Raw genomic sequence first — 144179 nt, forward strand, 5'->3', positions numbered from 1 at the left:
AAGTTACAAAGAGTGATGGTCTTGTGGACGGTTTTTTTACAAAAATTTAAGATGCTTCCTTGTTTAGACTTGGCAAGGACTATGCAAGCTAGACACAAGTGTTTATTTGAAGAGGTTTCTCATTGAATATTGTTAACATAGTAGTGCATGCAAATGGCTGAATTGAGCTCCACCATGTGATTAGTAGGAAGCAATATAAGTGGACATCCTTGAAAAATTTCATACCTCCATAGTGTATCTAAAGTCAACTAAGTGTCTTTTTCAATGACTTGGAAACCTTAGAGTTTGGAGCAAAGTTAAGAATTATAACTTCTCTTCATGCAGCCTTTTCTAGATGTACAGTGATATCACCATGTCATTTCAAAGAGTATTTGTAATTAAGTTTTTCCCCATCATAGGTGTTGGAATTATGATATATTTGTCATTAGTGCAAAAACTTATTCGATTCTAAATGCTTGCCGAGCTCATCAATTAGTCTACAGTGTATACCAAAAATTTAGTGGCTACCTTATAAGTTTAGTAGATAAATAGTTCTTACCAAGCATTCCAAAGGATACCAAGTGAATGGGCAGTTCAATAGTGTTTATTAAGAAAAGCAAGGTAAATGAAGAACTTAGTGTTCATCGAGAAAAGGAAGGTAAATGAAGAACTCAGTGTTCACTGAGTAAAGCAAGGTAAATGAAGAACTCAATGTTCATCGAGCAAAGGAAGGTAAATGAAGAACTTAGTGTTCACCGAGTAAAGCAAGGTAAATGAAGAACTCAGTGTTGACCGAGCACAGGAAGGTAAATGAAGGACTCAATGTTCATCAAGCACATGAAGGTAAATGAAGGACTCAGTGTTCACCAAGCACAAGAAGGTAAATGAAGGACTCAATGTTCACCGAGCACAACAAGGTAAACGAAGAAGTTAGCTTTTACTGAGTGACACTATATCTATCGAGTTCGAAGTAGTATTGTGTGGCTAGTATGAATCAAGCCTCTACTTCCACTAAGTGCATGATGATGCTGAGTAATCTAGTGAATTTTGAGTATCAAAAGGTCACCAAGTCAGCTTGAGAAAGTCGAGTTTTCTACTATCTGGCCGACTAAGTAATGTTCTATTCACTTGTGTTTTGGTCGACCTTGTAGTTGTAAATATTGAAATGGTATATATGTAATGTATGATATCATTTGTAAAATGGTATGTTGTATAAAAGAAAATTAATATTCACATATGAAGAAGGTATTGATATATTTTGAGAAAAGTAAAAGCGAATTAGTAGCAGAATAAAAGGGAATATAGCAAGGTCAACATAGGAGTAGAAAAGTTATACCTATCACATCAAGTTATCAATGCAACAAGGATCTTATCAGCAAATAGTTGTAAGAAGATCCATTGCTTCATCCTAACAGGTGAATCAATTTATAAATCCTTTAACCGGGTGGACCTAACAATCTTTTTATAAATCTCCTAACAGAGTGCATATGTCACTGTATGTTTGTAAATCCTCTAACAAGGTGGATCTAGTAGTCCTACTTGCTCCTAATAGGGAAGATTACTAGAAGTGATCATTGTAAGCCTTAACAGGCCAACTTTATACTGTAGTATTGAAGTTTTGTGGGTATCATCCCCACCCTAGTTTTACTTTCTATTTGGAAGGTTTCTGGGTCACCAAATCTTTGTGTACATGTGCAATAAATATTTGTTCCTTTAGTTATGCAGTAGATTAGATGAATGAATGATGAATGGTTAAAATGCTGAATTGTTTAAAAGTTTTATAAGCTACTAATTCACCCCTCCCCTTTCAGTAACCTACCTTATCCTGAATATTTCCAACAATTGGTATTAGAGCTTTGTGGCTCTTAGGATAAAGTTTGACAGCTTGAGCAAAGATCAAGGACAATGGATATATTTAGACTTGACAAATCTATTGAAAATGAAAAGCTAGATCTGGAAATGGCCATGGCTCAACTCAAAGAAGCAAAGGAGCATCTTTCTCAATCTCTAAAAAGAACGAAGGAACTTGCAAGAAAAATGAATGATCATCAGTATGTTGAAGAAAAGATTGAAGACCTTTTACCTTCAAGCAGTTTAAATGAAGCTAATGAAGCAATCAAGGAACTCCTAGCTAAAAATGGTTCTCTGCAAGAAGAAGTAAGGAAGCTTAAAAGAGAACAAGAAATCCAATCCATCAGGCTATGTGAAGTTTTGAAATAAAGAAACAAGGCAAATGAAGACCTAGAGGTAAGAAATAATGAATCCCTTTAGCATGAAAATCTTGTAGGTCAACTATCTAATGCAAATGAAGAAATTATGAATCTAAGATTTGAGAATGAAAGTTTGAGAAATGATTTAATTACTGAAAGACAAATCAATGCAAGCTTACAAAGTGATCTAAGATCTGAAAGACAAATCAATGAAAGTTTGGAAAATGACTTGATCACTAAAAGGCAAGTCAATGAGAGAATGGTGAAATCTCAAGTAGACATGATTCAATTAAATCAGCAAACTGAGCAAGACTTTCATAGACAAAAAGGTAAAGCCAGTCTTGGATATAAGGAATAAGCTAAATCCTCTAGACAAGGTGCCCAAAGGAATCAAAGACCCACTTGCAATCATTGTGGCAAGATAGTTCATACATCAAAAAAATGTTGGAGTAATGGAAAGGCAAAATTCAATGGTAAATGCTTCAACTATAATCAACATGGTCACAAAGCTAATGAATGCAAAGAAAAACCTAAATTTGAAGGCAAATGTCACAAATGCAAGAAACATGGTCACAAGGCATTCCAATGCAGATCCAAATCATTCAATCCAATTGAACAACTTGTCAAAGCAATCTTTGGATGGGCCTACAATACTTGGTGTAGATGTCATTATTGTGGAGAACTTGGACATGTTGGCAAAGACTATTCAAGTCATCATTTAAGGAAAAGAGACACAACAATAAGATGCTATACATGTATAGAACTTGGTCATATAGCCAAGAATTGCATGAATACTGAAAGAATTGAAGATGAAAAGAAAGCTAAAGTTGATAACATTCAAAAGAAAATGAGACAACAATGGATTCCTAAATCTACTGAGCAAGATAGTTCAAATGATGGTTATGTTGCTCAAGAAATGGGTGACTCCACCATTTCCAATTAAATTTAAGAAATATCAAGAACTGCACCATCAAACCATATCTTAAGTAGTTCCAAAATGAAAAAGTGCAAATGATCAAATTAGAATTTTAAGTTCAAGAACCAAAGGAAAGTTATCATTCACCATGTTGCATTTACCGAGCAAGGTTGGTTAAAGACTTTATCGAGCTAGGTCGGGAGTATCAAAGATTTTGTTTGATCAGCAAGTTGCAAAGCTTTATCAAGTAGAGCGACGATAGACTGGCAAGCACTATGTCATCTCATCTACCTTCATACCGAGCATTAATGATAGTATTTCCATCAAAAGGGTAGAATTTGATTTCATTTTTCACTGTGACTTAAGAATAGTCAGAGTTAAAAGATTTTCAGTGAATCCTGAGCAAATTCCAAGCGAATTTCCTGTGAAGAATTTGTTCAAGATTTTCTTATATTTATCGAGCAGCAATGGCATCCGCAAGCACCAGTAGTAGCAAGGTGAAAAGAGGTTCAGAGATGTTAGTAAAGGGTACAGAATGGAAAGCGCCCAATTTCAAGATTTTTTCGGTCATTGTTGAATCACTTGACCCAACTGGAGCTCAATCACAAATACCCCCCAAGGTACTTCTTATCAATGATATTCATACTCATTTCAAATGTTCTATTCAAGAAATTGAAAACCTAGAAATGGATAGTGCCCTAGGTGAAATGAGTGTAGATGGCTCTCTGAAACCTGAGTTCAAGCATCTTGAAACCAAAGGCTTGACACATATCTCACATATGCTTAGAAACTTCCAAAACAAATGGATTAGGTTTATCCTGAGTCGGGTACATAATGGACAATTTTGGTTAGAGTAGCCAGTGCTAATCATTAAGAAAATGATTCACAAAATCACGGGTCTCCCTATGCTCAACAAAGCCAAAACCACCAAAACCCTAAGTCGGGAGGAGTTACAAAGGCAAACCCTAGTTGAATGGGATGGTAGAGGTTTAAAGGTAAACACTGTATCTGATGTCGAACTAAGATTCGACATTCATGTATTTTCATATAAATTATACAGTTCTAGTAGACTGAATAATGTACCTTGTGAAGCTATGGATTTGGCCCTCAAGGTTGTGAATAAAAACCTTGAACTTGATCTGTTTGAAGTATTGCTGAAACAATTGAATAAAAATATCGATAGTATAAGGACTTCCAAGAATAACCCTTGTAAATTTGGTTATTTGTTGATTTGTTTATTTTTCTATATTCAAAAATTCTTTCTATCAAATGGAACTATCGTATGGTGAAAAGACATTCCAATTTTGTATCAAATAAATGAGTTTGTAGCAGAGATGGGTGAGAATTTTGATAGCATCATGGACAACTATTTTGAAGATTTCAAGGAAAGAATGAATAACAAATTCTAGATTCCTCCTAAGCTTGTTGAGGATTATAAGGATGATGTATGCTTCATGGCTAACTATGATAAGGTGTACATTCAGGTAGTCAGACCCCAAGTTGCATGGGTAAAACCTCTTCCCTATAAGGTAAATATTGATGAAGCCAGGGACATCATAGAAGCATTGGTAAATGAGCCAATAGACCCAAGGAAATTTTTTTTTTTGGAACCTATGATGAAGCAAAGGCTAAAATTGAGCTTTAACTCAAGCTACCACATGCCATAAGCAAAGGCAAGAGGAAGATAGAAAAATTGAAAACTGCATCTGGCCCTGTTATGCTAACATAAGGAAAAGGTGAGGATGAAGTAGATGATGAAGAAGAAGAAGTAATAATTACCAAACCTAAAAAGAAACCTACTGTAGTATTTACCAAAAGGACCAAAACAGGTAAGTAGGAACCTATATTGGTCAGGCCTACACCTACATTTGAGGAAAGGCTCAAACAACTGGAAGAAGGAGCTGGCATCACAAATTTCAAAGAATTGAAATTTGAAACTAGAATAGATGCTAAGAAGATGCAGATAGAGGAACTAGTAGTAAGCAAGATGGGTAAATGGAAATACTCTCCAGACTAGCTTGCCTCCCAAATCTCAAAGGAACTATTGGAGAGATTGCAACTGAGATGGGAATCAACAACCCAAATGGTAAAAGATATGTATGAGCAATCCCTGAAGAATCTTCAACCAAGTCTCACTAGACTAGAAGTAAAAACAACAATGAAAAACCATGAAGGTAAAATGATGATCAGATTCCACACATGTTTAATTTTGATCAAAGACATTGAGCATGTTGTAAATGATGCTACAAACATGTGGAAAAAATCTATCATCTGCATAAGCCCAGTGAAGACCTAGTGGAAATCAAAGATGATGACAACAGTGACAATGATGATATTGATGGCACTCCATCCATCATAGTTTCACCAGGTGAGCTTTATTCATTAATGGGAGAAGACAAGGAGGAAGAAATTGAAGAGGAAGATAAGGAGGAAGATGATCCAGTAAAAATTGCAGTAGAAGTCATTGCACCCCTTCCTCACTCTCCACCTAAAACTGTCACATCATCAAGGTTGGAGTCAGATTCAGCGGGTTTGATAGCATCCACATCAGATTTATCATTAGCACCTACCACATCACAGGTCTAGATATCATCAATGGAAGTGTCTACCACTTCATCTACCAAGCTGTAACCCTCTCCTTCAGCTACCGAGCCAGCCTCCTCAGCTCCATCATCTTCAGTCAGTATAGCAGTAAGTTCCACAATTTTGTCAGCTACATTAGCACCAAGTTTTGCACCAGTTAGTCTTCCCATTATAAATATTCTATCTTGTTCTACAATTTTGTTTGCATTATCTGCATCTACTTCAAATATAGTTAGATCAGATACTACATTATCAAGTGTATCACCATTTTTGGGAAGTACTCCAATTTTTGATCCGGTAAATACTCCTATTGGCACTCAACCCTCAAGTATACCAGTCTTCACTGGTAGTCCTTCCATCTCCACTATTGTGTCCACTCCCAAGGTCAAATTAGTCATCACAGAAGTCAAACTAAAGCAACCATTAAGAATTCTACTCATTGGAAAAGAAATTCCTGAGCATATTGACCTAGACACAAAAATAGTGATTCTAAAAATTGACTACGAAAATGCTACTATTGAAGAAATGAGATATGCTAGTCAACTAATAGAGATGAAGGCAATGCAAAAGCAGTTAAGGTATGAAAAGGATAAGGAGTACAGAATAATTGAGAATGCCAGAAATATAATTACAGAAGCTATAGGTGTTGAAGTAGATTCTACTTAAAACATTTTGATTCAGTTAGAAGAGACTGTAAATAAATTCAATGAGGACACCTCCAGTGAAGAAAAATTGATTGCAAAGGCTGAAAGAAAATTTTACAATAAGGTGCTTGAACACATTGCTCAGCAGATTGCAATAAAATAGATAGAATTGTTCACAATTTTGGTCAATCTTGAAAATTCTTTTAATAATGTAACTTCACTCTTTGCCAAACTTTATGATGTTACCAAAAATACCAAGGAGATTAAAGAAAAATTAAATAAAATTGATGAGGATATGAGGGTTAGTGCCCAAAAGCTGCAACTTGACCCCAATTCAAATTCATCCCATCATTTCAGAATCAAATTTTTGTCAAAAAAGTAGGTAGAACTATTGAGAGAGGAAGCTAGGATTAGATCTACAGTGATTGACATCTAGAATATGATTCTTCCTGTCATGGACACAATGCAAAAACACATTGCCTACTCCAAAACATTGATCCATGACAATAATTTCTCAGTTGTAGATCATGTGATTGAGCTTTCAGCTGAAGTTCAAATAGCACTCTCCACCTGCAAAGTTTTGCAAGAAAATTGGGATAAGACTTTGGCTCTTATTCTCAAGGTACACTCTGAGTTTATCTCCCATTTTGGTGTTTCTATGTAAATATATATTGTTTAATTTGGCATTATTGTCAAGAAGGGGGAGATAGAGTACCAAAGAAGAGATAGAGACATATGTAAATAATGAAGCCATGTGTATAGATAAGAGATATTTTTAAATACTATGTACATATTGTATGGGGGAGGTATATGTAAACCAGGATGTCAAATTTTGCACATAAGTTTTGGCTCATAAGTGTTTTTGTCACTAATGCCAAAGGGGGAGATTGTTGGAATTATGATATATTTGTCATTAATGCAAACACTTATTTGATTTTGAATGCTTACCAAGCTCATAAATTAGTCTATAGTGTATACCAAGCATTCAGTGGCTACCCTATAAGTTCAGCAGGTAAATAGTTCTTACCAAGCATTCCAAAGGATACCGAGTGAATGGGCAGTTCAGCAATGTTTATCGAGCAAAGCAAGGTAAATGAAGAACTTAGTGTTCACCAAGCAAAGGAAGGTAAATGAAGAACTTAGTGTTCACCGAGTAAAGCAAGGTAAATGAAGAACTTAGTCTTCATCGAGAAAAGGAAGGTAAATGAAGAACTCAGTGTTCACCGAGTAAAGCAAGGTAAATAAAGAACTCAATGTTCACTGAGCACAGGAAGGTAAATGAAGGACTCAATGTTCACCGAGCATAGGAAGGTAAATGAAGGACTCAGTGTTCACCAAGCACAGGAAGGTAAATGAAGGACTCAGTGTTCACCAGACACAGGAAGGTAAATAAAGGACTCAATGTTCACTGAGCACAGCAAGGTAAATGAAGAAGTTAGCTTTTATCGGGTGACACTATATCTACTGAGTCACTAATGGTTACCGAGTTCCAAGAAGTATTGTGTGGCTAGTATGAACCGAGCCTCTACTTCTACCGAGTGCATGATGATGCTGAGTAATCTAGTGGATGCCAAGTATCAGAAGGTCACTGAGTCAGCTTAAGGAGCTCGAGTTTTCTACTATCTGGCTGACTCAGTAATGTTCTATTCACTTGTGTTTTGGCTGACCTTGTAGTTGTAAATATTGAAATGGTATATATGTAATGTATGATATCATTTTTAAAATGGTATGTTGTATAAAAGAAAATTAATATTTGCATATAAAGAATGTATTGATATATTTTGAGAAAAGTAAAAGCGAATTAACAGTAGAATAAAAGGGAATACAACAAGGTCAACATAGGAGTAGAAAAGTTATACCTATCACATCAGGTGATCAATGCAACAAGGATCTTATAAGAAAACAGTTGTAAGCAGATCCACTGCTCCATCCTAATAGGTGAATCAGTTTATAAATCCTTTAACCAGGTGGACCTAACAGTCTTTTTATAAATCTCCTAATAGAGTGCATACTTCACTATATGTTTGTAAATCCTCTAACAAGGTGGATCTAGCAGTCCTACTTGCTCCTAATAGGGCAGATTACTAGAAGTGATCATTGTAAGCCTTAATAGGCCAACTTTATGCTGTAGTATTGAAGTTTTGTGAGTATCATCCCCACCCCAATTTCACTTTCTATTAGGAAGGTTTCTGGGTCACCAAATCTCTGTGTACATGTGCAATAAATATTTATTCCTTCAGTTATGTAGTAGATTAGATGAATGAATGATGAATGGTTAAAATGCTGAATTGTTTAAAAGTTTTATAAGTTACTGATTCACCCCTCCCCTCTTAGTAACTTACCTTATCCTGAATATTTCCAACAATAAGTACACTAGAGATTTTGCATGGGAAGGTGTAATTGGAGTGAAAGACTAGTTCAGATTCACAAAATCAATTCTGGCATATAATTCATTTGCAAGGGAAATAACATTTGCTTTGGCAAGAGTGACATGGGTAGTAACATCATGGAGGAAAAGATGCCATTGTAACCTTTTGGAGATATGTGTAGAAATCCTGACCACACCAAAAAGGGAGACACTAGCAAATATTAGGCTAGAGAATGGAAAAAGAAAGTAGGGTTGCAGAGTGAATGCCAAGAGGTTTTTATTGACTTATTAACCGATATTCACCAAGTATGGGCTTTTAAAAATATTTAAATACATCTCCACGCTAAATGCATATTGTCTTGAAGACATGGCTCTTTTGGAAAGCCAAGGTTTGCATGGTTGACTCTAGCTGACTAAAGGATAGAAACAAAACTTTGAACCATAAAACATAGAAAAAAGTGATGATTTCACCATCGAACTAGGCAAATTGCAAGGTGACATCTGGCATGCAAATTGATGTTGTGACATGGTAAAACAATGCACATGGTGGTTGGTCACATGTTTGCATGTGACATGGTAGTTGCTAGCTATACATGTAATAAAGCACCTAGCTGACATGTGGTGGTCAAAAGTTACATGGCAGTTCTAGATTTGACACCCCAGATTTTGCCACATGGTGAGATCCTATGGCAAGTGCTTCCCCACATTGTGAAGATGCATGGAGGTTAAGGAAAGTGGGGAAGTGCCTAACCACCACATGGCAAAAGGCCTAGGTTGATGGTACCATGGCAAGGGTAGGCTTCCAATGAATTAGGAGGTGCCATGTGGCAATGATGTGTAGGATGCCTAGTAGGGGTGACATTGCATGGTGAGTGTGTAAAGGGGCCCAATAGGATACTACCATGTGGTAGATCGGTGGACCAATCAAAGGGTGCCACATGTGTTGTGATGGCAGATCATAGTACATAACTCTAACCAATCATAGACTAACACATGTCAAGCTTGGTCAAAGTAGTTTTACCCAAAATGCATAAATATAGGGAAAATTCTAAGTTTAGAAAATAATATTTTTTATTATTTCTTTTTGGTTTCAACATATACATGCTTTTTTAAATCAAGAAAGTTATTTCATAAAGTTTGAACTTTACGAATAATCAAATTTTTGCATAAAGTATTTGAAATAAGATGCAGACTTGCAAACTAGTCCATGAGCCTAATTTTAAAACTAATGCCATGGGCATTCTTGGTAAGAAAATATCGGACTATCACGTTTACCATTAGAACTAGGAGAGAATGAACTTTCCATTTTTTTAGGCTTGTTTCTACACAGGAAGCCACTTTTTCAAGTTATTTAGGGTTTGTGTGAGCTACTCAATATTCAACCTCATTCAATTATGGTAGTTTAGATTTGATTTATGATGAAATGGTGAACTAGATGAATGCCAAAGGTAGTATGGATGTAGTTAGGGATGGATATTTTCATCGTCAAGTTATTTTAATGAAGGTATTATTAGAATTTCAAATGCATATGTGATGTTTTTGTCAGAGATAGGATTTCTCATAAGTTAGAGGAGATATTTTTAGTTTGATTTAGAACAATGATGAGATTTTGTTCTAATTTCAATTATAAATAGATGAGAGATGCTTTGCAACAATAGGGAATCAAGATTCAAGTGGACACATGTCATTTCTAGATCAGATCCAACTTCTCCTTCCTTTCCATTATCTTTCTCTTTATTTCTCATTATAAGGGTTCTAGTTTTTACTGTGGGACCCTAAGGTTCTAGTTTCTTGGACATTTTTCACTACTGTGATACCACAAGGATGGTTCTAGTTAGGTTGAAATTTTTGTGATGACTGTGATAGCATTTTATTCATCTTTTTCTCTTGTATGAACAATAGTAAATAAAGCTAATATAGATAGTTTTGATCTATTCAGTAGTTTATGGGTCATTTACATGCATCTTGAATGTATAGTTTCAAAGAAATGAATACAAATGAGCAGAAAACCTCTTAGTTTCATTTTGATTCTCTTGTCCTATATTTGTAATTTGCAATATTTTGTGGTTTAGGGACAAATAACTTAGACCCTTTTGCATCCTCTTAAGGTTGTATGTCTGGTATGTTTTGTTGTTGGAACATAAATCAAAATAAATGCTTGATGTATTTGATAGGGTTACTAGTTATTTGAGAATGATATTGCATGAGAATGAGGTTGTTATGAATATTGATGTCTTATTTATAAAGTGATAGGATAGATTTGATATCTTGATGTATGGAATATGTCACTAGTATCATAGATGTATCTGTGTGATTTTTGAAACTACCCAATAGATAAGGCATTCATCATCTATAGGATCAACTTGTTCTTACTATTACATATTCAGGGATTTGTTAAAATCAAAATTATAATCATCCATTTCCCTTTCCATTTAAGAGTTGAAAGGATGCCCTCACTCAGCTTGGGGATTTCATTGGATTTACAATTTTTTACTGCACATCTATGTCATTGCACAAGTATAGGATAAATAAGGGTTTTATATGATTTTTTTACATTCAATGTATGCTTTTGAACAACTGGTACCATATAAATGAATCTGAAGTACATCTGCCTAGGTTTTGTAGAGCCTAATTTAGAAGAAGGGTTTAGCCTTATAGTTGGGCTAGTGGTTGAAAGGATATGTTGTAGATGGGAAGTAGATGTCCCTAGATGTATTATGTTCTCATTGGGATAATTTGAAGTATAACATATTAAAAAACCAACAAAATGGTGACTCTATTGGGGAGATGATGGAAAATAAACCTTGTTAAAAGGACAAGAATCTGTGGTGTGAATTGAATATTTTAGTTCTATTTTTCATAATGGGTTTTCTCTATGTTCTCATTGGGATAATTTGAAGTGTAAAATCTTAAAACACCAAAAAAATGGTGACTCTTCTAGGGACTATATTTAATTTGAATGATAGAAAAACCTTGAGAATTTGTAAAAGGAAGATTCAATATAGCAGAAGAAGTGCATGAAAAAAGTTGTAGCAGTAAGTTTTCTGATGTTCTTTCTAGTTTCTTACTCCAAATCATACATCCTAGTAATGTTTTATCCATTTGCAATAGTAGCTATGAGAGTTGAGTGTAAATTGTGTTTCCACTGAGAGAGTTCATCTTCAATCAATTTAGCCAGATTTTGTTTTCAAAGTGCTATTGTAAAATCAAAGTCAAGAATGAATAAAAGTTTGTGTTCTCTTTTTCAAGTTTGTAAATCTACAAGAGTGGTTTAATGATTTTCATTTCTCCTACATCTGAAGGTCTAGTTCAGATTTTTCAAGTGACAAATTATGTTTTATTTCTCACAACTTTGAGTGATGAAACTAAATCTCTATACTACTTTGTTCCTAGTTGATTTCATTGTAATATTTTGAAGGACTTTCAAGTGTATGGGCAGATCTAAAGCTTTTGATAAGTTCTTGGAAAGGAAGTATAAGTTCTTGATAAGTTTTAAGGTGTTGTTGCATCTTCTGATTATAAGAAATAAAATGTTATGAAGTAGATCATAGTAGTGATTTCTTTGTCCTCTTCAAGGAGGTGGTGCTTCTATATGGTTTTGATCAGTGGTGTGAAAGAATTTCAAGCTTAGACCTATGCCAAATTAGCAGATCAAAGTTTAGCTTCAACACTTAAGGTATTTTGATTTTCATGTTTTCTCTTTCATGGAAGTCAAGTGTTAAAAAATGGTTGCCTCTATTCAGTGATTTTTAGCACTAGGATAAAGAGGTAGAAAGGTTTTTTTCAAGATGGAGTCATATCTCAAATCTAAAGCTAGTTTACCAAGTCATGAAGATGTGCTTGAAGATATTGCAGAGATAAAGAAAGAACTTCGTTATTAGATTGTTAGTTTCATAAGAAATATGGTAGGAAGTACTCAAGGTCTAGGAGATGATCATATTTATGTAAAGTTCAAATCAACACTCATGGAGTTGCATTTTGATTTACAACTTAAGGAATCTTCATAGCCTATTATTTTTCTAGATGTTTTTAAACCTGATTTAGTTAACTAGCTAGCACATTTAATATTACAAAAGATTTTGCAAATTGAAGAATATGTCAAGAAGATGGAAATTGATTGGTATCAGAATAAAATTCATGTTGAGTCTTCTAATGATAAATGTGAGTGTGCCAAAAGTTAGAATGAATGTAATGAATCCGTAGAGAAAGATAATTTATCTTTTGAATGTGAAGAGAAGGATTCAAATGTTAGTGAATTAGATGATTGTAGTCAACACGAGGAAAGAAAATACATAACTAAAAATGAATCATGTGATGACATATTTGAATGTGAAGAACATTCTAGTAGTAGTAGTAGTGATGGTTCTTCTTGCAATGAAAGTGATTATAATGATGCACCTAGTGATGAGGTATCTTGCAATGAAGAAGAAACAAGTCATGAAAAGGATTCTAATTTTTCAGATTCATTTACTAATGTTACTACTATTGTAAGTATTTTGGCTCAGTTAGCTTATGATTAGAGCTTAGGAGAACATAATTTTGATTAAGTATTGTTGAATACAAATGAAATTTCAGAACTATTGGCTCATGATTGTGAAAGGTACACAAGTGTTTCTAAGAATGTTCTAGTTTTCCCTTGTTATGTTTCTTCTCAAAATGAAGTCCTTTCCCCAAAGTTTGATGCTGAAAGTGATACAAATTTAGAATATTATGTGTCAGATCTTGGAGGTTTGTGTGGCCTTAGTTCAAAATTCAATACACATGATGACTTGTCTGATGTAGAGGGTATTGCTAAGGGAAGATTTAATGCTGACATGAATTCTCTTCATGTTGATAATGTTGCAATAAGTTTTGATGTTTCATATGATGATAAACAGAATGATAGAAGTTGCAATTCTGATTTTGAGTTTCCATTTTTTGCTGATGAGTCTAGTGATGATGAGTTTGAAAGGTTTGAAGTTCATTCCAATGAGTTTTTAGAAAGAGACAATGACAATAATCAACAAGTTTTTTGTGAGCACTTTCATGACAAGTTTCATAGCTTGGTAATTAATCCATTGTTTGAAGAATGTGAAGGATTTTGAAAACATGTTGAATCTGATCGGATGCCAAATAAGATTGTAATTGAGGAGAAATCAGATTTCATGTCCCCTTCATATCTGGTTACACAGGTGAGTTTCAAATCCATGACATATTTGAATCCTTGAATCAAGAAGAGTATTAGTCCTTTGTGTTTCCATTGGATAACATGCATGAGTCATTTAGTACAAGTATATTTTAGTCTGATTATGAAATCCAAGAGCATGCTGATCCAAATTTTTAATTGTGAAAATTTTGTTGAAATGTTTCCTAGTTTGTATACTCACTATGAACATGAAGATGTAAATTTAGTTTTGTCAAGTGAGTTGATTCAGAATGCTAATCTAATTGGTGAAACTGATAGAAGAGATGTTTTCAGCTTACCTCCTAAAAGTGAGATAAAAACCATATATAGGATAGAGGTAAGAAGTTTTGATAAGTTTTGGTGGCTCGGGGCCATCATTTGTACAGTTTAGGAGTAGATTCCCTTGCTTTCAATAAGTTGTTTGAGAGAAATTTTTTCTATCAAGTGTGTAATCTACTTCTTCTAGTGATTCTAAATCATTTCCATGCCCACAAGGGACATGCATCCTTAGACATTGCCACTTTTGGGACTCAAAATCACCTTCCCGATTTGAGTGCCATTCTAAGCTTTTGAGCCCCTATAAGTGCATTTTAATGCATGTGTACCTGAATGTTCGTTCGAGGCCTATAAAATGTTTAATATTTCTAACACTTTGCATTCAAACTTTCCATGCAGCCCATGAAGATAAATTTTCATTATGAGTCATTCTGTGAAGTGTCATTTTGAGCAATGTCCAAATTTCTATTTTTGAGTGTCAAACAATGAAAGGAGGCCTAGTTTGCAATTGATTATCTTGCACCTAAAAATATTTCATGACTCATTTCTTTGGGAGTGTTTAGTATGCATATCAAAGAACCTATGTTTCATATTTCAAGTCATCTTGAACTATTTTGATTAGGTTTTGAATCCCTCAAAGTTGGTCATTTATTGTTGTCATGCTGATGTAAATTGTTCAAAATTTACGAGGCCCTATTTGACCATTTTAAATTTGACCCAGTTCACCAAAATGAGAAAATTTCTTTTGCATTGCATTCTAGATGTTAGACACTTGTTTTTTTTTTTATTTGAGCTTATGAAAAATCTATGTAATTATTTTTCAAATGTAATTCCATTTGCGACTTGTAAAGTTTTACAGGTGTCATAAAGTGCATATTGATTGGTATACCTATTCGGGATGTCATAACTCTGAGTCCATGATTTCCTAAACCAAATGGATTGCACCACTCTATTCTAATCTAAAAATACTTTAAGTGTGCTAGTTTGCAAGTTTTGACAAATCCATTTGCACACTTTCCAGGGTCCATTTCATTTGTGAAAATTGCTTTTCTGCCACTATTCCTAGTTCTGCAAATCCAAGTAGCCCACTTTAACTGCTTGCCAAATGCACCTAGTTATTCATCATGAGCCAAAATCACAAAATTATATTCTCCTCATGAAAGTGAATTAATGCCCCAGTTTTCATGCCTCCAAGTGTCAGTTTGACCTATTTTGAAAGCCAAAACCAAATATGTTTTATAGTTTTCTAAAATGTTTGCTTGTAGTTAGTTTTGATAAGGTAACTTTGATAGTCAATATCTTTTGAACCCAAAGTTTTTGTTAGAAAAATCTAACTAGCTACAAGAATGTAGAACAAAGAATATGTTTATCAGATTTAAGGCCCCAGTTACCTATTTTGGTGAGTTTTTAAGGTTAGTCAAATGACCCCTTGGCATGAAATTGATAGTGTGTAGAAAGAGGTTAAAATGATTGGTTTTATTTTCAATCATTGAAATGAGTTCAAAAAGGTCAGATTGAGTATTCAATTGTTTTAGTGTAATTTTTCTTTTAGCCAGACCCACTTCTGGGCTAGATTGACTATGCCAAATTAATAAGAAATGTGGAGATTGGGAGGTGTTTAGTAATTCTAAAATAATTGTAATCATTTTAATAACTTGATATGTGTACATATCTTTTCAAGACCATGGACATACAATTTTTATGCATGTTGAGATTGTTCCATTTCTTCCTCTCCTAGTTGACTTAAAGATCTAAACTTTGTATCATTAAAAGTGTGGGAAAAAATCTAAGTAAATGAATTGAGGTTTAAAGGAGGTTTTGATATCTTAATTATATCTTGGTTTTGATCAAAGTTTGTCACTAATTCACCCAAAATGCTATCCATTTAGAAACTGACAGATGTTAAGCCATTGCATAAGCCACAAGCACACATATTCTAAAACTTTTTGCTTTCACCAGATCTTTGTAAACATCATCAATAATTGTCAGCAACATCTCTCCTCCAAATCCGAATAAGCCAATAGATTTAAAATTTAACTAAGATAACACATGTTCCCATGGTTAATTGTGTAAGGAAACTCAGGTGCAGAAACAACTTCCTACACTAATCTCATAAGGAAAATATGATGCAAATCCTATTCAAATCTTCTACACTTATAGATTCAATATCATGTAAACAATAATATTGCAGCCAACCATGCATACAAAAAATAGACAGAGATAGGAACACATAACACAAGGATTTTCTAGTGGGGAAAAATCTTTCTGTAAAACAACCCCACCCCTTCAGAACCTGCACAATGTATTATCTTCAACATGAGGTTACAATACACTTGCAATGCAAGTTCAACACAACAATAGAAGACTCCAGTAGCTACTCGCAGTACCAACAATACACCTTTTTTGCATCGCAGCTCTTCGCAACCCTAAAAATGCTTATTACATGCACTTCACTTTAGGGCTACTCCCAAAAGGTAAACCGTATAAGGGTTTTACCATTCTTCGAGAAAATAGGAACCCCGAACCCCACTATTGGGGTAGAGTGTATAGTACTCAAATATCTTAGTTGCCACATGTCTTCACCTATCACTGAATCTTCTTAATATAGCTCTTACGTGTCATAGGAATCCGTCATAACCATTTTAGTCATGATCTCCTTACACACAATTCAAGATGTTGACACATCAACATTATTTGCAAGAAATACATTTTACAAAAAAAATAATGAGAATAGGAATTATACAAGGTTGAGACACCTTATTCCTAACATTCTCCCACTTGTCGAACACCTTGTAAGAGCAACAGGAACATAACAGGAACTAATTGCTATAGGCCGAAAGGCCCATAGACTCCGAACACCATCTGAACTTCTCAGTGCCCACTAGTTTCATTAATGCATCTGCAACATTCTTCACAGTATCTTCCTTTTCCAAATTTACCTTTCCATCTTCCACCATATCTCTCACAAAGTCATACTGCACATCAATGTGCTTCGTTCTGGCATGGAAAGTTGGATTCTTTGCAAGGCAAATAACACTCTAACTGTCACACCAAATAGTAATATGTTCTACATCAACACCAACATCAGAACACAATCTCTTAAGCCAAATGGCTTCCTTACAAGCATGAGTAGCAGCCATGTACTTAGCTTCTGTAGTGGACAAAGAAACCATAGGTTGTCACTTGCTCATCCAATTGATGGCACCACCAAACATAGTGAACACATAAGCACTGGTGGATCTCCTGCGGTCAATATCACCTGCCCAATCTGAATCCACAAACCCATGAATACAAATTGAATGTGGAGATCCAAAAGAGTTACCATGATAACATATGGAGTAATTTGATGTACCCCTTAAATATCTGAATACTCGCTTAACTACATCCCAATGTATCTGTCCAGGATTAGCCATAAATCAACTCAAGACTCCCACTGCTTGGGCAATGTCTCGTCTAGTACAAACCATAGCATACATAAGACTACCAACTGCACTAGCATAAGGTACTCTACTCATGTCCTCCACCTCACTAGGAGATTTTGGAAAATCATCTACAAATAACTTTGTTCCCACAGGAATAGGAACACATAGTGGTCTACAATCTACCATGCTGAACCTGTCCAACACAGACTTCACATACTTACTCTGACTCAACCAAAGTTTTCTGTTAGACCTATCTCTACTGATTTCCATACCCAAGATGTACCTAGCTGCCCCAAGATCTTTCATCTCAAATTGTGCTGACAATTGAGATTTAAAATCAGAAATCATACCCTTACCCTTCCCAAACAACAACATATCATCAACATATAATGCAACAATAAGTAGGTGATCAATTTCAATTCTGAAATAAACACAATGATTTGATTTCAATCTTACAAATCCAATTGACAACACAAAGGCATCAAACTTAAGGTACCACATCTTAGGAGATTGCTTCAAACCATATAGAGATTTCTTTAATCTACAAACTAAGGATTCTTTACCTTTAACAATGTAGTGCTCAGGTTGTGACATATAAATCTCTTCCTCCAAATCACCATGAAGGAAAGCTATCTTCACATCCATCTATTCTATCTCTAAATCATATGATGTAGCAAGAGATAACAAAAATCTAATGGATGTCAACTTTGCAACAGGAGAGAATATTTCACCATAATCTATTCCCTCTACATGTGAATACCCCTTTGCAACCAATCTAGCTTTGTATCTTTCAACACTGCCATCTGCACAAAATTTCTTCTTGAACACCCATTTACAACCAAAAGATTTTCTCCCTTTAGGAAAAGGTACAAGGTCCCATGTTTTTTTTTCTCTAATGAAGCCATCTCATCACCCATAGCCTCAATCCAAGAACCTACATCTTCCATGCCCAAAGCCTCTTTCATAGATCTAGGCTCATCAGTGTTAGTAATTAAAGCAAAAGCACAACTGGAATCTAACATAGAATAACCAAACCTTTCTTGTTTCTTTCTTTCTCTCGTGGATCTCCTCAAGGGCTGAGGTTGAGGTTGTTCTTCCTCTTCTTCTGAACTATCAGAGCTGCTAGAGCTCTCCTCATCATTAGACCCAACATGGTCTCTCTATTCAGTCTTCTCAGGGGTAGGAGGCAACTGAACAACATCTTTTTCCTTTTCTTTTTCATGTGGTTGTAGCACAATAGGAGAAGATGTTAGCTCTCTAAAAATAATATTTCTACTATACAACACCTTACTAGTCACAAGATCTCAAAGCTTGTATCCTTTCACACCAACACTGTACCCAATGAAAATACATTTAATAGCTTTGTTTTCCAACTTAGATCTTTTCTCTATTGGAACATGTGCATAAGCTTCACAACCAAAAACATGAAGATGTCTAATTGAAGGCTTCTTACCAGACCACACCTCCATGGGTGTCTTACCAAAAAGGGCTAATGTAGGAGATCTATTAACCAAATAGCAAGCAATGGCCACAGCTTCGGCCCAAAACCTTTGTTCTAAACTAGCTCCACTAAGCATACTCCTAGCCTTCTCCATCAATGTCCTGTTCACTCTCTCTAAGACTCCATTTTGCTGTGGGGTATACAGAGTTGTCTTGTGCCTCTCGATACCTTGTTCTTTATAGGAACTATTCAAACTCTGCTGAGCAAAACTCACCACCATTGTCAGTTCTCACACACTTAATCTTCTTACTAGTCTGATTCTCTACAAGGGCTTTAAATTCCTTGAATCAACTAAAGACTTGTATCTTACTTTTAAGGAAATAAATCCATGTCCTTCTACTATAATCATCTATGAAAGATACAAAAAATACAGACTTGGAGATTGAAGGAACTTTTATAGGACCAAATACATCAGAATGAATAAGATCCAAAACATCAGAAGATTTGTGAGAACTAGAGTAAAACTAAACACAATTTTGTTTACCATATACACAGTGTTCACAAAAGTCAAACTTGAGATTGCAATCATTTAACCCCTCAACAAGATTTTTATTTTTTAGGGTTCTAAGACCCTTCTCACCAATGTGACCAAATCTCAAATGCCACAACATTGTCTTTTTTGCAGGAAGCTTTCCTTCCAAAGTGTTTGCACCCTTAGGTACACTTGTTGCACTACCATCAGAACCACTAACCATAGTCTTCTTCACTGGTCATTCAGATGATGGGGATGAAGTGATAGCTACTCTCTTCTTTGAAACAAAAGAACTATTACATTGAGAAATGTGTGCATCAAGCTGAAACAAAGTACCTCTCCTAGTACCCTTAGCAAGCACCATAGCTCCTCTCATCATCTTACATCCATCTTACATTCCATATGATGAACTCGCCATCTCAATCTACAAATAAGATTCAGGATGCTCTACACAAGACTCCCACTTAACTTGAGATTAGCTCAAAAAATCGTACCTAACAACTAGGATCAAAAGTTGATCAAGCTCTGATACCACTTGTAAGGAAACTCAGGTGCAGAAATAGCTTCCTAAACTAATCTCATAAGGAAAGTATGATGCAAATCCTATTAAAATCTTCTACACTTACAGATTCAATATCATGTAAACAATAATATTGCAGCCAACCATGCATACATAAAATAGATAGAGAAAGGAACACGTAACACAAGGATTTTCTGGTGGGGAAAAACCTCTCGATAAAACAACCCCACCCCTTCAGAACCTGCACAATGTATTATCTTCAACACGAGGTTACAATACACTTGCAATGAAAGTTGAACATCAAAAACATAAGACTCCAGTAGCTACTTGCAGTACCAACAATACACCTTTTTTACATTGCATCTCTTTCCAACCCTAAAAATTCTTATAACATGCACTTCACTTTAGGGCTACTCCCAAAAGGTAAACTGTATTAGGGTTTTACCATTCTCTGAGAAAATAGGAACCCCAAAATTTTTTTCTGGCCCTACACCTTTGATATACATAACATGACCCCACCCCCTACATTTCTATAGGCTATCATGATTGGCCTATAATTTATAAGGGGGATAGATTGGTCCTAAATTTTTTGAAATGACCCAGCCCATTAGAATAGTAGGGATGTGTTTTCTATAGTTCCCACCCAACCCATGGAACTATATAACTATATAAAGGCAGGTAGGTACCCTGCTGAATCAAACTATATCTGGGTGGGGGAGTTTGGGGGTGTTCATGTGGATATAGTTCTATTCCCTAGGCAAAAATAATAGAAGAGGGCCCCCTACACGCACATGAACACCCCAAACTATATTGTTTTGGCCGATCGGTGGTTTTGTTTTGAGTAGGCCTTTCTGCAGAGGGCAGTATTTATAGACAAAATTATCAGTGGTATCGATGCATGGGTGCAAATTATAGCCAACCATGATTTTAGCCATGATGGTGCATGAAAAATTCATGGAGGTGTAAAGCAAAGGCAACTCATACAGATAAAGATCCAAATACAGATGGAGATAGAGATCCAAATGTTCCATATAGAGATTCTGATGTTCCATATTATTTGTTTTGTAAAATGTATTTCTTGCAAATAATGTTGATGTGTCGACATCTTGAATTGTGTGTAAGGAGATCATGACTAAAATAGTTATGATGGATTCCTATGACACGTAAGAGCTATGTTAGGAAGATTCAATGACAGGTGAAGACATGTGGCAACTTAGAGTTTACAGTACTCAAATATCTTAGTTTCCACATGTCTTCACCTGTCATTGAATCTTCCTAACATAGCTCTTATATGTCATAGGAATCTGTCATAACCGTTTTAGTCAGGATCTCCTTACACACAATTCAAGATGTCAACATATCAACATTATTTGCAAGAAATACATTTTACAAAACAAATAATAAGAATATGGATTATACAAGGTTGAGACACCTTATTCCTAACAAATTGAACCATTCTATCTTAACATTTGTTAGTAGAGCAGAGTATTACGACATCAATGCTCACATGGTCAACTAAAGGTGAAGGCATAGAGTAGGGTAATGAATTGATGGGTGAGATCCAACCTACCAAGTGTCTTTGAATCTTGTATAATAAATTTGGATGAGGGCATTATTTTGGGAGATAAAAAAGGAGGACTCTATGGATTTTGATGGAGATTAGAAGCCTAATTGAGGATCCATTTTTCCTTCTTTAAGATTGTAGATTAGAAGGTGGCGTTGTTGTTGGAGTAATGAATGAAGTTTGATGTTCCTTTGTTCCTCTCAAAATAGATGGAGATCACCATATATTAGAGACAAATGGATTTATGTTTTTTCAGTACCTTTCCAAGTCCTTTCCAATGCATTTTTGATAGCATCACTAGGTGTGTCTTTATAAGGGGAGACCACATATGTTACAAAGAGTGATGGTTTTGTGGATGGTTTTTTATGGAACCTCAAGACACTTCCTTGTTTAGACTTGGCAAGGACTACGTAAGATGGACACAACAAGTGTTTGTTTGAAGAGGTTTCTCAATGAATATTCTTAGCACAATAGTCCATGCAAATGGAAGAAATTAGCTCCATGGTGTGATTGATAGGTTGGAATATGAGCAGATATCCTTGCAAAATTTCATACCTCTATAGTGTATTTGAAGTCAACTACATGTGCTTTGCAATAACTCAATGACCTCAGACTTTGGAGTAAAGTTAAGAATTATAACTTCTCTTCATGTGGCTTTTTCCAGATTTACATTCATGTTGCCATGTCATTTTGAAGGGGATCTTTATTTAAGTTTTTCCCCATCATAAGTATGCTAGAAATTTTGCATGAGAAGGTGTAATTGGAGTGAAAGACCAGTTCAGATTCACAAAATCAATTCTAGCATATGATTCATCTACAAGGGAAATAATGATTTTTTTAGCTAGAGTGACATGGAATGTAATGCAATGAAGGAGGAAAAGATTCCATTGTAATATTTTATAGATATGTGTAGAAATCCCAACCATACCAAAACGGGACACACCAACAAATATTAGGCTAGAGAATAGAAAAAGCAAGTAGGGTTCTAGAGTGAATGTCAAGAGGTTTTTATTTAGACTTATTATCCAACATTTTCCAAGTAAGGGTTTTGCAAAATATTTAAATAAATCTCCACACTAAATGTATAATGTCTTGAAGATGTGGCCCTTTTGGGAAGACAAGGTTTGTATGGTGGACCCTAGTTGACTGAAGGATAGAAACAAAATTTTGAGCCATAATACACAAACCAAAGTGATGATGTCAGCATTTGGCTGGGTTTATTACAAGGTGACATTTGGCATGCAAATCAATGTGGTGACATGGACAACTAGTACATATGGTGACTAGTCGCATTCCCACATGTGACATGGTAGTTGCTGACTATGCATACGGGAAAGCACCTAGTCGACATGTGGCAGTTGGCGGTGACATGGTGGTTACAAATTTGATGCCCCAAATTTTGCCACATGGAAAAACCCTACAACAGGCACTTCCCTAAATGGTAAAGATTCATGGAGGTTAAGGACAGTAGGGAACTGCCTAGTTGCCATGTGGCAGTGGGCCTAGGTTGACAGTGACATGGTAGGGGCAAGCATCTAATGAATCAAGAGATGTCACATGGCACGATGCCCAACTGGGGTGACATGGGATAGTGAGTGTGTAAATGGGCTTAATAGGATATTGCCACATGGTAGACCAGTGGACCAATTAAAGGGTGCCACATGGCACCTGGGTAGTAGATGACAGTACAAAGGTCTGACCAATCACTAGGTGACACATGTCAAGCTTGGTTAAAGAAGTTTGACCCAAAATGCATAAATGGAGGGAAAATTTTGAGTTTAGAAAATAATTTTTTTAATTATTTCTTTCTTATTTCAACATACATAGGATTTTTTAAATCTAAAAGTTAATTCATAAAGTTTGAAGTTGAGGAATAATTAAATTTTTGTATTAAGTATTTGAAATAAGATGGAGACCTATGAACCTGTCTAGGAGCCTAATTTTCAAACTGATCCCCTAGGCATTCGTAATAAGAAAATATGAGACTATAATATATCATTGGAACTAGGAGAGGAATATTTTTTGTTTTTTAGGTTTGTTTCTATACATGAAGCCACCTGTTTGAGTTATTCAGGGTTTTATACTAGTGCTCAATTTTAAACCTCATTTAGTTATGGCAGTTCAAATTTGTTTTCTGATGAAATGGTGAACCAAATGAATGTGAGAGGAAGTAGGGTTGTAGTTAGGGATTGATATTTTCACCTCCAAGTCAATTTAATGACGGTTTTATCATAATTTCAAATTGGTATGTGATATTTTTGTAGGAGATAGGGTTTCTCTTTAGTTCGAGGAGATATTTTAAGTTTGTTATAGAACAATGATGAGATTTTGTTTTGATTTTGGTTTTTGAGAGATGAGAGATGATTTTTAACAATAGGGAATGAAGATTCAAGTGGACACATGTCACTTCCAGATCAGATCCAACTTCTTCTTCCTTTCATATATCTTTCTCTTTCTTTCTCATTGTAAGGGTTCTAGTTTTTACTTTAAGACCATGGGGTTCTAGTTTCTTGGACATTTTTCACTGTTGTGATACCACAAGGATGGTTCTAATTAGGTTGAAATCTATGTCATGACTATGATACCATTTTCTTTAGCTTTCCCTCTTGTACGAACAACAATAAATAAAGCTAAAATAGATAGTTATGATCTATTATGTAGTTTATGGGTCATTTACATGTATCTTGAATTTATAGTTTCAAAGAAATTAATACAAATGACTAGAAAACTTCTTAGTTTCATTTTGATTCTCATCTCCTATCACAATAATTTGTAATATTTTGTTGTTTAGGGACAAAGAACTTAGACCATTTTGCATCCCCTTAAGGTTGTATGTTTGGTATGTCTTGTTGTTGGAACACAAAGCCAAATATATGTATTTGACAAGGTTGCTAGTTACTTGAGAAGGATATTGCATGAGAATGAGGTCGTTATGAACATTGATGTCTTATTCAAAAAGTGATAGGATAGATTTGATATCTTGATGTAACGAATATGTCATTGGTATCATAGATGTATGTGTGCAATTTGTGGAATTACCCAATAGATAAGGCACTAATCAACTACAAGATCAACTTGTTCTTACTGTTGCATATTTGGGGATTTTATGAAATCAACATTATAATCATTCATTTCCCTTTCCATTTAAGAGTTGAAAGGATGCCCTCACTCAGCTTGTGATTCCATAGGATTTGTAGTTTTTCTACTACACATCTATGTCATTACATGAGTATAGGATAAATAAGGTTTTTATCTACCTTTTTTAGATTTGATGTATGCTTTTGAACAACTGGTGCCATATAAATGAATTTGAGTTAAATCCACCTAGGTTTTGTAAAGCTTGATGTAGAAGAAGGGTCTAGCCTTATAGTTGGCACGGTGTCTGAAAGGATATGTTGTAAATGGGAAGTAGCTGCCCCTAGATGTATTATGTTCTCATTGGGATAATTTGAAGCGTAAAATTTTAAAACACCAACACATATGCCTCTTCATTCTTTTAAAGGAGGACTATTGTAATAGTATGAAAAGATGTAAATGAAAAAATATGCATGGGTTTTGCATAATGTGGGGTCCTCAACACTGGTGCATTTTTTATGGAATATTTTATTTCTTGGAAAATAATAGATGGTTCACTTTCCCTGATGATTATTGATCCTTTTTTTAGCATTTTAGAAATAGGTATGTTGATCTTGACAAAATTAGTTACAAATCTACTGAAGAAATAGACTTGGGCAAAGAAGGATTGAATACCTTTGACATTTTTAGCCTTAGGAGCCTTATCTATTACTGCAACCTTTTCGGATATGGTCAAGCAATTTTCCTTTTGTTGCTCCAAAGGTACATTTATTTGGGTGTAATGAGATTCAATAAGCCAAAGATTTTATGAAGATCTTTTCTAAATGCTTGTAATGGTCTTCATCTTTCTTGGAATAAGCTATTAGATCATCCTGATCATATACAATCATAAATTTGTCTATGTATTCTTTGAAAGCAACATCCATGGCTCTCTGGAGTGTAGCTCCTACATTGATTAAACCAAAAGGCATCTGAACATATACATATGTTCCCCAAGGAGTTGTAAAGGTTGTCTAAAACTGGTCCTTCTCATTAACTAGCACTTGGTTATATTTAGAGAAACCATCCATCATAGACATCAATTTAGAACCAATTACTTGTTGTAGCATGGTTTCCATGTTTGGTAATCCATAATTATCTTTCAAGGAAACAATATTTAGATTTCTAAATTCCACACATAACCTAATTTCACCATTTTTCTTTCTTATTAGCACTAGATTAGACACCCATAAACAATGTTTGATGGGCTTAATGATTCCACCAGCCCTTAGCCCCACAAGATCTTCTTGCATCTTAGGGGATAATGTGGGATTAGCAGGTCTTTTCTTTTGTTTGAAAGGTTTGGCATTTTATTTTAGGGGTATTACATTATGAAATAAATCCTCCCTATAAGTTTTAAGGTCATCATATGACCATGCAAAGACATGCCTAAATTTCCTTAATAGGCCAACTAGGGACTTTCTTATTGAAGGAGAAAGAGGTTTTCCTATACATACCTTCTTGGGAGACTCAACTATCCCTATATTTATTTCTTCTAGTTCTTGTGGCTTCTTGTCATTGAATTCTAAATGAAATCTATCCTGATTATCAAAGACACTTTCTAACACTACTAATCCTTGAAGCACTTTGTTTGTTTTTAGCTATAGAATTTATTGGCCAAAAATGGTCTTCTTCCCATCTATATTCTTAGCCAAAGTTTTGCAATCCAGTTCATGGCCATGGTAATTATCTTCATTTAGAAGAAAATATAAAATTCCTTTATCATCCTCAAATACCTTCTAGTTCTCTATGTTATCAAGAATGGATGACATGTTTTGCATCTCAATCTAATTAGAAACACCAACAAATGATATATCATTAGGCTTAATGGCTACATTAGCTAGCAGATCAGCCATCTTATTTTAATTCATATCCATCTAAGAAATACCAAAAGTATCAAATTCTTTAATCTAATCCCAAACAACATTCCTATATTGCTTTAACCTCTTGTTTTTAGATGCATATGTCTCCTTAATATGAGACACAACCAATTCTAAATCATCAATAACATTCAAATTTTTGATACCATAATTTGCTACCACCTTTAACCCAAGTAAAAGTGCATCATACTCTACTATGTTATTGGTACAAGTAAAATCTAGTGTGAATGAGTATCTAAATGTATTTTTTTATGCAGATATAAAAACTACTCTAGCCCTTGACCCATCCTTAGAACTAGCCCCATTAAATACATAGTCCAAAGATGTTGAGAATCCAAGCATTTTTCTTCTTCCTATGAGGTTAATGGGATTAGTTTTTCATCTCATTGAATGGTGATTTCTTCCCTATAAATATTTACCTCTGTATCTAGAAAATAGGTAGCATCTGTATTAGTGTTATCTTCAAGCATATGGGTGACCCTTGGTTCTCTATAAACCTTGATGGCTTTATCTCTTATGTGAAAAGTAGCAAAAGACAAGTCCCACTTTAGGCTACCTCCCATTGTAGTGCTCCATTTTCTTGAGAGAAACATTCCATACTATGGAGGAATATCAACTACTAGGACATCATAGTTAGGTCAACATTTAGATAAACAACTAGTCTAAGTAGCAAGGCATTAATTGCACCTATGACAAGGACTTCTCTAGCATCCATAGCCCTACATCTACCTTGCTTTGTATCTACCTTCAAACCAAGAGCTTCCATGATTTCAAATGGCTTTACACTATTAGAGGTTCCTAAATCAATCATGCAATTGTTTTAAAGGTTTTGCCATTTATGATCAGGCCAAGGAAGAAAGGGTTAGTGTTTTGTATATAAGCAGAAAATAAATTATCCAAATACATCTAAGGTATTTGGGACATGACTCCTTTTTCTTCCTTTTCTTTCACTACAAATGGTATTTCCTACCCTATTGATGACTCCTTTTCAACAATGTAATTGTTCCCAATTCCTCCTAACCAAGAGATGGGTTTACTCTTATGTTCTTCTTGTATGTTATGGAATCTAAGATACTAAGAACATTAATAACTAGTCTAACATTCACAAACTAAATAACTAGAAACACATATGATTAGCTGAAGGGAACACTATGGAGGAAGGAAAACCAAGGATGGTAAACTCCGTGAGTGTAGCCTTGATACTTCAAATTTTTCCAGTGATGATGGATGTGTGCTCAAGCTTCAAGTGGTGGGTTTTGTGGTCAAGCATGGAGACAGGTGAAGGATTCAACGATGGAGGTGTGGATGTATTTTGTCATGGTAAGGATGAAATAACAATGTTGTGGTGGTTAATGGATCATTATAAGTTTGCATTAAAAGTTGATGATCTATGAGAGGGGAAGGGTCCAATTTATAGACTAAGCGGTAGTGAGATGGAGGGTTAAGAAGCAAGGATGAGAGATTGGTGAGGGATGGATATGATGCAAAGAAGCGGGAATACATGGATTGTGCTTCTTCAAAGCTTTAAAAGTGTCACAAGGGGATTGGATGGTCAAAGTGGAGGGTCAAAGGGAGTTATGAGAGAGGAGGAGTGTGGAAGAGGGATGTAAGAGGAATTTAAGGGTCATTATGGCATGCAAGAGCCATTAATTCTCTTAGATAGGAATGTAAGAGAGTGAGGGCAGACTTTTGACTTTAGTTTTGGGTTAGAAAGTCTTAACCCTTGCTCAAATTTGTGCACATGTTTAGGAGGGGGATTAGGTTTAGTTTAGGAGAGGGGTTAGGAGGTAAGTGGGTTAGCATTGATGGGATGGGCTAGTTGGTTTGCTAAGTGAGGTTAGTATGGGTGAATGAGTTGGTTTAGGGTTTTGGGATCGATTTATTAAATGTTTTATTTAATAAATGGGGACGTGGGATTAAATAAAATAGTTTTTTGCATTTATTTAATTTAGTAGAGGAATAGGTATTTAATTGATAAATTAATTTTGGGTTATCATTTGATTTTATCAATTGGAATATAGTTAATTAAATGAATTAATTAACTAGAAGTTGATGATTAATTAATTAAATATAAAATATTGAATCAATAATGTCCTAGAAGATGACTAAATAAGATTACTTAGTGATGTAATGAGATTTAAGTGTCCACATTTTTTCCCTCTTTGACATAGTGTTGGGACAATTGACACCATTTCAAAGAAGTTCAAATATTAAAAATGTGAAGAAGATTTTCTTAAAGCAACAAAGTTACCCTAGTCTTGAGTGGAAGATGAGAGATTGGACCACATGGTGCTTGCTCAAGAAGGCAGCAAGGAGACAAGACGTGGCTCAATGACTACATGAAAAGGTACAAGAAGTCAGAGTGAGGAGGAAGACACAAAAGGATTAAAAGAGTGTGAATATGATAATCTAATTTTCAAAACAACATGGTTGCAGGAACTATCAAGGCTAGAGAGGTCAAAGAGGGAAATAGGGCAACATAAGGGGCTATAAAGGGGTTTGAGATGGCTAGAAAGGATTATCTTCTCTCATATTGACATCAACATATTATGATTTGGAGATCTAAGTTGGAGTAGGTGATGCCTATGCAAAAATGACCAAAGTATCGGGTGGACATGGTATGATAATAGTAGGTACGATGGACACCGGACCAATCATTAGGTGCTAAACACCTAACTTTGTGATTTTTTATGTTTATGTTTTAACATTCTCAAAAATTTGAAAGGGTGTTCCTATAGGCATAGGTCTAGCAAGATCATGCTAGAGATTAGCTAACTCAAAATCCCATAAAAGAGCCAAGGGTAAAGATGAAAAATGGGGATCAAAAGACATTTTGGCGAGAACCTAAATTTGGCTCATAGTTGTCACGAGAATGCTAACTTGCCTTGTAGGTTTGGTAGGAAAGTGAACTTGGATGTAGGAAAGCATTTTCATTAGCAAGAATGAAGTTCCATAGGGATAGGTATTATAGTAAGAGTCAATGCGATAATGAGTTAGGGTTAATGGAATGAGAAAAGGGTTGATGAGAAATCCCATTGAAAAATTCACTAGTAGGAATGCTATAAAGGGTAAGGTACTAATTTGGTGACATCATGTTATGTTTTGGATGTAGTTGTCACTAGATGCATTGGTGTCATGAGAGTGACATGTTGTGGTAGTACATGCTGAGGAGTAGTTCACACAAGTAGACTAGACAATGCCATTGGGAAGGGATACCTAGCTAGACTATGCCACACATGGACCTACATGGCTATGGTGATAGCATTGCGCAAGTGTTGGAATAGAGAGATCAATACATTTCATCTACTAATAGGAGAGATGATGGTGACTTTGGAGAATATATATAGGATCTTCTAGCTACAAACCCATGGTATGATATATAAAGATGATGTTGGTAGAGTGGATAGCATTTTTTTCAAGAAGACAAATCCTAAAGGGGAAAATGTAACTAAGCCTAAGGAGGTTCATAACATCAAGGTAAAAAATGGGAGTAAAATGTGGTAACCCAAGAAGGAAGAGGCCTCAAAGATCTCATAATAATGATAAGTAAAAGGGAGAGGAAAAGGCATCCCTTGTAATTTCTAGAAGTAGTGAACAAAAGACTCATGATGTTGCTAGTATTAGTGAAAAGAAAAAGGAGGTGAAAGGTATGCATGTTGAAAATTTTCCCAACTCTCCTATTGATATGTTAAATTCATGTTGTCACAAATTATTGTGAATGTTCCACTCTCTAAATTATTGAGAATCCCAGAATATAAGGATAAAGCTATGCCATGGGTTGGGATTGTTTTTTATTAGATAAACAGGTTTTACAGGGACCCTGAAACCCAAAAGTAATTACATAACTATGGCTGATAATAAGCAATTAAAGCCTAGCCAAAAAAAAAGGCCAACAAAAAGGCCATAGTGAAAGAGGATCTTATTTCTAATTCAAATGAAACCCCTATTGAAAGTAGTGAACCAATAGAGATGCAAGGAGTAGTATCCCAAATCCCACCGATGTACTTAGATGATTCAGTCAATTAGTGTCTAGGAAATATTGATCCCTTTTCTCTTAAGTATCATGGAAAATGGAAAAATCTTAAAAAATTATATGGTAGAATCTGGTGCATCAAACATAGTGATGTATTTTGAACTCATGAAAGAGTTAGGGTTGAAAGTAGAAACTATTCAAGGTAGGTGTTGTGCAATGGATCAAAGAGAGGTAGTTGTTATAGGGACCATAAATATATTACCTTATAGGTTATCTACCTATCCTAGTAAAGAGCCGACAATGAGTGTTTTGGTAGTTGACATTCCACCTCAATATGGTATGCTATTATCAAGAAAGTGGAGTGCAACAATGGGTGGAAATACACAATGTGATTCATCTTATGCCACCTTTCAAATTGAAGATAAGCTGGTCAAAATCAATAGAGACCCCAAGATTGTTTACATGATTGAACAAGATATTGAAAAGGAAAAGACATGTTTTGTAGATACTAATGTAAATGCATGTAGGGAAGAAGTTTTAGTGTTGAAAAGGGAACCAAGAAAATCCTCTCTTATAGTGGAAGCTGACTCAAAGTTAGAAAAGGGAGATTTATGGACCATGTATTTTCACGGAGCATATTGTAAAGATGGGCCAAGAGTAGGTATTCTTTTAATTTCTCTTGAGGGGTTCACTTACAAGTTTTATTTCACTTTAACTTCCCATGTAAAAACAATAATAATGTAGAATATGAAGCTTTATTATTAGGATTGAGGATATATCATAAACATGGTATTAAGTGATTGCATGTTGTTGGAGATTTTCAGTTACTCATTTATAGAATAAGAGGAGTATATGTTTCTAAGAATAAGAGATTTAAATAGTATAGGTATTTTGATTGGGACATGATAGAGACCTTTGATGCATTTTGGATAATATGGAAAGGTAGAAGCAATGACAAGATGACTGATTTATTATCTAATGTTTCTATAATTCCTAATGATTTGACTCTTTTTGGTTTATCAACAATGAAAGTGTAGATCAGACTATCTATCCTTAATAATATTTAAAATTGGCAAGTCTTTGAAGAAGAACAAGATATTATAAGGTTTCTAAATTGTGAAGACTAGTTTTGGGGACAAGAGATTGATTGTGCAACACTTGTGAAAATAATAGATGGCAAGGATGCCATTTTTGGTGAAGTTGTTCAATTGAAAATAAACAAGATTCCTAAGGGACTAGTTGTGTTAGAAACTATTTGTTGATAACCATGATAGATATAAAACAAATGAAAAGGAGCATGATGCAAAGGATTTAGAAGAGATAAACCTTGGAATGAAAGAAGCACCTAAGAAGGTGTATGTGGGGAAGAAGCTATCTCCTAAAATCAACAAGTCTTTGATTGATTTACTAAGAAAATATAGACATGTATTTGCCTGGTCATATGATGATTTAAAGGTATACAAAGAAGATCTCTTCCAACATGAAGTCCCATTGAAAGAAGGTGTTAAACCTTTTAGATAGAAGATAGGCCCATCAATCCAACTCTAGCAACAAAAATGTAGGAATAGTTGGTAAAGTTAAGGGATGCAGGGATCATCAAGCCAATTAGGCATTCTTCTTGGTTGTCAAATTTGGTTCTTGTCAGAAAGAAAAACGGTGACATAAGATTATGTGTTGATTTAAGGAATATGAACATTTCTTAACTAAAGAATTATTATGGTCTACCCAATATAGAGGCTATGTTGAAAAGAGTCACTAGATCAGAACTGATGTCCATGATGGATGGTTTCTCTGGATACAATCAGGTGGTTGTAAAAGAATTAGAATAATACAAGATTGTATTTATAACACCTTGGGGAACATATGATTATAGTAGGACTCTGTTTGGTTTGACAATGTTGCTACTACTTTTCAGAGAGCCATTGATGTGGCTTTTGTAGATATTATTGATAAATTTCTAGTTGTATACCAAGATGATTTTACAACATATTCAAAAAATGTGAATGACCACTATTTACATCTAGAAAAGGTATTTATTAGAACTCTTAAATATGGGATTTCTTTGAACCTAAGAAAATGAGTCTTTGGGGTCACTGATCATAAATTGTTAGGTCACTTGGTTGGAAAAGGAGTTAGGATAGACCCAGAGAGAGTAGAAGCTATTGAAAAAATTCAGAAGCCTAAGAATGTGAAAGGAATTCAATCTTTCTTTTGGTAGATTAATTTTCTCAGGAGATTTGTTAAAAATTTTGAAAAAATAAGTAGACCTATTTCCAAAATGTTAAAGAAATGCTCTGAAATTAGATGGGATGATGAACCAATTATAGCTTTTCAAAAGATAAAGTAGACAATAAAAGATGCTCATGTCTTAAGGGCTCCTAATTATTCCAAACCAATGCACATTTTTCCCTTTGCTTCATCCCATATTGTTGTTGTAGTTTCGCTACAAAAGAATGAAGATGGATTTGAACAACCTATAGATTTTTTTAGTAAATCTCTATAGGCTATAGAGTAGAAGTTTGATATTAATGAGAAACGGTCTTATGCATTTGTTAAGGTCATAAAAGTATTTATATGTTATTTAATGGGAACCATTGTGATTGCATTGTGCCTAGTGTTGTAGTGAAAGATATCTACTAATAGCAAGAAGTCTCAAGGAGAAGATGTAGATAGATTAATAATATCCAAGAATTTAAATATATATCCAAATTACCAAGTTGGTAAGAGGCCAAGGACATGGTAAGCTGATGGTAGAAGCTAATATTGAAGCAAACCAAATAAACTAGCTTGATGATGATTACAAAAGTGGACTATGTGACATGGATTTTTATGATTGGTACAAGGAAATAATATTTTACTTAAAGTATATGAAAGCTCCACTAGGATTAAATGATAATCGAAAGAGATTCCTAAAGTTTCAAGCTATTAGATATATTATTATAAGAGGGCAGCTATGGTGGAGAGATATGGAGGGTATGTTACTTAAATGTGTTGATGAAGAACATTCAATGAAAATTCTAAATGAGATGTGTCTTGGAATATGTGGAGGCCACTACATGAAAAAAAAAACAACTCATAATGTGATTAGAGAAAGATTTTGGTGGCGTACTCATTTTAAAGATACACATAAGTTTGTAAGAAAATGTGATGCTTGTTAAATGTTTGCTAGGAAACTAAAATTCTCTGGTAATTTACCACTGAGACCCATGGAGATGCAAGTACCATTTAAACAATGGGGAATTTATTTTATAGGTGAAATTGTAAATAAATCAAGTGGAGGACATTCTTGGATTCTGGTAGCAACTAACTATTTCACAAAATGGGTAGAAACAATCCCTTCTAAAAGGTCTACCAGAAAAGTAGTGATGCATTTTATCTTGAAAAACATGATTGTTAGGTTTGGTTGCCCTAAGAAAATATTCATAAACAATGCAATGCATTTTAGATACGAAGAATATAAATATTTCTATGAAAAGTATGATATTACTAGATCCACTTCATCACCATACCATCGGCAAGGAAATGGAAAAGAAAAAATCAAGTGATAAACATTTATTAAAGATCATTAATAGTATCCTAGATGAAAATAAGAGGGCTTGCAATTCCAAATTACCATTGGCATTATGGGCTAATGGGGCAATAGTAAAGAAGGCCATAGGATGTGCACCATTTGATCTAGTTTATTAAATACAAGCTAGAACGACCCAAAACAATTTAAGTGGGATGTACAGGTTTGTCCAACAATATGATGAAGATATCACTGATGAAATGTAGATCAGGATGGATGTTATTCTACAACTAGATGAGACAACAAGAGATGCTTCTTCCATAAATTCTAAGTTGTAGATTCTAGTAAAGCAATTGTATGACAAAAGGATAGTAGCAAGGAAATTTAAACTAGAAGACCTAGTGTTGTTATGGAATGCTAGGCAAGAAGAAAATGGAAAACATGAAAATTTTGACCCTATTTGGTTAGGTTCATATTTAATTCATCAAAATTGGGGTGAGGATTCCCATTTCATAAAAGGACTATCATGATATATTCTTGAATTGCCAATTCATGAAAAATTCTTGAAAAAGTAATTATGTTGAAGATATTTGTTTTTCCATAAACATTAGTTTGGGCTTTTATATATTTTGTAAATTTTGTACAACCTTTTTCTATTTCATAAAAGGACTATCAAGAGATATTCTTGAATTTCTAGTTCATGAAAAATTCTTGAAAAAGTAATTTTGTTGAAGATACTTGTTTTTCCATAAACATTAGTTTAGAGTTTTGTATATTTTGTTGATTTTGTACAACCTTGTAGTTCTTGTTTGGTTTGTGTGTTTCCCTACATTATCAACCATTTCTCTCTAAATGTTGTCATGTTTTGTCAAGTATGTGATCTTCTCTTCCAAAATTTCTAGATTCTTACATGGATTCTAACTATTCATTATCCCTAGACAAAGCCATGTCAACGACCTAAATTTTCACTAATCTTAATTTTTTGATATATTGTAAAAATTAGGAAGAAATATGTCTTCATGATTAGGGTTTAATGAGTTGTTGTCAATTTCCAAGAGAAAGCCCTAACTTCATTTTACTCATACCATAGGGTTTTTAAAAAGTTATTAACATTTGGTTTGCAAATTTTAAAAAAGGGGAATATGTTAAAACCTTGGTTATAAGTATAAATGTTTTTGTCCCTAAGTTAAGTTTTAAATTCATGTGGCATAAGGTTATAGTCCTAAAAATTTTTATGTCTTGAAGTGGCAAAAACCTTTTAATCATTCAATTTTTGCATTATGTTTTCTGACTATTTTGGTGGTAGTGATGTTGCGAAGTAGTCAGCTAGGAGGTTCATGCTACATATTAGATGAAAAGGCTAACAATTAAGTTGAGGCTACCAAGTGAAGAAGATTTTTGAATTGTGAGGTCTTGAATTATGATTTGCAAGGTGAGTTTTAAGTTGCAAAGTCATGAAGTGTAACCAAGGTGATCAAAAACTAGTTTACCACTATATTTCCTACATTCAAAGTTGAAGTAAGTTGAGAGTAGAGAAGTGGAGATAACTAGTGGTCGTAGCATCACAAGGTTAAGTTATGAGTTAAAGTTTATGGATGCAAAGCCATGAAGAAAGTAATGGTTAACTATAAGGCAATGTTTACATCATTGTGTGGGTTAAAGATGGTAGGTTGATGACTATTACGTAGTAGTGAAGTAGCTAAGATAAAGTTTCATGAAACAACTAGTATGATAGATGATAAACTCTAAACTATGGAGACCTAGAGATGTACATAATAGGGAGTTTCAAATTTTGACAAGGCTAAAAGGTAAAAAAGGATAACAAGTGGTAATGAAGAGATAAGTCATTAGCACACCTTTGCAGGGTTCAAGCTACAATAAATTTTAAAGATGAGATGTGGTAGTAAATGTTAAGTAACTATTCATAATTAAAAACCATTAGGTCATGATATTGCTATTAGGATTTAACTATGTGATTTTTTAGTCAAACCCATTGACCCATGTTTAATGAGTGGTGATTCAACATGAATCCATCTCTCATGAGAATAAATGGAACACTTAGCACTTATTGGATCTAGGTGATGCTCACAAGAGTGAAGCACTAGGGCTTCCCAACAGGTCACCTATCCTAGTACTACTCTAGCCTGAGTGCACTTAACTATAAAGTTTCCTCCATGGTTAAACCTAAAGCTTGCAACCCCATTTGCAAAACCTTCAACAAGTTTTGAGCCTTATGAACCATTTATTAGAAAGCCCCTCAAGATCGTCAATTGATAAGTAGGAGATAATTTCCACAGCAAGTCAAATTGTGATATTGCTATTAGGATTTAACTGTGTGATTTGACTTGTTGTGGAAATTGTCTCCTACTTATCAATGGATGAGCTTAAGGGGATTTCTAATGAATGATTCATAAGGCACAACACTTGGTGAAGATTTTTCAAATGGGGTTTCAAGCTTTGGGTTTAACTATGGAGGAAACTCTATAGTTAAGTGCACTTAGGCTAGAGTAGTACTAGGATGGGTGACCTCCAAGGAAGTCTCAATGCTTCAATCCTGTGAGCATCACCTAGATCCAATGAGTGCTAAGTGTTCCATTTATTCTCATGAGAGATAGATTCATTTTGAATCACTACTCATGAAACATGGGTCAATGAGTTTGACTCAAAAATCACACAGTTAAATCCTGACAACATTATCACAATTTCACTTGATGTGGAAATTATCTCCTACTTATCAACCATTAGGTCACTGTTGCTAGTGAGATAGTTTAATGGTTTTGAAAATGTGAAATGATTATGATGACCGAGTTTTCTACTTCATGAGTTACTTTCAAATAATATAAAGTTGACCTATAATGGAGTGATGAGGTTATGATGTATGTTTCATTGCTTTACAGGTCTTCATCATAAACACAATTATATAGTGGCAAAGTAGATATGAATGCATAATGTGACATCTCAATATGAAGCTAGTGGTTTAATATATAAGTAGTAAATCAAATAGGAGGTTATGGTAACCATGTTTGTGCCATTGTGGCCAAGATTGATGAAGGGCATGGAACCACTAAGAAGTGGATAAAAGGGGTAATCACCACATCACTACCTTAATTTTGGAAGGAAAAAAATTGAAAACAAAGTATTTTTCTAGGACGACATCGAATGATGAGTTGGGATTTGGGTTTAACCATGGAGGAAACTCTATAGTTAAGTGCACTTAGGCTAGAGTAGTACTAGGATGGGTGACCTCCTAGGAAGTCTCGATGCTTCAATCCTGTGAGTATCACCTAGATCCAATAAGTGCTAAGTGTTCCATTTATTCTCATGAGAGATAGATTCATTTTGAATCACTACTCATGAAACATAGGTCAATGAGTTTGACTCAAAAATCACATAGTTATATCCTGATAGCAATATCACAATTTCACTTGCTATGGAAATTATCTCCTACTCATCAACCATTAGGTCACTATTGTTAGTGAGATAGTTTAATGGTTTCAAAAATGTGAAATGATTATGATGACTGAGTTTTCTACTTCATGGGCTACTTTCAAATAATATAAAGTTGACCTATAATGGAGTGATGAGGTTATGAGGTATGTTTCATTGCTTTATAGGTCTTCATCATAAACAAAATTATATGGTGGAAAAGTAGATATGAATGCATAATGTGACATCTCAAGATGAAGCTGGTGGTTAGATAGATAAGTAGTGAAGCAGAGAGGAGGTTATGGTAACCATGTTCATGTCATCATGGCCAAGATTGATGAAGGGCATGGAGCCACCGAGAAGTGGATAAAAGGGGTAATAACCACATCACTACCTTAAGTTAGGAAGGAAAAAAATAGAAAACAAAGTATTTTTCTAGGATGGTACCGAATAATGAGTTGGAAGTATGAGTGACATAAAATTTGAGTGCACAAAAACTTTTGAAACATTGAAACATTTTTGTGCATGATGTTTTAATTACATTAATTCCATGCTCTAATTTGTAGAAAAGAAATAAAATGTAAAAGGGACAAGGATTTTGTCACTAGTTGTAAAGTGTTTCAAATTATAGAGCATAATTAAGTCACAAAGCAAATCTTAGGGAACAAAGTTTGGTGATATTGTGAGAGATTAAAAGAATGGTGCAAGAGGAGGGAGAATTGATTGCACAGGTTCAAATTGAAAAATCTTCATCAATTTCTTCAAAGGCTAAGAGTCTTAGTCCTTTTTCTGATGAATGGTTATAATTTTTTCCAAGTTTATCAAATTTTCAATCTACAATTGCTCATGCTTCTAGAGACCTGTTTGATTTTTTTAGAGATGTAGGAGTGTCACACAGAAATGGGAATGAATTGATTTGGTTATTTTATAAAAATGAATTGTTTAAGGTCCCTATATCAAACCATTGGAATATAAATTTGAGCAAGTTGATTATTCCTAAGGTCTTTGTTGATGTCAATTTTTTGAAGGCATTGATCAAAGAATACAATCTTGTTATTTGTGCATTCCACAAAAAGGATAGAAGTATACTATGTGTTAGTGAGAAAATTTTTCCTTTGGAAAGAAATGTAAATAATAACTCAATATGCTTGAAAAGAAGAACAAAATGTACTAAAAGTTGAATGAGTTATCATGGATTGATAACTCTCCTCTAAATTGAGAGGTACAACTCCCTATTGAAAAGATATTTGATGAACTATATAAATCGATTATGTCCTTAACATGAAGACACAAAGGTTTTAAAATCCATCCAAAAACATGAAATGAATGTGCCTATAAAATTTACAAAGATGGAAAGATGAATGATCAACCACAAGATAGCTTATCTAGTCTTCTGTGTCATAAAGGAAATGAGTGTAAAATTAAATATTCCATTCTGCAAAGTATGACATGCAAACCATAAGATTGAAACAACACATACATGACACAATAATGGAGGTAATATCCATAAATGTGAAGAAGATAACCCTATGATTAAACTTAATCAAGTAAGAAAACATATAGATCATATGATCTTTTATGTAAACTTGTCTTTATTTTTTAATATAATAGAATGATCATAAGATCATTTGTGCCCTTCAATATTGAAAGAAAAATTTAGAAATTAAAGGAAACCATCACCATTTCTTCTTGTTATAATCAATAATTAAAATAACATATCTTCTTCATGTAGCCTTCAAACTCCTGGAAAGGAAGAACCCCTATTACATCCAATTTTTTGTAATAAATAATGTTTCCAAATTGTGTTTCAATTCCCATAACCATTTCTTGGAACTCTTGTAGGTATTTCCTTCCTTTTCTATTTCTCAACCTCCTCAAATAAAGATGTTCCCCTAACATTTACAAATTGATTTCATATTTTTCTCTCCTTCATGATTAAATCCCTTTACTAAACCTCTCTCTCCTTTTGATAAATACATCATCTTCATAATTACTAAGGTGGCATTGACGAATCTCCATTTGCATATGTGGTATCTTCTAGGATGTTGAAGGATTTGGTTGTACATAGGTCTATTTTTGATGATTGCCAATGTGGATAAAGCCAATATCAATCAATTTTCAAACATTACATGTTGGTTTCTCAAATGTTCATTTCATTTTCATGCATATTTTTTTGCAGTTAAAAAACCATCTGATGAAGGTTTCTTCTCTCTCAACCTCCAATAGTTTTTGTAACATGAAGAGTGAGCTTCAACATTCTGCCAGCAAGGAACATACTTCCTTGCTTCTAGAATTTCATCTTCAATACCGACATCTTATACATAGGATTGTATCTTACTATGCATTTTTATGTGATTTTTGATTGGAAAAAGAATTATAATCTTAATCTTCTCAAAGTTCTCGATGAAGACCAAAATGATAATAAATGGGAAATATTCCTCCTCATGTTTTGGTTATATGTAGAGATCATTATTCTTGACTTTCAATGGCAATATCCTGATCTATGACTCTTTGAAATGGGAAACTCTTTCTCTCACCTTATCACACCTTAACTATCCATCGTACATGGAACCACTATCCAACACAATATTTTGGGGTTCAAAGAATCTACAAAGCCTTCAAATTGCTAGTGGGTCTAGTCTTCCTAGTACAAAGATGAGTTTCAGCTTTCAAAATGCCTTTGTGCGTGATCTATAAAGAAAATTAAAATACAAGATATAATTGTTTCCACATAACCTATAATAGATTTAAAATAAATATACAGTTGAAATCCACATTCAAGAGAAAATATAACATACCCACAAAACTTGTGACACAAGATATACCTTGGGAAACCCTCATTGAGGGAAAAAACCTAGCCTCCAAAAGCATCCATCACCATGTATTATTAAAAAAAAACATCATTGCAATACAGCCATGGAAGCCTTCAAAGCCATAGCCACCACTGAACAATTTATGTGAACAAGCATGAATCCACACATCCCATGCCATGCTTCCAACATTCACAAATGCTCCCTTGGCTAACTTGTCAAGCCTTGTCCCACTCAACTCTTTCCTTTCTTACCTTTTTTGTCTTCTTACTCTCACACAACAACTACCCTTGTGGTTTCTTATATAGTAGCAAGTCCCACAAAACTACCAAGTGGTATTACATAAACCATGTGCTACGTAACCTACTAACCCCACAATTAATATTGGAAATTTTAATTCTTTTCCCTAGTATTAAATAATAACATGAAATATTATCACAATGTTACAATACAGCTCATCAAGTATATCCCATGATAATTTTTATATGTTGCACATCCATCTAGGTGCAGCATTACATTATAAAATAAAATAATACAATATAGCAATGTTATGCAATGTGTGCAACACCCATTATCTCAACAATCTCCCACTTGTTGTATACATTGCATAGGGTCAATCTGTAGCCACATAAATGAACAAGGGAACAATCCCCCCTAGAAAATCCACCATCATGGATCAAAGTACACCATGTGCTCCATCCTAGTACCCACAATAAGATCAATGTATCTAGCTTCTCAAACATGAATGAAGCCATCTCCTATTATGCCACTACCACCATACACACATAGAATCCATCCAAAGAGAGAGCCACCCAACTTGTCAAATTAGAAGATCATAGAATCCTATACCAATTGAAATGAAAAGCACAAAAACCTAATCCAAAGGTAATCACATGTATCTATAGTTGTCAAAATATCCATAGCTGAAATAGAACCCACAACAAGTGCCAAACCTATCCAACTATCTATACCTCCAAAGGTACACCAAGTGAATCTCACATCATCAACATATCCAATCTATAACCTACAATTACAAGCCTCAAGAGAAATACCTTTCACATACATACCATGAAGTTCCCACTGCAAAGATAATATCAAATCTATAACCAATCCACTCACAACATCTCAAAGAAGTGAATCCATGTAGTATCAAGGATACCCACATCATATAAACCAATAACCTACAAGAACAACTCTCTCCAATAGTGTCCCAAGGTCTCCACAACCAACAAAGGAAATAGATAAAGTAGCAACCATGTCATTTCTCACATGAAATACATGTGCACAAACTAGTGATCACAATCTCCAACCAATCTCAAATCCAATGTAAGTGAAACCAAACAGCTAGGAAGATAACCAAGACTAGGAGAAACCATGCAAATCATAACCTATATCATGTACTTCTACAAACACCTCTAGATGCACTTCTATAAAACTCCAATGAGAAGCCTCAACAACACCCAAACCATACCATATAACTAATCATGGATATAAGCCTCTCACAAGAAGATCAAACTCATAAACTATTCCTAATCCAATCAATATGCCCAACATAAAACCATCTCCCAAATTCAACCAACATAACAACTTATGCAAATGGGGATAATCAATGCTGAACCATTTCTCAAATGAACCCTCCAAAACTAACCCATGTACCATAGCTCAAAATCCATATCCATGAAAGACAAGAATAAACATAAAGCACCTAAGAGAAATAATGGCCTATACCTCTCAAGTAGCAAACTGCCGAGTAGACCAAGAGTGGGGAATAAGAATGCTCATCAAGATATCCAAGTCTCCAACCAAGACTTATCTAAGAAAAATCTCCTCTCAAGCCTATATTGAGTGAATGCCCCTCAAACTCTCCTACTAAAACCATTGACTGTCCCAACAAATAATTCTCTAACCCAAGAGAAATAAGCATCACCACCATCTCTAAGTATCCATGAGCACTTGTAACCAAACAATCTATGCCAACTCCAAATGCAACGTAACAATATCATGAAGTTTCCAGCTTATGATCAATGTCAAATATCCAACCATCACCTCAAGAACATAAAAATGACAACATGATCTAACATGCTCCATATGAACATACTATAACATGTCAAAATTCTAAACATGTATCAAAAGTATACCATGACATAAGAATGAAACTATCCTCACACCAAGGATAACATGTCAAATGAAGGCATAAACTACACCTTTGCCAAGAATCCCATTAGTCCTCTAGATGAAACCATCTCCACACACCATGAAGAAAAACTATCTCCAAATACCATGAAGAACCATCTCCACACACAATGAAGATAACCAATAACCCCATGAGTCATCAAGATCTAACCATCTTCACACACCATGAAGACAACAAGTGCACCATGCAAATGTCAAAGACACTGATGCAACAATAGGATCTAAGAAAAACTTCCAATATCTACAAACACTCAATAAATGTATCAATGCAAAAAATTCCCACTCAATCATGGTACCAAGTCACCCATGGCACCATAAAATCCATCCCTTACATGAAGATCCTCTAGGTCTACATTCACAACCAAAGTTTCAATTACCAAGTGAAACCAAGATATCCAAACCAAGAAGATACAAACCAAACCAAGAACTAATCCTGCACTGTCACCCCATCATTGTTACAAGCTCCCATTGAACTGTTTATCTAAGTTATCCTTGACATCATGATGAAAAACCATCCTCTAACTATGAGAATTAACCTAGGTATCAAACCATCAAAGAACTCAAAGCGCACATCATGAGCTCCTCAAAAGAAACCAAATAACCATGATTCTCAACCAAGAAGATATACCACCATAACCAAATTAGAAATCCAAGCCAATGAACATTAAGGATGTATCTATATATCAAATCATCTCATGCCAAAATCTATGGCACCATGATCACATCCATGAATTGATCATCTAACCCACAATATGTCCAACCTATCAGCATAAAATAGTCAACCACAATTCTCTGTCATGACTATACCTAGTAACAACATCTCGTGCCTTCTACACGATGAAAAATTAGAAAATCATGTGACTTAGGGGATAGACAACCCAAATCCAAGCCACCAATTTGAATATGCATCAATAATGAAAGATCAATGGGCACAGACAACCCATGACCAAGCTATAAATGCAACTTGTAAGTATAGATCACTTACAATACTACACAACTTGTACACCCAACAAGTCTTCATACATATCCAAACCAAATATTGATAACCATTTCTTCAAGAGATCCATCTAAAATATAAAATGAGTATACAATGACATCAAATCTCAAATCTCCAACAATGTCATAAAATCACAATGCTACCATAGTCAATATATACCATAAACTATTTAGATTAATATATCAGCAAATAAATCATGCCAAAAATATACCAAATCCTGAACCAATGTGTAGAGCTCTCCAAGAGCTTTTTGTTAACTATGCATAGTCCAAAATCTGACTCTATATGCTCAAATTATGCCCTAATTTATGCTCAAAATAAACAACATTTGAATTTAGGGCTCTTAAAACTTAAAAAGGTGTCAAAATCACAAAACCAAAACTACGCTAAGTTGTAGTGCTCTAAATTATCTTTCCAATGCCTATAAGAAGTCTAAAATCTGATATCCTAAGAGAAAGTTATGGCCATTTTACTAAGACAATCTTTTTATCATTCTCACTATGATTTTTTTTAATAAAAATTTTGATGGGATTAAATTTGATGGCCATCATGGGATGAAACTAAAAAAATCTTTCATTTCCTCTAGACATGGCTCCCAAAGGTCATTTTTGCAAGCTCCCTCTATAACCTTCATTTAAATGAAATATCTAAAAAACCCTTTTGTCCAACAATTTTACATGCCCAAAATCTACAAACATCCCATCATAATAGAAAACCCAAAACCTTTAGATTTGCAATAAATAACTCACATACCTTGTCTTTTCTTTTATCATCTCATGCATTCCCATGGATTGAATCTAGGGTTCCAATAATAAAACCATAGCTCTAATACCACTTGTAAGAAAACTTACAACAAAGAATATAACCATTTCAACATAACCCATAATAGATTTGAAATAAATATGTAATTGAAATCCACATGCAAGAGAATGAAAAACATACCCACAAAACTTGTGACACAAGAGATACCTTGGAAAACCATCATTGAGGGAAAAACCTAGCCCCCAAAAGCATCCATCACCATGTATTATTCAGGAGAAACACCATTGCAATACAACCATGGAAGCCTTCAAAGCCACAACTAGCACTGAGGAATCTATGTGAACAAGCATGAATCCACACATCCCATGCCATGCTTTCAACCTTCACAAATACTCCCTTGGCTAACCTATTAAGCCTTGTCTCACTTGACTCTTTTCTTTTTAGCCTTTTTTGTCTTCTCACTCTCACACAACAACTACCCTTGTGATTTCTCATATAGTAGCAAGTCCCACAAAACCACCAAGTGGTATTAAATAAACCATGTGCTACCTAACCCACAGACCCAACATTTAATATTGGAAATTTTAATTCTTTTCCCCAATATTAAATAATTATAAGAAATATTATCACAATGTTACAATACAACTCATCAAGTATATCCAATGAGAATCTTTACGTGTTGCATGTCCATCTAGGTGCAATATTACATAATAAAATAAAATAATACAATATAACAAAAATTATGTAATGTGTGCAACACCCATTATATCAACATGATCATGATTTGGTGTGCCATACTCAACATGTTTTATCTATGACAGTGGACTCCTACATACACTGAGGCTTGAGCCAATCTCTACTTATCATTTCATGTCATTATTATAAAATATGTTGAGGATTTTGAATTGAAAACAATATTTCTTTGATCTCCATTTTTATATGTGCTAGTGGCTTAAACAATTCATGAACATCAAGTTGACGCCCCTCATCATCATCATGTATTAATTTTGATGAACTCTCTCATTCATCCAAGTGTTGTTGGCTTTAACAAGCATTGTAATCTATGTTGACAATTGGTCAAACAATTCATATGTAGTGTTAGTGTTTTTCCAAATTTCCATCCATGATGGTAGTCTATTGTTTATATATTCATGGATATAGAGTCCATAGGTCCCATTAAGTCTATCAGTTTGGCTAACAGATGACTTTCACATTATGTTGAAAACCTTGCATTCTTCCTAATGTTCTATGATGCATGTGGTTACAATATAAGAGTCCTTCATGACCATTTCCTATCATCCCAATAGATGCATCTAGGTGATTTCAACCTTCTTTTGATTATGTGTTTATTTTAATATGTCATGAGAGTTGATCTAAGATCATTGCCCACATTTCTTTTTCTCTAACATCAACCTAGAACCTAACACACATAAGCCATGTCCATATCAAGTTTTGTACAATCAACATCTTATCTATTCAAATGCCCTCACATTCTAATTACCAACCATCATATTTGTTAACATTACTCTGCATGAGTAAGCTATCAGCTTGATTCCTATTAGTTTCAAAGTAATATGATTTCAATTGGAGAATTTGAGTTCTCATCTTATTCATGAGGTTTTATGACAAGATTATAAAGCTTCACTCCACTAAAATGCTCTTCAAACTAGGATTAAGAAGTCACCCCTACTTGCATCTTCTTAATTACTGTAAGATGACAAACTTCAAATCTTCTAAATCATCATGATCTAAAACTCTAGAAGTGAACCTAAACTTTGAACTAAACTCTTGCCCTAATCTTACATGTTAGAACTTGAAATAACCTTGAATAATAGCCTTTTGAACTAAGTCTCCACTTAGCAACTTGGGGCATTTAAATTAGACTTCTAGATTAAACTCTAAAGTTGAGTCTTTGAACTTTGTTTTGAACTGACAAATTTGTATACCTTTAGAACTTGTATTCAAAGCTTGACATTGACAAACCTTTGAAATTGGACCTTGAACTTTGAATCTACAAGTTCAACTTGAGATTTGAATCAATGAATCTACATCTCAAACTTTGAACTTTGAACTTCAAATTTCAAAGTTCAAGTTCAACATATCCTCAAAACACTACCTTCTTAACAAGATTGAACTTTACAAGGGAATCATTGGTAATAGAAACTAACAAGAGTATAAAACAATTTCTCCATAGGACCAATTTTCAAAGCTTAAAATGAGGGTGCTAAAAGCATGCTTACATTATGCATAGTTGATAAAGAGACTTTTATTGAGGTTTTTTCTTTAGGAGGACCTATGGAATTCCCTATTGACTCAGAAATATTTGAAGATGATTTCTAGAAGCAAAAGAATTTCTACAATAAGAGGGTCATGTTGAAGCATATTCCAAAATTGATGAAGGAATAAGGAGACATGCCAAAGAAAGTGGGAGATTATATGGGTCTCAGGTACTTCCAAATGCATCTTCAGAATATAGTCTTTGGTCTAAATAAGGTTTTAGGTTTGGATGGGACTATGGATGCTTCTAGTGAAATTTTCATCATGACATTGAATATTTAGGATCCACATACCAATATTGGATATGATTTTGTCACCTACACAACAAACCACATTCACAATGAGATTGTCTCTTCTCAACAAGGAGAATTGGGAAACTTCAAATTTTATGATTATTTTCTACTGATGCATTTGATTTTATATGAGAATGTAGGGTACATTGGCACAAGTTTCTTTGAGAACACAAAAGAACTTGGAGAGAATTTGCATGTGCAACGCTGGACTAGTGTATGGAAAAAGTTCTACATTTATTCAAATTCTCTTTCATTTTATAATGATTTTGTATACCCTATATTAAATATGTTGGGAGATGTAGTACAGAGGATTCCTAGAAATATTAGGAAATTTCTTAAACCATCTATGTACTTAGATGAAGGAAAATAACCCATATGCATTTTATTTCATTCTTACTTCTAAAAATAACACATGCATTTTATTTAATGACATAAGTAAAAGAGTATACTATAAAAACCATTATTGAAATTTTGTTATAATTAAAAACTATATTAATAATTATTATATATGTCTTAACTAGGTGCATCAATTCATCCTCTATCTATTGTATTTTAGGAGTCTAAGGTCGAGTTGATGCCAATTTCTTTAACCTTCTTGCTAAATCATGAAGCACCTTTTGCAGTGTAGCCATATGATCAGTAGATGATGCAAAATCAATGATGAATTCACCATACTCATCATTTAGCTCCTCACAGACTACTTTTCCTTTTCACTTTTCTAATCAACACTCATTTTCGAGAACAATATTATTAGTGCTATATTAAAAATCAGTCCAAAATAGTAGTAAAGAATAAAACACAATAAAAAATACACATTAACATATTTCTTGTGTCTAATTTGTACAACAACAATGATTTTTACTTGTTAGGAAGATGAAGTCACATGAGAACTATCTCTATTGTGTGTATCCTATGGTTGTTGATCCATACTGTAGCCCTATATTTCTAAAAAAAATGATTGAGACATGCTAAAACACATGTTATTATTCAAAGTTATCCAAAAAATTATCAAAATTTAATTGTGTGTTTGATTCATTAGTTGGAGTTGATTTTAAATGTGCATAGTATGTACCACCTCACCCATGATAGTAGCTTTTTTTGTATCTATGTCATTCAAGTTGTAATCAATAAGAAGCACTTTGTCTCCATATATTTATTTTAACACACATACAAATACGTGATTTCAATCTCGCACCTCAAACATGCAATTGGGTCACTTCATAGTTGATATAGGTTGTGTACTATTTATAAAACCTGCAATATTCTCTAATGTTTTGGCCTTCCATCAATGTATATAACTACTTTTTTACTTTTGCACTAGCTTTTTGTTGTATATAATTTGCCTTGAGTGCATACCTACATGTATTATTTTTATATCTAACAATCTACATCCAACTACTGTAATCATAGCAAGGCTCAACATACTCCATCAATTCAAAACCCTTGTTGTAAGATATCTTTATGCCATCCATGAAGAATAGGCCCAAATCATGTAATGAGAATGGTGCTATGCGATATATCCTCCCTCCAATACAAAAATAAATGTTTATTTGAGGAAGTTCATTAGGGACCCATTATTTCTCTAGATGTTTGTACCTAAAGGGCACACCAAAGTCACCTTCACTCTCATCATCATAAGAACATGATCCCCTTGAGCAAGGAAAAATTCATGCACTTATTGAGTTTCTTTTTGATATTTTGATCTCGAGTCAATCTCCTTGATTTAGACATAGTAAATGTCTCAATTTCTTCTTCCATCCCTATATTTTCATTTCTTGAGAAGACAAATCTAAAAAATACCTATTTGTTGGTAATTGGACTCTGAAAAATAAAAGATATAGGAGGAAATAAGAGAGATATTGTACAAATGGTAAAAGACATTAATATCTATGGGGTGTATTGACTTATACCTAATGATCCATGAGACTATGTGGGATGTTCGTGAAAGGGCTTTGAGTTTTTGCATATGTAAATCAATTTTATTATGTTAGCTAAAAAATTAATGGTACATATACTCAAAATTAGATCAAATATTAGCATCACATATCAATTATAAATAGTAAAAGGTACATGACAAGTTAATCAAATTAATCATTGATCTATCAAGAACTCAATATTGAATAGCATAGGCATTGATCACATAACTGTACATTTCATTCTTGTCATTGATAATCAAACCCCCACCCCCCATCATTGATAATATTTTTCATCCATCTCATCTTCAGGATCATCGTCATCATTGACATTGTTGACACCACTATAATGGTTGTCATCATCATCATCATCATTAGCATCATCATTATAATCATAATAATCATCATAATCACCATCATGATCATCGTGATCATGAGCATCCTCCTCCTCCTTATTATCATCATCATCATCATCAATAGAAGAATCATCATTGTGATTAGTAGTAGCATCATTTTCATTAGGAGCACCATTGACTAACTCTAGATCATGATCCACTTCTTTCTCTTCCTTTGTATCTTCTTCTTCTATTGTATTATACTTTATTAGCCTTCCTTTTGGATCATGTCTAACAAAAAATACCCAACTTGGTTTATATGGACCATCTTAGTAAAATACCTACTCATATTGGCTTGGAAGGACATATTACTCATCCCTAACTAGCTCAAACAACCTTGTATTAATCATTGGAAGTCCATTCTCAAGCTCAATAAAATTTATATTAGTATCATTTTCATTAAGTTGTAGTATGTACAATTTGATGATGAAGAAAACTAATATGAATAAATTAAATTCATAGTCAAGTATATCAACCAAAATTTCATAGTATCAATTTTGAGATTCTCAAGGATGTAATTCATTTCTAGATGAAATATTGGTCACCTAGAAGACTGGACTTATCCAAGAATCACAAGTTCTCTTCATTTCATCAAAATATTTGATGCAAAATTTATAACCATTACATAACATAGTCTTGTGGTGTTTCACCTACAATAATGCTAAACATGTTTAAATTATTGTATCAAGAGTTCAAAAACATATAGTTGATTAACAAACTTATAAGTACCTAGAAATCTCTTAAACCATATGCTAAATCTTTTTCCTTTTGTGTAACATTTGGATCTCCATTACAATAAGATTGTTTAGCCAATGAAGACATGGATTCCCATGTTAATCTATGACCAAAATTTTGACATCGTTCATTCCATATCATCATCCAATCTTTGATTGTTTGCAATAAACAAATATATTGCATCCCAGTCTTTAGTAGATGTACAAAAGTAAATAAATGACTTAGAACAGAGATATTTTAAGGATTAAGAATGAATTAACAACAATAAAATATCATAATTTAAATTAACTTTCACTTTCCTAAATCTACTATTCTCTGCTAAGTATTCCCCTTCAAATTGTTTAATGGATTTGAGATCCCAAATGCAATCTATATGGGTCTTTGTTGCAAGATTAGGAAGATATTGATTAATGTACACCATCATCTGATATACCATATATCTCTCAATCATAGAATCCTTAGGATGTGCTCTTTGTTGAACCAAACCCTTCAAACATTTCAACTATCTCTCAATGATCCACATTGACCTAGGCTCTACAGGTCCACGCAATTCAATCTCCTCAACTTGGTGTATGAGGCAATGTTCTTATGCATTGAAAAAAGTTGAAGGTAAACACTTTTACATTTCAGACATTGGTAGATGAATTATTTTCTTCCAATATTTTATATCTTTTTTATGGATTATTTTAGATGACAACTACTTGTTGTGACTCAAAACTGAAGCTGTGATTTTGAGTACCATCTTGAAAAGTGAGCCCTATAAACACTTTTAATGCATGTGTACTTGGTCATCATTTGTAGGCCTATGAAGATTTAATGTTTCTAACACTTTTAATTCAGAATATGCATTCTTCTCATAATGATAAATTGTCAATCCAAATCATTTCATGAAGTTTTGTTTTGAGCGTTGTTCAAATCTGCATTTTTGCTTATGTCAAACAATGACATGAAGCCTAGTTTACAATTGAATATCATTCACCTAGTTAAGTTTCATGACTCATAGCTTTGGGAGTGTTTATTATGAATATTAAAGAACCTATATTTATAATTTCAAGTTATTTCAATTTGTTTTGACTAGGTTTTGAACCCATCTAAGTTGGTTGTTTACTATTCTCATGTTGATGCAAATTGTTTAGAATTCTAGGAGGTCCTGTTTGACCAATTATAACTTTGACCTAGTTGACCATAAGAATAAATTTACTTTTGAATTGTGTTCTAGAGGTAAAAATTTTTCTATGTTCTAGATTTGAGCCTATGAAGAATCTGTTTGACTAGTTTTCAAACGTGATTCCATATGCAATTTATGAAGTTTTACTTGTCTCTAAAAGTACAGATTGATCAAGAGCCCTATTTGGGATGTTATAACTTCAAATCCATGATATATGAGACCAAAAATATTTTACAACTATGTTCTACTTTAAAATTACTTTAACTGTGCCAATTTTCAAGTCTTTATGAATCCGTCTATACAGTTTGCCAAGTCCATTCCATTTGTGAGAATCACAGTTCTGCTAGTGTTCCCAATTCTGCAAATCTAAGTACCTAACTTTGCACACTTTCCACATGTGACCAATTATTCATCATGAGCCTAAATCACAAATTTATACTCTCCCCATGGCAATAAACTAATTCCCCTATTTTTGTGCCCCCGAGTGTTTGTTTCACATATTTTCAAAACTAAAACTGAACACACTTTATTTTTTTGTGACATGCTTGTTTGTAGGAAGTTCAAAGAAGGAAACTTTGATGAACAATATTTTTTGGCCTAGACATCATTACGAGGCAAATTTTGACAAGGTGAAAGAATTTGGAATAGAGATTTAGTTTGTCAGATCTTAAGGCTTGGTTGTTTGTTTTAGCCGACTTGAAAAGATGGATTTTAGGCCTCTTAATTAGAAAATCATAGCTTGCATAAAGTGTGAAAGTGACTTTTAAGTTTTTAGGAAATGGTCAAATTTGAATTTTATTAGTGTCAAGTGATTAATGGATAAATTTTAAAGGGTTAGGTGTTTTAGTTTGAATTTTTTTTTGCTAGACCTTTTTTGGGGCTTGACTAATTCCATTAGATCAATATAAATACCATGTATAACAAGGGTATATTAAAGGTCTTAATGATTGTAGTTATTAAAGGGTTTTGGTATAATTGGAGGTCATATAGGCGTAAAGGATTATACACAGCTTTAGGCTTTGATGATAGGGTAATTCTTGTTCACAAAAAGAAATCTAAGTCTAGGACTACAAAATTTGGGAGTGGAGAACCTCTAGATGTTGAGAATTAGAAAGTTGTGATGAAATTGTGAGGCCACACTATTGATGTGCAGGTGGATGTTAGCTAGTCTCTAGATGATTGAATGTTAGCCAGTAATAGTGTGGCCTTCTACAATTTTCTACTTGATTCAAGTATTGATCCTCTTTCTACAATTGCACTGCAAAGTATTACTAGAATAAGTCCTCAGCAATATATACATTTTTTGACATCCAAGTAGAACATAGGACAAAGTGAAAGAAAATTTGACTTGTCCACATTCATGAATGGAGTGATCTACAAAAAGACTAAATAAAGAAATACATGTATCATGGACTCCAATTGACGTGGGATACACTGCTTTATGCACATGTATACAATTTCCCCCCCTTGCTACTAAAGAAAGAACATCTTAAGTAAGAGCATCTTTCAAACATGATTTTTTCCTTCTACAGGGTTTGATGTACACATTTTGTGATAGTCAATTTGTGGTGATAGTTTTGAAAGGGGTTTTAAGGTAGGGAAACTAAATATCACTACCATCATGTCTATACTCCTCTACTCCATCAATACATGAAGACACAAGGATTGGGAACTTGAGCTAGAAGATGTATTCATAGTTGACAGAGAAGGGGATGATAATACATATGTCAAAAATAAAAATCTTTAGAATTGAATATTGCTTTGTCATGGTTCTTGAGTGATAAATCTTGTTGGCATCACATGGAAGATGCAACACATTGAATTTAAATTTGATGAATTCAAAGAATTGGTTAAGGGAATAGCTATTAATCTTATTTTCCTAGGAGTTAGGAATGTATTTTAAATTGCAAATGAAGTGAATCATGAAGAAACAACATCACTTATGGTTGCATCTAGATTTACATTGATGCTTACTGAAAATATTGTGGTTCTATCTTTCTTTCTTATGTCTATGTTGCGACCTATTTTTATCCCACTAAGCATGAGGAAGTGAGAATATGACAAGCTTGAAATAATGTGGCAAGTACTAGGAATCTTAGATAGTGGATTGCTTTTTCCAATGGGAATGCCTCTAAATTTGAATGAACCTATTGAAATGCTGCTTGATCAAAAAAAAATTTAACACTCTTTTATGGCTTTTGTAAAGAGTCAGATGGTTAGGGAGAGTGTGCACCTTTATGATGAAGTGCATGAGGTGAATAAAATTCCTATTATTGATACAAAAAAGAGGATATATTTGTTAGGACATATAATTGAAAAATATATATCTATTGGTTCACCCATGGAAATCAACATATCACATCAGATGCACCAAGAAGTTTTAAATATAACTCGCTTAGCTCATCCTGATCTCTTCAAGCATGCAATAAATGAGATGGTTCAATTAATACAAATGAACCTTGAAATGGAAAAGGAATACTAAAGTTCCCTATTATATTTATAATTCAAGGAAGATGTAAAATCTCTTTAGTTCCACATTGGTGCTTTGATGGGTAGCTTAAAGGTTTATATACCCCAAGACTAAATAGGTAAGTGTCTTTTAGAAATAAGGCTTTTGGAGCAACAACCTCACATGTGGGCCCCAATTGATTGGAGGGAGTCATAAGGAAATTTTGAACAAATATGTGTTGGAAATGATTGAAGAAATCATACATAAAAAGTAATGGAACTGGTAAAAAATGTTCTCAATCATTGTTTTGTCATTGATGTCAAACTTGCTACTTGCAGGAATGACAATTGCTTTAGTGATCCAAATACTATCAATTGGTTGATTGACAAGAAGGAGGCAATCAATAAGATGTAACTAGAACACCTAGAGAAAGGTTGAAGTTATGATGTTACAATGAAGTACAAAGATCAACTAAGCCATTGATGAAATAGTGTATTGATGACATACTCTAAGACACAGAGAATGGGCACACTAAAATACACCAAAGATGTAAGGTTTTAGCTAAGTCATTTGTAAAGTCTAACTAAGTTTATTAGAGAGAGAGCCGAGCAAGCTAGTTAGTATCGAACAGATTCCTAGTTGAAGCCAAGCAAGTTCAACTTTAGTATGTGTCGAGTGAAGATCAGATGCTGAGCAAGATTCAAGTGCCAAGTAACACATAAAGTGTCGAGTGAAGATCAGATGCCGAGTAGGATTCAAGTGTAGAGTAACACAAAAAGTGTCAAGTGAAGATCAGATGTCGAGTAGGATACAAGTGCCAAGTAACATAGAGGTGTCGAGAATCAGTAAACCAATAATGTCAAGTTGCTACATTATTTCAAAGATCAAAGATTCACCAGATTTGAGCTGACAAGGTTGTTATCTAGAATTCTGTGAATCAAATAGAAGATAAGAGTAATGAGCTGGTGGCACAGAACACCATGTAAAACATTTTTGGAGAATACAATTGGACTTTAGATGAAGTTTACAGATAAGAGAAAGATATGGGGTAGATACATTGTACCCTACCTAATCTACCTGAAACCCTAAAGTTGGAGAGGGAGAATTGAGCAGGTAAGGCAATCCAGATTTATATTTAAGGAGTCATAAGGCTACGGAGCAAAGAGAGGAGTAGGTCAAGTATGAAAGCATAAAGTGCTAAAAGAGGTACTAAGGAGTAAGAGAGCACAGTTAATCTACTTCAATAGATGATCACAGATATGGTTGCATTGGTATGATGAGTAAGAAGACTCAAGGAGATGAAGCTTGAGGTGACAAGCTATCAAAGCTGAAGTGATTAAAGCCAAGCAAAAGGATTGAACTGAAGTGTGATCTAAAATTTGCAAGATATGTTATAAGTTGTACCAGATCAAAAAGCCATTATTCTTACTCCCTAGCAATTGTAATAGATAGTTTAAATCCTATGGACTTAGGTTGGTTTAATAGCCATGTTGTAAATCCTTTAACAAGGTGAAATTCCAAGAGAATGTTCTAAAGTTCTTTGACTAGGCCCATTCCTAACAGTATGGTGAAATCCTCTAACAAGGTCACATTTAACAGTGTGTTGTAAGCCTTTAATAGGCCAAACTTTTAACAGGACATCACTTTAGAAGAGTGAGAATTAAGTATCATGTTTCTGGTGGTTTTTCCCAAATTGGGTTTCCACGTAAATCACTATGTCATGTGTTGATCTTGCATGTTTTATCCCTGCATGTTGATTTGCTATAACTTGCTAAGATGATTGATTTAAGCTTGGATGGATGAAAAGTTTATGTGCTCACTATAATTTGAGAAAAAGTATTATTAGGGCATTTAGACCTTGGATAACTGATTCACCCCCCCCCCCCCCCTCTTAGTTATTCTAAAGAATTCTAACAACATGCTAATGTGGATAGTTGATGTGGCAATGATGACAAGGATCAGAGGACCAAACAATACATGACATGAGTCCCTAAGGGGACCAATTATAGAATGACACATGGCACCAAAATTGAGGAATTATGATGCTATATTTTTGGATTGGTGCACAAGATTGTGACTCATGGTGGAATCAACAATCACCACTTATCCACATTTTGGAGATGCACAATTATTAACTAAAGAAGGAAAGAGATGAGGTGACACATGTCATTGACACTGACATGGAACTTAGCAAGAGCAAATCACAAGATGCTCACACATGGTGAGATGAACATTTGTCACTTTCCCACAAATTGAAGATGCATGATCATTAAGAAAAGAAGGAAAGTGATGAGATGCCACATAGAAATGGGCTCAAGTGGTGATGATAGAGTAGTTTTGATGAATCAGACAATGTCATGTGGCAGTGATGTGGTGGGGTGTCAAATAGGCTGATGGCGTGGTGATGACTATGCATGGAGGTCTGATTAGAGGCTATCACGTGTCAATGTGTTATGTGATAGGTGGTGATGTGTGGACAAATCATAGGGTACCATGTGGTACATAGGTCATAGTGATAGAGCATAGGAAGGACCAAATGCATGGTGACATGTTTCATAGGTGGTCAACCAAGTTTGACCCAAATTTAGAGATGAGAGGGAAAAATTCAAAAGTGCATAAAAAATAAATTTCTATTATTGTCCTTTTGAAAGCACATGTAGGACCATTTAAATTAAAAGATATTAGACTATAAAGTTTTGACCTTAGTGCAAAATTAAATATTTGTAATCAAATGCAGTCATGTTATTCATGTATGAACTTTATTTTTAAATGGATCTCATCTCTGATAAGAAAACATATGACTATCATATATCATTAATGAAAAGGTCTTGGAATGAACATTTCATATTTGTAGTTTATTTTATCATAGGAAGGAGTATGTGTGAGATATTAAGGGTTTTGTCTAAGTTACCTATTTCTCAACCACATTTTGGTATGGCAGTTTAGACTTGGTTTTTTGTAAAATAGTGAACTGTGTGTGTGTGCCAAAGTTAGTGAAGATACAGTTGATGTTTTTTTATTGCCAAATCAGTTTAATGAAGGATTTATTAGAATTTTAGATGCATACCTAATGTTTTTATCAAAATGAGGTTTTCTCATCACTTGGAGAAGATATTTTGAGTTTGTTGAAACACAATGATGAGATTCCATTGAGATTTTGGTTGTAGAGAGAAGAGAGAAGCTTTACAGTAGTAGAGGATAGAGATTCAAGTGCACATGTGTGACTTCCATATCATATCATGGATTCCATTCCTCCCCTATATCTTTCTCTTTTCTTTATTTCTCTAGGGTTGGTTCTGAAGTTTTCTGAGCAAGCTCTTAGCTAGGTTTCCACCATTCTTCAACATTTTCTCTTATATGAATAGTAGTAATAAAAGTTAATATAGATAGTTCTAGTCTATTCATTAGTTCTATGAGTTATTTACATGTATGTTGAATGTATAGTTTCAAAGAAATGAACATAAGGAACAACAAATTTCTTAGTTTCACTTAGATTCTTGTCTCCTATCTCTATTATTTGTAATATTTTGTGGTTTACAAATAAATAACTTAAACCCATTTGTAGCCCCTTAAAGCTATATGCTTTGTTAGGTTTTCTATTGGGACAAAGAGTCAAGTAATTTTTTTTTTATCCTGATAGGGTTGCTAGTTATATGAGAAGGGTATTTCATGAGTATGAGGTCTTTATGAACACTAATGTATGATTCACAAAGTGATAGGATATATCTGATATCTTGATGTATGTAATATGTCTCTGGTATCATGGATGTATGTTTCTAATTTATGGAATTGGAAAATAGATAAGGCACTAATTAGTTACAGGATCAACATGTTATTGATGTTGCATATTTGTGTTTTGTTGATGTCAAACTTAAATCAATCATCCATTTCCCTTTTTTGTTTAAGAGCTGAAAGAATTCCCTCACTCAACTTGTGGATTTCATAGAATTTGCAATTTTCTACTGTAGGCCTTTATCATTGCATAAGTATAGGAGAAATGAGGGTTTTATCTTCTTTGTATAGAATTAGATTGTATTATTTTGGAACTGGTACCATATAAAAGAATATGAGGTTCACCAGCCTAGGTCTTGTAGAGCCTAAAGAAGAAATATAGCCTTATAGTTGGCCTCAATGTCTAAATTGGTATGTTGAACATGAGAATTATCTGCCCCTAGATGTATTTGTTCCTATCATTGGGTTAATCAAAACTAGTCAATTTAGGAGCCAACACCACCTCCAAGGGATTCAAGACACAAAATCATATAAATACAAGACTTAACAATATATTACTTGTTTGATATATTGAACAAATATCACTACTTACCTCAAGTAATTTCCAAGATAATATATCAGTTGTTTGATATTATTGTCAAAGTTTTGTGGGAGCAATAGGGCTAGCACATACTACAAAAATTGTCAACTAATCATTTCATTCTTTGCTAATGTAATATGTAATGAAAATTGAATGTAGTTTCACAAATATATTGTAAATTCAAAAGACCATGACTTACCTTGATGAAGATATGACAATCATTCATTTTCAGCCGTGGCCCAAATTCACTTTTCTTTGATATGAGATTGCTTATATTCATAGAAAATTTTGCAGGAAATCTGATTTTTTGTATGACTTCTTTTATGACATTACATTTCTACTCCATTAATAACCAAGTAAGGGCACTTGCATTAATCCGATCTCCGTTGCTATTTGATCAATGATATTTTGTATTGCATGGTTGGAATCATGAATGTCACTACAAATTTTGGCAAGTTTTTCTTTCTCACACCATCCATCCAATATTTTCTAAAGTGTCTCTATTATATTCTTTCCAATATGCATAGTATCAAAAAAAAAACATATTTTGTAGCTACTTGTATTAGGGAAGCCTACTTAATTCTCTAGGATAAAATTTTAGTCCCTTTGGAAGGTGGTTAGTGATGCCTTGATGACCTTTAGGATCATTAATTACATAATTAGCCAACAAAATGCAATGAGACTATATAATTTCCAAACATAAATCATCGGGTGGAGTGATACTACCTCAAATTGTATTATATTCCAACTTTCATAGGTGAGGTGTCATTCTTCATGGCTTTGATGTAGTCTCGTATTTCCCACTGAAAGGATTTTTTTTAGCACTTTGAAACTTATGATTTATGTGGAGGAAGTACCTATTCTCATCAAATACCTAGTTTCTTAAACTTTTGGCATGATGAGATTTCATATTTGGACCACACATTGGACATGAAAATTCTCCCTTTGTTTGAAGAGCTACAAGCTAATGATAAAATTGGATTAAATATGTTCATTCATTGAATTAGTATTATCACGTACAATTAGATTTCATCATAACATATCACAAAAATATGCCAACCCTAAGACATCATGAATTTTACACACAAGAATTGCATGGAATTGCAATTTTTTTGTCTAAATGGTCTAGATATATGATACATAGTGAAACCATTCAATAACAACATAAACTCGTTGATAAGAGGTGCAATATAGACATTCATATCTGTCACTAGTTACTTACCTAGTTGAATGAACAACATCAGATAATTATTGTGGTCATTTCAATCCAAGACTTATAATTACATGTAGATAAAAATAAATTAATAAAATAATTGGAATAATCATTTCCAACATAATTTTATCCATATTTATTGACATCCATGGAGGAAATTATTTTTCATAACAAAAATATGCCATTGTCCTCGTAAATAGATCTAATCTCTCCAAATGGATTAACATTGTTAGTTGCTAGAGAAAGCTTGAGTTTTTTATGTTCTTATTTAAAGTGTGGTCTCTTTTCCTCAATTTCCATAAATGTTAAACCTATGTGACCTTATGGTCAAATCATTTGTCAATTAGTGCCAAAACAATTGATCATTTGTTTGATCACATTGCTATCGAGCTTCACAGTGTTAACCGAGCCTCATAGTGTAAATAAAGCTATTGTAGCATTAACCAAGAAGAAAGTAAGTGTTAACTAGGAAGAATAGAAAGAAAGTGTAAATAGAGCTAACCATGTTAACCAAGTAAAGAAAATGTAGTGTTGAATGAGCTTTAGTGTCAACTGAGCTCTATAGTGTCAACTGAGTTTTAAAAAGTTTTCTGAGTCATCAGTGTTAATCAAGTTCATGTCTACTCCTGAGTGGTCAATGTGGAATGAGCACCAATGTCAACCAAGTGCCAGAGTTTTACAAGTTTGAACTATGTTGCCTAGTGTTAGAATATTACTCGAGTGGTCTTTAGAACCTGAGTGTTAGTACTGAGATGACTTAATGAAGATTGTTGAATTCGGTATTGTAGCCCAATTCATAAGATAATTATTTGGATTGTTAGATATGTAAGATATATTTTCATATCCAAAAAAAAGCATGCATAACAAGTATGAATGTGAATTGAAGAGTAAAGGCTACAAGTAGTATAAGGAAAAGCAGAGTCTCATCTATCACAACAAGGTGGTCATTTTACATCAAATGAATTTCATTTAGCAAACTAATTTGTAGAGTAGAGATCAACCATTAGTTCACCCTAACAGGTGCATCAATCAAATCCTATAACAAGGTGGACTTAATAGTCTTATGTAAAATATCCTAACTGAGTACATACTTCATTGTATTGTATAAATCCTTTTACAAGGTGGACCTAATAGTCCTTATTGCTCCTAATAGAGAAGATCACTAGAAGTGATAATTTGTAAGTGTTAACATGTCAAATTTATACTTTAGTACTAAAGCTTGTGGGTATAAGCCCCACCATAGTTTTAATTTCCATTTGGAAGGTTTTGGGTTACCAAATATTGTGTCAACTATTATGAATGTTTGATTCCTTTCAGTCTTTCATGCATGCAACTAGATTAGAATAGTTAATTGGTGAATTCAAGTTATAGTTTTATTTGTTCTTGATTTACACCCCACCCCCTCCCCTCTTAGTCACCTAGCCCACCACAAATTTCCAACAATTGGTATCAAATAATTGGTTCAAACATCATAATTTTAAATAGATTGAGAAAAGTTTAGATGTAATGGAAGTTTATAAAAGCTATTGAAAATGAAAAGTTGGATCTACAATAGGCCATAGAAAAATTCAATAAAATGAAGGTGCAACTCTCTCAACCCATGAAAAGAAGGAAATACCTAGCAACATAGATGAATGACAATCTCTGTATAGAAAAATAATTGAAGATATTTTACAAGACAAAAATTTAGATGAAGTTGATGCATCAATTAAAGACTTACTTGAAAAAAATGTCACTCTACATGAAGAAGTCAAAAAGCTCAAAAGAGAACAATTAATTCAGTCAATCAGAATGTGTGAAGATATGGAACAAAAGGAAAAAGATAAAGAAGAGAAAATATTTCTAACTAGAAGGATAGAAGAAAAAGATAATGAAATTTAACACCTATCTCTTTAGCAAGCAAATTTGATAAGTCAACTCAATTATGAAAATCAAGAAATTATCAACTTAAGGACATAAAAAGAAAGGCTACAGAATGATCTTAGAATAGAAAGGAAAACCAATGAAAGGATGATGAAATCTCAAGAAAGCATGAATCAATTGAACAAGAAAACTCAATTCAAATGAAGGTTAATCATCTCGGTGAGGACCTTCGAAGAAAAAAAGACTACTTGTAATTGTTTTGAAAAGATAGGGCATATATTAAGTGTTGGAGCAATGGTAAACCAAAATTTAGTGGAAAATGTTATAGTTGTAACAAAAAAGGTCATAAAGAATGTGAATGGAAAGAGAAAACCAAGTTTTAAGGAAAATGTTTCAATTGTAACAAACAAGGGCATAAATCTTCAGAATGTAAGACCAAGAAATGGAATCCAATAGAATAGATTGTGAAAGCTATCTATGGTTGGGATTATAACCCATGGTGTAGATGTCACTTATGTGGTGAACATAGAAATATTGTAGAAAATTGTATAGGAACTTACATGAGGAAGTGAGACCCTAAAAAGAAATGTTTTGTATGCATAGATTTTGGACATCTAGCTAGAAAATGTATGAACAAAGCTAAAGTTGAAGATGAAAAGAAAGAAAAGGCTGACAATATCAGAAGTCAAATGAGGTAGAAATGGATAAAGAAATATGTAGAGAATGTAAGTCAAAGTCTTGAAAATGTTGACACCTAAGTCAATAAGTTGGGTAATTCAACCATTTCAAACTAATGATCCATAAGGATCACTAGAACTATGATTCTGAAGAAGCATCTTATATCAGTTCTACTTTGCAAGCAAGAAGATCGAAAACAACATTTCAAATGCATTGAGCTTAGAGAGTTGATGAAATTACCAAGAAAAGTTAGGTTACAAGACCTTAGTAAGAAAAGTCAATTTGTAAGGCCTTATCAAGAAAAGTCTAGTTGCTAACCTCACTAAGCTTGGAGGTTGATGGCATATATTGAGTTCAAGAAATAATTGAGCTTATGCTTAGCGAGTTAAAGACTAAACACATCTATCAAGTTAAACACTTAGCTAAGCATTTCATGCCTTTGAAGTTTAATAGGCTATCACCAAGCTGACCTGCACATGATGCATTAATGACAACTTAAAGATAGATTTTCTATTATAAGGTGTTAGAGTAAATTGGATTTTCCCAATTTCACTTTTTGCTTAAGTTTACTTAGGTGAATTTAGGATATATTGTGAGATATTATCAGACATATATTTAATTCCTCATAGGAACTAAACACATGTCTTCATTTCTCACATACCACCTACCTTTGATAGGTGCCTAACTTTGGTAGGTTCCTAACTTTGATTCTTGCCTATATAAATAGGCTATCTCACATGTAATAGATAAAAAGGACTCAAATCTCTCATTGTAACATTATCATGTAGTTTTTTCTCTTGATAAATATATTACATATTTGTGTCATTGCTTCACTTCTTCCATGTAGCAGGTATTTTGCTAACAAATTATAATCTTGGATCCTTTAGAATTGTTATAAAAATTCTAACATGGTATCAGAGCCTTGTATGTGAAAGCTACTCATTCATATTTGAAGAAATTTGGAGCATTTGACAGATTTGAATGATTTAGAGGTTTTTTATAGTTGGATATGTAGAGGAGATTTTTTTTGAAGCGCCTCAAGCCCAAATAGACCTCATAATTGGATTTCTAGCACATCAAAACTCTTGGCATGCAAATCGAGGTGATTTTTTTTATTTTAAAAATAACATTTTGTTTACACTTTTAAAAAAATTTTTTTTTTTGAAAAATATATATATTTTTTAATGTAAAATTCTAACCACTATTTATGTCACTTGTGTGACCTTCTCTCCATTGCACAAGCCTCCACACAACCACAACACCTACTACCTGAGCAATTCTCCTATGACCTATCTGCAACACCCACATGGTGCCCCTTGCTCTACCTTGCAACCCTTCTTTCACCATTCTACAACCTTCACTATGGCCAAACACACATTGATGACCCTCTAAACTTCTACTACTCAAGCAACCCATCCTTCCTCTTCGGTCATCAAGCCACCCCTATAGCTAGCACGTAGCTGCCCTAATGGAAATCTACACCACCAGCCCCATTTGCGACCACTAGCTAGTTTCTCGGTGTTAGACTATCTTTTTTGGTGGCTGACATTTTTTTGTTTCCAACAACTAATTTTTCTAGCAGAATGATATTTTTTTTGGTGGGGGAGAGTTTTCATGTCAACTAGATTTGCATCTAAAGGGAGGGGGCACTATTTTCCTTTTTGGCTAAGGATTTTTTTCAGCATCTGATATTTTTCCAGTGGGGGTATATTCTTTGATTGAGTGATTTGGGGGCATTTCTTATGTTCTTGTCTCTTGTTCTCTTTCATTTTTGCATCAAGGGTTCTCTTAAATTTCCACAATTAACTCCACATAACTATTCTACATGGAAAGAAAGTGTATGGAGTAAGTTAATGATGAAAATCTTAAATCATTATGGATGGCATAATTAATGTACCATCAAGTCTAAATGTGGATATAAAGAAACTAAATTATTGGAGAACTCAAAACTCTAGGGCTTTAGGAATTATAAGAATACATATTTATCAAGATCTTTTGTTTCACATTACACCCTTGGAAAATGCCAAGGAGGCTTGGGAAAGAGTTGAAGATTTTTGCATTAAAGTGGATGAGATTATGGGATTCACAATTCAATCAAATCTTCTCAAATTGGATCCAAAGAACTTTGATAAAATTCAAGATGTCATTATCAAAGCCAATGAGTTAAGAGCACCACTTAAGGATTGTGGTATGACCATAAAGAGTTCATAGTTGATTCATCATATGATGGTCAACCTTCCTTTAGAATATATAGCCTTTGTTTGAAGTTACAATTCTCACAATTTGACCATGGGTAGTGCTTTCACCACTCCTTTATTTGAGTAATTTGGAGAAATGTTGATGTTGGAACAAATGAAGTTAATGACTATGTGCATTCTCAAGTCTTCAAAGTCTAAGGCATTGGTGGCTAATCAAGATAATAAAGGAAAGAAGTAAAACAATTGAAAAAAAAAACCCACAGAATGGGAAAGGACACTCAACCTACTCCACCAATAAATGGGAAAAACCCAAAAAGGTTTTTCTCAAGTGTGCATATTGCAAGAAGATTGTACATGAAGAAAATTATTGCTAAAAAAAGGATATAGATGAACTAAAGAATCTTCTTCAAAAGAATAAAATAAATCTACCTTCATGAATGACTAATTTATCCTCTTATTCACATTTTGATCAAGGAAAGGATCACAAAAAGGATAAGGGAAAGGGTCAAGGCTTAATTGGTACTTCAAGTCATGATTCAGGGAGATGGCTTGTAGATTCGTGAGCTTCTCATCATATGGCATCCTTACATTCTTTGTATTCTACATTTGAGCCTCATAATGCACCACCTGTTCTTATGGGAAATCATACTTACATGAATGTGATTGGGAAGGGAAAAATTGATAAAGGGTAGGGAACCTTCAATGATGTATTATGTGTACCTCACTTAACCCATAATCTCCCTTCCATCTATTAACTCATGAATGGGCCAACAAGGACAATGTAATTCACTCCTCAATAAATTCTTATTAGAGACTTAGAGAGAAAAGAGATCATTGCTACATGAGTGGTTGATCATAGATCTTGAATATATTACTTTGCAGACTATTCTTTTGATGATGATAGTGATTCTCTAGTGTACTTTAATCACACTTATAGTGTTGATTCATATATTGAGGATAAATTTGGCTACCTAAACTTGGGTATTCTCACATGTGATCAAGTTCTTAAGCCATCCATCACTTCTCCTCCTATTGATGTTGTACCTATGGTCATTCCTACTGATGATGAGATTTCTTTAATCATAGTTTTAGATAATTTAGTGCAACAAGACACTCCTCATCTTCCATCTACATCTTCACGAGATTGTTACTTGATAGACAATTCAAGTTTGTTTGAGGAATCCTACATTATAGATTTGGGAGACATAATCAATGATCTAAATCTTCTCTTTGATGACAAAGATCCTTCTTTAGTCATTGTGAGGGAACACTTTGACCCTCACACTCATACTCTACATGATCAATCTTTTGAGGTTGAAGTGATCATGGATCCTTATGTAAAGTAGTTGTAGGAGGTTTCTATATCTTTAGAGGAGATAGTTGAGTCTTTAGTACCTATTCTACATTCATCCTCACTAGATCTTGAATTTTTTATTTGACCGAGTGGTTTAGTGCACCTATTTTTGAAGGGCCATCCTTTAGTATCAACATGGGGACATTTGAGCAGTTTTTAGAGATTCCAAATTTTATGAGGTTTACATTCCTATAGATTGGGGAGATATTTCTCATATAACTTTGGTCTTGTTTATCCCTAAAGGGAGGGATGTGGTTTAGTTTTCATGTAGTAGTTTTTGCATCAAGCCTAGAGCATCAATCATTGGTATAAATTCTCCATTAAGGTGTTACTTTGTCTCTCTTCTATTCTTTCCTTTCTATGGAGCAATTTTCTATAGTATATGCATGATGTAAGTCATAATGGGGGGGTCTTGATTATTCCATCCATCATGCATCTTGCATCTTCATCTCTCTTTTTGGGGAAGCTTTTTCCCATGAGTGTTTACCCCTTTCTCCTCTTTATGAGGGATAGCATTTTTTATGCACTTTATACATGGGTACCTAACATGGCCTAGTAGCCAGGACCCATCTTGCATTTCATGTAGCTTTGTGATCTTATGTACATCTCCCTAAGTTCCACTTAAGGGGGGTTTTAGAGTAAGCTGGATTTTCCCAATTTCACTCTTTACTTGAGTGTATTTAGGTGAGTTTAGGCAATATTGTGACATATTATGAGACATATATTTAATTCCTTATAGGAATCAAACACATGTCATCATTTCTCACATGCCACCTACCTTTGGTAGGTGCCTAACTTTGGTAGGTGTCCAACTTTGGTAGGTACCTAACTTTAATTCTTTCCTATATAAATAGACTATCTCACATGTAATAGATAAACAAGACTTAAATATCTCGTTGTAACATTATAATGTAGGTTTTTCTCTTGATAAATATATTGCATATTTGAGAGCATATTTGTGCCATTTCTTCAATTCTTCCACATAGTAAGTATTTCACTACCAGATTTTAATCCCGACTCCTTTAGAATTGTTATACAAATTCTAACAAAAGGAAGAATCGAAAGGTTTTATTTATTACCCTTAATTTATGAGCAAATAAAGGAAGGCATTCTAGAGCCCCTGACCGATTGAGTACAAACTTGTCAGAGTTTATTCTTCCATCACTGAGTGATATGGCATACTCATCTAATAGAAAGGTTAAGAAGAGATCTGAGATGTTATTTAGGAATGTTGCCCTTGCAGACCAAAAGTTCAAACTTTATTTGATGATCACAAAAGAATTGGACCTAGTTGGTGCACATTTACAAATTCCATCGAAGGTACTTTTGATACATGACATTAGATCCTTTTATCATTTCTCAATTCAAGATTGGAAACTTTAGAGATGAATCAAGCATATGAAGCATTGTGTGTGGATGGAAACCTAAAACCTGAGCATAACACTAGTACAAAAACAACAATATATGACTAAATAAACTATTAAAAACTATAGATATACGACCAATTTTAATCATGTGACCATTGGTAGTTTATTGCCAGTCATTAATATCACAACCAAATTTATGAGTAAACAATTTTGATAATTAATTTGCTCATTGATTCCATCATTTCTTTGGTTGTTGCTTGTTAATAAACAATAGCTTATTTGGTGGTTTATTTGGTAATTTATTTGGTAGTTGATTATTATTAAATAGTAGTTTATTTGGTATTATATTTAATAGTAGATTTGGTAGTTGATTTGGTGGTTGATTTGATAGTAAGTTTGGTAGTTGATTTGGTAGTTGATTTAGTAGTATATTAAGCAATTGATTTTGTTATTGATTTAGTAGTTGATTTGATAGTATATTTGGTAGCTGATCTAGTAGTATATTTGATAGTTGATGTAGTATATTTGGTAATTGATTTAGTAGTCAAATTGGTAGTTGATTTGGTAGCATATTTGATAGTTGATTTGGTAGCATATTTGGTAGTTTATTAAGTAGTTAATTTGGTAGTTGACTAGTTATTTATTTGATAGTTAATTTGGTCATTTATTTTTTCATTTCTATTAATTAGTACTAAATATAGTTATGAAATGAATAATTTATTCAATACCATAAATTTTAAAATTTAAAAAAAAAATTATATTAGAGTTGCTAAAACATTAAAAAAAATTAAAATATCACACATGAATAACACTAAAATTAAAAGGTTTATTCAATATCATGATAAATGAAAATATTACACATGAACAACACTAAAATTAAAAGATTGATTCAATATCATTATAAAAAAAAGGTAAATTGGGATTTTTAAAAATATAATAATAATAATAATAATCCGCCAAAATCATCCAAAGAATATACACATAAATATGATTAAAAAGTGTCTGTAGTGCCTACCCTCATTTACATTTTTCTAGATGCATTGTTGCTATCATGGATGAACTTTGTTAGATCAATTTTATGTTGATGGTTAGTAGCACTGTTTTGAGACTATTAGATATTGCACTATGTATTCAGTTGATATATGATGAGATTACTTAGACTCTACATTTCATGTATGCATGATGATTAGTTGGATGGTTTATTATCACATGTGTTTTCTTATGGATACTTACTCCATACTTGCATGTGTATGGTGTGCATGTTTTTTCTCTTTATGTATGGCATTTCTGATGTGGTTAAGGAAGGGAGTCGTAGTCAGCTGCTAGTCGAGATCTACACAATGCACCACTTCCTGTCATTGCCTATTTAGCTTAGCACGCGCACGCACACACACACACACACACACACACACACACACACACACACACACACACACACACACACACACACATATATGTTGTATGTACATGGATGGATTTTATGTAGGTTGCAGGTACCTAGGATGAGTGTACCCTATCACACTATCTCAATGGTAAGAGAGGGGAGATAAATTATCAAGTCCAAATCCTAAACACTTAAACCATTTGTCCTAGAGAGGTAGGACAAGTATTTGAGATGTTTTACCTATCGAATGCATCAGATGACGTAGTTCGCGATTTAACTCCTTAGATTGATTTTGTATGGATTATTCTATGATGGGTGTTCATATTTTATTTTGGAGGTCTTTGGTGAATTTTCTATTAATTAAGTTTAAAATTAAAAGATTTAACTAATAATTTAATTATTTTGGAAAAATTAATTTAATGTGATGATATTTTGATATTTTCAATTTAATTAATTAAATGAGAAATTAATTAAGTAAAAGAATTAAATAAAAGAAATTAGATTTTAATAAAAATAAAAATAAAATAATAAATAAATAATAATAATAATAATGGTAAAAGAATTAAAATAAAAGTTATAATTCTATCTAGGAGTAAGTGCACCTCTTGATTGCACGTATGTCTACAACACAAGAGTTAGCGCACAAATTAAGCACATGGTGTCTAAAACCTTGTGACTCATCTAAAAGGTTGGAAAAAGCTTGTGCTTAGTTGTCAACACTTATCTTGTATTCTGGTTCCTTCTAGAAACATTCTAGGTGCTTCTTAAGAGTTCTTTATATTCATGCACTCCTAGAAGCTCGAGGAGCATGTTTGGAGGAGCCGAGAATGTTGGAGAAGGAAGGAGCTTTCTCTGCAGATTCTGAGGAGAAGTGATTTAGCATCAGTGTCCAGGTAGACACTCATAATTTTCACATATGATATTTTGATTCTTGCACTTCCTATCTTCTTCATGTCTTCTGAATACTTTCTAAGGATTTCATGTGTTGAATACTTGGTTATATGCATTCTTGTCATGGGTAGTTAAATTTCTATATGAGAAAATTCCACATGCATAGATCTGAGGAATATATGGGATTAGGGTTTAAATGCTTACAAACAAACCTATTTGAATGATTAAATAGATAAATCTAAAGAATGATCATTATAGGGAAATTCTTAATTTATAGAATTGGAATGCCCTTTCTGTTTAAAAATATTTTATACATTTGTAGACGTTATTGTAAATGTTTTCTTTTTAAAATATACTTATATGTTTACAAATATGCATATATATATATATATATATACACACATACATATACATACACATATACACACACACACACACACACACACATATATATATATATATGTATATATACATATATATGTATGTATATATATATATATAACTATGTATATATACATATAAATATGTATATATACATATATATATGTATATATATACATATATATATGTATATATAATATATATGTGTGTGTGTGTGTGTATTAAAAAATTGTTGGTTTTGTTTATAAAGCGTCACATTGGAAAATCCTTAAAATGAAATCATTTTAAATTAAAAAAATTGATGTGCGTTTTTGAAAAATGTTTTTATAAAAATGTTATAAAAAAATATACATAATTTTAGAATTGGGGGGTACAAAACAAGCGCCCCGTACCCACTACAGATCATAGGTAGTTGTTGTCGTAGGTACTACGACAACAGAGGGTACTATGTACCCACTGTCGCCATAGGCCCTGTGACAATAGGGTTTTGCATATTGTGACAGTGGTTGAAACATGTCAGTATTATGTTTTGTTTTAAAAAAATTATTTTATAAAATCATTTTAAAAAGATTTCATTTATCATAATGTTATTAATATATATATATATATATATATATATATATATATATATATATATATATTATTAAATATTAATTATTATATATTATTAAATATTAATTATTATATAATATCAATTATTAAATAATATTAATTAATATATTTATTATAAATAAAATTTTAATAACAGATTTCTTTTCTAATAATTAATCATTTTGTAATATTTTAGTCAAATAATATAAATTTGATTTAATTGTTTAATTGAATCTAGTTGAGAAGGATAGATTATTATGAGGATAAACTATATTCATGGAACTCGATGGGGGAATATTGTCCAAATACGTATTTATCCTATAGGAACTTTAGAAAATTTAATTCTAAGAGTCATGGGAAAATCTTTAACTTATTAAAACTAATACACGGGTTAGTTATAAGGAAGACGAATAATGTTTCTTCATTTGATACTCAACTCTTAAATGAAAACTGAAACCTCCACACTTAATTCAACTATGCAATTTTAGTGAACCAAAACATGTGCTTGTGTTCTGTGTTTTTTTCTCTATGCTATCTGTTTTGGGGTTTTTGTGTTGACTAGTATGTTGACCAGTTATAGGACATCTACCAGAGGCTTGGGGGTTATGATTTGTGATGTCATGATGATGTCTTTTGATCTTTATAAACCCAACCATGGTTATGATGTGGCATGTTCTGTGGCGTATGTGGTTTACTGTTTGATATTGCTTTCAATCTTCTTGTGTAAGCTGTGACTTATGTAACCATTTATGAGTTATCGATCAATTGCATTTGGATTCCTTTCCGGTCACCTTGATGGGACTAAAGTGTTTATTTGATCTTGATGATGTCACATTTTGACTTGACCATTTAGAGTCTTCGATCAATGTTACTTTGAGATACTTTTCGGTTGCTCATTGAGAACCCTTGCATGTTGTGATTTATTGTTGATGCCTTCAGTTGCCAATAGAGAACTGTTGTGGTCAGATTATCAATGGATGCTTATAAGCTGCTCATGGAGATTTGATGCTCTTATTGTGGATTATCTTTTGGTATTTTTCCAGTCGCTTGTATAGGAAGGTGGTGATTTTTGTGATTTATAATTCCATGAGCCTAGGGTGATTTGTGTTTGTGATTTTTGTAATAGACAAGATGCAACACAAAATAACCTATTACTAGTTTACGCAACTTCATGTAACTATTATAAAGGAATTCGAACCATACTACAATGTTCAGACAGTGTATTGGCTATTATACTTGGAAATTTTCAAACATTTCAATAACAATAAAAGATGCTATGCTTATAAAATGTAAATTCAACATTGTTTTGGTTTCATACTAACTATTCGACAAAATGCCTCTGCCCTCGACTATAGTCATGAGCCCATAGTTTAAAGTGAACTTGTGACTGAGGCCGAGCCACTCACATATTTACTGCAAAATACCAAGTGATCTTTGAGATATGGGTTCTCATAGAGTTCATCTCTATGGGAGGCCAAATACATATTTGTTTATTCACAACCACCAACAAGCTAACTGCCACAAGCATGTGTTTCTCACAGGGCTCAACTCGTTGGAAAACACATGTTTGGGGCAAAGCCCAATTCAAACAACACTAGCCATAATGATATCTCTTCTCTTCACATTCAAGTATGGATGCACATAGAGCCAAGCGATGCATGAATCCATTCTTGAGTGTCACATACACAATATAAAAAATTGATAACCATTTACAAACATGCTTATCGAAATAAAAATGCAATTATAAATAGAGAGAGAGTAGGGTAAGAAATTGCCCCTACATGAGATACAGTAGATGGAAAATTCTCAACACAATGCTCTGTAATAAAGCTCATTGCCAAAGCCCCAAATGCCAAGTCAAAACCACACTTTGAAACTATGAACACCAACCAACTAGCATGCAACTGTGATAATGAAGATAAAAGAAGAAACTTAAAAGAAAAGCAATAGAAAATCTTGCTGTGAGAAGCTTAACCATGCTCATCTTCATAAGAAAGTATCTCCTTCCAACCAAAACCCTTCATCTTGCCAAAACTTCAGCAACATTTCACAAGTGTATAACAAAATAGAGGAAAATGGCCAAATTTTTTGGCCATACTCAGCAAAATATCCCATTCACATCAGAACTAGCCGACCAAGGCCTTCAATATTATTAAGGCCACATTAAAATGCAATGAATGAATATGCAACTCTCATAGTGTCATGCATACGGTTACCTCATAGCCACCACCATATTTTGGCCTAGTTTTAAAACAATGCAAAGTTCCTTAAGCATATTGTATGCGAAACCCATTAAGGTTTTAGGATGATAAAACCTTTTTGCAAATATAATATATGCTTAACATAACAATCACATATATTATAACAACTGCAGGTTTTTAAAACCTATTTTAATAGCAATTGATTTAAGAAAATAAACTTAGGGTATATATAGGCCCTTTTAAATAAACAACACACACACACACACACACACACACACACACACACACACACACACATATATGACATGCCAATGTAGGGTTAGGAAAATACCAAGTACATGAACTCATAACCTTAAGCAACATAGCTAAATTAAATTCAACATAGGCCAATGGATAATCACAATTAAATCATACCAAAGCTCCACAAATGTCCAATATATAGCGTATTAACATTAATACTGTTACACTGAATATAAATCATGATAATCATAAACAATATGTTGACATGCAATAAAATATGAAAGCTACGACCATAAAACCTGAGCTTAATTTAAAAAATTTTCAATAGTTTTACCAGTCATATTTGACTTGAAGTCTATACACAGCAATATCGTTTGAACTAGAAACCTCAGACATTAATTCTAAATACATCAAAAAGTTTGTCAGATTCATAAGTGCCTCTACCAAAGCTCAAAATAGAGTATTTTTGAAATAGAAAAGTTTGTCTAGCAATAATCACATGTCCCAAGGACATTAATAAAATCAAGTTCTACAGAAATAAAAGCATAACATCTAAAAGGAACTTATAACAACAAAGTCTTAATATGAAAAAAATTGAAGTAGTGGTCAGGCATGACATAGGGTGGGTTATCTACTTGTAGTGTCAAGAAGTGGCTTGCAATGAGGGCCGAGGCCTTAAGTGGTTGCCAAGGTAACTAATTGTAAATTGTTTAATAAGTGAAAACATTACACCTAATACTAACTTATATGAACCTAATAAGATAATTTTTTGTTCTTGCCCATGCCTCGTGTGCTAGTACAAACTAGGATGGGAGTAGAGAGAATGCTTGGTTGTGACCTTGCATTTCATAGTATGCCTCATCAGTATGAGAAGATATTAGTGGCCACATAGGGATGAATAGGGGGTTGGGGTCTATAGAGAGACTACTGGGGTAACTCTACCATGATCCATGTGATGACATTATCGTGCTTACATAGTAGGTTTCCTACATGTCTTTTTTGTGCCTCTAGGATTAGATGTCAGTTTATGTTGGAACCTTTGAGTTAGTGTACTTTTAGGATTCCTGGACTTAGAATGTATTTTTGTCATGTGATTTGATAGCTTATTTGGGACTTGAGATTATCTCATCAGCATGGTGGGAGTGGACCATTTAGGTTCCACGTAGTCGGGTGGTAGTGCTTTTTCACTCTTACCATTTTAGATCTATCTGAGACACCGTAGTTAATGCATTCTTTGTTGGCATCTATCCTCATTCTATTCTTGGATTATGATGATGGACATGTATCCTTATATTGATGATTAGCATATGTTAGATGATGTTATCTCATGCTTTATTTTGCATGATTAGATTTCCTATGTACAAGTTGTAGTATGTTAGATTCTTTCTGCATATGATTTAGTATGTTTTAGGAGTGACATTCTTACTATGATAATACTAATGATCTCTTTGGTGACTTGGGATGTTACACATGGAGGGATGGCTAGGGCCCATGATGATCTAATGATGCTATTTACAGTTGGGAGGAACCGCGCACTTAGTTAATTATATGTTATGACTTATGGTTATCTTTTATGATGGATGTTTATATTTTCTATGATGATGTTCATGTATGGTATTTGGTTTTATTTACTTATTTTTTTTGCAACATGGATTAGAATAGGATGATGATGTACTTTATTTACACACATATATATTCCTTTATGTCTTTCATACCCTGTGACATGTACAGTGGATGATTGAGCATTCTAATATGTAATTTTACTTAAGGACATTTGGAAGAAAAGTACATTGTATAGGAACATTGGACTTTTTATTATTTCAAGTGGATGTGGTATTAGATGTAATTAAGATTAGCTGATTTAATTGTGATTCAACATTAAGGGATCCTTAAGGAATGTTACCTGTTATGTATGTTTATGTATATTTTCAGTTGATTGATGTTGTCTCTTCCGTTACTATGTGTATGGTTTAACTTTTATGTTTCAAAAAAAAAAAAATGCTACCAAACTTAGTGAAACTTTAGGTTAATTCTTTTTTATCCCTTGGTCGGGTGTTATAGTGTCAAAATTGTCAAAGAGTTTCCAACTCTTTCAAATACACCTCAATAATTAAAATGTTTAAGCAACACATTCAAAATACTGCAATATAAAGAAATGAGCCAAATTTTCAAACAATTAACACATCGATCAACTATGTCATTTTCTCTGAATACTTTAGTGGTCACGTGTGAAGGCTCTCTCTTTTTCTTTGAGATGAATAACTCTATCTATTATATCTTCATGGGTAAAAGCACAAACCTATGTCACCCTTTTACAAAGGAAAAAGGTAACAAAAGTATAACTGTTCACATTCAATGACATAAAACTAGTATTATTATTTAGAATTTGAAAATGAAGTAAACTAGTGAAATATGTATAAATGGATGAAGTTTAGGATCATATTTTTAAAAATTATTTGGAATAAAAAATGATATATTTTTCTATTTTTAAAGAACTTTTTAGTTGCTGAAAAATGTTGGAAATTAGGGGTCTAGTTCCCACCATAGAATGACATCAAAATAAAGTTATTTGCCTATGATCTTAGATTATGCTATAGATAACATATGTAGCTAGAACAATCAAAAATAAAAATTGGCTTTAGGCCTATATTTTCTCTTTTATAACAATTCAAATTTCAACTTATTCAAATCGATGGTTTTCATCTCCCACCGCATTTTTCAAAATAAATCTATTCCAACCAAAATAAAAATTATAGATTCTAGAAGAGGACTCTCTCCTCTAGAACCTCATATAATTTTTATATATTTTTGGTATGATTTAATATTTTTTTCTTTCTCAATATTGACATCTTCTCGAGTGTTAAAATACATACTTGTAATTTTTTTAATTGCAATATACTATATCTAATTAAAACACTATGAAATCTCTATGAAAATATTCATGAATTTGAGCTCTATAAAATGGTGTTTGTATATTATTAAAAAAAATCATAAAAAATAGTAAGAGTTATTGAAATGCCAATTTTTTGAAATAATTATATTTCTTTAGTAATTGGATATTAACTAGTATAAAACATGCATTTAATAGACATTTCTAACTAGAAAAGTGTGAGACCATATATGCCTTAGCTAGAATAAATTAATCAAGATCATATGTTTGTATAATATTGATATTTTGATAGAAATACTCAAATTCAGTTGTTTTGATAAGTCAGCCTGAAAGGTGACACAACTTTGTACTTTTACCCTCATAAGAAATAAATACATTAATTATGACCTTTATATATTTTACATTGGTGTCTCAAATTCTATTTAGGTTTGCTCCATGTCAAATAGACAAGAAGTAAATAATCCCAATACTAGAAATACAACCATCATATTGATCCAAAACTTTAACTTCATCCCCTTCTAAAAGTTTATCAAAATATTTCTACAAATTGGATTACATAGCTAATTAAATGCCAAAAATATAAAATGCAATATTATTAACTCTATAATCAATTTTATAAAAAATAATTTGTCAATTCTTTTTTATAGTAAATTTATCTATATTATCAACATAACTATCCACCTTCTAAGTCAAAGATTAAATAAATATTAAAATTAAATTTTACCTAACATATACTTCATATCACATGCTATAGTAGATTGATCATAGTCAAATTAAACAAGATTATTACTTTAGAAGTCTATTAGTTCTTATTCACATATCTAATTTTTCTTAAAATAAATTAATTAAAATTTTGACATAAATGAAACTTGATAATTAAGTAATAATATTAATTTCAACCATTAATTTATTTTTACTATTGTGATATGGAGCCTAATTAGAATCAGAGGTTTATTCAGCACGATTTTCTCCCCAAATTATTTCTACGGGAGTTTGGGGGTAGCACCTTGAAGATGGGGTCAAGGGGCAGTGCCCTTGCAGGGTCCTAGGGCAATGCCTCAAGTGTGCTCCCTATCACAGTATAGGGTGGTGTTGAGGGGCAATGCTCTTGTAGGGGTTTTCGAAGGTAGTGCCCCCAAAGCCAAAAATTCCATTATAGTGTAAAAGACGTTGATTGCTATTTATCCAATTGGACAATTTTTTTCTCACCCTAATTTTGTAAACAACAAAAAGATTGTATAAAAAGACTTAGGGTTATTGATATCATAATGTAATGGTGATATTGTAACTTCTTGACACAATATTGAGCTATAAGGTATTACAAATTGTAATCACTGGATAATAATAATATTGGACTTACTATTGGTGTATGTAGCCTGAGGATTGGGTGAACCAAATTAAATCTTGGTGTCTTGTGCCCCCTTTTATGCAATCTATTATTTTCTAATATTGGTTATATTTGCATGTAACTATTTTTTCTATCTACGGTTAATCCTAACTGTAACACCCCGCCAAGGGATCCAAAGAATTAACCTAAAATTTCACTAAGTTTGGTAGCATTTTAAAAAAAAAAAAAAAACATGAAAGTAAATCCATTTACAACTTATACTTAGTAACGGAAGCATTATCAACAAACCAAGTGAAAGTAAAAATAACATACATACATAACAGGTTAAATTCTTCTAGGATCCCTTAACATTGAATTACATCTAAATCAACTAATACTAATGATTCCATCTAACACTACATCCACATGAAATAATAATGAAAAGTCCAACATTTATAAATTACATTTTCGAATGCTCAATCATCCACTGCACATGTCACAAGGTATGAAAGGCTTAAAAGAATATACATATGTGAAATAAACTACATCATCATACTAACTCTAATCCATGATGCAATAACATAAATGAAACCACAAATCATACATGATACATCATCATAGGAGATAATCATAAATCATCAAACATAATTAAATAAGTGCATAGTTCCTCCCAACCGTAAATAGCATAATTAGACTATCATGGATCTTAGCCATCCCTCTACGCGTAACATTCCAAATCATCGAAGAGATCATCAGTACTAACATAGTAGGAATGCCACTCCTAAATCATACTACATCATATGCAGAAAGTAATCTAACATGCAAATTAAAAACATAAGATAAGTAAATAACAACATCTATCATATACTAATCATCAATATAAGGATACATGTCCACCATCATAATCCATGAAGATAGATGCCAACAGAGAATGCATCAGCCATGGTGTCTCAGACGGATCTCAAATGGTAAGAGTGAAAAAGCACTACCACCCGGCTGCATGGAACCTAAATGGTCCACTCCCACCACGCTGAGGAGATAGTCTCAAGTCCCAAATAGGTTAACAATCACAAAGTATAAATACTCTCTAAGTATGGGAATCCTAAAAGTATACTAACTCAAAGGTTTCAATCACAAAATTGACATCTAATCCCAGAGGCACACAAAAACATGTAGGAAACCTACTCTGTAAGTGGGCAAGTGTCATCACATAAATCATGTAGAAGTTACCCTGGCAATTAGCTTAGGACTCTAGGGTCCCTACTAATCCTTATGCGGCCACTAGTATCCTCTCATACTGATGAGACATACTACAGAATGCAAGGTCTCGACCAAGCATTCTCTCTACTCCCATCCTAGTCTGTACTAGCACTCGAGGCATGGGCGAGAACAAACAAATTATCTTTTTACGTTTATTTAATCCCCATTTAGTGTAAATGTTATCACTTATTAATAAAACTTACAATGCGTTACCTTGGGAGCCACTTAGGGCCCTGGCCCCCATTGCAAGCCACTTCTCGACACTACAAGCAGATAACCTACCCTAAGTTCATGGAATCATAAATCACAAAATCACCACAGTCCTATACAAGCGACTGGAAAAAAATACCAAAAGATAATCCATAAAAAGAGCATCAAATATCCATGAGAAAATGAAAAGCATCCATAGATAATCATGACCACAATAGTTCTCTATTGGCAACTGAAGGTATCACTGATAATCAAAAGTATCCATTGGTTCTCAATAACCAAAATATATCTCAAAATCATACTGATCAAAGACTCCAAAATGGTTGAGTCAAAACATGTCACAACATGACATCATCAGGAAATAGTTCAACACTTCAGTCCCATCATGGCGACTGGAAAGTAATCCAAGGATAACTGATCGATGACTCAAAAATGGTTAAGTCAAGTGTCTCAGATACATATAACTCAGCTTCACTCAAGAAGACTGATGAGCAATAACAATAAGTAAATACAACATCTCATAGAGGATATCATCACATTACCATGGTTGGGTTAGAAAGATTGAATTCAAGAAATCATCATGACATCACAATCATAACCCTTGAGCCTTTGGTAGATGTTCTATAACTGGTCAACACTAGTCAACCCAAAACCCAGAACAAGAAACATAAAGAAAACACAATGCAAGCACATATTTTTGGTTTGCTAAATTTACATAGTTGAATTTAGTATGGAGGTTTCAGTTTCAATTTGCAAGTATACTTCTAGTATATAAGATTTATCATTTGACCTACAAGTCAACCCATTTTTTCCCTCGATAACATTATCCTTTAAAATTACATTCTAAGAATAACTGAAGGATAAATATTTACTCATTAAATCATTTGACACTTAATAAAATCATTCGCTTTATTTTGCTAAGATCAATGTTACTAATTGAATAACTCTTCCTTATCATTAATTCAACTTTTTAACATAATCAAAGGATCATTATTCGTTTAAATTATAAGATAGCCAATTACTAGTCTTCGAATAAGAAGATTATACCTTTATTAAAATGCTCAATTAAATCAATCAATTAACATAGGTACACAATCCATGACTTTTATCATTCTAATAATACTTAATTAAATATTACTAAAATTTAAGCCTTTTAATATTAATCGTTATAATAACTAAATCATCGTTGACAACCATTATAATATCTAAAGTCATTTTTTCAATTCATTAAAATAAGACTTATCAACTTTGATGTAAATACTTAACAACTTCACTAAAAGAATCGATATTAGCATATCAATTAAAACTCTATTACATAACTTAATTATTAATTAAATTTAATTAACTCTAATTAATTATTTTAATTAATACTTACATAACCATACCAACAACCCAATAAATATCAGTTGATTAATAACTAACTATAATTTGTAAGTTAAAAGTCAACTATAATCCAATTCTCTAATATTAATAGTTCAATAATGACTTGTTATTATTTAATAACAAGTTATATTGGAAATCTTATTAATAAATCTATAATGACCACATTCATCACTCTTTGCAATGAATACTAACATTTCCTTAACAAATTTGTATTATTGATACTCATTTCATTTCAAACTCCATTGTATAACTTAATTATCAATTAAATTTAATTAATTCTATAATTAATTAAATTAATTAATAATCACATAACTATTATAACGATTCTTATCAAGCAAGGAGTATCTCTCTATGAATTATTCCCAATTAAATTCTTGCTTAATTAAATTAATTAATGGAGTATATAAATCCACATATATGACCCTAAATAACTTAATTAATCAACGAAGCATATAATTCTTCAAATTCTAATCATTTTATTAATATCTTAATTAAAAATCATTCGAATATTGTTAAATTTCAAGCCAATAATTAAATCCTTAGTAATAACCCAAGTTATCACAAGGCAACTATATGATAACTGATATACATTTATCAATTTCTCATAAAGTAAAACTTATTAATATACTAAATAACATGTAACAAATGAAATGAGATTTGCTAAAGTTAATATTATTAATTATCATTTTCAATAAATCAATTTATAATCTCGAGAACCCTAAAAATAATTGGTAACTTATATATTTAACTCATTCTAATTGAATAAATACCAACTATATCACTTATTTGAAATTTATTTTATTAACTTGATTAATTACTTAAATAATTTTTTTATTAATATTATATATATATATAATAATTAATATTCAAACACTTCATCACTTAAAAATCAAATTACAATATAAATATATATATATATATATATATATATATACATATAATAATATTTAATAACTTAACAATATTTAATAATAATGAAAATTGAATTATTCAATATCGATTTCATATAACATAAATTCTAATTAAAAATGCTTTACCCTATGATATAATAATCATGGCAGTACTGAACACACATATGTGTGACAGTCACCGTGCGACTTGGCCATGCGGCCTCTACTGTCGTAGGCCTGCTGATGCAGGTACCTACACAATAGACGCCCGCTGGCACCACAAAGACATTAGAAAATAGAAAGAAGGTTGAAATATAATTTCAAATTTTCAACCGTCTTTCTATTTTCAAATTTAAATCCTTGTCAATCTAAATTCATAATCGTAATTCGAACCCGAACCCAATTTAGAACTAATTTCTTTCCTATTTGGAACTAGGGTTTATCCTACTTGAGCTCTCTATTGATTTCTTTGCACAAGGAGAGAATCAACATGCAAATCTGAATTAAACATTCATCACAAGAATTATCCAAGCATTCATCTAGCAGACATGATGAAGACAAGAAGAGAAAGCATGCGAAAAGGGAATATACAAAAATCACGAGTGCACCTAGATACTGATGCTAATTCCCTTCTCTTCAATATTTGCAGAGAAAGCTCCTTCCTTCCCCCATGTTGCTGGTCCTCCAACCACGCTCCAAATGCTCTCCCTAAGCTTCTAAGAGTGCCTCCTTAGAAAGAACTCTCAGGAAGCACCTAGAGTGTCTCTAGAAACAACCAGAAAGTGTTGACAACTAAGCATGGGTCTTTTTCAACCTTCTAGATGAGTCATAAAGTTGTAGACACCATGTGCTTAATTTGTGTGCTAACTCCTGTGTTGTTGACAACACGTGCATAAATTAAATTAATATTTTAATCACATGCACACATCATGCAATTTAGAATCTTTTAATAACTTTAATATCTTTTCCACTTTTAAATTCATTTTCAAAACTTAATTGCTAAAATATTTATTAACTTAAATAAATATTATCACATTCCAACTTTAAAATTATAACTTTTATCTTCAAATTTAATTATTTTATTTAATTAATTTCCTAATTAATTAAATAAAATAAATATTAAAATACCATATTAATTTTCTATTAAATTAAACCATTAATTAAATCTTTTAATTAGGCTTAATTAATAGAAAATACACTAAAGACTCATAAAGTAAAATACAAAAGACCCACTATAGCAGAACATATACAAAATCAAACCAAAAGGGTTAATATCACGAATTACGTCATTTGACGCATTCAAAGGGTACTCAACTCAGATACTTGTCCTAATTTCCAATTAGGAGAAATGGCTTAAAGGGTTTGGATTTGGACTTGAGAATTTATCTCCCCTCTCTTACGATTGAGATAATTCGATAGGGTATGCTCATCCTGACAATTCAAGGAAGTCGATACTTGGTACTTGCAACCTGCATAAAATCCATGCATTTACATACAATATATATATATATGCTAAGCTAAACAGACAATGGCAAGAAGTGGTGCATCGTGTAGATCCTGACTAGTAGCTAACTACGACTCCCTTCCTTAACCACATCAGAAATTCCATACAGAAAGAAAACAAACACGCACACCATACACATGCAAGTATGGGGTAAGTATCCATATGAAAACACATGTGATAATAAATCATCTAACTAATCAATAATTGAAAATAATGTAATAATCATCATGCATACATGAAATGTAAAGTCTAAGTAATCTCATCACATATCAATTAAATCCAAAGCACAATATCTGATAGTCTCAAAACAATGCTGCTAACCATCAACATAAAACTAGCCCTAAAAGAGTTCAACAATGATAACAAAAATATGACCTAGGGGCAGGCACTACACTAACATTTACTCCCTAACTTCATAAATATGAAGAAATTAAATAACATAACTTTCCTATTGGTTACACTTCCTACCTAAAATCAACATTCCAAAAAATACAAATTTCTTTCCTAATTATATTCGTAAAAAATAAAAGAACTATATTTGAAGTATTGAATCTGACCCAACAAAACCTATTATTTAATAGTAATTAGAAATTAAAACTAATTACATCTAAACTACTCATTTATAAATAATATTGACATGGAAAGAATATTTCAAGAAATAATATAGCATAAGGATGAATGTTTCTTTTATAAGTACTACTTATTTCCTTGATAATGGTGAACACCTTCACTTTTTTAGAACTAGCAATTGTACCTTAGTGTGCAATAGGTACGTTGTAGAGGTATGGAAGGTCAACTAAATATTTGACCCATTTTTTTATCTCCTTCTCATCCTCTCATTTATCCCCTAATCTCTCTATCCACATTGAAGTACACTATGGGCACAATCAGGGTCTAAGAACATGTAGGCAAGATTACCTCCACAAAAAACTATAAAAGACTCTAAAACCCTGAAGGAAAAAAAAACCTACATGAAAATTGAAGTTCAAAAGATCCTTCAAATTTTTAGAGACTAAAACTTACAAAAAATATCTTAATACTTGGTGTGAGCTTGATAGAAGAGAATTTCTAATGGGTTTTATTTTAGGAATTGATAGTTTTTGTAGATGCCAAACATGCATTAGATGTAACAACACATTTTTTCCCAAAATTGTTTTAAGCATCATAGACTAAATAATTAATTTATATAATTTTCAATTTCTTTCTAGTATTTTTTATCTTTAGATGAGCTACTTGAATAAAAAACAGTTCATTGGGGTCCTAATTCAAGTCTTTAGAGGAGGATGAAACAATATTCTAGCTTTATTTCCTCATGTATTGCAAAATCCTTCTAATTTTTTTTTGAATTTTTCCTTTTTGTCTTGGAATAGTCTTGTTGTTGCCTATGGAGTTTTGTATTTTGAAAATTTAGAGGTATTGTCCAACTAATCTTTGAATATTTGTAGGAAAAATGAGCATGAGGGATGATTGAAGAATCTCAGAAAGTGGGAGCTATGATTATCAGACCATGTTCCTCTTTTCTATGTGTAGTTTCCATTGTTGTATTATGAGGTCAAGTTACGCATAGCCTGCTTCATAAAATTTTTTTGTAAATTGAACATAGATTTCATGGCATAAATTAGTAGTAAGAAACCATAAAATCAATCCTTCTATTTCATCTTTTATTAGTGAACTAGTAAAAGAAACCATAAACAATAATGTTGATTTTAATAACACATGTCACATGAAAATCTCATGATCTATTTGTCACTCAAAATCCTATTGGACTAGATAGAACCACATCTCCTAATCTGCAAAATATTTTTCTCCCCTAGGATAGGAAGGGGTAAAAATAGTTCTATCACTATTGTAATCATGCATTAGAGTATCATTAGTTTTTGTGAACATCAATCCACTATAGGTGCAAATTATTGTATCATAAGTATTTATTATACATTCAATCTTCTCCAATGTATTACTTCCTCATTCATTCATAATCTATAGGAAAATAGGAAAACATAATAAATTTCATTAGCTAAAGTTCCTCATATCATCACATAGTAGTTATAGAAATGAAAAAATGTAATGATGTGGCATTCAATTAAAAATCACCCATCGCTATCCTTGTTATGTTTCTCAAAACCTCCACTACAAATGCATATGTATGATGTACAACCTTAGCAATTTGGTTATATAATTAAATATTTCTATAATTAGAAAACCTTTTTATTAACAATGACAACTAGGCACATGACATTTTAATTGTAGTGATCACTTATGCTTCCCTTGATTGCTTTACAAAATTCTATGAAAAAATAATGATCAAGGATCAATATCTTTAGTGGGTATTGGATGACTCTTTTTTTCTTTTGGGAAGTGTATTACCCAATGAAAGGACCATTTTTATGGCTACCCATCACTATAAAAAATACCCCCTACTTTTGAGTAGTGTCACAGATCTTCTCTTTTGGCTCCACAAACACAACATGGGTTTCTACCCTCACATTGTTATGACTGCAAATATCTAGGGCTTGCTTGAATATCTTGTGTGTACTTTTCTATTCTACACATTCACAAAAATAAAATACCTCACTCCTCAAAATATACTACAAGAAAACTCATTAATGTCTAATCCAATAATGTGGACAGAGGGTAGTTTCAAAGATGTGGACTAAATTTTCTTGTATTCAAAAGGGGGGAGCTTACTAGGGCTAGAGGTAAAGGAAAAAGGGTGCTTAACATAATGCAACATCAATTTATAAGACCCTTGAGAAATTGAAGGATCATCTAAGAGATGTTTACAATCCCATTCATAGGCTTGCATACTCTCTTTGCTCTCATCAACCACAACTACAATATTCATTGATTTAACTAGAGATCCTAGCATAATTTATCCATTACTTCACAATCTAAGATCTTGAATTTTATATATATATATATATATATATATATATATATATATATATATATATATATATCTAAGATCCTAGCATAATTTATCCATTACTTCACAATCTAAGATCTTGAATTATATATATATATATATATATATATATATATATATATATATATATATATATATATGTATATATATGTGATGATAGTAAGCAGGGCTCCCCATTGAAACAATGGAATACTAATTAATGGTGAATGAAAGTTGCTTGTTTTGTATATAAATAAAAGTGGAGATCCTTCAAACTATTCTCATCATGTTCCCCCAGTGTAACCAACCTTAGTTCACCCCTAACCTTTGCCTCCTTGCCTCCCATGTGTCCACATTTAATGACATCCTAGGTTATCTCACTCCCCCTCCTAGCCCACCCCCCCCTCCCCATTGTCACTTGTTCTCCACCTCCAACATTTATGAGGCCATCAGACTTATGAGATGCAATAGGGTAGTTGATGAGGAGGGTTTTTAGGATGAGCTCTTCAAGCTTGATACCACGATCTTGGGCCCTTATCTCTCTACACTTTTTAGTAGAGTGGTTTGTTTTGGTTTTCTAGACTCATGGTTGAGACACATTATCCATAAATATAGGCTGGCCTTTGATCCCAAAAACTATAGGACCATCATGATTGGGCATACATTTGCCAAAATTTATGCTACAACATTAACTACTATTTTTTCTAATGAACTTGATTGGAGGAATTGCAGGGCTAAGGGTCAAGTAGGATTCAAGGTAGACTACCAAGCCATGGATCATATCTTAACACTATGGGCTATTATTGAGGAGGCTCAACACTATTTGAAGAAAGCCTACTATTGTTTTGTGGATTTTTGTAAGGCTTTTGATTCCATCCCTAGAGTGGCCCTTTTTTAGAGACTTAGAGGTATTGGTATTACTAAGACCTTACTGATGACTATCATGAGGTTATATGAGATAGTGGTTGGTAGGCTCAAGACCATAGGTGGCCTCTCTGACCCTATCTAGAGCACCATTGGGGTGAAGTAGGGTTGCCCTCTCTCACCCACTTTGTTCAAGATCTACATTCATGAGCTCAAGGCTTTTATCAGTGATTCCTTGCTTCTAGGCAATGGTTATCATCTACACCAAGTATTGATCTCCATCCTTCTATTTACTGATGATGTGGTTCTTCTTGCTTCTTCTCCTAAGGGCCTTCAGAGGCTTTTGGATAGACTTGCACCTTTTTATGAGATGAAATAGCTAGTCATGAACCTTGAGAAGGCTTGAGTGTTATGCTCTTCAATGACTTGAAGACCTCACATCTCCATTTTCACTTCCATGGTTAGGAGGTTGAGATTACATCATCTTACACATACCTTGGGGTTAATTTTTCTAGATCTTGTTTCAGCTTGAGATCAACCATTTAGCCTTAGATTAGGAAAGGGTTGGGTTCCCTTGCCATGCTTGAGAGTTAGTGCTTTAGACACTAATTTTAGGACTTATCATCTATGATATCCCTCTTGGATTCCTTAGTAAGACCCATAGTGTTCTATGGTTTATTGTCTTGGGGTCCTTCCCTTTTAGACTTGGATTGGGCCATGATCGAGCACACCTAGACTCTACTCCTCTTTTGGATAATTAGATGTCATAGATCTACCCCCTACAGTGTTATTTTGGCTAAGTTTGGAGCTCACCCATTTAGGCTTGCAACCATTTTTGACCTGATCTAATTTCTCCACTATATTTGTGGCTTTGTAGGCTTGGATGAAGGCCAACACATAGAGCCTTATTTAGTCTACTACTCTTTATTTTCTTTTGTAGACTCTGATCCAGCCACTAGAGCCCACTGTTGGTATGCTCAAGCTACTAACCTATTGAGTTTAGTTGGGATTGACATTGACCATCTCCCTCCCTACTAGTTCTCATTGGATGCTCCTACTCATATCCTCCCCTCTTAGTAGGATTTGAATAGGCATGTTAGACTTGACATCTATAGGTAGTATATTATACAAACTTGGGTTGATCCTCCAAGGGGACTACATCTGAGGATGGCTTTCTATGACGAGCACTTCTTAGATATTTGGGATGGGATTATTATACACCTTGAGTACTTACATAGATATTGGACATATGCCCTATGTATCTCCCTTGGTTCCTTTAGGGTGGGTTCAAATCCACTTTGAATCCAAGTTGATCACCATATTACTAGAGAGGATTGGGTGTGTATACTTTGTACCTCAGTAGAGGTTGAATCTGAAATCCATTTCCTTTTTAGATCCCCTATATACAACAAAATTAGAGGGAGATTTTATTGTCTATTTAGAGATTGTAGATCCCTCTCAGATATTTTTAGGTATGTAGATTAGCATTGCATTGTGCTCTATCTCTGTGAGTCCTTACAGCTTCATAACTATACTTTACAGCTATCATTTCCTAGGAGTTAGACCTAGGCACAATTTATTATGACCTTCTTCTCACCCTTAGTTCTAGCTTGAGGTGTGAAGTGAGTGTGCAATTTCCCTAACACATGCCATTCTAGATCTATGAGACCTCGTAGGGGACCTCTTTGCTAGAGACACGCTTTTCATAGCAATCAACCTCACCATAGGGCCTCTAGTAGCCACCAACCATATTAGTCATTTTTGGAATTTTTCCTTTTGAGGATGAATAACTAATCTTTTTCATGATGTCTCCTATCCTTCTTATTCATTTATTTTACTTGTTCTTTTGTGGATACCATTTGGTGCTCCATTTGTCAACTATCTTCTTAGTGTAAATTTCTAGTCCCATAGACCCAAGTTGTGGTCTTTTGTTGGAAATTAATAAAATTATATTATCTTATCTTATCAATGGTCATACATCCCATTGATTCAACATAATTAGGTCATTCATTTCCAATAGGATATGCCTATGACATAAATATGATTTTTATCATTGTAAAAACACCAGTGTTGGTGTCCATTGAAGGATGTGAGTTTTATTTGACTTTAATCACAACCACAAGTTAGAGATATTTTTTCTACAATCTAAATGAAATTTAAACTAGCACTTGTACTTGTAGGTCCAAGGGTCACACCAATTCAATGCAAAAATCAATTTTCTAAAAGACTAACATTTTTATCCATGAATGTTTTTTATTAAGGATATAAAATTAGTATAATTTAAAGTTTCTACTATTGGTTTTCATGTAAAGATTATATTTTCTTAGTAGAATAAGCTCTATAGATCTTATTTTTTACAAATTTGAAAATTCAATAGCCCCTATTTCTAAAGATTAGAAAATTTGTAATAGGTATGCTCCACAACTCTTAATTCTAAATATTTAAAATTGTCTAACAAGACAGGGTCAAATGATTGTAGCTTTGTAAGGATCTATTCATATAAACATGGAAAAGTGACTAAAAGGAAATGAATTATACTTTCATAAGGAAATGACTTGTAAAAATATAGATAGGTATGAAAGCTCACATTCATGTCACCATAATTATCACAGATGCCAACATCATACATTACTCTCTTGTTATCATAGCTGGATAGATTTAAGAACAACAAGAAAGGTAAATTACACAGAGTACATTCCATATGCTACATAAAAAGGACTCACCAGGAAATGATTATCATAGAATGATAGTAGAAAGATAGAATCAACCAGGCAATGAACAATTGTAGGATGGAACTATAATATACAAATATTCAAAATAAAGTATAGATCAACAATAATATTGGATAGCCTAATGAAGTCCTATCAAAATTGTTGTGTATGATCAAGGAATGAACATGATATTACCCAGGAATCATATCCAATTAGTGTTGGAATAGGATAGCTACATTATTAGATCAATTGTGCATTTATTTGTATAAACAAGACATTGATAATCACAAAGTCTTTAGCATTTCTTTACTACCTTGGACAATAGAGTGACAACCATAAAAGGGTTCTCATATTTACTCAAAATAAAAAAATAGAGATATATGGTTTAATACATAATGAAGGACGACCAATTTTTATTTACCCGCATGTGAGATTAAGAACAAGAGTAGATTGTTCCTAGTAGCCATTGTAGTAGCTACTCACACAGCTACAAATAAAGGGCTCGATACCATGTTAAAGCACATCACTCAACTCTTTCAATAAAACATATCATAGGTAGAATGGATGTTTCAATAGAGAGAGCAAAGAAATCACAATTTTTAATTGTAAGATAGGCAACCCATAAACAGAGAAAAAAATTGCATTATTTCTTCAAAAGTGAAAAAAAAAACCTTATAAAAGTACCATACATGTGTTATAATTTTTAATTTAGAATCCATTGCCAACATTATAAATTCATATTTCTTACAGCTAAAAAGGGAGTAACACGAAGTGAAGAGTATAAAACACAACATTTTGATAGTTTTTATAAGTGCAAGAAGAACAAAAGACTAGTTCAGTCTGGCATTAGAGGGATTGGAAACATCCAATGATGAATGAGAATTTTGTTAGTAGCATATATGTCACATGTTTGCAACATAGTTTGTTTTATAAAACAATACATACTTTTAAGTTCCTGCAAGGCTCATGTAATTGTGATATCTACCTACATACGCCAAGATCAGAGCAAGTACTAAAACCTCAAATTGGGGAATCTGAGCATGGAGAGAGTGATAAGGCTAATAAGATTACAATTGGTTTAATATCTATTGAGAAGCCTACTAGAAATAATGAAAATCTATCTAAAGAAGAAGAAAAGTTGTGCAAAAGGTAGAGTTGTGGTTAATGAAAAGGGCAAGGTTTGTGGCCTAACTATGAGAAGGAATAACTCTTACCGTTCAAATAAAACTCTAGAGCTTCACATACATTGTGAAAATATCATTGAATGTATTAATTAACCTCAAAAAAAATTAAAAAGTTTAAAAAAATTTAAATAATTCATCAGTGGCTACTACCAATATTGAACAATCAATGAAAGATGGAAAGCTATCCTAATAAAAGATGCAATCAAACTCCTTAAGATGTTAAGATTTTCAGCCTTCTATTACTTATTAGAAAATTCTTTTGTGATTGCTACCAAAATTGAATAATCAATGAAAAATGAAAATCCATCTTGAAAAAAGAGGCAATCACACTTGAGATTTTATAGTTGTAAAAGATTGGTGGCACAAATTGTGTTGATCAAATGCAACAAGGGTTATTGTCTTCTTAGGGCATAATTAACAGTGTTTTGCATAGATTTTTTGTGGTTTCAAGGGTTACACATACTATTTCTACACAGATTTTCTTTTAATCTTGACATTTTTGGGCATGGACAACATGAGTATGTTAGTGTTACTAGACTACAAATCACATCCATAGATAATTGCTAGTGTTACTAGACTACAAAATAATGGTTTCTTCTTTGTAGCGATATGGTGATCTATTTTGTCTGGGAGAAGAGAAACATGACAACTATTCTTACATGCTTTATAAGCTACAACCAGAGCCCATTAACAGCCTTCAATTACATTAAAATAACACAAATCCATATAGGGCCAAAAATAGTGTAAAGATATGCAAAATACTAAAAAATTAATGCCTAAAAAAGTTTTAAAATTAAACATATAAAGAAACATGTAATATTAACAACTTACTATTCAATGAGCCATTAAATATATACAAAACCACAACAAATAGTTTTATTCAAAATTTATACATAATACTTTCAATTTTTTTTATGTGAGCCATTTTTCTAGAATTGTTATGGAAACATCCACTTCTCCTCCCAAAACTCCAAACTAAAGTTTAGAATTTGAGTACAAAATTTTGAAAATAGATTGAAAAGATCATTATTGAGAAAGATTGTTGAAACTAGATTGAAAGAGGGAGATTGTTGAAGAAGACTATGTGTCTCAATCATTTTTTTTTCATTGATGTCAAAATTATTATTTGTTGGTAAGGCAACTACTTTTAAGATTCAAGTACTATCACTTATTTGATTGATGAAGAGGATTTTATCAAAAGATGTAATAATAGCACCTAGAGGAAAGGTTGAGTTATGATTATGTAATGAAGTACAATAATTAGTTAAGATAGTGATGACATGATGTATTGATAATCTACTTAAGGTTACAAAGGCTAGTTACACTAAAAAAAGTTTAGAAGAACAAGTTACACAAAGTTTTTCTATCAAGCTTGACTGAGTGGATAGTAGGTGCCAAGAAAAGTCAATACAAGCTAAGCAAAAACTTAGTTGGAGCCAAGTAAAATTTCATTCTAGTGTATGTCAAGAAGAGCAATGGATGTCAAGTAAAGTTTAGTTGATGCCAAGCACTAGTAAACTTTAGTTTGTATCGAGTAGTTTCATAGTGGATGTCGAGCAATGCAGTGTGTGTCGAGCATTAGAAGCTTGATAATGTTGAGCTATTGCATTATTTAAAAGATCATGAATTTGATGAATCTGAGTTGACAAATTTTTTTTCTTGGATTATGTGAACTAGGTGGAAGATAAGGTTGATAAGCTAGTGGCATAGAATTCAAGGTAAACCTCTTTTAGGTGAATTCAAAGTGGATTCAAGGAGAATTTTCTAGAAGAGATATGAGATATGGGGTAGATACATTGTATCCTACCTATTCCATCCAAACCATAATTTAGATGATGGAGAATGAGTGGCAAAATATCTTAATTTCCTATTTATAGGAATGGTTGGTCATGAAGCAAGGTTGTCATGTGCAAGAACCCAAGGGAGATAAGGAGTCAAGGGTTTTGCTTCATCAAGTGACCTAAGAGAAGAGTCTACAATGGCATGTTAAGAATGAAGGCTTAAAGAGATGGATGTTTGAAAGGTGAACAAGCTATCAGAGCTATAAAGTATGAAGGCTGAGAAAAATTGAGAACTAAACAGAGATCTATAATCTATAAATGAAGTTGTAAATTGTATCAGATTAAAGCCTTACTGTTACTCTCTAACAATTGTATCAATTTAGCATAAATCCTTTGGATTAAGGTGGACCTAAAAGTCATTTATAGATCCTTTAACTAGGTGGCATTCCAATTGAATGGTCTAAAGTCCTCTAAGAAGGCTCACTCCTAACATGGTGATTGAAATCCTTTAATAGGATCACATTTAATAATGTGTATTGTAACCTTTAGTAGGGTTAGGCTTTCACAAGGCATCACTTTAGAAGAGTGAAAAGAATAGCATGTCACTAGTGGTTTTTCCAAAATTGGGTTTCAATGTAAATCATTGTGTCAAGTGTGTTGATGAATCTATTATGTTTCATACTTTACATTTCTACAAGTTGATTTGACAGTAACCTACAAGTTTTTAGTGATTGCATAATCTTATGGATGCATGCATGAGTATAAATTTTTTATGGGTTCACTAAGTTGTGAAAAGTTTTATTTATACATTTGGACCTTGGATAATTGATTCACCCCCCTCCCCTCTTAGTTATTCTAAAGTATTCCAACACAAATAATAGAGAGAATTGGTTCTTGATGATAAGATACACTTCTAGGAAAGTAATTCTTCCTTAATTGATTCATTTAAAGAGGTTCCTATTTAGGAATAAATCTCATTAAGTCCATTGTACATTCTCATATTGGAATCCTATTTTCAAGGCTTTTGATCAAAAACCCTATTTTTTTGTTGCTAGAGCAGCCAACTGAAGATATAATTAATAGATTGGTTGTTTGTTATCTTTGAAATATAAGCCTAGAGCATCTAAGTAAGTTCTCTTTTAAATGCTACTAAGACCCCATAGAAAAAACATATGGATAGAGCTAGTCTTTTTAACATGTTTAAGCTAGGTTAGGCATGAGACTGGAGGGTTTTCTATTAACTAAAGCTCATGAATTTTTTAGGTTTCTATACACAATCAACCTACCAATTATTAGTGAAAAAGATGTCATCTATATTCAAATAAAACTTCAAATAGTAAACATAATGCTTGTAATCACAATTTTTCAATAGACATAAAACTGCTCTACAATCAGTAGAAACTATTTTGAGTTGACAATACCAAGGAATTTCTTCAAAGGGCAACCAAGCACATTAGAATATTTCATCTAGAATCATCTACATATCCAATAATGAAAATTTTAGGTCAAATTTAACCCATATCTACCATTCACTAAAAGGTATAGAAATACTACAAAGATTAGACCACCTATATGGTGTCATATGAATGGATGCATTTTCATAATGTATTTGATCAATACCAAAAAGATGCCTAACAAGATAAATAACACCAAATATGATCACCAATACAATTAGCAATTAAATAATAAATGCACATTCTATAAATGATACTAAAAATGGCCTCAAAACATTACCTTCAATATAACAAGTACCAACCTAGCTTAAAATCTAGTAGACCTCATCTGACAAGAAAAAAACATCATGCTATTAAGGATGGAATGTATCATTCTATGTACAAATAGAAGATATAGGAAATAGGGCAGAACTATTGTACACTAGCCACTAACATAAGAAGCATAAACAATTACTTTCACCACACTACATCCTATTTCAACCCTATATCTGTAATTTTTTAGTTGAATGCAATTTTCTATTATATACCCAGAAGCCTAAACCTATAGATTAAGTCCTTAAACCAAAAAAATTTAAAAAATATGAATAAAAAATCAAGTCTAGACAAAATATAAAACTATAAGTAACATATATAAATTCCTCATAATTTAAATATGGCATCAGATCCAGACATAAGGGGATATAGTCTGTAAATCCGCAAAGATAAATAGAAACAATATCCTCCCCTTCCAGGGAAAAGTGGGTTTATCATGGTATGGGCAGCAATCAAAACCCACATAAATTCTTTATGCAATCAAAACCCACATAGATTCTGTTAGAGAATAAGCCCTAGCCAATATAACAAAACAATAGACTAAATGCTTACAAGGCCAATTTAGAAACTCTCATTTTAGAAAATAAGGAACCAAAGTTATGGCTAAACCTAGCTACTTGAAAGCTCAATAAATTGACACAATATATCATCAAATGGGTTTTATGACTCATTGTGTGATGCACTTCATAAAATAATTGGATGAGACAAGGTCTATAACCATTGCAATTAAAAATTACACCAAATTAGTTGAGCATAGCAATATTGAGGCAAAATAGATGTTCATGAATACAAGGGTTGACATGCATCAAAAAGAGGTACTCCACAAAGACCTTGATTTTCAATGAAACAATGAACAAGCATCCTATTAAATATAGTTAATCAAGGTTACAAAAGAAAATCTAGACTAAGGAGAGATGCACTAGTTTATTGAGGCTAAGTGATCTAGGGTTTACATCCAATGTAGGAGGCCTCACTACATTCTTTGAAATAGTAATATCCTAATACTATTTTCTCTATTTGCATAGAAAGAGCAGTTGTGGATTCCATAGCATGGTTGGCAAAAGGATGGATCTTAAATAGGCATATTTTAGGCTTCAATACAAAATTAAATTTTAGGCTCACTTACAATATTTATAATGTTGCATCCAGTGTATTACTTTTAATATTGTTAACTCTCAAAGTCTATTTCTTTTTAGATCACCAAAACTAATGGAGCTCAAATTTTAGAAGCTCTATTTTTGCATATTTTCATTTGGGTTCTAAAGCATGTCTTAGAAAAATAGACTCAATTCTCCTGATTCTATCATATCTTAGGTTGAAATAAAAATAGATGTTTTAGATTTGATGAAAATTTGTCAGAGGAGCAGGGCACTAGGTGCCATTGTATTTAATAAGTGTAGTAGTCGCTTCCATAGAGTCTTGATTATGCATGTGCAAGGAATTGACTTATCTTTTGGAACAACTCTCCTTTACTAGACTTAGTTGGTAGTGAGAGGAAAGATAAACTCCAAATACCACTAGTGATAGAGTTAACAGATTAATAAGCAGAGTCAATACATCATTCAAAAAATAAAATATACTCAATAATACCAACACACGCTCCATAATGCAGACACTACTGCACAATATAATATTTTAAGACATTGATTTAGAAAAAAATAATATATTGTCTGAAATTTTTAATTTTTAATTTTTAATATTTTAAAATGAAATTAGAACTTTCTTTAATCATCTCTAACAAAATGTATAGAAAAATGAGGAAACTTGCATTTTGGCAAGGACTGATCAAGCTAGTGGGAAGAAAAATAAAATTTGCATGCATTTTTGCTATGACTAGACTAGGAAGAAGGGTTTTTTTCCCTCTCTAGTTTGTAAACTATTAATCTCCCATTTAGTTTTCTCATTTTGCAGCAGTGTCAAAAAGTTGTGACATGTGAGCTCTATAGCACGTCTGATCTTTGCACTAACATTGATGTATGCTATTAAACCTTAAGTATGAGTAATTAAAATTACTAAGACCACCTATTTTAATCTTTCAATGAATAAGGTGATCTGAATCCTTTAGTATGATGAAGAAATTTTGGGATAGATTTAAAAACCTCATTTCTTAGGGGAAAATTTGTAATAGGTCATGTGTCATGGTCCCTACTACACCATCCTCTATTGCCTCCTTTTGGTAAGTAAACCCATTTGCTGTTACATAGGGGTCTTGCATAAGCTCCATCAAATAAAATGAGCCCTGTAATAAATAAAAAGGTAAGGTCTTTTTTATTTATTTGGGGGAGGGGGGTTCGAAGATTTATTCAATTTCTTCTCCTACATCAAAGCCCGACTAACAAAAAAAGTGATTGGGCATTCTCTCAAGTAGGATGAGAATCAAAAGGGTTACCAAATGAAGTTAAGAGACTATTTCAAGCCAAGGGCCCTTATATCTAGGGAAATAATGATAACCAGAGAAAAAGCTGACCTTTACACCTTGGCCTTGAGCACAAAAGCTAGGTTAGTTTCCCATGATTCATAGCTCCTTCCCATAGGATCTCCAGCAAGATATAAGCACCCTAGTGAGGCTGGGGATTAAATCAAAACCTCGATTTTCATTTCACAATAAATTAGAGATATCGAAGACTCAAATACTTGAAATCAACTAAAAGTGTAAATAATTCTTTTTGTGTATTCAGCTACTATGAAATGATGAAAAATTTGGTCTTGCCTTAAAAATAGGATAGGTGAAGAAGGTCAACAATATGCTTTTCTCTAGAGAAAATTGCATTGACATTTTTCTACCTTTCGCTAGTCTACAGGGGTTTGATGCCGCAACTGCAAAGTTTTGAAGATCATCCAAAAAATATTGACATATGGTAGGAATTCAAATAAACCCTAAGCATGAGCTATTAGAATTACTTAGAGCATCAATTTTGACGTTTCATTGAATGAGGAGATTAGAACGATGGATAAATTTTAAGATAGATTTAAGAACCCCATTTCTAAGGGGAAAATTTTGGGGTAATTTAAAATTCCTATCTCTCGCATCAATGGAATTTTTTTGGACTTAAATTATAATTTCAATAGCATCGACGTGAATCCCATATCCTTTGTTGTCTTGGTTTTAAGGTTGTAAGCATGCCCAACCTATAAAAAATAGACCATAGTCATGGTATAAGAAATCAGAAGCAACAAAACCATTGTATTATCCCTACTGGAACACTTCTATCATGCTAGATGAAACCAATGTCAAAAATCTCAAACTAAAATGACTTAGTCAAAAAATGGCTCTAGTAGTACAACAAAAAATTCTCTTTGATAAATCCATCCAAGAGAACAGATAGCCCTAGTAGGGTAGTATAGCTAAACGTTCTAAGAAGTGTGAAGGCAGTAGTTGTAATATTGATATCAAATACTAGCCCTTAAGAGTCCTACAATTGATACATGCAATCAATATATCAGAATAGAAGGCTTTTCCAATTTGAGAGGAAGTTCATAGATATATATAACTAGGATGTCAATACTCTAAAATCTCGCTCAGCCTTCCAATATCCAAATCAACATTCAAGTGTGGAACTTAGTGTTGGAAAATGACAACTCATCATGGTAGCACTTGATGAAACACTTGATGAATTGAATATATATATATATAGTTAGAGAAAGCCAAATTAAACAAGGGCCATAGAGCAACCAAGTTCCAACCAGAGGTGGTGCAGGTTTTTTAGATGGAGGGAAAGAGTTGCATGATAATGAATAGGGTGTGCACTTTTGTTGTTGGAGATAAATAAGATTCAGGAGGAGGAAACATCTATGTGTTGATTGCAATTTTTCATAAGAAAATGAAGGTAGCAAGGCATGCGCCTAATATATTTGCCTTGGCCCATGATGTAGAATAATAAGTTCTATAACATATTCCCCCATAAAAGTTTGGCTCCTTTCACACTAGGAGATGTATATTATAAGGTTTTATCTATGTAACAATTGACCTGTCCTAACCTTGTCCATATTGTCTAAGGCCTATAGCATGTAGGCCTAATTTTCTATAACTTATTCAGATTAAAAGACCTACATTAGAAATATAGTAATCAAAAGAAAATAGTCATATTTGTCAATCTGTTGAGCTGAGCCTACATGTGATATTCCAATTTGAAACCTAGATGGTTGAAATTCAAACTTGAACTAAGCGACAATCTCTTGCCAAGACCAACCCCTCTGAATTGAATTCGCAACTAAGAGCTTAACCAACCTTGTGGATTGTTGAAGTCTAATAGGATTTCCCTTAGGGTACCCCAAACAAACATATATATCTATGGTTTTGGTATTTGACTGTAATCTATTTTTTAACCAATGTTTGAGACCAAAGTTCCATAATCTATGATCTTTTCTACGACAACATTGAGCATGATCCAAAACTTAGATAAAAAATTAATCACAGTGAACCCAGAAATAATGAACTTTATATATTTTTATATTAATATAAACATATAATTTGATACAAATGATTTAAAATTTTATTTTTTTTGATTTAGAAAAACATATAATCTAGTAGAAATATGATATAATAGCATAACCAGTGACATGAGGAAAGGATGATGAGGATTATAAGTATGAATAAACGAGGTGGGTTAATAGAACAAAGTCTATACAAGAACATAAGTGGGAGAAGTAGAGGTCATGACCAAGCCAATATTATAAACATTGCCAAGCCCTATTTAATTATCATCCTAAATTAGAGAAACAAGTTAATTTAGTCTATATTTTTGGAGGCTTCATCCTCTCAAATTGTATTGATCCCACTCCACCTTCACTTGGTTAATATTTTGATTGCAAAACTAATGTTTATAACCATTGTAGTGGATATCTAAAAAACTCACGAGGTACTATGATACACTGGATCTTGGCCTTGAAACTAATATAATCTATAAAAAATTGCAATATTAGCCCAAAAATGTTCCAGGTAATAATTCATGACAATTAACATTAATTTGGGATGATTCTTTGCACAAACAATGCACCATATCATCGAATCCTAATTTTTTGAAAGACTTCATTTTGGACTTGAAGGTGAATCTAATTAAATTATATAAATAATATTTAATACTTGAATTTTAAGTACAAACATTTTTTAAGACCCAAAGGTTTTTGTTAAGGTTCTCATCTTAGGAATTTGGAAACTACTACTCTTAAGAAAGTGCGTTCCTGTAGATTTACAATGTGAAAATTGTGCATAGTTTTGGTTTCCACTGATATTTCCTTTTTAACACAATTTGTTTCCTAGTATGATTGAAAAAAACTTTTTTATTTTGTTTAGGTTGATGTTTCAATTGAGATCAAGTAAAGTAATAATGTTATTTTATATCATGGTTAAAAAAGAGTAAATCTGGTGTAATTTGAATCTAGTGGATTTTTTGGGGAAATGGTGAATACCTCATGGGATCTAAGGATTTTTTGTTGAAGAAAAATCTAAATTTAATGAATTTTGTTCTTGCAGTGTGTTCTCCAATTAATTTTGTCTCTATTACTTCTTGTTGTAATTGTTCCAGCTCATTTAGTGATTTTGAGTAGAATTGAGATATTTTTGACTATTTTGTGGCACTTCTCACTACTTCTACTATGGATTGTGAACCATAATTGCTTTAATTATTATTATTTTTCTTTTCTTGTAAACTTGCACAATTGAGTGGTTAAATGGTGGATGTATAGAAAGTGGCCAGCTATCCAGTGACATAAGGTCTTTATTATAGGGTTGCTTTGTTTTGATTTGAAACCCAGTTGTTCTAATTAAGATAATAGGGTATGACTATATATTATTGTTGTCTATTTATTCAATAGATCTAGAAAAAAACATAACCTCTCACAGATTTCACTTTTGAATTCAAACTGAAAATGGGATGTTAGCCAATATGGAAAATAAACTTAAGCCCTATTCAATTATGTGCAACATTTTCTTGTTCAAGCACTTAACCAATTCCATTATAAATGTGTGCACCATTTTAAAAAGAATTATAAATTTTTTTATCTTAGAGGTTGAAATTAATTGGTAAAACTTAAAGCATTGAGTTTCATTGTGAAGACCTAGATTCAGATTCCCGTGGGGACTTTGAATATCAATGTGTGCTGACTCTATTTTTAGTTAAGGAAGGGGAAAATATTTCATAGATTTTGTTTTGTTCTACACATCTCTACAAACAAAGTTCTTTGCAAGAATGTAAGACAATATCCAATTACCCACCACAATATTCTTCACAAGTACTAATTTGATAGAATACAATCCATTAAAAATATTTTCATTTACAATTCATGTTAAATGGTTTCCTTTCCCAATGCAAAAACTGCCTAACAAAGGAATGTAGCATGTTTCGTTTATTTGGATTTTTTTTCTTTTTAGCGGCTTACATTGCTTTGGTAGTAGTTTTTGAATTTTTTGGATTTAGAGCATTTCTAATTTTGGAGATGGTCTTAAGTTATAGAGATCACATGGCCTAGAGCTCCAAATTTTTCTTTTGTTGTCTCAGTAGCCTTCTCTCCATACATATCATTTACAAGCCCTATCAATACAACTAAAGAAGTTCTTAGGACATCCTTTCCAACAGCTTCAAATGCATTACAAACTTTACCAAAGGAATCAAGTGAAGCAAGAACTATCTCATTGGATAGAAAGCTAAAGATTTTTTTTCCTATTCATGAATTTAAAATAGATCGTGTTATAAATCTTGCCACTTTTACTACTCTAGATAGAACATCCATTACCACCTTGTCTGACATTCTTGAAACCCATATCTCTCTCTAACAATGTGCCCTAAAGCTACAAAAGTACTTTAATGTACAAGTCCATTGTAGTCCTCAACAATAGGAGTGACCATTACAAAATAACCCACACATTTGCCCCTTGTTACTTTTACCGTAGAAGGCCCATTTTCCCTTCTATTTCCACTTCCCTTCTCACCAAAAACCATAAAACTCTTAGAGACATTCTTTCACTCCAAGATCTTTTCTAGCTCTTATAGAGCATGCTCCTACCCTTGACCTACAATTGTTAAGCCATAGTTCAGAACATTTTTCATTGTTTTTGTATTGTTATTACTATCATATTCCTCTTTAGGAAGCCAAAGGGAAAAGAAATAATGGAAATGATCAAAATTGACGACTACTTCATCTTTGGCTAAATTTCATATTCATATTTTTATCTTTCAGCCTAATTATACAATGATTTAATGTAGATATATCTTAATCCAACATGTTTTATTTTTCTCCATTTAAGGATAATCTCTTACTAACAAACAAAAATCCAACTCCCATATTCATGAAGTAGCATTTATTACCCATGTAATGACATTAGAATTTGAAGATCAAATCTTTATCGTCAGTAAAATATTTTCTACTATGAAAGTATAGCCATGGCTAGTCTACTAAGTTTCAGCCATTTAGTGCTTGTCAAATACGGTTTAAAATTTTGTCTTTCTCCACTAAGAGTCTGATTTCTACTTGTACGAATTCAACATATTAACAAGTATTGTGATTAGTGGATTTGTAAGATTCATTTGACTCAAAATTATTATAAAAAATTGGAAGTTTACTAAATAACTACATAATTTCACCCTTACCTAGATTAATTAGTCTAAAATTTTGATAAGGAAGAGTGAATATATGACAGCAGAAGGCTAAATTTTAGGTGTTATTTAGAATTTGTTGCGTTCATTCATGGTAAAATGTGTATAACTAAAGTTCATTTTCCCATGGTGAAGTGTTATAGGTCTTTGTCAAAGCAAAAAAAGAACAGAAATGGCTATGAGCTAAAGTATTGCTAATATTCTTCCACAAGCACAATTTTGTGAGGTAAATAATAATAACATATTTGTCATTCATTTTCACTAACTATTTTCTAATTCACTTGTGAATTTGTGCATTTCGCTCTGTATACTATCTATTTTTTTTGTTTCAATGAGTGTTTTCTTATTCATCTCTTATTATTATTTTATATTCTAGTAGCTACTTAACAATGGAATACTATATCCAAATGTGTGGAAATTCCTATCTATGAAGTTTGAATCTATTTCTTCAGGTAAATTAACTGAAATTTGCTACTAGTAAAGAACACTTTAGAATTTTGATTTTTTCTATTTTTCCTTTTTCTTTTTTGATAGAGTTTTATCCCTATTTTATTTTGCTGGCATATTACAAACCATTGAACATTGTTTATTTTATTTGCAATTTCTTCTAGTCTTGTTTCCATGGTGAAGGGTTAAAGTTGTTTGTCAAAACAAAAATAGAACAATAGTGGCTACTAGCTAAGGTATTGCTAATATTCTTGCATGATTTTGTGAGGTAAATACCAAGAATAGATGTGTTATTAATTTGTACATCACTTTTTTCTAATTCATCAATGAATTTGTGTAGTTCACAATGTATACTATTTATTTTTTATTTTAATGAGTGTTTTCTTATTTATCTCTAAATGTTGTTTTATATTTCAGTAGTCGCTTAACAGTAAAATACTACATCCAACTATGGGAAAATTCTTCTGTATGAAGTTCGAATCAATTTCTCTAAGTAAATTAACTAAAATTTTCTACTACTAAAGTACTTTGCAAAATATTGATTTTGTTCATCTTATTTTCCTATATTTCCCTTTTTTATTTCATCGCTGCATGATAGACCATTGGGTAATTTTTAATCTAGTTACAATGACTTCTTGCACCTTGTAATTATGTGTATATGACCTATGAAATATTCAATTCTATAGACAATTTTCTAACATTACCAATTTACTGAGCTTTTAAATTTATTTGAATTCATCATCTATAAATATAATCTAGTCCATTGATGTCTAATGCAGAGTGAGTTTTGGATCTGGAAATCAACTTCTCACTTCCTACTTCCTAAGCCAATAGGTCCATCTAATGGTACCTAAGCTAGTTGGTATTCTCCAAGTGCACAAGCCTCCTAGGATCTCTTTCTAATATTTCCTCCAAGTTATAGATATGTTCCTCTTAAGTGAGTTACTTTGGATTATCTTTTTCAAACATTACAAGACTCCTAGTTTAGCCCTTGAATGCCATACAACTCCACACATCATATTGTGCCAAAGATTTCTATCCTCCAAATGAACCAAAGTGAAATAGACTCTGCCTATAGTTTAGTTGTCATTGATTGGTAAACTCTCCAAATATTCTTGAAAAAACTTTTTCTACTTTGGATTATCTTTTTCAAACATTAGAAGAGTAGCCTCTGAATTTCCATACAACTCCACAATTCATATTGTGCTAGAGATTCCTATCCTACCTTTATAAATGTGCACTAAGTCTACACTAGTCAAGATTTAGATTCCAGGTTGCACCTAAATCATAATAGGGATACCCATGGGATTCCAAAATAGTCCATCTGATATCTATTCTAATCCTCATTTTTCTATTCTTACACTTCTTTCATAGCACCCTGACTCATTTACTTTCACGATTGTATAAGCTATACTCCCTGGACAACAACATAAAGATTTTTTTATAAATTAGAAAAAAATGGTGAATTCATATACAAGAAACTAGTTTTTGTACACAAAAACACAATCTCTATATCAAGCTCTCCCTTGGGTGTACTTTTAGGATCAATTTAATCATTCAGTATGGGGCATTCAAAAATAAATAAAATATCTATGAAATTAGAGATATTAGGATCCTAAAATCAATAATGTTGTTAATAAAATAATACAACCAAAAATTGCATAAAAAGAAGAATATTCATTAATAATTAATAATGAGTATCAACCATTAATGCAAATTTTCATAAAGTTTATGTATTACAAATTATATTGCTCATAAGACACAAAATGATAAGCCCTTGTGGCCAAATTTTCATATTGCTCCTAAGATTATAAAAATTGGAAGAAATAGATCATGTGAAAATGTGGAACAATTCATATTTTAGATAAACACAAGATCATGCAATAATATACTAGCTTCCTATAGAAAGAGGATATCAACTTAAAGAATGAAAAAACTTGCACACTATTCAAGGTTTGGCAAAGCATCCAAGATAGGTTCATCTAAAAATGCCTCTCTTCTTTTTCAATAAAAATCCCAAACAATAATTCTTTAGAGGAATATGTTTGTCAATATAATATAATCTACTTAACATAATCAACAACATAAACTATCTTGACCCAAGTATATACTAACCCATACAATGTAGACCTACCCATAACAACAATAAGAGGCTGCCATATACTTCTTTCCTACCCATAACAACAATAATAGGCTGCCCAACACAAGTATATTTCTTCCTAAGAACTAGGTCTCTTATTTCCCTAATAGAGGGTGTTATTTTAACTTACTCCTCCTTAGTTCCCTAAATTGTGGTGTGATTTGAATTCTACATTTGCACTGTGTTTATTTTGTAGTATACTTTGACTTAAGTGTTTTCTTTTTAGACCTTTTACTAATTGTTTTTCTACCAATTTTTTTTTAGAATATATCTCCTACTTGTTGGTTAGGGGTTTGATTAATAACTCTATTTCCTTTTGCATGTCCTCTTTTTTCGAGAATTTGTCAAAATATGATACAAATTGTTGATTAGTGTTTGGTTTTCATAGGAATCTTCTAAAGAAAAACTTGAATAATTTATGTAATGGAAGATCAGGTATATATGTTTATTTTTTACTTGTGATATAATTTCTAATGAAATCAAACACTAGACTGAAATTTAATATTAGCTCATAGAGAAATAGTTCATATAATTATTATTATGATTAAAATATTAAACTAATTCGTGATTAAAATAACCTATTTGAGAGTAATGTACACATGAACTATGAAACTCCTTTATGATATTAATAAAACTCTTCAAATTAGAAAACATCTTCAAGGCTTTCAAATTAAATGCATGCCACCTTAAAGTCACATTTTCAAAGTTTTGAATTTCTTAATTTGTAATCATATGTTAATACATGTTAATACTTGTAGGTGGGTCCCATCTAAAGAGATACATCAGGATGACCTAAAGTATTAGAAGAAGAATATTTCACTTTTGATGTATGACCTTCAAATGTGCTTCCCTCTGAGTTTTTTAATTTTTCAAGAGCACTACCTTGTACACCTAGTAGAAGAGATTGATTTGTGTGGCCCTATTCATATTCGAACAATGTGGCTTGTTGAAAGATATATGAAGGTGTTAAAACAATTTGTGAGACAAAAGGCTCGACCAAAAGGGTCTATGGTTGAGGGATACATGGTTTTCCAAGTAATGGTTCATTTGAGTGAGTACTTACCTCAATTGCACCTTGAAGCTCCATAGTTATGGAATAATAGCCCACTTCAATCATTTGAAGGAGAAAATTTGGAGGGCTAGGGAACTTCTAAGAGGATAAAAGGTATGCAAGAATTTTGGATATAATAGTTTTTATCTTAAAATTTAAAACACATGACTTCAAATAATTTTTAATTCATTAAAAATTCTAATTTTTTATCGTAGATGCTAAGGAGTGGGAGACATTACATTTGTACATTGCATACAACTTTGACTTTATGCTAGAATGGATGGAGAAATATGTTGAACAAAAGAAATTAGAGGATGAAAACTCATAGGCCAACATATATAATAAACATGGTCAAAACACTTCTTGAGAATTACCAACCATCCATAAAAGAAAATGGCTAGAGAGATGCTCATGGAACTGGCTAAAGACTAATATTGAACATAAGGCAACAAAACAAAAGAATAGAGTGACACCACAAAAATTGAATTTTGTTAAAGGATCTATAAATGGGGAGGTAATGAAATATATTAATATATTGTATATTTTCAATAAATTTTCTTTTAACTTATGTACCATTGAATCTAATTAGCTAAAATTTATATGAATTTAGGTAACATATTACAAAGAAATGTGGAATCTTGGTCATCATTTTCAAATCAGAAAAGTTGATGAAAAGAGACAAACTTATGATTGTGGAGTTTCAACATCATTTGAGATGGAATGTCGTTCACATGAAAATGATAAACAACCAATCATGAACACACTTCAATATTATGGAGTGTTGGAGGATATTATAGAGCTTGATTTTACATCTTTCAAGAAAGTTCTTTTTTTGTGTAGAATGGTATAAGCTTATCAAAGTGGGTGAAGATTAAAACTATCTTGTTGCACAACAATGGATTCCATATGATCAATACATTTAGGTTTGAAGCCACTTCTGAACATTATGTGTTTCCAAATCAATGGTAACAAATATTTCTTATTTCAAATTTAGAACAACCTAGATGGTCATTTGTGATTGATTATGATCCAAGAGGACAAAGAGTAACATTTGTTCAAGATGTGGAGGACCACAATTTACTTGAAGATGTAGAAGCCTCCCTTGAAGACATAGATGGCCAAGATGGAGATGATGAAGATTTTAGTGTCAATGAGCCATGTGACCAAGATGAGGAGCATGATGATCCTACTAAAGTGTTTGGAGGACATGAAAAACCATATGGGCATCAATTCCATGAAGATGATGAATTGATTGATTTCATTTACCTATATTTGAAGGTGATGAATATCATGGAACTAATAGTATTAATCTATTTGTAGATTTAGGTCCCATTAATTATGGGGAATATATTCCATTAGACAATGAAATTTCATGTGAAAATGACATTGATTGATCACCATGTTCAATTTAAGATAGCTATGAGGAGTCAACACAACTTTAATAAACATTTACAGGTTAATTATTGTGTTTTCTTTTTTTGTACACAACATGTGATGCAAATAAAGTAATTTGAATGTTATGATTTTGTTTGTGGATGTCTTTAATCTCAATTCATTGCAATGTTTATATCAATACTCTTAATTTCCAATCATTGTATCAAGTTTGTTATCATAAATTTGATGTTCTTATTCAATAAATTTAACAGCAATCAACTCTTCAAATTCTATTTAAGTTCCTTACAATTTATTTGATAGTGACACCTTTGATATTGATAATTTTTTGTTTTTGATTAAGTAAAACAAGTTTTATAGGGATCCTAAAATCCAAAAGTTTTAAAACATAAAGATAGAAATTTAAAAAGTCTAGTTAAAATAAAACTGCTACAAAAAAACAAAACCAACATAAGGCCCAAGGCCAGGAGGCAAAAGCCAACACCCAACAAAACTATGAGAAAAACCAAAAGAGAAATAGACTAATGGTTGTCCTTATCTAGATCCTACATAGTTTTTGTAGCTTCATTATCCTTCTGATTGTACATTCCTTCCTGGTTCTTGTTTTGGGTTTCCACCTAGTCCACCTGGTCCACTTGGTCCTTGGAGTCTATTCGAATAGTCTCTTCTTGGCAAAAGTCCAGCCTGGTCTTCTGCATTATGTCCCCACCAAGGTCAGCTCTCATCAGAGAATCCCCCAGATTGACAATGTTCTCATTCAAGGTGTGCAGAGTGTCCACGATTTGTTTTGTCATGATCTAGTGGATGGAATCAAACCTATGGACTTTCTGTTCAACCAAGTCAAGTTTGTCCTCATGTTCATCTTTGATGTCCTAGCCATTATAGATATTCTGACTACCTTCCTTATTTCTCTTTCCTTCTATGGTCACCTGGTCACTACGGATGTTTTGGATACTATCTTGGTTTTTCTTATCCTTTAGAGCCTCAATTTTCTAAAACAACCATTTGATGGAATGAAAGTTATCAATCAAGCTATTCTTCATAGTTTCCTACACATTTTTAGAAATGGCCAATAGAGCAAGGTCAATTAGCTCGTCACAGTGGGTTCTACAGTCAAGGTCTTCCAACACCTGGATGTTCATTGGTTGTCTAACAATACCCAAACTTGCATTATCCAAGTTAAAATTCCTCCAAGCCCTCCTCCTATTCTTCCTAATCACCTCCCCACTTTTCCTACACATATTTAGAAATGGCCAATAGAGCAGGGTCAATTAGCTCATCATAGTGGATTCTATAATCAAGGTCTTCCAACACCTGGATGTTCATTGGCTCTCTAACAATACCCAAACTTGCATTATCCAAGTTAAAATTCCTCCAAGCCCTCCTCCTGTTCTTCCTAATCACCTCCCCACTTTTTTCCACCATAAATTAACTCATCTCCTCAGGCAGTGAAGTGGGTAGGATAGGGCCAGGGGTCTCAACACTTTGGGCTTTCAGGTCTGCTTGGGGCAGGGCCTAATTGGTTTTTCTTTTCCTAGGGTTTCTCAGGGGGACGTCAAGAGCCTCCTCCTCCTTGTCACTTTCTCTCCCCTTCTCCTCTTCTATCAAATTATCCTTCCCAGCTCCTTATCCTCATCCTCAGAGTCCATGTCAGTCTCCTTGTCTTCCTCACTATCCACCTCTTGAGGCTTAGGCTTGGGGAGAGGGGGAGGGAGGCATCTAGGGCTCTTTCTACTGGGAATGCGGGGATTGCAGGTAGAGATGGCATTGGTGGTGTTTTCCTCATTCTCAGTTTTCACTCCCTAAACATCCCTAGAATCAAAGCTAGCAGTGTCCTCTGAAGCACAACCCTGGTCACCAAGGGATTTTCCTCTAGTTTGAGTTTTCAAAAACTCAAAAACTAGGAGAAGAAAGCCTTCATGGAGGGTAGGGTTGGTAACACGTTTTTTCTTGAAACTCTCAATACTCTTAGACATGGAAGTGTAAAGATAAAATGGAAGAGAAATTTTAACACGATGCCTAAAGTGGTTTAACAAAACAAAATGGTGCATTCTTATCTTATCAAACCTAGGGTCAAGAGTGATATACTCAATGAGGATCCTGAGAAAATACCTCCAAATTTTTCTGATGGATTCTATGTCATAGTAGGTTTCAATCTTGACAAGATTATCTTTCTCCATTTTGTCATTGACAAAAATGCTAACTGCATTAGCCGACATCTTTTTGTCCTTGTAGAAATTCATGCCTTCCTAAGGAATGTTTGTCACCTCCATGATCAAGCCCTCAAAAATTTGATGGGTGACATCATCAATTTTGACTCTCCTATTGCTCCATGTTTCCACCATGATCTTGGTCACCCTAGCATCGAAGTTGTGAAGCTTTTCCATGAACCTAGTGACACCACCTTTTTTGAGTTTGTGCCACACCTTCTTCTCCTTCCAACTCTCTGACTCCCCCTAGGGCTCTCTTTTGATCTACTCTCTAACCATGGTTGCCTTCGGCTTTGCAAACCTTATACCACTAGTTGTTTTATAGTGCTAAATTTTCCTTTGGGTGCTTAAAAAAAATGTTTTTATGATATTTAGTGGTTTTGTTCTTACTATCCCTTGAAGCATGCCTTCCGTATGCATAATTATGACTTGAAAAGGGCTCTGCATGATTTATAATAACTCCCCCTTCGACATGCAATTTAGAAAATCCTTTCATTATTAAAATGGGATTTTATTTGTGCCTTAGATTCTATCCTACCAAATCAACTCAATCACCATAACCAGGATTTCATCTCTATTCATCCACATCATCACTGAGTTTCTTGCGACGACATCATTGGCAAACTAGTCAATAACCAAGTTGGCTTCCTGGTAAGCGTGGCTAATGTGAGTCTTTTTGAACTTGCCCAAGTTAGATTTGATGTCCTCTATGATGTTGGAAATCATCCAGGAAGGTGTAGATTGACCTTTGATGCAATTGATGATGTTTAGGGAGTTTCCCTCAAGCCATAGGTGCTTGATCCTAGAGACCAAGGCAAGCTTAGCAATATGTCTAGCCACACTAGCTTCCACAAAGTGGTTTTTCTAGTGACCAAGAGGGAACAAAATGGTTGTGATTCCTTTGCATGTACTATTTCTAATTATGCCTCCACTTCTAGCTGGACCATGGTTCCCCTTTGCCACCCCGTCAAAGTTGGCTTTGTGCCATTCCTTAGGGGAAAAATACCATCTTGCTTCCTATCTTCTCATGGCCCTATCTTTCATACTAGCTTTTCTGATCCCACTTTCCTTGATATTTCCTCCTTTCATTATTGCAAAGTTCTCTAGAATGAGACCTTTGATTTTCTTAGCAATAATGAACTCTAGAGACTCTCTTTCTCTGAATATTTTGTTGTTGTGCTGTTTCCAGATTCCCTACCAAAAGTGTGGGAGAGTCCTGGAACTCATTAACTAAGAGCTCGAACTAGAGTGATGGCTTCTCCACTGGTAGAAGAAATCTAGGATACTGGCCAAGGGGCACCAACTTAATCTAAGATCCTTGGTAAGGAATTTCTACACCTTGGAAGAGTAGGGGCAGTGGATGAATAAATGATTGGCCATTTCCAGTTCATGCTTACAAAGGCAACATCTGTTGGGGATAATTTGGCCTCTCTTGGATAAATTATCCAAGGTGAGAATTTTGTCTTGTAGGAGGAGCTAGAAGAAAATGTTGATTTTAGGTCTAAGACTAGAAATATATGCTTTGGCCCAAATAGGTTTCTCCATCCTATTCCATAAAGAGAAATAGCCAGAAGCAATAGAATAAAGTTCATTCGAGGTGTCTCCTCAAATAATGGAGTCTTTATCATTATTAATGAAGGTGGCATTCAGTAAAACCATCAAGGGGTTAAGGTCTAAGGATATCACAGATAGGTTGTGTCAGCCTTTCTCAAATCTGTACTCACTAAGTTTCATGCCAAACCTTTCTATGCATTTCTATGTGCATCTTCCATAGCTAGGGTGGTTGATTAGCGGACCCTGATACATCCTATTATCTTCCTAAAATAAAATTTTTTCACCTTTGCCTACTTTCCATTTGGCCTTGGATTTGGCCTTCAAGATCCCATTCCAAATGTAGGACCCCTAAGGAATCTTAGTCTCATAAATTGGGAAAGTGATGGATTGTCTTCTTAGATATTTCTCAAACAAGATATCCCTCCAAACACTCATGCTTTGAAAAATGCACCATAGCTATTTAGCTAAAGGGGCATTATTAAGATGTCTAATTTTTCTAATACCTAGCCCCTTGTGGCATTTTGCAAGGTAGATGAGCTCCCAAGCAATAATGTGGTATCTCTTGTGATCTTCAGACCTAGACTAGAGGACGTCCCTCTGAATCTTATCCATTCTAGCCACATGTTTGGCCAAGATACCAAATAGGCTTAAGGCATAGGTAGGGAGGTTCTGGAATTTGGATTTAACTAGAGTACACTTGCCAGCTTGACTTAGGGTGGCCCCTTTCTAGACAACAAACTTCCTATTGAATATATCAATGATGCTATTCTAAAATGAATTTGGGGGTCTAGTTCCCAGAGGCAAGCCAAGATAGCTAGTTGGCAGGGACCCAATGCCACTTCCTAGGATGCAAGCAATTTTCCTCTATCTCTCCAAAGGGGTATTGATAAAGTAAATTGAGCTCTTCTCCCAATTGATGGCCTGGCTTGAGCCCCTAACATAGGTGTTAAGGAGATCCTTAAAAACTCTAGCCTCTCTAATAGAGGTTTCTCCTCCCAAGATAGTGTCATCCACAAATTGTTGATGAGTGAAGGAATAGGGAGCCAAAAAAGGATTGAGCCCTTGTAAACTCCTATCCTCACTTTTCCTCTGGATTAGTCTTCCCAAGCATTCAGCTAGGATGATAAAGAGGATATGATATAAGGAATCACCCTGCCTCAATCCTCTCAAAGGGAAGAAGAAAAGAGAGGGGGAGCCATTAACCAAAATAGATAAAGAAGGAGAAGTAACAAGTTGAGAGATGAGTTTAGAAACCTAAGCATCAAACCTGAAAGCCTGAAGGATAGCCATAAGTAAATTCTAGTCCACCCTGTCATAGGCTTTAGACATATCCAGTTTGACCAAAAAACCTTCCTTCTTACTAGCCTCGAGAGAGTGGATGACCTCGTGGACCATAACAATGGATTCAATAATTTTCCTCCGAGGGAGTAAGCTAGTCTGCTGAGGAGAACGGATCAAGTGAAGAATGCTGAGGATCCTAGAAGTAAGGACCTTAGATATGATTTTTTAGAAAGAATTGCAAAGGCTAATGGGCTTGAACTTGTCCATTGAGTCAAATCCCAGAATCTTGGGAATGAGAATCAGGAACACAGTGTTGAGTTCTTTCAAAAGATTTCTAGCTCCAAAGAGTTCTTAAACAACCTTAAGCACATCCCTATTGACCACCTCCCAATAGACCTAGAAAAAGAAGGTTAGAAAACCATCTAGGCCAGGAGCTTTGTCACTTGAAAGAGATTTGAGAGCTTGGAAGATTTCCTCTAGGGAGGGAATAGCTTTCAACATTGAATTATGATACACTTGCAACAAGGAAGGATTAGCAAACAAAATATCTGCTTGATCAGGCATCGAGAGAGAAGGGTCCTTGGAGAGGAGGGATGAGAAGAATTGAAAAACTTCCTTCGTAGTCTTATCATCCTTGTTTAATTGAGCTTGGCCCTTCTTAATGTTAGAAATCATGTTGTTTTCCCTATGTTTAAGAGTGGTCAAGTGGAAGAATCTTGAGCTCTTGTCACCCTCTCTCAACCACTTGACTCTAGATCTTTGTTTCCAAAAATGTTCTTCCTTTGAAATAATGTTGTGGAGGTCAAAGAGGATGGCCTTCTCTTCCATCATGTTCTGGTCATTATATCCAAAATGCTGAATTTCTTCCTAGATGATGTAGAGCTAGTCAATCTTCTCATCTTTATCCTAGAAAATGTGGCCAAAGTCAGACTTATTCCAGATCTTAATGTTTCTCTTGACATTTTTTGATTTCTAGGCAACTCTGTACATAGCAGTGCCTTCAACCTCAATATTCCACCATGAAGAGATCTTGGATTCTAGAGCCGGGTGGGTAATCCACATTTTCTCAAACCTGAAAGGGAACATCCTTTTGACAGTAAAAGGAGAGACAGAGAGAGAAATAGGAGAATGGTCTGAGCCTATTCTAGGGAGAAGGGAAAGTCTATAGGAGTGTGTCTGTAGCCACCTGAGAGACATGAGGGCTCTGTCAAGATGAACCTAGATACATTCACTGCCAACTCTTTGATTAGACCAAGTGAATCTTCCTCCCTAGAGGTCCACGTCCATGAAAGCCAGGTTGAGGATGAAGTTAGAGAGGTCAAGATTGTTATCTTGATCTAGGGCAAGACCACCACATTTGTCCTCATCAATGAGAGGAGAGTTAAAGTCCCCCATGATGATCCCTTTGTTGACGTCATTATTGGTGATGATAGCAAAGATCTTATCCCAGTAGGCTTTCCTTTCCATTTTAGAGTTGGGGGCATACAAGTTCAAGATAAACTAAGAGTCGTCACTATGGATATGAGACACCTTGCATAGGAGAGCATTATCATCATTGAAGATGGGGATGAACCTAAATGACCTATTGTTAAAAAGAATCATCACCCCTCCTAAGGCACCGACTGAGTCAGTGGCCACACAATTCATGTGTTTGCTGAAAGAAATATTTTTAACCAACTCCCTCTTCATCTTGGTCTCTTGGATCAACAAAAAATTGGGTCTTTGATCTCTAATTAAATTTTTGACTAGTTCTTGTTTGTGAGCCCCATTAAGGCCCCTTATGTTCCAAGAAATGACCTTCATTTCTTAATTCTTGAGAATTCCTTGATGGTTCTCTAGCTCCTATCTACCAAGTTCCTTTTGGTTTCTTCTTACAATAGTTAACTAGATTTCTTCCTTCCTTGTTGCTTGGGGGTTGTCCCAAAATCAGCCCTAACCTTGCTTTTGGTTGTCACAGGGGACAAAGGGGGGTGGTCACAAAGTTGGTTCTTCTTTTTTTTTTTTGCATGCACCAGCTATTAAGGCTATTAGGAGAGAAACTATCAATCCATTCTTCCCAATGAGAGATCTGGTTATGAGATGCATTGTTGATGAGTATAAGGAGTTTTGCCTCTAATCCCTTAGGAACAAATGGGGCAATCTCCTGCCTTGAATCCATTCCAAAGGGATGGATCAAGGAAGCCAAAGGCTTGGGGGGAATCTTCTCACAGGATACCTACTTGCCATTAGAGCTAGGGGTTTCTATCCTTAGAGCTTCTCTCTCATTGGAGAGGGGTGGTTCTTGCCTCTTGTCATTCTACCTCTTGTTGTGCTACACAAGCTCTTTCGGTGATATACCTCCCTCTTTAATCGTGGCTTCCTCGAGGGGCTTGCATTAGCTGACACTATTTGAGTTGGATCACCCATGTTAGCATCAATCTACCTAGATGCATTTTGCTTTTCTTGCTTTCTCTCTTGAGACTCTGAAGGCTTGGAGGGTGTACACCTCCAGATCATCTTCTTCTTTTCTTTGGCAAAAGAGTGAGTAGGGATAGATTTCTTCTCAGTTTTTCTAAGGTGGTTAGCTCCTTGGTCTTCTATTTTTCCACCCTGGGGCACTGATGAGCCTTGTGACTAGCCTTCAAGCAAAGAAATTAGGTGAAAGGAATAGTTTCATATATCATTTTTTGGATGCGCACTCCTATTTTGGAATGAAAGGCCATAGTCTTAGGCATGTTTGTGCCTTCTCTAACATCTATGCAAATGCGTGCGTAGTTGAGATGATGCTTGGAGGCCATGATCAAATCCATAGAGAGGAGTTCACCAAAAGTCCTCACAAGCCCCACAAAAACATCCTTGTTCAAAAATTCTAAAGGTAGCTTGGGTAATCTAACCCAGACAGGGGCTCGAACAAAAATGGAGTTGCTCAAATTTAGTTTGGAGGACCACTTCTGCAACACCAGAGTGGGTCGACCAAAAGCCCATTGTCCTTCACATAGAAAATTGGCCAAATCTTTCATGCATGTGAAATCGAATGACATGAAACTCTTCACCATAGTCCTGACTGAGACTTGGCCTTTGAGGGCCCATGCTTCTTGATGTAAGTCCTAAAATCATCAATGTTTGGTCTAGGCCCTATAAATTTCCCAATCAAAGTTGAGATCATGGATCGAATGCTATGATCCACAATCTCATCTAGGATGGCAATGTCACAAGAGCCTTTCTCAAAATTAGGTAGAGTTTTGATAGGTGGGAAAGAGGACTTACCTAAGGGTTTGACCCCAAAAAGAGAGGACCATTTTGTAGCTCCTTGCTAGTCCTCTTTGGGAATCGAAGGAATCTTGACCACTTCCTTGGGGAGGACATCTAGGTCCCCATCCACAATCTCTGACTAGTCCCCAGTACTTGAATCTTCCTGACCGTCCCCCCCACAACCTGTGTTCTAGTCTAGGGATCCGATCTTGACAATCTAGATAAATCCCGCCCTTACAAGAATTCAAATTTTTAAAATCTCTGTTCCCTCCACTCTTGCTAGCCATTCTTGTTGTTTTTTAAGTTGATAATTTTTTGTTGTTACTCATGTTGTTGTTGACTTTGAAAACATAATTATTTAATAATATTGTTGAATTCATTTTGACATCAACATATTTTATGCCTTCATTCCATAGTGTTAAGAGTGCATTCAAACTATTGTACAAGTGTTTTATCTACTATTACGTGACTTGGGAAGGTAAAAGTCTTTAAGAAAAATTTTTGGTTGTATATTTTGCATATTTTTGTAAATAAACACTTTTCCTTGATGATGATAATCTTGAACTGGTGTAAATAGATAAATTATCCTTGATAGTGTTTTGTTAAGCTTGTAATTTAGGCAATTCATGAGGCCCTTACAGTTTTTGAGACTTGGATTCTTAACATGATACTCAACCACATTGTAAGATACAAATTCCTTTTTTCAATGTCAAAATCCTCTGTGAAGTGGCTTTGAGTATGGGCTCTTACATTTTTATTTGTTTAAATTTTATATAATATTTTAATTTTAGAAACTTTTTATTACAATTTATAATATTGTAATGGTAATTATTATTATTTTATGAAGTACTGTGACAAAATATTACTGCAATTTGTTACAGATTTTCTTCTAGTTCTTTTAGAAGTTCTTGTCCTTTAAATTTTTATCATGATTTTGCTTTTTGAAACTGTTGTCTATTTATTGATGTTTTGCATTTGAATGAGATCTTTGATTTTATTCTTTAAATTTGCTAAAGTTTCCCATTAATAACTACTATTCATGCTAAAAAAATTACTATATTTCTAATAGCACTTGTATATATTTTCTAATTAATATTCTATCATTTTATGGCATTATCTATTTCTTTAAGAATGTGCATGTGGGTGCTCCTAATTCTACTATGGGGGATTCAACAATCTTAAATGGTCTAATTGAAATAGTAAGAAATGGGCAAGGTCAAAACATCACTATGATGGTGCAAGAGGTAAGTTTCAGAATTATCATTTATAGTTTTATAGGTTCAAATACCCTATGTTTTATATTATATCATGATAATTTATTTTTGTGCAATGCATGCAATTTCTAAAGTTGTTCAAACGCCTATTACGACTTTTGCTACTACTAATACTATGCAAGTAGTAAGATTTTTATCTATATTTTTGTGTACTAAATTAACTTGTTTCACCTTTACTATTTTGTTAATATTTTTGATTTTACCAAAGGGAATTTCTAAATTAGCTCCACAAAACACACATCGTATGGGCATGCAAGACCCAATTATGCCATCTGATACATCAAATGTTGTGCAAAGGGTAAGATTCAATGATATGTTTGTGTGGTTTTGATTATGTTATTTACCTTTTTATACCACTTTGAGATTTATATTTGTGCTTTGCAAAATACTTCAAGATGTGTCATGTCCTCTACATCTAGAATGGATAAGCCCATCACAAAAGTGACATCAAGTACAATACCTGAAGGCATGCCATCTACATAAAACATGTATACTCCTAGTATCCATATGGAAATAGAAATTCATGCCCCTATTAGAAGTACACCAAGATTAATAAATAATCCATCATGTGTTGGTTCAACTAGAATTCCTCCACCAACACTTGAACAAGTTTCCTTGAGGAGTGTTATGGAATCACAATCAAGAATGTTGAGGCTCATACCAGACACTCTTGAAAATTCTGAAATGAAGAAAGAGATACAAAAAAAATTTAAGTTATGTGAGAGGATGTTATTGGGGACTGGAGGGATCGCTTCAATTAGATAGCTACAATTATCTTAGTATTATCTTATTACTCTTTTGTAGATAACCTTTTTCTTCAACATTATCTTATTACTCATTTGTGGAACTTCTTGTGATATTGTAGTAATTTTTTTTGTCTTAGGCATTCAAGGAATTCAAAATTAAAGTGTAAAAACTATATTTGATACAATAATCTAAATATTTATGTCTCTTCATGGTCATCTTTGCAAAATCCATTTGACACATTCCATTTAGCCCATACCCTATCTACAATCTCATGAAAACTCTTGCACCTTTGAATGCCCACCAAATCATACTATATCACCTTCATTATGATTCAACCAAAAGTATCCTTATCTTGGGTAGTGTCTTGAACATCTCAATTCATAATTATTTTCTACAATAATAGTTTTTCTCATGATAACCCTTAAACTTTAAATATCCAAAGAATGTCTGGTGATAACCCTTTCAATTATGGATGAATCAAAGTTACAACATCTTAGGTCCAACCCTAAATGCTCCATAATCAAATCATACAATCTTTAGAAACAAAATTAAAGTAGTCTACTCTTTATACCTTCAAATAACCACTCATGAAAAATATTATGTGTTGGATAAATCCAGCCCATAAAAAACCATGGAATAGGTAGGGAATAATAAGTTTTTAACTCATGTTGTACCTTAATACCTAGATTACTATACTTTTCTAATTTTAATATTAGGTAGTTTATTATTGAATTGCAAAAGCCTTATAATGATATAACCATTTGAATAGAAATTTGAGGATTAGTACCTAACCTATGGTCCAGATTGCTCGATGAATGACTATCTGAGATAACATAAACAACATCTAGCAATTATTGACCTATAATTAATCAATTTAGTTATTTTTAAATGTGACTCTTGTCTATCTCAATTTTAGTTTTTAAGTATTGAAAATCATTAACATTAATATCCTGACTTGATAAGGTAATAGTGCAACCTCTATCACTTGATTGACACTTTTCTCTTATTCTTTTGCTACTTGTTCTCCATTGTAGTTGCCATTAAATACCACTTGTCCTTCTAGGTATGGTTGCAATAGTAATTAATTTGACATGTTTAACTTGGATCAGTATAATTTAGTGCTTTCATCTTATCTTTACATGGTCCATGCATTCTAAAATGCATTTCTTTCTCCATATTTATTTTTCATTTCCATAACCTACCATTTGTCATCCACTAATGATGTTCACTATTTATTCCTCATTAACATTGTATTTTGATAAAATACTTTATACATAATTATTCATAATATATTATCTTTCTATTGCTGCCATAACCTTACTTGGATCTGTCTTGTCTTGGATCAATCTAATTCAATATTCTTGTCTTAGATTTACTTGGTCCATGCATTCTAAATTTCATTTCTTTCTCCAAACTTCATTTTCACTGCCATAACGCACATTTCTTTTTCCATTAATAGTGCTCATTGTGTCTTCCTCATAAAATCTCCTCTCATTCTATTGAACATATTGTCCTCTTAATGGTTGTACTATTTGAAAGTAATAATGTTGTTTCCTTTACTTGCATATATTGTCTTGTCCTTCAAAATTTTTAGTTCATTAAGAGAAATCTGCCTTATTTTTCAAGAATTCCCTTAACTCTCTGTGCACTTAACTAAATTTTCAAGTTCAAAAATAGTTGCATATTATGGTTTTCTTTCTAATAGTTTTACAATCATATTTTAAATACAAGAAACAAATGAAGAATTTTAACAAATGTACCTATGGAGGCATCTACCTCAACACCTAAGACATCAACAATATCATTAGTCACCACAAAAGGGACTCAAGAAGTTACAATCTTGCTCTCCTCTAATGGAAATGCTTTTAAAGATGAAATTGGTATGCAATTTTATCACTTTATTTATCATCGAGCAGAGCATTTATTTGGAAATAAAATTCAAATGGATTGGAGAAAATAGGTGAGTGCTAATAAAGATCAACTTTTTAAAGATGTAATATTAGCATTTGGAAATCCTAGTTTCAATCAGGAATTTATTTTGGACATTGCAAGAAAATACATTCATTCCAAAAGAGATAATCTAAGGTCCAAGTTGACAAAGGATCTAAAATATCCTCACCTAGCTTGGGTCACAGACCAAGTGATATGGGATGAACTTATCAAAGATGCCAAATTCAAGAGGAAAGTATGCAATAATCCAAACTATTAGCCATCTGCACAAGAAGGATCTAAAAGACATCTTTGAGATACATCAAAAGCAACCCAAGCTAGGGTGTCAAGTATTAGATCCCATAAATTAAGATCTGGTGGATACAATAGTATTCGTGGTGGCTTAGTACATGAATATTTTTATCTTTAGTATTTTTTATTCTATGAAAAAATCATGATAAACTTGTTTGTTGATTATATCTTTTGAGTTAATGTAACTTAAAAATATGATTATATTTATTTATGTAGATTCACCAATTTCAAAAGGAGGCTTCAGAGGAGGACTTAAAATATGCCTTCTTACATGGTTCCCAAGGCCTTTGACAACACTTGCTAGACCAAGGGGAGAAATTAGTCACTAGCATTGAATCTTAGGTAAATTATTATAATTCTGTGGCATGTAATAATTTAATTAGGAGTAATATGTTATTTTATTAAGTTAAATTGTGTTGTCTATAGGAAGCTCAAAAATCATACTCATCAAACAATGAGTACGAAGATGAGCTAGAGGAACATGTTGAAATTTTTGTTGCACGTAATAATTCAACTAGTATTCCTAAACTTCGGGAGGAAACCATCCTTTAATTTTAACAAGTTGGTAACAACAATAATAATAAGGGTGTTGAATGTTATGAAAAATCCACACCCACAATTACAACGGTACCTCAAAGAAAGAGGACACAAAGGAAGAGGATGGAGTAAAGACAATGTTGAAATTGAAAACTAGGTATGTAGTAAGAAGTTACTGAAATATATAACTTTTGGATTCTTCAAGACTCCTTGAACTTGAAGATAGACTTTATTTTTTTTGTTACAATATTTTTTCATGATTTTTTCTTGGAAACTCTATTGAAGTATACTTTATTATAAGCCCTCTTTTATACTTTTGTTTTCTATTGTTCATAAATGAATTGGTGCTCCTTTCAAATAAATTATTGTTCATTTGCATATGACAACTACTATATTTGCATTCTTCTTGTCTCTCTCTTCAAAAAAAATCATTATTCTTATCGAAAAATTATTGTCTTGTCTTTATTTCAGGCTACTAGAGAAACGTGGAGAATATGAAATGTTGTTGGGGTATTGCATCTTCAAGTGGCCACTGATAACTCGAGCATGAACAAAATGTTTCCTTCTGGCTATTCTCATAAAAACTTATAGTTAAATTAGAATTTTCAATTAACAAGAGACATTGGTTTTTGCTACTTACAACTGGTACTACAAGCCAGTGCAAAAGATACGCTGTGGGCTGAAAATAAGGAGTTTACAATACAATTTTGAGTTTCAATGTTTTAATCTGAAATCTAATCAAATAATTGGCCTTTATTCTAGTGTTCCTTTTATATATATCCAAAGTTTGAGGTTAATGACATTTGTGTCTTTTTATTGCAGCACTTGATCACTTTTTAAAAATTCATAGTCTATGTTCCTTCTTTGAAGATGGTTTCTTATCATCAGGGTGATTTATATAGAGGATCACTCATCTACACTAGTTGATACTTGTAAGTATCATATATATATATATATATATATATATATATATATATATATATATATTCTAGTTTAGAGAGTTAAATGTTTTATGTTGTTAAAAGTTAATCTCATTTGTATTAAGAAAGCAATAGGAAATGTGATATTTTAGTTTTGACATTTAAAAGTTATCCTAGCCAACATGAGATTGACCATGAAAATTTGGTCAACTCCATGCATATTTCAACACACATTGCAGAGACTAGTTTTGGTTAGTAATAGATTTTTCATGGTATGAATATCATTTTTTTGTGTATTCTTAAGCATGGTGAAAAGACTTGAGATGGTGGTAAACAGGTTTATTGCTGGAGCAGTTATGTGTCCAACATGAGAATTTGTTATTGGAGGATATGCACACATCAACATATGCTACAGATTTTAAAAAAAAAATTCTCATGCACTGTTGACCATGTTTCTATGTAGGTCGATGAGCTGGAACGTGTTTCTTCTCGAGAAACACAATAGATATAGAAAAAATCTACAAACCATTAAATTTTTAACTTGATAGCAAGGTTTGTTTCTTTAAATGTTTGAGGTTTCACAACAAAAAATATCTGTTAATTGTTTTCATTTTTTGTATGATTCCACACATTCAGTAAAATATTAAAACTCCATAGAAAGGAATAAAGTGCTGAAAGTATCATTAGATGAGCTTCTAAGTGTTGGGATTTGATTTGATTTGATTTTGTATATCAAATTATAGATCATAGAAATCTAATACTTTTAGCGATATCAATTTGTATTTTAAGTCTTATATTTAGATTTTAGTTTCTAGTTTTTATCACATTAGTCTTATTTCAACACTTAGTGTTTTCCATGAACTCTAATAAAAATATTCCCGCAGGATATGCTCTACCCTCAATTATGTCATCCCAATAAATTGCTTTTGACATTTCAATATTCACAAATGGAGGAAATGATACATACATTATTGTTATTATAGTGTTTTAAAGCTTACATCAGGTTGCTGCAATTATTTCCTAAGATGCTCATTATTTGAAAGAAAGGAGAGTTTTTGGTATGAACAACAAGATACCATGGTATGTACGGATTCACTACAGCTACACATAACTTAGAGTGTACCTTTTTACGGGTTCTCATAGTTTAGAGTCACCTCATAATTGCATTTTAGCAAAAGCTATAAATTTATCTAATCTTTATACTGAAAATGTTTCTACATGACTTTTTCTATTGTTTGAAAGTCAATTGAAACCAACAATATATTTTCATGGAGCTTCAACAGCACATGATGACAACAACAAAAATTAAAAATATTCACAAAAGTAGATAATAGTGGTTGTGAGTATTCACTTCTAGCATATTTAGCATTTAAATTAGGGCCTACTACTACACAATTGGTAGAATGGGATTTATGTTTATATTATTTTCTCTTTTGAAAAGAATAGTTTCTATAATGGCTTGAGTGACTTTTTGAACTTGTACATTCAGTCGAGATTTTAGATTTGATGTTCTTGTATTCAAAGGAATGAACATATTCTTTATTGTGATAAGATGTTTTGTACATTGCTAAGGATTCATCCATATTATTTACATACTTTTTTTGCAAATTCTCTCTTTAGCTAGCTAGCTTATTAAGAGTTATAAAATTGAATTTTTTTACATTATAATATAGTTGTCTACAACATGCAGATAGAACATTGGATGCCCCAAATCTTGTTGGTGATAATCATTTGAATCTACTAGATTGAAATGAAAATAATGTTATGTTGATAACTCTTAGCAATGTAGTTTACGTATGGAATGTAAACATGGGCATAAACTTTAAGCTATGAAGTATAGATAATGATGTTTCTCTAATAAGCAGTGCTAATTGAGCACTTGATGGGAAAAATATTTCCATTGGATTGAATTCTATATCTAATCAATAGGTAAATATTATGAAGTTTTTGATGTATTTATTTTCTTTTCTTTTCTTTAAGTGCTTCATTATTGAAATAGTAGATTTATCACATTTCAATGCAATTGACATCTTTGAAAGGTGATTGTGGCTACATAGGCTCTCTTTCTTGGAATGACACAATTCTTGCAACTAGTGGTGAGGTTAGTAAAGTAATACTCTAGAGTTTTCATATTGGTAATTTTAATGTTAAGACATAGATAGGCCATAAGCAGGAAGTCTATGAATTAAAGAGTATGTTACCCTCTAACATTAGAAATCGGTATCTTTATAGAATGGAAAAATATTATGATGCAATCATAGCCTTGGCATGGTTCCCTTTGCAACATTATCTTTTGGTATTTTGTGCAGGTCTTGTAGACCAATCAATTAAGTTTTGGAATACTCTTACTAGAACATGCCTAAAGACCATCAACACCAACTCTTCAGTTTGTGCATTGCTGTGAAAGAAACATGAGCGTGAGCTCTTGAGTGCACATTATTACAGCATGAATTAGTTGACTTTGTGGAAATATCCATATATGAAAAAGGTTGTACAACATATTGGCTCTAGATCTAGGGTATTCCATCTAACACAAGTATACATGCTTTTAGAATTTGCATACTTTTGCATTCTGTTCTTAGTTTAACCACTTTATACATTAACCCTCGCTATATTTTGTGGTTTAGATCCCATATGGGTATTTTGTTACATCAGCTAGAGGAGACAAGACCTTAAGGTTTTGGAAAATCTTTGGAACTCTTGATAGCTAACAAAGTACCAATTTTTACTAAAGTTCCAGAAAGTATCCTTGGCAATAATTTTATGCACTCTCTAGTAATTTATTGATCGCTCATAACAGGACAATTTTACTCTTAAGGTGATCTTGGATTTTTTTTTTCTTTTATGATATTCTATTATATTCCTTAAATAAGAGCTTATGTTGCTACTACAATAGTGTTTATGGCTATTGGTGTGCATGACATAGTTTATTCTATTTTATTAGTGACCATATTTTACGCTAACACTACTAGTGCTTTGTATGATCACATTCCAATCATATGTAGACATTTCCACAAGCTTTGAAAGCCTCTGTAACTCTCGAATAATTGAAGGAGGATTCAAGGTAGACATAGCATAAGGTAGGTGTATATGTATCTATAAGATTCGGGAATAGACATGGATGTATTCTCTTCTTATGGAAGCAACATCTGCAAGGGAATAAAATGACTTATTCTTTGGCCAAGAATGACTTTGGATCTTTCATGAGTTCTCTAAACATAGAAGTGAAGGGAATTTCAAGTGAGGAGTGAAGCAACATTCTTCTTATCAAACAACTAGTTGGATATTAAACTAGTGCATATGTTCTTGTAAAGTGAGAATTTATCTTCTATTACCAAGTTTGGATTTCATATACTTTGGACATGCTCAATGCAAGTTTTAACTATCTCGTTATATTTACATATCTTTTTTTTCTTGGAATTTTGTACATTACAGAACCAATGGGAGTGCATATGTTGTTTTAATGTTGGGTGTTTATAAACACCACCTATGTTGAGGAAGTGCATTACTCTTGATGATTTTTGTGCTTAAACTATTTATATTTTAATTTTCCCTTCTCCAATCTTAAGTTGAAGTTTTCACTGCATTCATATTGACTACTGGACTACTTTCAAAAATTTAGTATAACAAGGAGGATTGTGTGAAAGACAATTTTTTAGACGAGTTTATAATGAATTATCTTCATTTGAGATGAAAGCAAAGTTGTGAATCATCTCCAATATGTCTATAACTGAGTGTCTTAATATATTGTCTTACATAATTATCTCTGTAAGACAAAAATACTTCTCTTCCATATTGTCTTATAGAGACACTCTAGAAAGACAATATATTCAGACACCCACTTAAATACATGTTTGAGATGATATGCAACTTTCTTTTCATCTTGGATGAAGACAATTTGTTTCCAAATTTATCTTTAATGCCCCTTCTTTGTAGTAGTGAGACACTTCAAGTGCCAATGCAAAGATCCCCACTAAGAAAATGTTACAACACTATTTAACCTTATAAAATCCTCCTTAATTGCTACCAAAATATATCTCAGGTCTGCACTGTTCATTCCAGATGATTTCCAGCCTTAGACATCTTGTTTTAGCTACTCAATTATTGATAAAATATGAAACCAAACCCAAAGATATAACTCCGAACATCCCAAATCTATTTCCTCTATGCTTATAGGCTATGCATGGCTCTAGTGAGTCCAAGTACAGCACCCAGCCAGCAACATAATATCTAAAGATCGACGGGTTTTGATCTCAGACCAATTATAAGTATTTTAAGCTATAGAAAACTGGATCATAGCCTCTAAATGATATTTTTTTTATATGGTCCATCTCTGCAACGAAAATTATTAATTATGTACAGTACCCCTCCAAATGGATTTAGCATGAATTTCTTCCACAAATCAAAGACATTCAGCCAAGGACATACACAGACTTCAGAATACATCTGAGACATTATCAGAATACAAGGAAGAATATTGATATGTGATTGGATGGAAACGCAAAGATGCATAGGCAAAAGTTGGGAAAGATAACAGAGTTGGAAGGCACGATCCTAGTTCGAAGCCATAGAACGCATTTCATCAGCAAAGGAAGTCTGAATTCAAAAGATATTTGAGTAGTGAACTTTCATCAGCGAATGAATAATAAGAAACTATAATAGCATATAAAATAATAAATATTGCTAAAAGCAACGATAATTTTGTTCCACAATAAGGAATTGGGTGTTGAAATAGATGGGTAAATCGCTAAAATTCACACCATGTGCCCACGTCAAACTTGCCAACACTACCAAATATGCACAAAGTGAATGGGGCAACTGAATTTTGGAATAATTTATAACCAGCGATTGTTTCAGAGTTCAATCTCCAAATTGAATAGAGACTCCATTATATTGAATATAGACGGATTACTAATAAGGAACCACGTAAATGGTCAAGATGGTGATCAGCATAGATTAAGAAAACAAGAGCGTGGTAAATAAGAATAATTGATGGTTAATTCCAAATTCTTCAGGCCAAACGCAACTATGGGTGCCCATGAGAAGATGCGCAGATGAAGAACAAGGTGACATGCTTGAACCAGTTGAAGAGAGTAATTATTCAAAAGATGAAGTTCTTTCCATCAAATATTGTTAGCAACGTTCCCCTCGATTGGTATGAGTACGAATGACATTCCACTCAAGCACGATAACATTGAAGAAAGAGAAGTTTGGAGGAGTATACGCAAGAGAAGAACCTCATGTTACGGCAGAGCATATTTCACTTACCACATTACCATGTATGAACCAAATAAGTATTTGCAGGAGATTCGATGTTCAAAATCATGGAATACTTGACTATTTTTATCATAGAACATAATGATAAGTTAAATCTATGATCTCAAAATCTAGAACACCGTTGTGAAAGGCACAAATATAAAAACAAATGACAATCACGATTAGCTATGAGGGAGTCATGTTAGTATGCCTTGAGGATTCATGAATACATATAGACCAGCGCATATTTACAAGACAATATTCTTACCATGCGTATGAGGGATCTTATATTATTATCACCGTTGTCGGAAACCTTGCACTGTATACCTTCAGGATGATTACACAAAAATGTATCAAATGTTTGGAAGGATATACAGAAGATTCAACGTGTCAGTGGTTTCCAAGAACAGTCATGTACATACGTGGGTCATCAATTTCTTGAAATTGACTTTGGAAAAATATTGATTGAGAGTCCATCTCCGAAAGGCATGTGAGAAATTAAAAATCCTAGTATATGGTGCGATTAAAGAGGTGCAAGTAAAACCTTGAAATCCAAGTTTGAGATGTGGTTTAGAGGAATTAAATGGTACAAGTATAATTAAAAGTATATTTATCATTATAATATTAAAGTCAATATGGTGGAGACATGGTTGTTTTGTTATATAAAAATTTGGAGAACTAGATAAGCAAGAAGAAATATTCAGAAAAAAGTATTTGGAAGAAGAAATATTTTATATTTATTTGTTTGGAGGAACAAGAAGCTTTAGTATGACTTTGTAATATGAACTTAATTATTTTACTTTCAAGTCAAATTGTGATATTACTTTCAAGATTCAACTATGTAGTTTTTGAGTCGAACTTATTGGACCATGTTTCATGAGTAGTGGTTTACTAGCACCCATCTCTTGCGAGAATGAATGAAAAACTTTATTGACAAGTCTTATCAAGAATCTTAAAGGAAATTCAATAGGGAACATGGTATTGTTTTCCAAGAATAATAGTTAACTAATCCTTAATCTAGTGAAATCTAATCTTGTAAATCTAAATTTAATAATAAATCACAATTAAAACAACTTGAACATGAGTATTTCTTACATACCTAAAAATATGAATTGAAGCTCCTAGTCATTTTATTCTCCCATTGATCACGTGAAATACTCATCCAATATTCCTAGAGGAAACACCCATCCTGCTTTTCTCTACCCTTCTAAAGTGTTTCTCTAGATGGGCATTAGTCCGATCTGCAATCTCGCCAATTCACTCTAATTGGCATTTTAGGTGCCAACTGAAAAAAGTAAATTATTTTATCTTTATTTTTCTAGAAAATTCTTCAAAATAAAACAAATTTACATTTGCCATCCAATGTCTAAAAACACAATTTTCATTAAAAAAGATAAAGTGTATTTTACTACCATTTGAAGATGAAAACAAATATAAAGTTGTTAACACAATTCTCACTTGTGGAAAAAATTTGTAACAGGAAGAGAAGAGGCAAAGAAAGTATAGGTAGTTTGTGTGAAAGTTTTGTAGGAACAAGAACAAATTATATATGCATATACATGGCATAGAAGGAGAATCAAATCAAAGTTGAACCATTGTAGGAACTCATAATTGAGTTGCAACTAGTAAACCACAAATTTCATTGTCCCAAGAAAAAATGTAGATAATTTCATTAACCCATCAAATCATATGTTGTAAGCACGACTATTGTCAGATACTACAACTAGAAATGATCGAGTAGACATGTATCCAAAATGAAGGAGCACAGAAAAACACATGAACTGTTTAATGACTACCTCAATGAAATGTGGTGTTTAGGTTTTAAGTCAAACTCTACAACTTTTTCCAATTCAAGATCTCAGTATTTAATATAGTCTACCTAAAAAGACAATTATCTACCTGTACTTATATAGTATATGCATTACCTTCATTCTAAAATACCCTGAAATGTATGAAATCGATCTTCTATTAAAACTACAGCTTACCACAAATTCCAAGATCTAAGCTTCAAGTCTATATAGGAAAAATTTGCTCGCATTTTTTTCAAACAATAGGATATGAGTCATTTTTTCAAATATTTTATGGGATTTTTGTATGTTCCACATTTGGCATGCATTTCTATCATATTATTTGTAACTATAACATATGACAACAATCAATATTCAATTTTTTTTGGTGAAACTCCATTCCTAGCTCAATGGCTCCAATTTTAGCATAGGCATGGAGGATGTTGGCAAAGGTTGCAAAGGTAGGATTTCTATCTTCCAATTTCATTTTCTCAAATAACTCAAAAAATCTTTCAAAATACCCACTTCATGCATTTCCTGCAATGATTGTGGTCCATAAGTCTACGTTAGTATGACAGATTTTGTCAAATAGTTCATGTGCTTTATGTATGCTATCACATATTTAATACATGTCTATTACCACAATCCCAATTGCAACATCCGATAAAAATACAAATTTAATTATACCTTGACAGATGTCCATGAACTTTTTACAAGACTCCATTTTAGCACAAACTAGGAGGATGCTGCAAAAGTTGAATTAATTGAGTTGGACATCTATATGGTGCACTTGTTAAACAATCTTCATAACTTTTCCAACAAGCCCATTTTCAACATATCTAGATATATTGTGTTGCAGGAGATCAAATTTAGTTGAGACCATTCTTTGCAAATCTTGACAACCTTGGCAAGAGCATCGTTTTGTTAATATGAAGTAATCATTTCATTCCAAGAGACCACATCACGTTGAGGCATTTTGTCAAACAATGCACATGTATTCTTTATGTTTCCACATTTTTGATACATGTCAATTAGATCATTCACAAAAATTACATTAGACAAAAATCCTCTTTTAATATGCTTTGATTGACATATACATGCCCTTTTTCAGATCTTTATTTTTACCATAAGTTGAGAGGATGATAACAAAAGTAGTAGAAGTGAGAGGATGATCACAAAAGAGAATTAATCACATTGGAGGCAATTTTTATGATTAAAATAATATTATTTTTGCAATCCCATTTTGGGTAGATCAACCCTAGTTGGAATTTTGATGGTCACTCCTAGTGTCATATGATTTTTTTAAAGATAGATGGGTTAATATTCATTTAGATAAAAAATAGTGATGGTTAAATATTTTATATACAAATTTTTTTTTTATCAGTAAACTATCGAAGCCTTTGATTATATTAATTTAATAAGAAAACATCAAGACATCTCCATTGAAGCAAACATTGGTAGGAAAGAATGGAGAAGAAAACCTCTAGTCTTGCTTGGGATAGTGGTCCTATATTATTACATTATTAAAAGGGGCATACCCTAGTTACCAACTTTCAACTTTTGTTTTTAAATACAAAATAAATAATAGATTTCTTCTTTGAATTTTGTAAGCTCCACTGATCTCCATTATGATCACTTATACTATTCATTATCTGAGATGAGTGTGATAAATTGATGAGATCTTTATATATTTGTAAAAACCTCTTCTTTTGTTATTTTGCATGATGGTTACACCTTACTAACCTATTGATTAGTGATGCAACTCAAAATGACCATTAGTATTGTTAGTTATAAAACAACATTTTAGATATCCCTGAGTTTCTGGCTAGAAATCACTATGTTTCTTTCATTTAACATTATGGATAAGATTACTAAAATTAGTCATAAATTTTGTGAATAATCTCACTCAAACTCTAACATGTATTAAAAGTTATGGTGATATTATATTATTTGTATCTTATTATCTACATTATCCATCAGGGCTAATTTAACTAAAAGGACTTAAAGTTACATAATCTAGTTTTGTTTATTACTTCTATTTGCTTTTTGATAAGTTGTAGTTAAATATTAAGAAATTTTCACCATTAGCTCCTTTATTTGCTAACTAGTTTTCTTCTATATTACCTTCTTTAAAAATATGCCCAATCTAAATTTCTTTGAAATTATCCATAAGATATAATACTTCCTCCAATTTGGAGTGAAGAACCCAATTTGGTGTCCCCCTTTTCTTGATGACATTTAGGATAATCTATGAGTATCCTTCAATAATTATTTTTGACATTCTTATATCTAAGCAAATTTGGATACCTTCTTGAAGGGCTTCTAATTCAACAATGTTGTTAGTGGTTGATCCTATAAGGTTAGCCATTTTAGCAATCCAATTTCCAGAGTCATTATTAATGATGCATCCTATTCTAGTAGTACTAGGGTTGCCTCTCAAGGCTCCATCAAAATTTAATTTGGTCCATCCTATCAGGGGTGGGATCCCCCTACATTATTTCATGCCTCTTTATTCTTGTTTGTATACATAAGAGGAGGGTTAATTAGGTTTTTCCATATTTTTTCATAAAACCATCCCATTCTAAAAATGATCCTTCCTCTTTCAAAATTTTCCTAAGGTGAAAGTTTAATGTTTCAACTATACATGCTTCAATTTTGTTAGTATTCTCACAAATAGTTAAATCATGATCATGAAATATTCTCCTATTCCTTTCTTTCCATAATTCCCAAACAAGGATAGAAGGACAAATATTCCAGAGGTTACCATAGATACAACTACTACTATTTGTTGGTCTCATATTGGTTTTGACAATTGAGTGTCAACACACTTAAAAAATTTCTAAGTTGATGCCAAGTATAATATAGATGTCAAGCTACAGTATGTGCTAAGCTAGAAATTCAATAGGTGCTGAGTTATTCAGATGTTGAGTAGATAGTAAGTGTTGAGAAAGTTTTAAGTGCCGAGTGACAATTGGTGTCGAGCAAGAAAGAGTTAGTATAGGAGCTAAGAAAGACATAATTCTTATGTGTGTTGAGCATCAGCAATCAATAAGTGTTGAGCAACACAGAATCAACATAAGTGTTTGTGCCCTCACAAACTCAGATGTAAACTATTTTTGAGCTGACTCAAGATGAATCTCGAAGGATCTAAAAGATAAGATCAAATCTTTTTGATTTCCTATGTAATCAGAATACAACCAATCAGAAAAGTGTAAAGAATTGAGTGGGAAAGGTGGATGATTCATACCTAACCCTAACTCTTGAAACCTTTATAAGGAGGTCGAAATCCCATAATTCAGAGTCATATGGAAGTGTATGGGAATGCAAGGAGAGAATGCTAGCAAATTTTAAATGAGTGTAAAGACTTAGAAGAAGATAAAGAATATTGCAGAATCAAGTTGATAAAAAAAAAGCATCAACACTATGAATAGAGGTATATCAGATCAAGAATGATTAGGTTGGATTGGACAGAACAAGGATCTGAAATCAGCAATTGAAGATTGTAAGTTATCAAGTCAACACATTTTACTATAATTTCTAGCCATTGTATTAGGAGAATGAAAATCCTATGATGATAGGTTGGTTTAACAGCCATGATGTAAATCCTTTAATAGGGTGACATTCCAAGTGAATGTTTGTAAATCCCTTAGAAAGGTCACTTTTAACATAGTGTAGAGCCTTTAATAGGACATGCCTTTGATAGGGTAGACCATTGATGATGGTCAAACTTTGTAACCTTGACAAGTTACATATTGTTGCACTGACAAGTAACCTTTCATGCATGTTTTTATCTTCATGTTAATTAGATGTGTTAGATGCATGTGATTTATTTTAGTTGAATAGTTTTAGAGGTTAAAGTTGTTACTTTTGATTCACCCCCTTCTTAGATGTAAATCTTCCAAACTATAAATTCTAACAATTGGTATCAGAGCCAAGTTCTTCTAAGGAGAAGCCTTACAACTTGAAGAAAAGATCTAAAAATGATAGTCTACAAACTTGGGAAGATGATTAAAAAAAAGAGATTGAGATACAGCTCATTCTACATTCTCTGGAAAAAGCTATGGAAGAATTGAGGAAATCCTTCAATAGAAGAAGAGAGATTTTCATAGCTGAGAATGACACATAGTACAAGGAGATTGACACCTCAAAAGTGTTTGCAAATGGAAATTCCAAAGAGTTTGATGCAGCAATAGCAGACCTGATGGAAAAGAATAGAGCTTAGGTAGAAGAGATTAGAACTCTCAATATTGAACAAGAATCTCAAGCCATGATGCTTTGTGAATTGACTAAACAGAAGAAAAGAGCCATTGAAGATAAGGCTATGATAAAAGATGACAAGAGAAACCTTGCCAACAAATTGGAGGAAAAGTTAATTGAGCTTGCAAGAATTTCCAACATGTAGTTAGACACCCTAATCTAGATGACGAATGCACATCATGAACTGAATGTTAAGGATATTGAGATTTCCACACTTTAAGATGCAAAATGAACAACTAAAAAATGACTTGAGAAGAGAAAAGGAGATTGCAAAAAGCTTCAACAAACCTAATGAAGCCATCAAGTATTTTGAATAGCTTTTGGAATCATCAAGATCTAGTAATGAAACTTCAAGACTAGGATACACCAGCAATGAAGAAGGAAAGTCATCTAAGACTGCAGAAGAAAGAAGTGACAAAGGTAAGAACACTAAACCCACTTGTCATTTTTGTGGTTAAAAGGGGCATACTTCCAATGTGTGTATGAGAAAGAATGCTAATCAGCATGACAAACTTAAAAACATGGGTCACTATCACAAGTGCAACAAGCAAGAACATCAGGCACATGATTATAGAACTAGAACTATCAGAACACCAAGATTTGAAGGTCACTACTACAATTGCAAGAAGTATGGACATAGATCTTTTGAGTGTAGATCAAAGCCTATGTGGACACCTAATCAATTAGCAAGGTCAAATAATCATGGACATCATTACAATTGGGACTACAACACTAGGCAAAGCTGTCACTACTATCAAGAATATGGATACATCCTTGAAAATTGCATAAGAACACATTTTAGTGGAAACTATTGCAGATGGTTGATCCAAACTGCATGCTTCAATTGTTTGAAGACTAGTCACATTAGCAAAAATTGCCCAACAAGGTTAAAAGCACCCAACTTAGATTCAACTAAGGAAAAGGAAAGGTAGATGTTGAACACATCAGAGGAGAGATAAATAAAACTTGGAAGAAGAAAGATGGAGGTAGCACATCCAATGGAGATATCACTTCACCCAAAAGGTCAAGTGGTCACACTTCATCCAACTAAAAAAAAGAGGGTATGTAGAACTGATATACAAAGCTTTATCATACATCAATTCTAAGACAAGTAAGTACTGAAAAGGATAGATCAATGTCAATTGAGATGCAAATTTAAAACCTCAAATTTTCACATTGTTGCCGAGTAAGAAAAGTTGTCCTTAAATGCCAAGTAAAGTCTTAGTGTGAGCCTTGTTCTCTACCAAAGTCAATAGAAGCTAAGTGATTAGTTATAGTCGATTCAGTAGTGGATGTTGAGCGAAGGGAAATTTGTATTGAAGCTGAGTAAGTGAAACTCTAGTATATGTTGAGTGTTGGAAGACAATGGAAGCCAAGTAAAGCAGAAATGCTTAAGGAGCTGAGTGGGTAGCTATAAATGCATTAAGAAGTAAATACTATGAAACAAGGGTATATGATTGCACTTTGAATCATTTTTTACCATCATGAGCAAAAGAGCAAAGATGAGAAGAGAACAGAATGATTTCAAACCAAAGTTTCAAGCATTTGAGTAGATTTCAATAAAGATTCAGCATAGTTTCGATGATTCAAGGTATTTATACTTGTGCCGAGCTATGTAGTTTTGAAATTTCTTCATATTTAAACCCCAACTTGAAGAAATGGCCTCCAACTCTAGAAAACCTTAGGATAAAGAGCCATTTGAAGTTCAATTAGTGAGTAATGAAGTCAAACATCCCAACTTTCACCCTATTCCTAAAGTTGCAAATAAAAATGACCTTGCTAGATCCCTATCTGTTATTCCTCCTAAGGTAGTAATGGTGCAAGATGTTAAGAGATGTTACAACCACAAAATAGGTGCTATTGGAGATATGAAAATCAAGGAGGCATATGAAAATTTTTGTGAGAATGGAATCTTGAAAGAAGAGTTCCAAATCATTGAGAAGAAGTGCTTAACCCATTCCCTAGAGTTCCCTACTATTTTAAAAACTAAATGGATCAGAATTGTGTTGAGTAGGATACATGATGGATGTTTTTGGTTAGAAGATGGGCCAGTTAAAATATTAAAAAGGATTATTCATAGGATAATAGGGTATCTAACCCTAGATCAGCCTAAAACCCTAAGTAGTGACTCCAAGGAAGCTATTGAGAAGAATATTGGAGCTAAGTGGAACAAGAGAGGCATGACCATTGATACCATTAAGGATCCTCTTGTTGATTTTTCTATCAAAGTCATTTCCCATAAATTTTACCAATCTAGCAAAATCAATAGTGTTCCATGTATTACAGTGGATGTTGGCTACAAACTTGTCAAAAAGGATCATACTTATGATCTAGCTGAACTACAACTATAACAGATCAATGAGAACTTAGGAGCTATAAGAAGAACAAAGGGAGCTTAATGTAAATTTGGAACAATTTTTATATGTATATTCTTCTATGTACAAAATGAATTCCCCTCTTATGAAAAGGTAAGCTAGAAGACAAATAGGTCCATAGTAGCCCAAGTGAATGAATATATTGAACAAATGGGAGCCAATTCTAAGACACTCATGACCAGTTATTTTGAAGATTTCAAGAAATCAATGAAATAGAGACTTAGGATTCCAATCTCACTTTTGGAGCAGCATATAAATGATATTTGTTTTCTTGTTGATATTGATTACACCTACATCCAAGTAGCCATATCAAGGTTAAGATGGCTTAGGCCACTTGGTTATGAGATCAACATTGATGAGGCATCTGTAGCAATAACAAAACTACTTGTAGAAGAAGTAGATAAGAGTTCCCAACACTTGGGCACATATGATGTAGTAAGATCCAAGGTGGATATGGAGCAAAAAATTGCTTCTACACTTAGGAAAAAGGACAAGCTAGTGAAGAAACTCAAGGCTAAATTTGGAGAAGGCACAACTAAAGCAGAAGAAGAAGATGAAGATGAAGTTGAAGAGGAATAGGGGCAAGGACCACTAGCACTAACTAAAGGCATGGATGAAGATGCTAAAGAACAAGAAGGCATCGAGGAAGAAGAGGAAGCACCTAAGGCAGAGCCTAAGAAGAGGAAAGCACATAAATCAACTGTTGCTCAGTCTAAAGTTAAGAAGAAAGCTAAACCTAGCCTAGCTAAACATACCACTAGGAAAGATACAAAGGCTACAACAAAAGTGGTCAAGGAACAAGAAACGAAGAAAGCTATAGAGTAGGAAGGACCAACAGAAAAGAAGTAGAGAAGAAAATATTTGGCACCTCCTAAGTTAGATGAGGAGAGAACTGAGTGTGATGATAACATCTAGTTTAGAGTGGTAAGTCACACCAATAAATATGATTTGGAAAACATTTGTGACAATATTAGGGATAATGCAAACTTGACAAGACTTAAAGGCATTGATTTTAACAAGTTTACTAGAGAGGAGCAAAACATAGTGGAAGAATCAATTTACACTATGATGGCCAAGTTCAAGAGTACTCCACTTGAACTGGATAATAATATGCCTAAGGAGCTATATTCAATTATAGAGAATAAATAGTTATTGCCTAAATATGGAGAAGGAAATAAGAGAGTCAACATTGGCTCTTGTGATGCCAAAACTTACAAAAGGCCAAATAAGCAAGTCTAATAAGAAGCATGGGAGAAAATTTGCACCCAAGTATAAAGCCTTCAATATTTTGCAAAATAAAATTGAAGATGTTGTGAAGAAGTCTACTTTAATGTGGAAAGTTATCTATGGACTCACAACTGTAAAAGAAGGATAGGAAGATCCCTTTGAGGGTAGAAAAAATGATGAATAAGAAGAGGAAAATGATAAGTAAGAGAAATTAGAAAAAGAAAAAGGAAATGTTACAGTGGAGAAAGACACACAAAAAGTTGACAAGGCAACTATTGAGGAGTAGCAATAGGAATAGAGTGTGTAAGACACACAAATGCCACCACCAAGCCCTCCACATGTAACACCCACACCTACAAGGACAATAATTGTAAAGGATGTTCCTGACACTTCTAGTTAGAACATCAACCCACTAACTATAGAGGATCTTAGAAAGATTCTTCACTAGACCACACTACAAGCACAATTGTGTACCAATCCACTCTTAATGACTGTGGAGGAACTTCAAAAGGTAGTAGCTGAGATTACAAAGGAGAAGGTCAATCCACAAGAACCATCTTCACATAATCCAATAGCTACAAGTGGACAACCACAAGAGAAAGCAGCACAAGATGCATTAGCTAGGGTTGATTCCACAGTCACAGTGACTTCAACTACCAAAGAGCTTGATGTAGGAGCATCCAGAGGTATAAGGGCAATCGTGTGTCACCCAAAAAAAGTACTTATACTTAGTTTTTTTTTCATGTGTTTTCATTTCTAGATACCCATTTGGGTCAAATAAAGGTTCCAACTCTCACAGTTCCACTATCAATGTTCTAGGTTAGAGCATTTGAGCACCTTGGGATATGTGTAAATGCTAGAAAAATAGGACTATGTAATTGAGCCATAATTATGGTGGATTAGAAGGTGTAAATTGGAGGGAGGATTAAAATTGTAATTTAGAATATTCCAGAATAAGAATCAGGTCAAAAGGCTGCACGGTTTGAAAGTTATCACAATTTTTCAATTTTTGGAGATCTCCTAAGAATGCTTCAAAGTCAGGTTTAGGGCATTAAATGATTTCATACAGGGCCAAAAAATGGGGGATGAGTGAAGCTGGTCCATAGGGCTATAGAGCACTTTAAGAGCTTTTTGGAAATGTAAACAGTTCGTCAATCGAAGCTACAGTTCAAAAGTTATGCCTCTCGAAAGTTTGGTTACCATTTTTGGATTCTTCTAATTTTGTACCAACTTCTAATGCAAGTTTTGGAGCCTTCTATTTGGTTGGTGGATGCCAACTAGCACTTTCTAGAATGTATTCCTAATCCTTAACCCTTTGGGGTCTATTTAAGGACATTTCTGGCATTGTAAAAGGTAGTTCCGAGTGGAGTTTGAGAGAAGGTATTGTGAGAAGAAATTATCTCCAGATTTATGCTATTGTAAGCCCATAGGGCATGTTTTGGAGTCTGTTTCTCTACACTAAGTTTACTAGCATATTTTCATAGTTAATAAAATTTTCCCTTTCCTATTGTGTCCATTATGTGCTTGGGTTGTGTTCCCCATTAGAGCCAACTAAGAATCAAACATGATAGAAGGATATCTCTATTTCTACAACACAAGGACAAGGTGCCACCCCTAAGATCACAATTGTTGATAAAGGAAAAACAAAAGCGGAGAAAACCCTTTAGGAAAAGGAACAAGAGGAAATTGAAACATTGATAATTTTCCTACTATAGGGACTCCCACTAGAACAACATAGTAGCTAAGCACTGATGTAGTACCACTACAAATATCAGCACCAAGAGCTCGAGCTCTACCAAGGTAGCAAGTGTACTTGACTATGGAGACCCTGCACTTGATGAGGAGATAGTCATTCCCACATATGACTATAAAACTATGAGTATTGATCAAATTAATGAAGTGCAAGAGGCACTAGAAAAGAAGAAAAAAAAAGAGATACTTAGGAATGAGTATAGGCAAAGGCAAGCATTGATAGAAATTATGGACATCTTTCTAGATGCATTTAGCTTGCAAGTACCTAATGAGACAAAGCCCATAATGGAGAATTTATCCAACATAGTGGACCAGGTACAAAGTGAAGACCTATACACCAATGCTAAATTGGTTGAATGGTCTAAAAAGAAATTCTAGATGAAGGTAAATGAGAATATATCTAGTGAGATAGGACTTTCTCAAGTAGAGTTGGCAAAGAAGGTAGAAAAGGTAAAAGCAACACTTGAGAATATATTCTCACTATACTCCAAACTATGTGATCCATCAATCTTCACACAAGAGACCAGCCAAAGGATATTGAACTTAGAGAGGAACCTTAAAGTATCTAGCATGCAACTACCAAAAGATCCAACTCAAAGTGAGAAGCATTTTTTTACAATGCTTCACACCCAAAAGGAACTAGTTGTACTTAAAGCAGATGAGGCAAACATCAAGGCCAAGCTAATACAAATCCAGTGTGCCATAACCCCTCACATGGAATTTTTTCACAAAGAACAGACCTATACAGAGAATGTCTTGAAGAAAGATCTCAATCTTTCTACATTGGAAAGCCTAGTACACCTTGTATCAGAGACAACCATCTAGCTTAAAGAATTGAAGATTGCATTAGACAATTGGGATGTTTCTATAAAGATCATTATGGAGGTAAACAAATCCTTTTTGGCTAAGTATTCTATTAATTCATACAACCCTTTGACATAAGTATCAATAAGGGAGAGATAATAAAGGAGACCCAAAGGGGGAGATGACTCAAAAAGGGGAGATAATAAAGGAAACCCAAAGGGGGAGATATAACAAATTGGGGGAGATACTAAATTTTGAGTTAAGACAAAAGGATACAAAAACTACAAGGGAAGATGTGTAATGTAATGCACCGCCAAGGGATCCAAATAATTTTACTAAGTTTGTCAAACAAATTTTTTTTTAAACATGAAAGATAAAACCATTTATAACATTTGTGGAAGTAATAGCAACAATTCAAATGAAAATAAGCATAATATATACATAACAGGCTACATTCTTTAAAGATCCCTTAACGTTGTATCACATCTAAATTAACTATTCATCTAACATCCCATCCTTATGAAATAACAATGATACATCCAATTTACTTAAACAATATACAAGTGTCCTTTTGTAATTATATTTTAGTTTAGCTCAATCATCCACTATACATATCACAGGGTATGAAAAGCTTAAAAGAATAAACATCCAAGTAAATAAAGTACATCATCATCATCTAATATTAATCCATGATGTAATAACATAAATAAAACCATATATCATACATGATATATCATCACAAAAGATATAAACATCCTTCACAAAAGATAACCATATATCACAAACATAAATAACTAAGTGCACGGTTCCTCCCAACCATAAATAGCATCATTAGACCATCGTGGGTCCTAGCCATCCCTCCATGCATAACATTCCAAAGCATTGAAGAGATCATCGGTATTAACATAGTAGGAATGTCACTCCTAAAACATCCTACTAACATGCAAAGTAAAGCATAATAAATCATCAACTAACATATGCAAAGTAAAGCAAATCATCAATATAAGAAACATATCAGTAAATACATCCATCATAAGGTATATTATCTATCATAATGCTCCAAGAACATAATGAAAAATAAATACCAACCAAGGATACTCTAGCCACGGTGTCTCAGACGGATCTCAAATGATAAGAGTGAAAATACACTACCACCCGACCGTGTGGAACCTAAGTGGTCCACTCCCACCGTGCTGAGGAGATAATCTCAAGTCCCAAACATGATATCAATTCACGAAGCACAAACCTCTATAAGTCCAACAATCCTAAAAGTATACTAACTCAAAGGTTCCATCACACAAAACCAACATCTAATTCTCAGAGGCACACAAAGACATGTAGGAAACCTACTCTGCAAGAAAGAAAGTGTCATCGCATTTATCACGTACAAGTTACCCTGGCAGTTAGCTAAACTCCACGAGTCTATACTGATCTCATGCGGCCACTAGTATCCTCTCATACTAACAAGGCATACTACGGAATGCATGGTCGCAACCATGCATTCTCACTACTCCCATCCTAGCCTATACAAGCACTCAAGGCATGGGCGAGAACATCAAAACAATTATCTTTTTAGGTTCATTTAATCCCCATTTAGTGTGTAAATGTTATCACTTATTAACCAAACTTACAATGAGTTACCCTGGCAGCCACTTAGGGCACCGACCCCCATTGCAAGCCACTTCCCGACACTATAAGTAGATTACCTACCCTAAGCTCATGGAATCATAAATCTCAAAATCATAAAAGATAATCCATAATAAAAATCATCAAATATGCATAAAAGCATCAAATATCCATAATAAGAATCATCAAATCTCCAAGATAAGAATCATCAAATCTCCATGAGCATCTGAAAAAGCATCCATAGAAAATCATGACCACAACAGTTCTCTATTGGCAACTGAAGGCATCACTGATAATCATAAGTATCAATTGGTTCTCAATAACTAAAATATATCTCAAGATAAATGGTTCTCAACAAGCAACCAAGAATATCTCAAAATCATACTGATCGAAAACTCCAAAATGGTTGAGTCAAACATGTCAAAACATGACATCATCAAAAAATAAATCCACATTTCAATCCCATCATGGCGACTAGAAAGTAATCCAAGGATAACTGATCGATGACTCAAAAATGATTAGCTCAAGCATCTCAGATATATATACATCTTAGCTTCACACATGAAGACTAAAGAACAAATACAAATATTTCATAGAGCATATGATCACATAACCATGGTTGGGCTTATAAAGATCAAGATCAAATAGGATCAACATGCCATCATATCTCATAACCCCCGAGTCTCTGGTAACATCCTAGGACTGGTCAACACTAGTCAACCCAAAACTCAAAACAAGAAGCATATAAAATACACGATGCAAACACATGTTTTGGTTTACTAAATTCACATAGTTGAATAATGTGTAGGAGTTTTTAGTTTTCTGTTTGCAAGTATACTTTCAAGTGTATAAAGTTATCATTTGACCTACAAGTCAAACCATTTTTTCCCCGATAACATTATTCTAAGAATAACTTAAGGATAATTATTTACTCATTAAACTGATCATCACTAACCTTTAATTAAATTTCTTTCTTTATTTAACTAAGATCCATTTTCCAATTGATTAACTCTCCTTCATAAAGCAAGGATCATTATTCATTTATAGAAGAACCAATTATCAAACTAAGAAGAATTATAACTTTATTAAAATGATCAATTAAATCAATAGGTACACCATCCATGACCTATTAACATTCTAATAGTTTTCAATTCCATATTACTAAGTCTCACCATTAAAACATCTAAAGTCGTTATTCAAGTCATAAGAATAAGACCTATCAACTTGATATCAATATTTCTACAATCTTATTAAAAGAATTATATCAATTAAATCTTCATTACTTAACTTAATTGTTAATTAAATCTAATTAACTCTCATTGATTGATTTAATTAATAATTACATAATCATAGCAATGTTCCAATTAATATCAGTTGACTAATAACTAACTATAATTCTGTATGATAAAAGTCAACTATAATTCAATACTCAAAAGATCATATTAATAATTCAATAATAATTATTGAAAATCTTAAATGACCATATTCATCATCTTTCAAAGAATACCAACATTCCCTTAACAAATTCGTATTATCATTAATCTTTTCAAATAAGACTCTATCGCACAACTTAATTATTAATATCATAGTTATAATATCAACTCAATGAATATCAATTGATTAAAAATCAATTATAATCCAACTCTAAAAATTATTATCTTTTACCAAACTTCAATCAATAAATAATCTCCACTAGATTAACTCTAATCAAATTTGTTGATATCTATTTAAACCATTATTTATTAATAGTTTTCTAGTCCTTACAAACATTAATAAATAATAAACTTCTCAAACTATACATACTCGATCTATAGAATCCTTCCATAAACTCATTAGTTAATATTTGGCTAAATCTTAACTCCATTAAGATATTCAAACGTATTAACCAATAACATAATAATTCAGTCTTAATCCAATATCAGTTAGAGTTTCTAAATTTAAATCAACATAATATAAATTATCATCTTACAATTATTTAATCAATATTAAAATCAACCATTAAACTCCATTTTCTAATTGTTCTAATAATATTTTGTCTATATAAACGTTGTTTGAAAGAGATCCCTATCACAAACCAATAAGACTCATTGTAGATTTTAACATGAATAATCTCCAAATTCTTAACATTATCATCTTCATTAAACAACTCTAAAATTGTTTAATATATATTAAATAGTATTCAATATACATTATAAAAAGTCCACTATATAAACTATATTAAAAATCTCTTTTCTTTTAATTTTCTCTCATCCATTTACTTAGATTGACTAGTAATTAATTACACTTCTTCTACTATTAATTAATCTTAATTAAATTTGATTTAATTAGATTAGATAATAAACCATATAAGACTAATGCATATTAATAAGATTCTAATAAGGGAAGATTGCAATAATATCTTAATTCATTCCATGCTTTGATATATTATTTTTGTGAAGTTTAAGCATAAAGAACTCTTGGTTATGGAAAATGGAGAAATATCTGTCCATGAATAAAATAGTCTCAGTACGACGGCCATATCTTCCTAATAAATCGTTGGATTGGGCTAAAATTTAAATATGTTGAAGAGGTCCAAGTTGCGCCAATTCTGACCGGAGCGATCGAATAAATTCGATCTCGATAAAAATTTATGAATAACTGAGTTCAGGTCTATCCAAGGGGCAGCGACAGGACAATTAAAAAAATTTCTTTTTAAAAGGTAATTGTTCTCTAAATTTATCCAACAATTTCAATAATGGGTTTGGCCATAAATCTTGAAACCATTTTCAAATCTATTTCAATTTGATTCTAATTCGAACCCAAACCCGTTTTCTCTTTTTTTTAAATCCATGCATATAAAATTCTCAAATAAATTTAATTGTCCAAATTGAAAATGCATACAATAAAAATATGAAATTCTTCAGAAGACATATGGAAGACACGAAGAAGATAGGAAAGCATGATGCGGAAATAGCATAAGAAAAATCACAAGAATCTACCTGAATTCTGATGCTAATTCGCTCTTCCTCAGAAAACTCATAGAGCAAGCTCCCTTCTTCAGAGTTCTTAAGTCCTCCAATGCTCCAATTGCTCTCCACCCCCTTTCTAAGCTTCTATGAATGCCTGAATATAAAGAGCTCTCAAGAAACCTTTGGATTGCTTCTTAAAACTGCTGAAAGGTATCACCAACTAAGCATGAGTCTTTTCCAACCTTTTTGATGAGTCATAGAGTTGTAGACACCTTGTGCTTAATTGATGCACTAACCCCCATGTTGTTGACACATGTTAATTCCCATGCAAGCTTATAACTCCAATTTACTTTTTAAATAATCTCTATTTAAATTTTATAATTTTCATTTTAATTTTTATAACTTTTATTATTATTATTTTATAATTATTATTAATTTTAATTTCTAGTTTTCTTTTATTTAATTCTTTTTCTCCAATAATTCACATTTAATTAATTACAATCAAAATATCAAAGATCATGATATTTTATTAATTTTCTCAAATAAATAATTTATTAATTAAATCTATTTATTAAGACTTAATTAATGGAAAATTCACCATAGACCTCCAAGATAAAATATGAAAACCCATCATAGAACAAATCATACAAAATAAATCTAAAGGGTTAAAAATCATGAAATATGTCATCCGACACATTCGGTGGGTATTCAACTTAGATACTTGTCCTAATTTTTCAATTAGGACAAATAGCTCAGAGGGTTGGGATTTGGACTTGCGAATTTATCTCCCCTCTCTTATCATTGAGATAATGTGATAGGGTACACTCATCCTGGCATTTCAGGGAAGTCGATACCCGGTACCTACAACCTGCATAAAAACCATGCATGTACAAACACAATATATACTAAACTAAATAAATAATGGTAGGAAGTGGTGCATCGTGTAGATCTCGACTAGTAGGTGACTATGACTCCCTTCCTTAACCACATCAGACACGCCATACAAAAGCAAACACACAAGGTAAACACGCACACCATACACATGCAAGTATAGGGTAAGTATCCATAAGAAAGCACATATGATAATAAATCATCTTACTAATCATCATTAATAATTGAAAGCAATGTAATAATTATCATCAATAATTGTGAACACTAAAAATAATCATCATACATACATGAAATGTAGAGTCTAAGTAATCTCATCACATAATAAACTGAATCCATAGCACAATATCTGATAATCTCAAAAGAATGTTGCTAACCAACAACATAAAACTAGTTCTAAAAGAGTTTAGCAATGATAACAAAATGTGAACCAGGGGCAGGCACTACATGTAAAGGGGGAATAAAAACAAAGCAAAATAGAATGATAAGGCAAAGCATGAAAACAACATGAGTCAAATCTAGCATAAGGAGTTTTGGATATATAAATGGCACATCAGCTCAGGGGGAGTTACAATTTTGAGGTATATAGTCTTCCACAAAATTTTGAACAAGTTTTTGAAGTTTTGTACATATGCTGAACAAAGATGTATATTATACTCATAGAGATTGGATTCATAATTTTTAGTTAATTGTTTTTGACACTCGTGTCAAAGGGGGAGATTATTGGTCTCGGATTGGTTTTGACAATTGAGTGTCAACACACTTAAAAAATTTCTAAGTTGATGCCAAGTATAATATATATGTCGAGCTACAGTATGTGCTAAGCTAGAAGTTCAACAAGTTCTGAGTTATTTAGATGCTAAGCAAATAGTAAGTGGCGAGCAAGTTTGAAGTGTCAAGTGACAATTGGTGCCAAGCAAAGTGTCGAGCAAGACAGAGTTAGTATAGGAGCCAAGAAAGACAAAATTCCTATGTGTGTTGGGCATCAACAATTAGTAAGTGTCGAGTAACACAAAATTAGTATAAGTGTTTGTGCCCTCACAAACTCAGATGTAAACCATTTTTGAGCTAACTCAAGATGAATCTTGAAGGATCTAAAAGATAAGATCAAATATTTTTTATTCTCTATGTAATCAGCATGCAACCAATTAAAAAAATGAAAAGATCATGCAACCAATCAGAAAAGTGTAAAGAATTGAGAGGGAAAGATGGGTGAATCTCAATCCTAGATTCATACCTAACCCTAAGTCTCAAAACCTTTATAAGGAGGTCAAAACCCCATAATTTAGAGTCATACAGAAGTGTATGGGAATGCAAGGAGAGAATGCTATCAAAGTTTAAAGGGGTGTAAAGACTTAGAAGAAGAGAAACAACATTGTAGAATCAAGTTGATCATAATAGAGCATCAACACTATGAACATAGTTATATCAAACCAAGAAGGATCAGGTCTGATTGGAGAAAACAAAGATATGAAATTAGGAATTGAAGATGGTAAGTTATTAGGTCAACACATTCAACTATACTTTCTAGCCATTGTATTAGGAGAATGAAAATCTTATGATGATAGGTTGGTTTAACAACCATATTGTAAATCCTTTAACAGGGTGACAGTCCAAGTGAATGTTTGTAAATCCTTTAGATAGGTCACTTTTAATAGGGTGTAGAGCCTTTAATAGGGTAGGCCTTTCACAGGGCAAATCATTGATGGTCATCAAAATTTGTAACCTTGATAAGTTACATATTGCTAGAGTGATAAGTTGTCGGTGTCATCCCCACCCCAGTTT

At 33.1% G+C, this 144179-nt stretch overlaps 3 pseudogenes; 1 reads left to right on the forward strand and 2 right to left on the reverse strand.

Annotated features, from left to right (window-relative positions):
• Positions 1–13514: 13514 nt before the first annotated feature.
• LOC149572229 (regulator of G protein signaling 1-like) lies at positions 13515–53593 on the forward strand (annotated as a pseudogene).
• A 30248-nt stretch (positions 53594–83841) lies between these two features.
• LOC149572230 (uncharacterized) lies at positions 83842–84491 on the reverse strand (annotated as a pseudogene).
• Positions 84492–99231: 14740 nt separating this feature from the next.
• On the reverse strand, positions 99232–100165 carry LOC149572231 (protein EARLY-RESPONSIVE TO DEHYDRATION 7, chloroplastic-like; annotated as a pseudogene).
• Between the last annotated feature and the right edge of the window lie 44014 nt (positions 100166–144179).

Source organism: Cupressus sempervirens, chromosome 2, assembly GCF_028749045.1.
Source record: "Cupressus sempervirens isolate cs-2001-9-10 chromosome 2, ASM2874904v1, whole genome shotgun sequence".
In the NCBI taxonomy this organism is placed as follows: domain Eukaryota; kingdom Viridiplantae; phylum Streptophyta; class Pinopsida; order Cupressales; family Cupressaceae; genus Cupressus; species Cupressus sempervirens.